We start from the raw sequence: 119,219 nt of genomic DNA, 5'->3' as shown, positions 1-119,219 counted from the left end.
GGCCCATAGAGGCAACTGGTTGATGGCCCCAGGGCCTGAAGTTTAGAATGTCAGTCAGTCAATCATATTTATTGAGCGCTTACTGTGTGCAGAGCACCGTACTAAGTCAATCAATCAATCAATCAATCATATTTATTGAGCACTTACTATGTGCAGAGCACTGTACTAAGCGCTTGGGAAGTACAAATTGGCAACACATAGAGACAGTCCCTGTAAACTGGGGATTCAGTACCTGTTGTCCTTCCCTCTTAGACTGTGAGCTCCATTTGGGACAGGGACTGGGTCTGACTTGATTTGTCAGTCATAGCAAGCGCTTAACGAATGCCATAGTTATCATTATATTGACTACAGCATGAAAGTGACATGAATAGAACTGCTCAAGAGGTTGAATGTGATGTCTGCGGTTTCACAGCTATGTACAGGCAACCCTCCACTGAAGGCGTTTCAAGTTAAGACTGGTGGTATGTAGGTTTCTAAATTTACACCCTGTTTACACCCTGTTTACAACACATCCTCTCTGACTTTATAACACTCCCCTCCTTTATGGCACTAATTCCAGAAGTGCAGGCAGTGCGGGGAGAGGGGTTCAGGAGCCACGGGGAAATGGGGAAATGATAATAATGATATTTGTTAAGCACTTATTATGTACCAAGCACTGAACAAAATGTTGAAGTAGATACAAAATAATCAGATTGGACATGGCCCCTGTACCACCTGAGGCTCACAGTCCTCCTTTTTTTTCTTTTTAATGGTATTTGTTAAGTGTTTACTAAGTGTCAGGCACTGTTCTAAGCAATGGAGTGGCACTGGCTAATTAGATTGGACACGGTCCATGTCCCATGTGCGGCTTGCAGTTTTAATCCCCATTTTACTTAGAATTATTCCCAATTTGGGGGGAAAACAGGTATTGAATCTCCATTTTGCAGATGAGGAAACTGAGGCACTGAGAAGTAAAGTGACTCGACCAAGGCCACCCAACAGACATGCGACGGAGCCGGGATTAGAAGCCGGGTCCTCTGACTACAGGTCCGAGCTTCTTCCACTAGGCCATGCAGCTTTTCAATTTTAAAACATTTTTTAAAAGTCGAAAGAGTGGGAGGAAAAGAGGGGCAAAGTTTTAAGAGGGTGGGGCTGAGAACCGGGATAGACTGCAGGGGGAGGTCAGTGAGAATGAGTGCAGACTTTTACTTTGGCATTAAAACATACATGGCAACCCTTGCGGGTGTTTCTTCCTGGTGATCAAGTAACGCTCTCCCCCTCTCTGTCCACGGAAGTCAAAGTCAGCTATCTTATTGTGATAATGGTGTCTCCTGCCAGGAATGACAGATGAGCCTCGATCCCTGGACTTCACGACCTAGAGCTGAGGAGTTTTATACACATTTAATCACTGATAGCCTAAATGAAGCAGCCCACTGGTGACATTGTGCGATATATAGTGCCATGACTCTTCAGGTGGTTGCCTTGGTAGCCACTGCAGTCTTCCATGCTCACATTGTCCAGCTATTTCTGTTGGGCCTGATCGCCTCACAGAACATCCCAAGTGACTCTTCAATCAGAAACCTGCTCCAGTAGGCAGAACCAGGAATAGAACCCGGGTCTTCTGGTACCCAGAGCAGTGCTCTTTCAATTGAACCAACAGCAGAATCTATGCCCGAATCTGCCTGAATACGGGGAGAGTGTTACCTGATCACCAGAGAACCTCTCTGACATGGTGTAAATGCACTGATGGAGTTATATTACTCATCTACAATTGAATGAGTTCACAATTCTGAGTAATTTTTATTAAAGCAGGGTATCTGACACTGGTTCGGGAACCAATCTCCCATTGTATAGCATTATTCTAAGGAGAAAATTGGTTATTTATAATGTTTTCATCTAAGACCCGGTTTTCAGGAACCACTTGTGTCATAAATCGGAGGATGGCCCATAGAAGGTTAGCCATTACAAGTGTTCTTTGGTCTTCAGTAGGGTCTGGAGGAGCATGATGCCTCATTGGTGGCCCACTCTGTGTGTCCGGTTTTCAGAGAACAGGCTGGCCTTTTTTATTGAATTTTCCACTTCTTTGTCAATTAGATCACCTTTGGTTGCGTAGGTAGCAGAATTTAGTGACAGCCCTCTGCTCTATGTGACCAGTGAAAATCTGGAGTGAATGAATGTCAGTCAGTCAGTTGTATTTATTGAGCGCTCACTGTGTGCAGAGCACTGTAATAATAATAATAATGATGGCATTTATTACGCACTTACTATGTGCAAAGCACTGCTCTAAGTGCTGGGGAGGTTACGAGGTGATCAGGTTGTCCCATGGGGGGCTCACAGTCTTAATCCCCATTTTACAGATGAGGTAACTGAGGCCCAGAGAAGTTAAGTGACTTGCCCAAAGTCACACAGCTGACAAGTGGCGGAGCTGGGATTTGAACCCACGACCTCTGACTCCAAAGCCCGGGCTCTTTCCACTGAGCCACGCTGCTCTCGGGAGAGTACAATATAACACTGCAACAGACACATTCCCTTCCCCCAATGAGCTTACAGTTTAGAGGGAGAGACAGATATTAATATAAATAAATAAATTAGAGATATGTATATAAGTGCTGTGGGGCTGGAACTGGGGGATGAAAAAAGGGAGCTAGTCAGGGAGACGCAGAAGGGAGTGAGAGAGGTTTTCTTGGTTCAGGTTGGTATGTATACCTGGTCTTCTTCGGGTTATTCCTTGATTCATAGTCCTGTGCTGACCGTGTAAAGTGGTTCCTAGGCATCTGCATGTCTTAAGTATGTGTCTCTAGGGTACAGTTATCCATAGCAACTGGAGAATTTTTGATGATGTTCATAGCCTGTTGAGCTGGAAGCATTTCCCAGAGGATCAGAAGCATATTTAAAAACCAGCTTCCTGGTCCCTCTTTTCTTCATCTAGCCTGACTAGTCTTATTAAAAACACATCTCTTCCTCCCAGAGGCCTTCCTCTAAGTCCTCATTTTCCACTTCTCCCACTCCCTTCTGCGTCGCCCTTGCACTAGGATTTTGCACCCTTTATTCATCCCTTCCTCAGTTCCGTAGCACTTAGGTACATAACCATAATTTAATTCATTTCTATTGACGTATGTATCTCCCTCTAGACTTTACTATATGCCAAGCACTGTTCTAAGCTCTGGGGTAGATGCAAGGTTATCAGGTTGTCCCACGTGGGGCTCACAGTCTTAATCCCCATTCTACAGATGAGGTAACTGAGGCACAGAGAAGTTAAGGGACTTGCCCAAAGTCACACAACTGACAGGTGGAGGAGCCAGGATTAGAACCCACAACCTGTGACTCCCAAGCCCATGCTCTTTCCACTAAGCTATGTTGCTTTAAGCTCATTGTGGACAGGAATGTGTCTACCAACTCTGTTGTATTTTCCTAAGCACTTAGTACGGTGCTCTGCACAGAGTAAGTGCTCAATAAATACGATTGATTGACTGAATAGATTATATTGTGTCTACCCCAATACTTAGCACAGTGCTTTGGCACATATGAGTACTTAATGAATACCATAATTATTCTAGAATAAGTTGAATAAGACTGGATTTATGATCAAATCATGCTTTATTAGGCTGGTGGAAGGGAAATGGTCAGAGAAGGAAACTTCGATTCTATCCATATCATCGTAAAGCAACCTCAGGATCTTAGTTGCTGGGACCCAGCTCTACTGATAATAATAATAATAATGATAATAATAGTGGTGCTTGTTAAATGCTTACTATGTGCCAAGTCTTCTACTAAGCACTAGAGTAGATACAGGATTATCAGGTCCCACACTGGTCTCACAGTCTAAATAGGAGGGAGAACAAGTACTTAAATCTCCATCATACAGATGAGGAAACTGAGGCACAAAGAAGTTAAGTGACTTGTCCAAAGTCACACTTCAGGTATGCGGCAGAGCCGGGATTAGAACACAGATCCTCGGACTCCCAGGCCTGGACTCTTTCCTCTAGACCACATTTCTTCCCAAAGCTATATTTTCATTTCTAAAACCCTTGGTTATCAATATGCTTCAGCGTGGAGTCCATATGATCTCTGGCTAGGGTCTTCCCAACAATGGAGAGCAGTTTTTGCAGTCAACTCTCTTATTTTTATTCTTGAAGAAGTGGCAACTTTTGACAATTAAGAATTTCCTTATCATTCATTCATTCATTCAATCATACTTATTGAGCGCTTACTGTGTGCAGAGCACCGTACTAAGCACTTGGGAAGTACAAGTCGGCAACACATAGAGATGGTCCCTACCCAACAACGGGCTCACAGTCTAGGAGGTGGAGACAGACAACAAAACAAAACAAAACATATTAATGAAATAAAATAGAATAGTAAATGTGTACAAGTAGAGTAATAAATCTGTATCACACAATCAATCAATAGTATTTATTGAGTGCTTACCATGTGCAGAGCACTATACTAAGTGCTTGGGAGAATGCAATACAAAAGAGTTAATAATAATAATCACATTTATTATTGCTATGTGCAAAGCACTGTTCTAAGTGCTGGGGAGGTTACAAGGTGATCAGGTTGTCCCACGGGGGGCTCACAGTTTTAATCCCCATTTTACAGATGAGGTAACTGAGGCACAGAGAAGTTAAGTGACTTGCCCAAAGTACACAGCTGACAATTGGTGGAGCCGAAATTTGAACCCATGACCTCTGACTCCAAAGCCCGGGCTCTTTCCACTGAGCCACGCTGCTTTTCTAATAATAATACTAATGGTATTTGTTAAGTGCTTACTATGTGCCAAGCACTTTTCTAAGCGCTGGGGTAGATACAAGATCGTCAGGTTGTCCCACATGGGGCTCAGAGTCTCAATCCCCATTTTGCAGATGAGGTAACTGAGGCACAGAGAAGCTAAGTAACTTGCTCAAAATCACACAGCTGACAAATGGTGGAGCTGGAATTAGAACCCACAACCTCTGACTCCCAAGCCCGGGCTCTTTCCACTAAGCCATGCTGCTTCTCTGTTGGTAGACATCCTTCCTTCCCACAGGGAGGTTACAGTCAAGAGGGTGAGGCAGACATTAGAATAGATTATGGATATGTGCTCAAGTGTTAGGAGGCATAAGCAACGCTGAAGGGAGACAGAATGGGGGAAATTAGGGCTTAAATCGGGGAAGGCCTCTTGGAGGAGGTGTGATTTAATAAGGCTTTGAAGGTGGGGAGAGTAGTGGTCTGTCGGATATGAAAGTGGAGGGAGTTCCAGGCCAGAGCGAGGACGTGGGCAAGGGGTCATTGGTCAGATAGACGAGATCAAAGGTCAATGAGTAAATTGGCGTTAGAGGAGTGAAGTGCGTGGGCTGGCTTGTAGTAGGAAATCAGTGAGGTTAGATAGGAAGGGGCAAGGTGAATGAGTTATTTCATTTAATCGTATTTATTGAGCGCTTACTGCGTGCTTGGGAAGCGCTTGGGAAGTACAAGTCGGCAACATATAGAGACGGTCCCTACCCAACGACGGGCTCACAGTCTAGAAACATGGAAGGGAGTTTCTGTTTGATGTCGAGGTGGATGGGCAACCGCTGGAGTTTCCTGAGAAGTGGGGAGACCTGGGCTGAACGTTTCTTTAGCAAAAATGATCCGGGCAGTGGAGGCCTCGGGTTGGGAGAGACAGGAGGCAGGGAGGTCAGCGAGGAGTCAAGGCAGGATATGATAAGTGCTTGGATCAGTATTTCTGTGATAGTAACAAATCCAAGTCAGACTGTTTATTAATGTAGAATTTCTAAAAAATGTGAAAATCTAAAGGAATTAATAAAAAGCTTAGAACGGAATCCAATTGGTTTTGCTGCCACCTAGTGGTTGAACTGAGTAATGCATCACCTAGTTATCCTGGAATTGCGTACCTCAATCAATCAATCAATCAATCAATCGTATTTATTGAGCGCTTACTATATGCAGAGTACTGTACTAAGCGCTTGGGAAGTACAAATTGGCAACACATAGAGACAGGCCCTACCCAACAGTGGGCTCACAGTCTAAAAGGGGGAGACAGAGAACAGAACCAAACATACCAACAAAATAAAATAAATAGGATAGAAATGTACAAGTAAAATAAATAAATAAATAAATAGAGTAATAAATATGTACAACCAGATATACATATATACAGGTGCTGTGGGGAAGGGAAGGAGGTAAGATGGGGGGATGGAGAGGGGGATGAGGGGGAGAGGAAGGAAGGGGCTCAGTCTGGGAAGGCCTCCAACCATTCATTCATTCATTCATTCATTCATTCATTCGTATTTATTGAGCGCTTACTGTGTGTAGAGCACTGTACTAAGCGCTTGGGAAGTGCAAGTTGGCAATATATAGAGACGGTCCCTACCCAACAACGGGCTCACAGTCTAGAAGGGGGAGACAGACAACAAAACAAAACACGTGGACAGGTGTCATCAGAATAAATGCATGCAAGTCTTGTGCATGCACAAGACATGTCAGGTGCAGGAAAATGATACATTCTCTGCCTGCAAGGATATTACACTTTAATGTGGGGGAGAGACATAAAAATATTTGCGGAGTAATTACAATAAAGAATTGAATGTACTATGGAATAAACAGGTGATCAGGTTGTCCCACGGGGGGCTCACAGTTTTCACCCCCATTTTACAGATGAGGGAACTGAGGCACAGAGAAGTTAAGTGACTTACCCAAAGTCACCCAGCTGACAATTGGCGGAGCTGGGATTTGAACCCATGACCTCTGACTCCAAAGCCTGTGCTCTATAAATGCCATCATCATTATTCTTATTATTATTATTATCCAAGAGCCCAGGGGATGTAAGAATTTCAGTTAAATCCAGAACTGGCCTTTGGTTCCCCGATTCTCTTGGTCAGTGGATGGAAAATCAGTAGGGTTCTGGGATGGGTGGGAAAGACTAGGGTACACTTTGGGGAGATGAGAAATTCCATGTGCAGAAATTACACAATTTAATATTCAGAAATTCTTATAAGCTATATCTGAAACACTCTATTGTTTGTATTCCTTTGTACCGTAAAAACTGAACAGCTGCAGGGGGAGACATTACGCAATTTAATATTCAGAAATTCTTATTGTTTTGTTGTATCGTATTTCTGTCTCCCTCTTCTAGACTGTGAGCCTGCTGTTGGGTAGGGACCATCTCTATATGTTTCCAACTTGTACTTCCCAAGCGCTTAGTACAGTGCTCTGCACACAGTAAGTGCTTAATAAATACGATTGAATGAATGAATGAATATACGCAAAAGTGCTGAGTATAAATTAGTACGTAAGTGCTAGAGAGAATAATAATGATAATAATGGTAGTTGTTAAGAACTTACTACATGCCAGGCACTGTACTATGCACTGGGGCGGATACAAACAAATTGGGTTGGACACAATTCCTATCCCATGTGGAGCTCGCAGTCTCAATCCCCATTTCATAAATGATCTACTTGAGGCACAGAGAAGTGAAGTGACTTGCCCAAGATCACAGAGCAGACAAGTGGCAGGCTCGGGATTAGAACCCATGACCTTCTCCGGCCTGTGCTCTATCCATTACGCCACGCTGCTTCCCTAGAGATGGCTGAGGTGCCTTTCTTTGTCTACTACGACGTCCTCTTTAATCCTTTTTTCCCTGGGATAATCTTTTGATATTCTCCCCACCATCAGCCCGACAGCACTTATGTACATACCTGTAATTTATTTATTTCTATTAATGTCTGCCTCCCCCTCAAGGCTGTAAGCTTGCTGTGGGCAGGGAACGAGCCTACCAGCTCTGTCGTGTTCTACTCTCCTAAGCCCTTAGCTCAGTGCTCTGCACACAGTACACGCTCAATAACTACCACTGATTGACCCATTGATTGATTTGGCAGCAGGGTCCCATCTCAGTCTTGACTGGCCACTCGACAATAAGCCATCGGCCCTGATTTTGTTACCCAACTCTGCAGGTATGCTGTCATATCCAACAACTTTACCATTTTCCTGTCATAATATTCAGATATCTAGATTGGCTTTGATTCTGTGAAATCCTGAAGTTGAATTTTTGCTCCAGTGAAGTGTAAAATCATCATTGAGAGGCAGCATGGCCTAGTCAGTCAGTCAATCGTATTTATTGAGCGCTTACTGTGTGCAGAGCACTGTACTGTGCTCTTGGGAGAGTACAGTATAATAACGTAACAGACACCTTCTCAGCCCACAGTGAGCTTACAGTCTCGAGGGGGAGATAGGCAATAGTATAAATAAATAAATGACAGATATGTACATAAGTGCTGTGGCCTAGTGGAAAGAGAATTGGCTGGGGAGTCAGAGAACCTGGGAGGCCTCTTGTCTGCTGCGTGACCTTGGGCAAGTCTGTGTACCTCAGTTACCTCATCTGTAAAATGGGGATTAAGCTTGTGAGCCCCATGCGGTACAGGGACTGTGTCCGACCTGATGATCTCGTATCTACCCCAGCGTTTTCTACGGTGCCTGGCACATAGTAAGCGCTTAACAGATACCATTAAAAACAAAATTGACTGAGTGCCTACCAAGTGCAGGGAACTGTGTTGCGCTCCTGTTGTGGAGTGTGTTCAAAGATGCTGCTGCTTCCACAGCAATTAAGAGGCTAGTTTGGCACTGCCTACTCACCCAGTTCTTTAATTTAAGGCTGAGAAAGGAGAGGAGGAAAGAGTATCCTACCATCAGCAAGACATGTAGAGTCATTCCTGCTACAACTTGATAGCTGAAAACCCCCGATCTAACCAAAAAATTGCACTGTGTCAACAATTGCCTCAGTAGTAAGCAAGGGCCTGGGGGGGGGAGATGGTCCAAAAACAATTAAATCGGTGCACGGAGAGGTTTAGTGACGACCAGGTTTTCACCTCTAAAGTCTGTTTAAGCAGTCTGCATCGGGTTTCTACATCAAACGCGTTGACTAAGTTCATTAGTATTGTAACTTTTTTCCCCTACCCCAAAAGGAAGCTTCTCCAGTCCCCCGCAGTCTTGGTTGACAGACTCCAGCTGTATCATGCCCTTCCGAAAATGTGGTGATGGGCAGTCGGTCATATTTATTGAGCGCTTACTGTGTGCAGAGCGCTGTACTAAGTGCTTGGGAGAGGACAATATAATACTAATAATGGTATTTGTATTTTAGACTGTGAGCCCACTCTTTTAGACTGTGAGCCCACTGTTGGGTAGGGACTGTCTCTATATCTTGCCAATTTGTACTTCCCAAGCGCTTAGTACAGTGCTCTGCACACAGTAAGCGCTCAATAAATACGATTGATTGATTTGTTAAGCACTTACTATGTGCAAAGCACTGTTCTAAGCACTGGGGAGGTTACAAGGTGATCAGGTTGTCCCACGGGGGGCTCACAGTTTTAATCCCCGTTTTACAGATGAGGTAACTGAAGCCCAGACAAGTTGAGTGATTTGCCCAAAGTCACACAGCTGACAGTTGGCGGAGCGGGGATTTGAATGTGCCCTTTCCACTGAGCCACGCTGCTTCTCAATATAACAATAATATAACAATAAGCCGACACGTTCCCTGCCCACAAAGAGTCTAGTATGGTGTTCCGCGCACAGTGGGTGCTCAGTAAATGCAGTTTACCACCAAGTCCGGCAAAAGTAAAGAGATTTAGGGTGTCAGGGCCTATCTGGATCGAGTTTATTAAGTGTGGAAATGACACGAGGGGCTCTCTGGGCAATAAGTGCCACCATTTCATTGATCGGTATTGTGAACACCAGCTATTTGCTGGTATTAGTACAGTGCTTTGCACACAGTAAGCGCTTAATAAATACGATTGATTGATTGATTGATTGATTTGCTGGGTGCGGCCCCTGAACTATCCCACGGACTGGGAATTACGAGCCTTTTTTTTTTCCCAGAAGTTTGGACTTCAACCACTAAGGGCCACTCTTATAGGAGAAGCAGTCGGTTCCCTGAGCGAAAGACAGCGAACAAATTAGGACAGTAATCCAAGTGATCGATTGATTTAATTTCCAATCCTTTCTTCAACCTAACTGATCCGCCCCTGATCACGCTAAGGCTTGGCTTCATTGGTCGCCTGACGAAAGAGACGGCGATTTATGCCTATTAGAATTTGAGGGAATCAATCAATCAATCAATCGTATTTATTGAGCGCCTACTGTGTGCAGAGCACTGTACTAAGCGCTTGGGAAATACAAGTCGGCAACACATAGAGACAGTCCCTACTCAACAGCGGGCTCACAGTCTAGAAGGGGGAGCCAGAGAACAAAACCAAACATACTAACAAAATAAAATAAATAGAATAGATGTGCACAAGATAAATAGAGTAATAAATATGTACAAACATATATACAGGTGCTGTGGGGAAGGGAGGGAGGTAAGATGGGGGGGATGGAGAGGGGGACGAGGGGGAGAGGAAGGAAGGGGCTCAGTCTGCAAAGGCCTCAGGCGGGGCCGAGTGGCCAAAAGTGCTCTCTACTAATCCGAGTTGACTTATTTATTTATCTTACTTGTACATATCTACTGTATTTATTTTCTTTTGTTAGTATGTTTGGTTTTGTTCTCTGTCTCCCCCTTCTAGACTGTGAGCCCGCTGTTGAGTAGGGACCGTCTCTATGCGTTGCCGACTTGTACTTCCCAAGCGCTTAGTCCAGTGCTCTGCACACAGTAAGCGCTCAATAAATACGATTGATTGATCGAATAACGAGAGCGTGCCTTCCGAGTTGGCCGCAAAGTTCTTAATAATGGAGAAGCTCAGCCGGCCCAACCGGGAGGGAGCTAATGTAATTTCCCGAAACGCCGTATCCTTTCTGCAAACTGTTTAGCAGACGATTGGTTGGGGGAATGAAATGACAGCTCCCCCGGCCAATCACCATCCGAGAAGAAGAAACGGGGGCGGGCGCTCTCTTGACGTCATTCAAACCCGTGCCTCTCCTCTATTGGCTCTTGGCCTCGACTGGCAGGTGCAGCGGCCAATCGGCGCGCGGAAGAGGGCCGCTGAGCAGGAGGAGGGCGGGCGTGGAAGTTAAGGGAGGGGGCAAGAGGAAGGAGGAGGGAGGTCGCCCGGCGCTGGAGGGACGGTTGAGGCGGCGACTCGGAGGCCAAGTTTGGAGTCGGGAGTTGCGCTGAGCCCCCGGAGGGGAGTCATTACTACCGCCCGAGGCAGGAGGGGCGGGGGGAGGTAGGGAGTTGCCGCCGCCGCCGCCGCCATGGGGAACCGGGGGATGGAGGAGTTGATCCCGCTGGTCAACAAGCTTCAAGACGCCTTCAGCTCCATCGGGCAGAACTGCCACCTCGATCTGCCGCAGATCGCCGTGGTGGGCGGCCAGAGCGCCGGCAAGAGCTCCGTGCTCGAAAACTTCGTCGGCCGGTAAGCGCGGGCCGGATGGCGCCGGAGGCCTGGCCGTTCGGGGGGCTGGGAATGGCCTAAAGTGGGCCGGGGGGGCGGGGGGGGGGGGGAGAGGCGGGCCCTGGCCTACTTCCCCGGGCCGCTCCCCTCCCCGTTTCGGCCCTCTCCTTTGCCGTCAATCATGTATTTAGCGCCTACCGTGTGCGGGGCACTGTACTGAGCGCGTGGGAGAGGACCGCCCCCCAACGAGCTGACAGTCTACTCGAGGGGGGGGGGTCCCCCGCGTCATAAAAATGTCATTTACTAAGCGCTAAGCGCTGGGGAGGCTACAGGGTGGTCAGTTTGTACCACGGGGGGCTCCCAGGCTTAATTCTCATTTTCCAGATGAGGTAACTGAGGCCCAGTGAAGTGACTTGCCCAAAGTCACACAGCAGACAAGTGGCGGAGCCGGGATTTGAACCCATGACCTCTGGCTCCAAAGCCCGGGCTCTTCCCACCGAGCCACGCTGCTTCTCTACTGCTTAAACTTCTGGCCCCTTCAGTCAGTCAATCAATTGTATTTATTGAGCGCTTACTGTGTGCAGAGCACTGTACTAAGCGCTTGGGAAGTACAAGTTGGCAACATCTAGAGACGGTCCCTACCCAACAGTGGGCTCACAGTCTAGAAGAATAATGATGGTATTTGCTAAGCGCTTACTATGTGCAAAGCACTGTTCTAAGCACTGGGGAAGCTACAAGGTGATCAGGTTGGCCCACGGAGGGCTCACAGGCTTAATCCCCATTTTACAGATGAGGGAACTGAGGCACCGAGAAGTGAAGTGACTTGCCCAAAGTCACACAGCGACAATTGGCGAAGCTGGGATTTGAACCCATGACCTCTGACTCCAAAGCCCGGGCTCTTTCCACTGGGCCATACTGCTTCTCATATGCTTCTCCTTCGTATGGGGCGGGGGCCAAGGGCACACCCCTTCTAGACTGTCAGCTCACTGTAGGCCGGGAACGTGACTCCCGCCTCAGTGTTGGACTCTCCCAGGCGCTCAGTACAGCGCTCTGCACACAGTAAGCGCTCCGTAAATATCATTAAGTGCCCCCCAAATCGCGCAGAGGTCCTAGTGATTGGACTTTGTTTTGGTCAAGAGGTTCGCCCGGGGCTAATTAGTAACGCGAGTCCAGCTGCCGTGGATGAGCTCTAGCCCAAACTGTCTTTTTTTTTTTTGAAAGTAACCTTTTGGGGAAGGAATGTTGTCCATCAATCGTGGGACAACCCGATCACCTTGTATCCCCCCAGCGCTTTGCATTCAATCGTATTTATTGAGCGCTTACTTTGTGCAGAACACTGTACTAAGCGCTTGGGAAGTACAGGTCGGCAACATATAGAGAAGGTCCCTACCCAACAACGGGCTCACAGTCTAGAAGGGGAAGACAGACAAAACAAAACATGTAACAGAGCTTAACAAATGCCATTATTATTATTATTATTAAGGAGGCTTACTAAGTGCTTGGGAGGGTGCAGTATAACAGAGTTGGTAGACGTGTTCCCGGCAGAAGAGGAAATGTTTCTGTTTTTGTTTGTCATATCAGTAGTTTTGGGCAAGTCTTTTAAACTTTTCAGTCTCCAAAAATAACCAGTGTTGTTGAGAGTTAGCACCTTTGAGGTCTCATGTTATCTTGTCTGTCTAGAGTACAATACAACTTTTGTAGCAATTCTAAGGACCTTGTGGCTTTATGGTCGTGTGTCTTGTAAGGTTTTTTTTTTTTTTGCTCTTTATCTCCTATTCAGGCCTTTGCAGTTTTAGAATGCTTCATTTTCAAACCAAAGGCAATACTGTAGTCATAGTAACAGGCGAAGGAGGTAAACCACAGACTCAGTGCTATGAGCAGGAAACCTTCAGATAGTAAGAGTATTAAGGGCCTGTTGTGTGCAAAGCGTTGGCAAGGGGCTTGCGATCTAAGAATAAAAAACGGGACTGGTGGCAGACAGAAAATGACATAAAAATGATGACAGAGATGAATACCAAAAAATGAAGTAAGGTGCCTTGGCCTCTGAAGTTTTAAAGACACCTAAGTTAACCGGTGGTATTTATTGAACTAGCACTGTACTAAGTGTTTGGGAGAGTACAGTAGAGCAGACCAGGAGCAATATTGATATGAAGCTATCCTAATACTGGTCTAGTAGAAGAGTCCAAAGCATATGTCTGTTTTTTACACTGACTACACCCAAACTTACGTTCATTCATTTGTATTTGAGCTCTTACTGTGTGCAGAGCCCTGTACTAAGCCCTTGGGAAAGTACAATCAAGTGGGGCTTAATCTGGGAAGGCCTCTTGGAGGAGATGCGCCTTCAGCAGGGCTTTGAAGAGGCGGATTTGAGAAGGGAGGGTGTTCTAGGCCAGAGGTAGGATGTGGGCCAGAGATCGGCGGCGAGACAGGCCAGGTGGAGGCACAGTGAGAAGGTCAGCACCAGAGGAGCAAAAAGTGTGGGCTGGGTTGTAGAAGGAGAGAAGGGAAGTGAGGTAGGAGGGGGTGAGGTGATGGAGAGCTTAGAAGCCAATACTGAGGAGTTTTTTGTTTGATATGGAGGTGGATAGGCAACCACTGGAGGTTTTTGAGGAGGGGGGTGACATGCCCTGAACGTTTCTGTAGAAAGATAATCCGGGCAGCACTCTCTGCTCTTCCCAAGATCCCCTCTCACTATACCTTTATTGCTGTATTGTACTTTCCCCAGTAGTCTGCACGCAGTAAGCGCTCAATAAATACCATTGAATGAATGGACCTTGCTCTCTACTCTCCAGTCTCCTGCTCATCACCCTATGCCTGGAACATCCTCCTCCCTTCAAATCAGAGGCCTTCCATGACTAACCCTCATTTTTCCCCCCAGTCCCTCTCTGCATCGCCAATGCACTTGGAACTGTCCCCACAGCTCTCATGTACATATCTGTAATTTATTTCAACATCAGTCTCCTCGCTCGCTAAAGTCGGTCTTCTCCTGTAGATGCTAAGCTCTCTGTGGGCTTATGTTGCCAATTTGTACTTCCCAAGCGCTTAGTATAGTGCTCTGCACATAGTAAGCGCTCAATAAATACGATTGATGATGATGTGGGTGGGGAAAGTGCCTACCACCTCTGTACTCTCCCAAGCGCCTAGTATAGTACTCGGTAAGCGCTCTGTTGTATTTTATTTTTTGTTTTTAAATCTGCCAGACCCCAGCTGTCCCCATCTTCAAAGCCCTTCTGAAATCCCATCTACTCCAGGAGCCATTCCCCAGTTAATTCCCACCTACTTTGGTCCTGTCAGTCATTTTTGAATGCTTACTATGTGCGGAGCACACTGAAACCAACAACAGAGCTGCAATAAGCATGATTGAATAAATAATAATTATAACAATTGGCCAATCTCTCTGTACAGATGTTATCTGTCATCATAGGCCCACGTGTTGGATGGTAACTTACGGGGACCTGCTTGATCATACAGGGAAGTTACCTGCCATGCCTAGAAACCGGAGCAGGTTTTTCAGACACCAACTGATGGTGTGTTTGGCTTTCACAGGATGCTATATTTTGCTGCCCCCATTGATTAACTTTCAGGTAGCTGGGGGGCAAAAGCAATGTCTGTTTGCTTTGCTCGCTTCATAGGTTGGCAAGACTTTTTTTTTCTGCTAAGAACATTTTGGATTCTGAAAAAATTGGGGGGGAGGCCCTCCACTTTTGACATCACTTAATTTTCCACAGTATTGGTTTCATAAAGTCCTTAAGTTATTTGTTCACAGATTACTAAGGAGGAGTTAGAATGTAATTTGAAAATAAGACTTTTGATGGGTTTCTAATAGGCTGCCAGCTTGCTAAGGAAAGTCCTTAACAAAACAGACCTGGCTATTTTTTTTTCCTCCTGGATGAGAATGTATCATCTGACTGTACTTCTGGGATAGGTATGAAAATGAAATACTTTTTAATGACTCAGGTATTGTACAAATTATTTAATGAAATGTACTACAGGGACTGCAGCTGAAATTTATCACATTAACAGTGCTGTTTCTCTCTCCTTCCCTCCCCATCCTTGAGTGCACAAGGTCTTTACTGAATTCCCATCAGCTGAAATGAAACCATCCGATTCTCAAATACTCTTCACTGGAAAAGCAAAATGACAGATTTTCATTTCTGTATTAAATCTTCATTCTATTTTGACCTATACTACAAATAGGCCAAAAGCACCAAGGTGATTTTTTTTTCCTAAACAAAAAACAACTTCTTTTTTTTAAATTTCACTTTAGACAATTCCTCGCATGAATATTTTCAGACTTGGCAGCATGTGCCAGACTGAAAATCATAGTGATTTTTTTTTCCTCATTTTTTGAGGAAGCTTTAAATGTCTAAAGGAAATATGGTGGACCTTGTTGGGGTCATATCTTTTTCAGTTTTTGTAATTCAAACTGAAACTTCTTTTAAAAAAAAAAACAAACCTGCCAATGTGATCTAGAACAGTGCTTTGCACGTAGTAAGCGCTTAATAAATGCCATTATTATTATTATTATTATCTGCATCTGGGGGATAATTGGGTAAATCAGATACCAGTCCTGGAATTCAATATTAGATGCACCAAATTTGCATAATTGAAAAGTCACCATCTTCTCCAAGTTCAGACTTTTCATTTTTGCAGGGTAATTTGCCTCTATCAGAATCTTTGAATGATCTTTAAAAAATTGCTGCCCTACTTCTTCTCCAACTAGTTTGGTGGAAAAGAAGTTTGTTCTGCTTTTGAAACATTTGAAGCCAACTAGAAACCTCAGCTTTATATGAGGTTGAGAGAAGAGGTCATAAAAAATCCAGTTTACCTAGGGTGGTTTTTTTTATTTAATGTCCCTATGGTGAAGATAAAAACTTCACTTTACAATTCAGCAATGCAGGGTGCTCCAGCATTAGAACTGGGATCTCCAGCTTGTTAACCTACAATTTCAAAATCTATTTGTTCAAGGACTGTATTCATGTTTATTCCTTAGGTGGAGACCTAAAGTCTTTTTTTTTTTTTAAAAAAAAAAAAAAGGTCTGAAAGTGTGCAGCAAGAATGCCAAATGGAATGAAAATAAGATGACTGTAAAAGGGCGGCAGCTAACCAGATTTGAATCACCCTTTTGTAAGACATAATTTGCATCCAGGCTGAGCCCATGTCTGCCAAGTTTTAACATGATCTGAAATAAAATGATAAAGCTATAAACACTTGAAATGCTTTAAAAGTCAAAGCGTTGACAAACCCTTAATTTATATTGCTAAAGAAAAAGCACACTATAATTAAGTCCTTTAGGTTTTAAAGCTGTGGGGTGGGGGGGGGGGGGAGGGGAGAAAGTGCGGGGCATTAGCAATAATCAGGATTTTTCTAAATGTCCATGTAGCAGTATTTGAGATTAAGTACTCCAGGTTTAGTAAACTGGAGTATCTACTTTATTAACCAAGTCCTTAAAGGCTACAGGACTTCTAGACTGCGAACCCGCTGTTGGGTAGGGACCGTTTGTATATGTTGCCAACTTGTACTTCCCAAGCGCTTAGTACAGTGCTCTGCACACAGTAAGCGCTCAGTAAATATGATTGAATGAATACAGGGAGCCTCCAGCGAAGACCGTAGAGAAGCAGCAGCGGGGACTATTAGAGCACAGACCTGGGAGTCCAAGGACTTGGATTCTAATCCTGGCTCTGCCACTTGTCTGTGCCTCACTTTATCTGGAAGATGGGGATTAAAGCTGTGAGTCTCTTGTAGGACAGGGACTGTGTCCAGCCCAATTACCTTCTATCGACCTCAGTGCTTAGTACAGTGCCTAAATACTGTATTTAAAAAGCAGGAAGGAGGATGGCAGAGCTGGGTTCCATGTGGCTGGTTGTCTCACTGACCTCATATCTAGGTAAACACCCCCCCACACACACACCCTTACTTTGCCATTTACCCAATTCCCCCTTCAGCTGCTTCACCTACTTCACCTCCATGGCATTTGGCAGGCCTTAGGTGGGTTTCCATCTACATTTTGTGGTACCGTTAATACCCCTAAACCAATTCCTGCTGAGAAGAGAGCAGTCTGCCCTCCCGCATGATCCCAAACAACTTGCATTTTAGTTAAGGTTGGCTTGTGTTGTACCTTCTCAAACAATTGATGTCATTTACTTTTGGTTTTGTTTTCTATGCCTGTGAAGGAAGCTAGAACTGGCAATAGAATAATTAAGTTCTCCAGAAAGGGCAGTCTACCAGATCAGCTCCCCCTTCAGCCCTGACCTGTGGATGTCTGCTGGCAGGAGCCTGTAGGACCTGATTTTTCCCATTCGGGTATGAGGTCTTCCACCCCAAAACCAGATTTCCACTTAGACTGCTTCCAGCAGACTCACTTCCTCTGAGGGAGGGGGGGAAAAATCATTAGGGATGCTAATTTATAACTCTGGAGTGGTTGTTTTGTGTAATTAGCAAGGCACAATAATGGCAGGAGGCTGAGAGATGTTGATTAAAACATCAAATGCAAACCAACTGATATGCTGAAGAGAGCACAGAGGCAAAAAGCTTTCTGGTGGCAATTCTTCTTTAGTAAATTAAGCCATCGTTTGTTAAGCCTTGATCATTAAAGATGTTGAATGCATTATTTGTGATTCTCTATATTACTATAGAGTTGGGGAAATTGCCCATCTGAACACTTGATTTTTAAAATGTAAATTTAAGGCATTAATCAGCTCTCTTCCCCACCCTCTAACTATCCTCTCTCCCTGCAACCAGCCTGCCAACTTCCTTTAACGCCACCATACTCTCTGTACCTTGATCTCATCTGTCTCACCACTGGCCCTTTGTCCACTTCCTCCCTCTGGCCTGGAACACCCTCCTCCTTTCATATGTGACAGTCCACCCATCTCTCCATCTTCAGAACCCTCTGAAAATCGCATCTCCTCCAGGAAGTCTTCCCTGACTAAACTGCTCATCTCCCCACCCCATTTTTCCCTCCCTTCTGTATCTGGAAGATCCATACCCCTTGTGTTCTCTCCCTTCCCCACAGCCCTCACAAGAAAATCCTTAAACTGTGTTGCCTCCCTTACCTGTAATGCATTTTAATGTGTGTTCTCTCTCTCTCCCCTCCCTCACCCCCAAAAAACTGTAAATTCCTTGAGGGCTGGGATTGTCTATTTTATGCTCCCAGGTGCTTAGTGCAGTGCTCTGCATGTAGTAAATGCTCAGTTTTCATCGAGTAGTGATCTCAGCTGTGTGTGGTGTGCATTGTTGTCATTGTTTTGGTAATAACTACATTGGGGTAGTCTGGTTACATGCCCGTTGAAGGATTTAGTTTAACCTCTGAAGGAATCCATATCTGCATTTATGGGGACGGAGGATGTAGGTGTGGCTTTTTGGTCTGTTTTTAGAGCCCTTGACATCATGGGTGGGAATCCTGCTCACCTTTGCATTCTTCTCTAATTTCCAAAAGTGATGGCTGAGGGCTGTGGGTAGAGTTGTAAGCTAAATACTCGGTAACCTTTGGGAATTTTCATAACTGTCAACTGTTGATGAAGAATTGAAATGTTGATTTGTATTTTTGCAGTAGTCCCCGGTAGGGCTGATTCTGAGGAGTCTTTCCCCCTCCTTGGGCTCAGTAGGTTAGGATTGGAAGTTTGGCTTGCTTAACTTTGTCCTGGCATTTGAATTAACACTGGTGCGGTCTTTTCGTTGCCACTTGTGTAGTCTCACACTTACTTCATACTTCTGTGTTTATGAAGAGAGGCTAGGCAGAGGGATATTTCTCGTTGCCAAGCAGCGTGGCTCAGTGGAAAGAGCCTGGGCTTGGGAGCTAGAGGTCATGGGTTCAAATCCCACCTCCGCCAATTGTCAGCTGTGTGACTTTGGGCAAGTCACTTCTCTGGGCTCAGTTCCCTCATCTGTAAAATGGGTATTAAGACTGTGAGCCCTGTGTGGGACAATCTGATAACCTTGTATCCTCCCCAGCGCTTAGAACAGTGCTTTGCACATAGTAAGCGCTTAACAAATGCCATTATTATTATTATTATTGCCATAGTTCCAGAAACAAGGATGCCCAAAAGCAATGGGCAATCAGCAGATCTGGGGAGGAAAGTAACTCGAAAGCTATTTGATCCAAATCCAGCTGAACTCTAAATCCAGGAAGTCAGGTTCTGATGGGTTCCTGAGTTCTGAAAGAGAGGGTCTAGATAATTATGGAGTCTTAATCCAGTGCCACGGTTCCCAACCGCCATTCCAGAATGAAGTGACTGAACTAGGCTTATTGTTGTTATGAACTCCACACCTTTGAAAACACAGCCTCAAACACAAACTCCTTACCATTGACTTCATGGCTCTCTCCAGTTTACATAACAGCTCTTCTTACCTGCTGCTCTTGTCTCCCCTGGCTTCCACTGCTACCTCCCCTCTTCCCCCAAATTCACCTTCAAAGCCCTCCTAAAATCCCACCTCAACATGCCTTCCCTGATTAATTCACAAAACCCATTTCTAGCACTTATGTATTTATTTGTACCCGTCTTTATCACTTGTGCGTGGTTGTGTATAAGTATATTTGGTTGAACATTCAATATGTTTGGCACTATTTTTGCCTCCCCTTTTAGTGTAAACCCCTTGTGGGCAGGGAATGTGTCTTATGCTTTTGTTGTTTTTTCTATATTCAGTAGGCCCTTAATAAATACCATTCATTCAATTGTATTTATTGAGTGCTTCCTGTGTGCAGAGCACTGTACTAAGTGCTTTGGAAGTACAAGTCAAGCACTGTTCTAACCACAATAATAATAATAATGGTGGCATTTATTAAGCACTTACTATGTGCAAAGCACTATTCCAAGCGCTGGAGAGGTTACAAGGTGATCAGGTTGTCCCCCATGGGGCTCACAGTCTTAATCCCCATTCTACAGATGAAGTAACTGAGGCACAGAGAACTCCAGTGCAATGTGAGGTCAGCAGAAACAATAAGAATGTGTTACAGGGCAAGATATTAAATTGCTAAACAGCTTTCTGGCTCAGCTGATTTAGCATAGCCACAGAGTTTCTGGGCAAGAAACTTTGGGAATCCCTGGATTTGTAATGACTTGAAATTATATCACCTTGGAATTGCTTGCTTTGAGTGCCTTCCGTTCTGGCTATTAGATGGCCGGAATCTGACAACTGCATACAATAACGAGGCAGCATTTAAAAGCCCACGGTGAATGAGAAACCCTTTTAGAATCTGTTTTTTCTCTGCCATATTTTCCCATAGCTCAGAGTTCTATTCATAATGTTTGAAAGTGAAGGTGGTAACACCCGTTGATTGTGCATCCACACAGTGCTATTCAGATGCACCATTTAGGAAGAATTTGATGTCTCTACACCACAAAGCTTGGTTTGTCGTCTGTCTCACTGTATGAGGCTTGTTTTCTGTCTTGGAAAAACAAGAGATTACTTGAGTAGAAAGCCTTTCTCTCTCTCTCTCTCTCTCTCTCTCTCTCTCTCTCTCTCTCTCTCTCTCTCCAGGGATTCCAACACTTCAGTGTTACTGTGTTTGGTTGTGCCTAGTACTATGGTCACTTGGTGAATGTTGAGTGATAATGACTCCACCCCACCTCACCCGTCCACCAACTTAGACACATGCTGGATTTTAGCACCATTTCTGACCTCACCAACTTTGAAATCTCACTCCCAACGCTGCCTTCTCTTCCCCTTCTCCCCCCAGACCTCCCGTTTCCCACAGAGACTTCCTATCTCTAGACCTACTCCACTTATTATAATAATAATAATAATAATGGTATTTAAGCACTTACTATGTGCAAAGCACTGTTCTAAGCACTGGGGGGATACAATCAATCAATCAATCAATCGTATTTATTGAGCGCAGAGCACTGTACTAAGCGCTTGGGAAGTACAAATTGGCAACACATAGAGACAGTCCCTACCCAACAGTGGGCTCACAGGATACAAGGTGATCAGGTTGTCCCACATGGGGCTCACAGTCTTAATCCCCATTTTACAGATGAGGTAACTGAGGCACAGAGAATAATAATAATAATAATGGTATTTGTTAAGCGCTTACTATGTGCAAAGCACTGTTCTAAGTGCTGAGGGGATACAAGGTGATCAGGTTGTCCCACATGGGGCTCACAATCTTAATCCTCATTTTACAGATGAGGTAACTGAGGCACAGAGAAGTGAAGTGACTTGCCCGAAGTCACACAGCTGACAGTTGGCAGAGTTAGGATTAGAACCCATGACCTCTGACTCCAAAGCCCGGGCTCTTTCCACTGAGCCGTGCTGCTTCTCCTCTCTCAGGCCATCATGCCCTATTTGGATACCCTACCCAGTCTCCCATCTCTTCATGTGCAAATCCACTCCCTCAGCGACAGTCTTCACCAGCCTGAGCTCCCTTGCCACCCTGCCCTTCTGGCAATCTTGTATCACTAATTTCTAGCCCTGGATCAGCTCCACAGGACGCTTCCTCCCTTCCTGAGCTCCAGGCACCAGGCTGACCATGGCCATTTTGAACTCATCCCTCCTTGCTATAACTCCGCCTTCTCTTCCACTTAGCAGTGCTGATTCTCTCCTTAACTCTAAGCAGGTGACACCCAAATCTACCTCCCCAGCATTGACTCTTCTCCTTACCTGCAGTCTCTCATTTCCTCCTGCTTCTTGGACATCTCTACCTGGCTGTTCCCCTGGCACATCAGGTTCAACATATCCAAAAACGAAATCCTCATTTTCCCTCCCAAATCATATCCTCCATCTAAGTTTCCCTCCAGTTGCCAGTACTGCCATCTTCTCTTGCCTTCCGAGCCCATAACCATGGCATAACCCTTGGCTCTGCATGGCCCTGATTTACTCCTTTTATTCATCCACCAGCGCCATAGCACTTATGTACATATCTGTGATAATTTATTTATATGAATGTCCGTCTCCCCCCTCTAGACTGTAAGCTTATTGTGGACAGGGAGTGTATCTGTTGTACTTTCCCAAACATCTAGTACAGCGCTCTGCACATGGTAAGCTCTCAAATAGGATTGACTGACTCCTTCCCCTCTTTCTTTCAATCCCCACAGTCTGTGAGAAGAGGTCGGAAGCCTGACTGTAGCAGAGTGTTGGGTGGAGCGGGAATGTGGGCAGCTGGTATACGACCCATTCTGGGAGTTTGGCTAGGAATGGTAGTAGGGAGATGGGGTGATAGATGGAAGGGATTGAGAAAATCAACGAAGTTTAGCAGTACTCTGTGCAGAGCGCTGAAGTAATCACTCAGGAAAGTACAATACAAGAGTAAGAAAGCTAGTTTAGGATGGGGTACGCTTGAGCATGTTTGAAGGTATATGGGAAGGAGCCAAGGAGAATGAGAGGTTGAAAATAGCAGGGAGGAGAGTGAGAGCAAGTGACTTAAAAAATATGTATGTTTTTATTTATTTTTTTTAGGAGGTGAGAGGTGATAGACTCAGAGGCCGCAGGAAGCATAGTTTTGAGAGCTTGCTCAGTGTTATGCTTATTGTCTTAGCACTTCACTGCCCTGTAAAGTAGGGATGTGAAGGGTGTGGTAGCATTTAGGCAGCTGGGCTCCAGGGGTCCGGACCTGCCGTCTTTCCCTTCAGTGCTTCCCGGAACAAACATAGTATTCCTGTTACAAGAGCACAAAAGGCCAGTGATGATTGGATCAGGAAGCTATTGTATTTAAATTTTTTACTGGCTTAGTAATAATTAGAAGGGTGGATCTGTATGTTCACTGGGTAATATTGGAGACCAAATCCTAGTGAAGCGTAATTCTATTCATTTAATTCATTGTCATACTTATTAAGCACTTACTGTTTGCGGAGCACTTTACTAAGCACTTGGGAGAGTATAATAAAAGAATAAACAGACCCATTCCCTGCCCACCACAAGCTAACAGTCTAGAGTGGGGGAGAAGGACATAATTCTAGTGATGAAGCTCGCCTGGAAGACGGAGGAATTCTCCTTAGAGGGGGCTGCTTCTCCAGATGGTTGAGAAATCTGCTTCCTCCTAATGACTGGGAGGGAGGCTATTCCTGACACACTTATCCTGCAGGGTTTTCCCTACAAGTCCCATCCCACAATGTCCTGCTTTTCTGTCCTTCAGCCAGAGGCACCTGGTGGTTTGTTTTGATGTGTTTGAGGTAGAGCCAGTAAGGGCCCTGAATGGAGTAAGGTGATGAATGAATGGTAGTAGTTTGCAGCCATATCCTGCTTTTGGAAGAAGGACAGTGAAGAAGACTAATTTCTATGGAACAGATCCCCAATTAATGGAACACCAGATCAGCTGGTGACCAACAGATTCATTTGTGGCAGATACCACTATCTATGCTAAGATCATTGGGCAAGGGTAGCAGAACAAATGCTCTAGTCTGCCAAGTCGTCACATGTCCAGTTTTTGTAAAACCGGATCACTGAAATGTATAAATCTTGTTTCCCACTCTAGACTGGGGAACTGTTTCTACCAACTCTGTAATATTCTACCCTCCCAATGGCCTAGTATGGTGCTCTGCATATAATAAGTGCTCAATAAATGCCATTGATTTTTACTGTGTGCAAAGCACTCACTAAGTGCTTGGGAGAGAAAAATAGTGAGTGATGGTATTTAAGTGCTATGTGCCCAGCACTGTTCTAAGCGCTGGGGTAGATAGAAGGCTATCAGATTGTCCCACATGGGGCTTACAGTCTTAATCCCCATTTTACAGATGAGGCAACTGAGGCACAAACTAAGTGATTTGCCCAAAGTCACACAGCTGATAAATGGCGGAGCTGGAATCAGAACCCACGACCTGACTCCCAAGCCCGTGCTCTTTCCACTAAGCCACGCTGCTTCTCTAATATTGGAGGGAGCTGACCATCTACTGAGGTGATGTTCACAATTTAGATGGGAGGAAGAAGAAATTGGAAAGGGTATATGGAAAACTAAGTGTGTGTGAAGTTTGCTAACCCAAATGCATAAAGCACTATAGGCTGAGTACATAAGTGCTGAGGTGGTAGTTAAGAGAATCAATGGTATTTATTGAGTGCTTACTGGATGCGGGATAGTTTACCAGGTGCTTGGGAAAGTACCAGACAATAGTGTTGGTAGGCATGATCCCTACCCTTAAGGAACTTACAGAATAGTGGATTTGAGCTGTGAGGAGAAAAATTAATCAGGGAAACACTCCTGGAGGAAATGGGATTTCAGAAAGACTCTGGTCAGGAGAGCTGTGGACTGATGGATTTGAAGAGGGAGAAAGGGTGTGCGGTAGGGGTCGGCGGCTGTACAGTCGAGGAAAAAGTCACAAAAGTTGAGCTTGGGGGAAATGAAGAGTGCCGGCTGAGATGGAGTGAGAGAAGAGTGGAGCAGAAGGAGAGAAGTGATAGGAGGGGCCTTAATCAGTGGTCAGAAGGAGTCTGTACTTGATGCAGAGAGAAATAGGTATGCACTGAAGGTTTTTAAGAAATGGTGAGGTTATGGGCAGAACAGTTTTGATAAAAATGATCCAAGCAGCTGAGTGAAGTATGGACTGGAAATGTTGAGAAACATCAGCTCCTCCAAAGGCAAGGGGATCATTCAGAATCTAGCCAGCACCCCCCCCCCCCCCCCCACCATGGAAGCTCTGGAGTTGGAGGGTGGGGGGAAGAGGTGGGAAGGATTCCCTCCCTAAGCTTCTAAAGCAAGCATGTCTCCCTGGCATCCCCCAAACTACCCAAGTCAGTACTGAAGGCAGACACAAGAGTTAAACCTATCAAACAGGTTAATAGAGGAATGTCAGGGATCAACAGCACATCACCTTGGTAAAAAGTAGAGCAAAACTCCAATCACAAGCTCCTTACCCTTTTCTGTCACTCCACCCCCACCCCCGACCCTTTCTGCTTTCCTTTAGGTACTCTAATGCATATGCTTTTCTTGTCCTTTCTCCTCTTAGGGTGTCCCTAATTGCAGTTTCAACCGCCCCCCCCCCCCCCCCCCCCGCGATCCTCCTCTGGATCTTTGGATAGTAATAATTGTGGTGTTTAAGTGCTTACTAAGAGGCAAATACTGGGGTAGAGTGAATAAAGTGAGATAAGACGGAGTTCCTGTGGGGCCCCCATGGGGCTCACAGAAGGAGGAGAGCAGGCATCTTATCCCCATTTTTCAGATGTGGAGACTGAGGCACAGAAAAGGCCAAGGCACCCGGCAGTTGTGGCAGAATAGGGATTAGAATGCATTTCTCCTGACTCTTGAGTCCGGTGCGTATCCTCGGATGCCCGGGTAGAACTGCTGCCGATCCTCGCGGTCCCTTACCCTCCTCCGGTGGTAGGATCCTTCCTTCGGGATCCCTCCCCTGGAGGAAAACCTTTATCCTGGCAACCTGTTGCTCCAAGATTACATCTCAGATCCTCTGTGTCTCCACTCTCTCCACATTTCCCCCCCACCCAGCTTCTCTTTGCTCCTCTTTTGCGAATCCTCCCCCTGGGATTGGCTGTGTTCCAGTTGGCAGCCCGCGATAGGTCTCTGTAACGCCTTGGGAGTGAGTTTCATCTTCTTTTAGCAACCTCCAGAGTGCCTCCTCTCCCCTTCCTCAGAGTATGGACTTACTCGAATGCCTGTAACAGCTTGTGGCAGGAAAATGAACTTCCACAAATGTATCCCCTGTCAAGCACGTCAGACCATTCCACCCTTCCTCTTCCTGCCCCAGTCCCCAAATCAGCGGCTTCTGCTGCCTAGACACAGGAAGATCTTGAATTGCCCTTTAGACCCAGTGCCAGAAGTTCAAAAATGCACCTTGAAGCAAAGCTTCTGGTTTTGATTTGGTGGTGAGTCCCTTTTTTTTTTTTTTAAGGTTGACTCATTTGAAAGAGTAGTGTTGAGCTACAGCCAAAGCTTTAGAATATATATTCATTCATTCAGTCGTATTTATTGAGTGCTTTCTGTGTGCAGAGTACTGTAGAGAAGCAGCGTGGCTCAGCAGAAGGAGCCTGGGCTTTGGAGTCGGGTCATGGGTTCAAATCCCGGCTCCGTCAATTGTCAGCTGTGTGACTTTGGGCAAGTCACTTAACTTCTCTGTGCCTCAGTTACCTCATCTGTAAAATGGGGATTAAGATTGTGAGCCCCACGTGGGACAACCTGATCACCTTGTATCCCCCCAGCACTTAGAACAGTGCTTTGCACATAGGTAAGTGCTTAGCAAATACCATCATCATCATCATTATTATTATTATTACTAAGCGCTTGGTAAGTACAAGTTGGCAACAGTTTCGAAATTGACCCAAGGAGGGAAGGGTGTCTGCATTGCCTTGTGTCCTTGGAAGAAAATGTCCATATTAAAAAAAATAAATAAATAAACAAACCCCAAATTGCCCCAGTGTTTAACTTCCTAATGAGAGCTTGTTCAGTGAACATGGCCTAGTCATTGGGTTTTGTTCCTTTTTTGTTTTCCCCATCACCGCTTATGCAAGGGGATTTCTAAGGGACCTATTTAAAGCCACATCCAATTCCTGAGGCAGTGGCCCTGCTAATGATGAAAAGTAGGGCTGGGACCATAAACTTGACTGTTGCTGACAAAAGCAGCCAAACTGTGTGATGCAAGGGTACAGTTCCGGGCAGCCCAGTTTTGAGTGAGTAGGTTTTCTGCATCCTGTGACTCTGTGCACTTGAGCATACACCCAGTGGGTTGACTCATTAGTTGGCATTTGCCTCAGTGGCTGGCGGGTTATCTATTTGCTCTCTCTCCCTGGAGAGTCACCAGCACTTTGTTTTTGTCACTCTATTGTTCAGCTAGACATCCCACCCTTTAGAGAGTTAGAAACCCAAAAGGCTTTTGGTTTGGCTTGTTAAACTACAGAAAATATATAGACATGCTTATTTGAGGGTTCTCCCTCTCCTTGAGGGCAGGGATCATGTCTACTAATTCTTCTGACCTCTCCCAAGCTCTTACTATAGTGCTCAATAAAAATACTATTGATTTGAGGCTGAATGGGAAGCAACAGTGTGGTCTAGTGGAAAGAGCCCCGACCTGAGAATCAGAGGACCTGGGTTCTTATCCAAGTTCTGCCACTAGTCTGCTGTAAGTCCTTGGGCAAATCACTTAACTTCTCTGTGCCTCGGTTGCCACATCTGTAAAGTGGGGATGAAGACCGTGAGCCCCATATGGGACATGGACTGTGTCCAACCTGATTAGCTTGCTTCTACCCCAGCACTGAGTACAGTGCCTGGCACATAGTAGGCACTTAACAAATACCGTTTAAGAAAAAAATGGGGCTCTGCAAAAAATGTATATGTTGCTCCTTCACCCCCCCCCCCCCCCCAAAATACAGATCCAGTTTAGACACTGACCTCTGACACATTTTACCTTCTGTGTTATAGTTGTCCAAATTCACTTCCTGTTTAGCTGGTATGTACTTGTAAATTTTGAGAATGAAAGCTGTTGGAGGGCAGCTGCTGAATTGTCCCAAACTCATTTTTTAGAGTACAGTTTGAATAGCTTACTTTTACCCTTCAGTGGTTAATCATAAAATAGCAATAATTGCATTTAAGCCCTGACTGTGTGCCAAGCACTGTACTAAGCTCTGGTGTAGGTACAAGTCAATCAGGTTGGACATAGTCCCTGGCCAACATGGGGCTCACAGTCTAAGTAGGAAGGAGAACAGGTATTGAATACCCGTTTTACAGATGAGGAAACTGAGGTCCAGAGAAATAAAGTCACTTGACTAAGGTCATACAGTAGGCAAGGTGGAATCTGTTCAGAATCTGTCCTTTTTCCTGTGAGGAGCAGAGGACAGAAGTGATGACCGGGGGTGCTTTTCTCTCTCTCTCTGTCTCTCCCTCCCTCTCTCCCCCATTCTCTCTCCCTTTTTAAGAGTGTCGAAGCAGAACACGTCCTTTTCCTTATACCCTCCACAGGCAATTCATTACCCTGGTTTCTTTGAATCTTCTCCTATCTCATTCCTGGCAGGGCTTCAGAGATCCACTTTGCCACAAGAAACTAAATGTGCTTATCAGTTCACATGGCAATGGGTTCTGAGCCTCCCACTGTTCAGCATCACGCCCAAGTCACTCACAGCTAGACTTTGTGCCTGCCCACACATACTGTAGAATCTCTTTCGGAGGGGTACCCTCAAAGGTCACAGCTCTGCTGATCCTGGTTGGGGTTTCCCAGGTGTCCTGCAAAGTTACTAGGCGTCCCCCAACCAGCCGCAAGCCTGAACACATGAATTCAGCAGGCGGCGCGGTCCTGCTCATTTGCTGGGAACTTTCACGGACGATAAAGGGTCAGCAGGTTGTCGTTGCCGTTCGTCACGCTTAGTATCGGGGGTCGGCTAGACGCATTCAGCTGTCCTGACCCGTGGGCAAAACCCGCCTTCTCTCCCATGTTCCACGTGACACCATTATTTTAGTGACATCCTACAGTGTTTTGAAGGCTAGGCTCAACCCAGCACCCCGAACTGCTTGCTACTGAGACCAACCCCCTCCACCCAAAGAATCGCTTCTGGTGCCACCGTCTCTGAAAGAAGGCTGATTTTGTTTCCTAGAGAAGCAGTGTGGTTTAGTGGAAAGCACAAGGTTAGGAGTCCGGAGACCTGAGTTCTAATCCCAGCTCTGTCATTTGCCTGCTGTGGGACCTTGGGCAAGTCTTGGTGCCTGTTTCCTTATTTGTAAAATATTGCATTGTACTCTCCCGAATGCTTAGTACAGTGTTGTGTACATGGTAAGCTCTCAAGAGAAGCAGTGTGGCCTAGTTGATAGAACACGGGCCTGGGAATCCAGAAGGACCTGGGTTCTAATCCAGGGTCTGCCACTTTGCTGTGCAACCTTGGCAAGTCATTTAACTTCTCTGGGCTTCAGTTACCTTATCTGTAAAGTGGGGATATAGATTGTGTTCAACCTGATGAGCTTGTATCTACCCCAGTACGTAGTACAGTGCTCTGCACACAGAGAAACAGCATGGCTCAGTGGAAAGAGCACGGGCTTGGGAGTCAGAGGTCATGGGTTCTAATCCCGGCTCCGCTGCTTGTGAGCTGTGACTTTGGGCAAGTCACTTAACTTCTCTGTGCCTCAGTTACCTCATCTGTAAAATGGGGATTAAGACTGTGAGCCCCACGTAGGACAACCTGATCACTTTGTATCCACCCCAGCGCTTAGAACAGTGCTTTGCACATAGTAAGCGCTTAAATAATGCCATCATTATTATTATTATTAAGCACTTAACAAATGCCATATATATATATATATATATATATATATATATATACACACACACACATATATATTGGTTCATTTGTACAGTATACCTGTTTTCCCTCCCCCCTTAGACTATGGGACAGGGACTATGTCTGATCCGTTGGCGTTCGTGGCTCAGAGGAAAGAGCATGGGCTTTGGAGTCAGAGGTCATGGGTTCAAATCTCGGCCCCGCCAATTGTCAGCTGTGTGACTTTGGGCAAGTCACTTAACTTCTCTGTTCCTCAGTCACCTCATCTGTAAAATGGGGATTAAGACTGTGAGTCCCCCATGGGACAACCTGATCACCTTGTAACCACTCCAGCGCTTAGAACAGTGCTTGGCACATAGTAAACACTTAATAAATGCCATCATTATTATTATTATTGTATTTACCCCAGTGCTTGACATGTAGTAAGTACTTACCAAATATCATGGTTGCTATTGCCACATTACTTAAGCTCAAATTCATTTATCTGTCCTATTTTGCTTCTCCCTATCAGCAAATTCAGTGGGTTTTTTTTTTTAATGTCTGCCTCCCCTGCTAGATTGTGAGCTCCTTAAAGGTGATCATGTCTACCAATTTTATTGTACTCACACAAGCATTTAGTCAGTCATATTGAGTGCTTACTGTGTGCAAATCACTGTACTAAGCACTTGAGAGAGTACAACATAACAATAAGCAGACATTCCCAGCCCACAATGAGCTTACAGTCTAGAGGGGGAGACAGACATTAATATAAACAAATTACAGGTATGTACATAAGTGCTGAGGGGCTGGGGGGTGTGTGAAAAAGGGAGCAAGTCAGGGCAATGCAGAAGGGAGTGGGAGAATAGGAAAGGAGGGCTTAGGGAAGACCTCTTGAAGGAGACCCTCCTTCAATAAGGCTTTGAAGACAGTAATTGTCTGTCGGACAGAAGGAGAGAGGATAGTCCAGGCCTGAGGCAGGACGAGAGGTTGGCTGCGAGATGGCATTAGAAGAGTGAAGTGTGCGTTCTGGGTTGTGGTAGGAAGAGTAGCAAGGAGAGGTAGGAGGGGTGAGGTGATTGAGTGCTTTAAAGCCAATGGTGAGAACTTTCTGTTTGATGTGTAACCTCCCCAGCGCTTAGAACAGTGCCTTGCACATAGTAAATGCTTAATAAATGCCATCATCATCATCATGTGGAGGAGGATGAGCAGCCACTGGAGGGTTTGAGGAGTGTTTTATTTACTTATATTAATGTCTGTCTCCCCCCTCTAGACTGTAAGCTTATTGTGGGCAGGGAATGTCTGTTTAAATTATTGTATTGTACAATCCCAAGCAGTCAGTACATTGCTTTGCACACAGGAAAGTAACTTTTTCTTCTACTCCCATTTGCGTTGCCATGACTTTCTCCCCTTATTCATCCCCACTTCCAGTCCCTTAGCTCTTACGTACATATCTGTAATTTTGCTTATATTAATGTTTGTCTTCCCCTCTAGACTGTCAGCTCATTGGGAGCAGGGAATGTGAGCTGTTGCATTGTATTCTCCCAAGCGTTTAGTACAGCGCTCTGTGCACAGAAAGTGCGCAATAAATATGATAGGTCTGAATTCAATCAAAGTGAGCCTTATTATTGCCACCTGAACATATCCATTCTCCTCTTGGAGACAAGGTTAGAAAGACAGTCTGTGAAGACAGGTGACAATCCCAGCCCTGTCATTTTTGCCAGGTGACCTTGGACAAGTCACCTCACTTCTGAGCCTCTGTTTCCTCATCTGTAAAATGGGGATTCATTCAATCGTATTTATTGAGCGCTTACTGTGTGCAGAGCACTGTATTAAGCGCTTGGGAAGTACAAGTTGGCAGCATATAGAGACGGTCCCTACCCAACAGCGGGCTCACAGTCTAGAAGGGAGGGATGAAATCACCTGTTCTCCTTTTCCCTTAGACCGAGAGTCCCATATGGGACAGGGTCTTTGTTCTGATGGCATTGTATCTACCCCTGTGCTTAGTAATAATAATAATAATAATAATGGTATTTGTTAAGCGCTTACTATGTGGAAAGCACTGTTCTAAGTGCTAGGGAGGTTACAAGGTGATCAGGCTGTCCCACAGGGGGCTCACAGTTTTAATCCCCATTTTACAGATGAGGTCCCTGAGGCCCAGAGAAGTTAAGTGACTTGCCCAAAGTCAAACAGCTGACAGTTGGCGGATCTGAGATTTGAACCCCTGACCCCTGACACCAAAGCCCGTGCTGTTTCCACTGAGCCATGCTGCTTCTCCAGTCTTTAGCAAATAGTATGTGCTTAACAAATACTGCTGTTATTACTGGTGAGAGGAATATTCATCAATCTAACTTGAGGCTATGAAGAGCAATTCTTATCTGCTTTGTTTTCCCTTTAAAAAAAAAACATGGAAAATACTAGGCTAATTTCAATTTACCCTGAGGATAGAAGGCTCCCTTACTGTTCACTGTCAACTCCCCAGCCCTTCTAATTAGGGAGAAGCTTCTTGAAAGATAACTCTGCTGGAACCTCTTCAATTTCAGACACTGTGTGCACAATTCAGAAGTGGCATGGCCTAGTGGCTAGAGCACAGGCCTGAGATTCAGAAGGACCTGGGTTCTAATCCCAGCTCCTCCCCTCGTCTGCTGTGTGACCGTGGGCAAGCTAGTTAACCTCTCTGTGCCTGTGACATCTGTAAAGTGGGGATTAAGACTGTGAGCCCCTTGTGAGACATGGACTGTGCCCAACCTTGAATCTACCTCCGCGTTTAGTACAGTGCCTATTAAAAGAAAAAAACTACCCCTACACTCTGTTGTAGTAAATGGATATATGGATTGACTTCTTGTTTTGCTTCTTCCAGGGATTTCCTTCCTCGTGGATCAGGGATCGTGACCAGACGTCCCCTCATCCTTCAACTCATCTTCTCCAAAACAGGTATACTGGGGCAGGACTAAAGAGGGGTGTGTGTGTGTATGGGTGGGGAGAGGGGTGAGAAGCAGCATAGCTCAGTGGAAAGAGCCTGGGCTTTGGAGTCAGAGGTCATGGGTTCAAATCCTGGCTCCGCCAATTGTCAGCTGTGTGACTTTGGGCAAGTCCCTTAACTTCTCTGTGCCTCAATTGCCTCATCTGTAAAATGGGGATGAAGACTGTGAGCCCCCCGTGGGACAACCTGATCACCTTGTAACCTCCCCAGCACTTAGAACAGTGCTTTGCACATAGTAAGAGCTTAATAAATGTCATTATTATCATTATTATTGTTATTATTATGCCCAGATAACCTTCAGGAGGAAGACCTCTGTTTAGCTACTATCGCATATTCCTAAGGCTCTCTTGACCCAGTAATTACTGATGCCTCCAAGAGTGGAAAGTATTATAAGATTTTTTTTTAAAATTTACTTTTTTTTGATGCTTGGCAGTCATTTAGATTTGCTTATTCTTTGCATATATTTCTACCTTTCAAATTAAAGCATTTTGACTGTGTACCCTCTTTACTGTTAGCAAGAAGTTAGTGGTCCAGTAATTACTGATGCCTCCAAGAGGGGAAAGTATTAAAAAAAATCTTATAATTTACTTTTTTTTAAGCCTTGGCAGTCATTTAGATTTGCTTATTCTTTGCCTATATTTCTACCTTTCAAACTAAAGCATTTTGACTGTCTACCCTCTTTACTGTTAGCAAAAAGTTAGTGGTCCAGTAATTACTGATGCCTAAAAGAGGGGAAAGTATTAAAAAAAAATCTTATAATTTACTTTTTTTTAAGCCTTGGCAGTCATTTAGATTTGCTTATTCTTTGCCTATATTTCTACCTTTCAAATGAAAGCATTTTGACTGTCTACCCTCTTTACTGTTAGCAAACAGTGGTGTTTTTGGTCACATCCAAGCAGCATGGTATAGTGGAAAAAGCAGGGGCCTGGGAGCCAGAGGACCTGGGTTCTAATTGCCGCTCTGCCACTTGTCCACTTGTTTGCTGTGGGACCTTGGGCAAGTCGCTTCCCTTCTCTGTGCCTCAGCTCCCTCATCTGCAAAATGGGGATTGAGACTGTGAGCCCCATGTGGGACATGAACTGTACTTCCCCAGGGCTTAGTACAGTGCCTGGCGCTTAGTAAGCGCTTAACAAATACCATAAAAAATAGGTGTGCCTGGCTTCTAGGTCCTGATTTTCTTCCTGTTGTGAAGATTCAAATGATTACCAGGAAAACTCCTCAGGTCTTCCACAGTGCCTGCTTTTAACTACGTTTCTGCTAAACCACTGCGAAGGGAATGGTCTTTGAATAGGGAATGTGGTGTTGGAAGAAACAGATGTGCACGTGCCTTTGGCGTCAGTTGTGTACTAGAACACAAGCTCTCCTTAATGTGGGAATCATCAGGAACGCTACCTCCATGCCGTAGGTCAGCTTGAGCGCCTTTCCATCAAAGCTTCTGACTTGGAGCTAATCTTACCTGGATCTGTACCGAGTATTGATTTCTTCTTGCACATCTGAATCTTCATTTATCTACTAGAAGAAACATCGGCTGTTGGTAGTGAGGAAAACTACACCATATAATGACCACGTGGATGTTGGGTAATAGCATTGTGTGAAGGCAGCATTGAATTTGAGTAACTCTGGAAGCTAATCAATTTTTTGAGTTGCCAACTTGTACTTCCCAAGCGCTTAGTACAGTGCTCTGCACACAGTAAGCGCTCAATAAATACGATGGATGATGATGATGATAACAGTACTTGGCTTGCCTATACGGGACAAAGTCCAAATGGTAGAAGTCAAAATGCCCTACCATAATTATCTTTGTTTATTTAGAGCATAATTAGTTTTAATAGGATTGTACTGGTCTCATTCAAACAAGTTTTAGTGACTTCTTATTCTCAACTAATATTATTTTGGTTTAAAAAATGTAAAATTATCCAGAATCCGATTCCTCAGGAAGCTGGTTAGCCTAACAGCTATAATTCTGTTATAGAATATATTATATATATATATATATATATATATATATATATATATATATAATAATGTTATAGAATATACATATAATTCTGTTAAATAATTCTATATAATATATAACTATAATTCTATCTCTTCTGATGATTTTGACACCCGTCTGCATGTTTTGTTGTCTGTCTCCCCTTTCTAGATTGTGAGCCCATTGTTAGGTAGGGACCGTCTCTATATGTTGCCAACTTGAACTTCCCAAGCGCTTAGTACAGTGCTCTGCACACAGTAAGTGCTCCATAAATACGATTGAATGAATGAATAACAGTAAGCTCTAGCTGTTTATAGCATTTCCAGATGTTTAAATAAGTGCTTGGTTCAGTGCTCTGCATACAGTTAGCCCTGAATATCATTAATTGATGTGGAATACTGCATTTCCAAGTATTTGGGCTCAATTTTTCACCAGTTTGTATAGTTAAAAGGAGCCCAAATTTGAGGGATTTTGAGAGAGTGGCTGGAATACTGGGATGGGAGTCAGAGACGGTTTTGACTCTGACTCATTTCCCTTCTTTTGGGCCTCAGTTTTCCTCTAAGTAAAACTGCTTCTGCCCAGAGGGTTATCAGGTCCAGTGAAAGAAGAAAGTGAAAGTGTGATAATACTATTCACTGGCAAGTTTGGCTTAATTCTCCTGCCTGCCACCAGCAATTTGTGAAGGATTCGGTATGGTAGGATATGAGGATCTCTTCCAGGATTGTGAAGTGGAGATCTGTAGTTGAAATTACAATACTTAAAGCCATTTTTATTTTTCCACTTTTTTTTTAAATGGCGTTTAAGTGCTTACTGTATGTCAAGCACTGTTCTAAGGCCTGGGGCAGATATTAGTTAATCAGGTGGGACACAGTCCCTGTCATGGAGCTTACCATCTAAGTAGGAGGGAGAGCAGGTATTGTCTCCCAATTTTGCAGTCGAGGAAACTTTAAAGTAGGAGTGTTAGATTTCTCTGAGCCGACAGCCTCTACCTCTTCTCTCTCTGAACTGACCCCCCCCCCCCCCCCCCAAAAAGAAATAGTGTTGGGGTGTCTGGCTACCTGGAAGCAGTCACCATGAGCAGAAGTGGTTGCATTCTCACTTCCCTCTCAACAGTCTGTGACCCTCAAGCTGTGAAGCAGCCTGGCGTAGTGGATAGAACCACGGGTCAAGGAATCGGAGGACCTGGGTTCTAATCCTGGCTTCGCCACTTGTCTGTTGTGTAGCCTTGAGCAAGACACTTCACTTATCTGAGCCTCAGTTCCCTCATCTGTAAATGGGGGTTAAGACTGTGAGCCCCACATGGGACCGGGACTATGACCTGATTATTTTTGTCTACCCCAGTGCTTAGTACCTGGCAAATAGGAAGCACTTAACAAATACCACTTAAAAATAAAAAATTGCCCACTCCTCGATCTAGGCAGAGCCCACTGTTGGGTAGGGACTGTCTCTATATGTTGCCAACTTGTACTTCCCAAGTGCTTAGTACAGTGCTCTGCACACAGTAAGCGCTCAATAAATACGATTGATTGATTTATGGTTACTTTTTGTCATGAATTGTTTTATATAGGTTAATGGATGTGTACATGTGGTATATTTGGAAAATCTGTAAGATTTGAATGTTCTTTCAGATATTGATTCCCACATTCATAAGATTTGGAATTGAAGGTTATTTTTATCTATTAGCATAAAGACCCTTAGAAATTTTCATTTGTTCACAAAACTAAAACTACACCCTGGCTCTTCTTGTCTACATCTAAACACTTGCAGCCAATATTTGAGCGCTTACTCTGTGCAAAGTACTGTACTACGTGCTTGGGAGTGCAGTGGAATTAGAATGCTTACAGTCTAGTTTGGGGAGACAGACACTGAAATAACTTAGAGGTAGGAGGAAGTGAATATAGGTATGAATTAGTGCTTTAGTAGGGTATATTTGTGATATACATGATTGTACATCTATGTATTCTATGGAGGTTGTGAGGTATACAAGCACATAGTGCTGAAGTAGTGGTTAGAGAAAATAATCTGGGAAGGCCTCCTGGAGGAGATGGAGGAGGACATTAAAGATGGGCAGACGGAGGATGTGGGGGGTGGCAGGGGGACATTCCAGGCTGAGGGAGGGAAGGCAGTGGGCAAGATGTGAGAGGTAGGAGAGATGAGAATGGGGCATAATGAGCAGGATAGCCTGAGGAGAAGGGAACGTACAGCTGGGAATACTACATGGGGGGGGGGGGGGATGAGTAGGAGGGGGGGGATGAGTAGGAGGAGGGGGAAAGAGTGGATGATAATAATAATAATGGTATTAAGCGCTTACTATGTGCCAAGCACTGTTCTAAGTGCAGGGGTAAATACAAGGTAATCAGGTTGTCCCACGTGGGGCTCCCAGTCTTAATCTCCATTTTACAAATGAGGTAACTGAGGCACAGAGAAGTTAAGCGACGTGCCCAAAGTCACACAGCCGCCAAGTGGTGGAGCCGGAATTAGAACCCATGACCTCTGACTCCCAAGCTCGTGCTCTTTCCACTAAGCCATGCTGCTTCCCAGGAAGAAGCATACATAGGGGGAGGTGGCTGATAGTGCCTTTTAGACTGTGAGCCCACTGTTGGGTAGGGACTGTCTCTATATGTTGCCAACTTGTACTTCCCAAGCGCTTAGTACAGTGCTCTGCACGCAGTAAGTGCTCAATAAATACAATTGATTGCCTTAAAGCCAATAGCTCTATGCAGAGAGGATTGGCTAACCATTGAAGGTTTCTGAGGAGAGAGGAGATGTGTGCAGATGACCTTTTTAGAAAAAATGATATGGACAGGAGGCAGGGAGATCAGCAAGGGGGCTGCTGCAGTAGTTAAACGAAAATGTGACAAGTGCCCGGATCAGCTTGATAGCCGTCTGGACAGGGAGGAAATGACAGATCCAGGAAATGTTGTGGCGGAAGAACCGGAAGGATTTGGCGACACACTGAATGTGGGGGTTGAAGGAGAAAGGAATCAAAGATACTGCCACAGTGAGGGGGCTTGATAGATGTTGTGGGTGGTAGTTTTGTCAGCTGGAGGGGAGGATTTGGGAGGGAAGGGGAGGAGTTCAGCTTTGGACATATTGAGTTTATGGTGCCAGTGGGGACATCTGTAAGGAGGTGTCCTAGAGGGAAGAGGAAGTGCGAGAGTGCAGAGGAAGTGAGCAATTGGGGCTAGCAAAGTCATCCGCAAAGAGGGGTAGTTGGAGCCATGGGAGCGGATGAGCTCCCCAAGGAAGTGACTCAGATTAGCAGTTCCTGGTTTCTCTGTGGTGGTTGGAAAAGATGGATGACTAGAAAATTTGACCTCCGACTTCCTTTCTCCGTACTTCAGCTAAAACGAATCACAAGTAGGGCCGTCTTCCTAAGCGTCCGAGGCAAGATGCTTCATTGCGACCTGCTGAACGTGATCCCTTGGAGGATTTCTCTTATTTCAGTGCTTTTAATAAACTATTCATGCCGTGGCTGAAAAGCTGCTCACGTGGCACCTGAAGGAGAACTCTTGCCGTAATGAGGCTGACTCATCTTTAGCCAGATGCTGCTAGCTGTCCAACTCCGAGCAGTAATTATTCACTGTCATTTTATGTTGGTGATGAGGGTCTAAAATTCTTATTTTAGCCCATTGGAGTTCAGCACTTTTCATTTAAAAATGAAACACAAAACCTCAACAGAATCCTAGCTCGTCTTCAACTACATGTCACAGTCATAAGTGTGAAGGGCTCAAGTAATTTTGGCTATTGGGACCTATTGGGGTGGGTGGGTGACGGACTTTTTTTGCCGGAAGAGGTTGCTTTATCCTGATGGATGTTTCTGTTGAAATGGTTGCAAAACTAGATGGTGTAAAACCACAATTGAAACTACTTTTGTCCTAGATGCGCCAGGAACGTTTTGGAAACTCAAGAAGCAGGGCGGCCCAGTGGAAAGAGCCTGGGCCTGGGAGTTAGAGAATCTGGGTTCTCATCCCAGCTTCCTGCTCTATGACCATGGACAAGTCACCTAACTTCTCTGAGCCTCAATTTCCTCAACTAAAATGAGGATTCAAAGCCTGTTCTCCCTGCTGCTTAGACTGTGGGACAGGGACTGTGTCCAATCTGATTGGCTTGTATTTACTCCAGCGCTTAGTACAGTGCCAGGCACATGCTAAGTGCTTACCAAATACCATTTTTTTTTTAAAATGTGGTCGCTAGTAATCTTAGAGAGGACCGTTTCTGTGGAATGATGGGAACTGGGAGAGGAGGTGGAGGTAGCGAGGGCAGACAAGTTGCTCAGGGAGTACGGAGAGGAATGGTAGACAGGAGATGGGGCGATAACTGGAAGGTGCTGGGCATCAAGGGAGGGTATTTTAAGAATCAATCGTTTTGAGTGCTTACTATGTGCAGAGCACTGTACTAAATGCTTGGGAGAGTACACTGTAACAGAGTTGGTAGACATGTGCCCTGGCCGCAACTAGCTTACAGTCTAGACAATTGTTTTGAGGAGGGATGGGGTCAGAAACACAGGTGGAGGGGATAGATTCTTGTTCTCAAATGGATCAGCGTTTAGAACAGTGCTTTGCACATAGTAAGCGCTTAACAAATGCCGTCATTATTATTATTATCATTATTATTATTATTATTATTTGGATCTGAATGTCATTGCCCCACTTGCTAGGATCACCAGGAGTGCATGAGACTTGGCTTATGCTGTACTCCATTCCCAAACTCACCGTGGCACAGTCATTTTCTGAGGAGTTAAGCTGCGTCTCTGGGATGGGTTCAGAGTCTGCAAACACACCCCGACACCTTTTAAATTCCGATCACCTCTCCCGTGGACCAGTTTTCTGTCTGGATTGAATTGAGGGCTGTGAACAGTAGCGAGCCTATGTAGGTGTCTATGTTTTAGAATTAAGCCTAATGAGGGATAGGTTTTGCTCTCATCTCAACGCTGGTGCAAGGTTGCTAGTGCAGTGTGCTGGCTAGAGAACTCTGCCGTCTGCTCTTCATTTGTAGAACTAATTTCTTCTCCTTTTCTTCCACCAAGATCCTAACTTCTTGGTCTCTTCCACTTCGTTGTAAGATTGCACGCTTAGAAGGAGGTATGAGTGTGTAGAATGTCTTTCTTTTTCCCCCTGGGACTCAGCTGCTAAATTAGAGAAGCAGCGTAGCCCAATGGATAAAACACATGCCTGGGAGTCAGAAGGACCTGGGTTCTAATTCTGACTCTGCCACTTGTCTGCTGTGTGACTCCGGGCAAGTCACTTCTCTGTGCCTCAGTTAATTCATCTGTAAAATGGGGATTACGACTGAGCACCCCATGTGGGACGTGGACTGTGTCCAAGCTGATTAGCTTGTATTTACCCCAACGCTTAGTATAGTGCCTGACACATAGTAACAAATACCATTTTTAAAAAAGGCTAGTGGTCCCTAGCATAAGTGCAGCACCAGTATTTCAACCAATCAAGGGCATTTGAGTGTTTGGGAGAGTTGAATATAACAGAGTTGGTAGAAACGGTCTCTGCCCACAGGGAGCTTACAGTCTAGAGGGGGAGACTGGCAATAATCTAAATAAATAAATTACAGAAATACACATACGTGATGTGGGGCTGAGGGTGGGCTGAATAAAGGGTGCAAATCCAAATGCAAGGCCGACACAGAAGGGAGAGGAGGAAATGAGGGCCTAGTCGGGGGACATTTTACCATTTGAGGAAGGAGAAATGTACTGGATAGAGAAATCTGTGCAAATTTATCTGGCCAAATACTGGAATAGAGACACATGGTCATAGTGTCAGGGACACTATGGATCTGAATGTCTGCTTATCAGGGATAAACAGAGTGGAACTTGCAGCTACCTTTGTCTATTTGTAACCTGTCACAGCTGAAGTCTGTTATGGTGAGGATTAGTGTATCCTGGTCATGAGCAATCCCTTTGCGTCAAGCTCAGTCGACTCTCGATCCAACACATTTCATTGTTAATGGCCAACAGTGAAAGGAGCTAGAGCAGTTTGATTGCCAGGCTAGCTCTCTTCCTCCCTTCAAAGCCCTACTAGAGCTCACCTCCTCCAAGAGGCCTTCCCAGACTGAGCCCCCTTTTTCCTCTCCTCCTCCCCATCCCCCCCGCCGTACCTCCTTCCCCTCCCCACAGCACCCGTATATATGTCTGTACGGATTTATCACTCTATTTTACTTGTACATATTTACTATTCTATTTTGCTAATGATGTGCTTTTAGCTTTAATTCTGTTTGTTCTGACGCCTTGACACCTGTCTACGTGTTTTGTCTGTCTCCCCCTTCTAGCCTGTGAGCCCGTTGTTGGGTAGGGACCGTCTCTATATGTTGCCAACTTGTACCTCCCAAGCGCTTAGTACAGTGCTCTGCACACAGTAAGCGCTCAGTAAATACCGTTGAATAAGTGAATGATTGGAAGTGCATCAGCGTTTGTTTGTAAATATGGTTGCAAAGTTTATTGTCCCTACGTAAGATGTTAATGCTGGAAGAAATAAATAAGAACCTTTGGCCAGTTATGGAAATAATAAAGAGAGCATTGAAGGTTTAATAAAGATACTTCATAGTGCAGAGTTTGGGAGACAAGGAAATGCCTGAGGCCCGTGGGGCTGCCCTGCTGGTTTTCACTAAACAAAGATTAAAATTAACAATACTAATCCTCCAATATTCAGTACATCCAGGAGGAGTAGGGAGGCTGGCCAGGATCTGATTACTAGCTCCACAGAAATCTGGTAACTCTGGCTGACCTAGGTTCAAAGACGGAATAATGGCTGATGCCATTGTTTCATCAGCATTACAGTCAGAAGGATTCAACTGAAAGCTACCCACAGATGAAAAGAGACTTTTGGACAGTGATTTGGTTAAGGCCTACAAAGGGGGGAAAGCTAGCATACCAAATGTCCCTGACCTATTTTACCACAAATATTGTTTCTCTCTGCCTAACCAATTTCACCATATGGAAATCTTCTGGTAGGAACAGATCAAGGAGGAGCAGGTAGTTCGCAAAGGGAGGGAGGAGGACTTTCCTCCTGGAAATACCTTATGGAAGCCAAGCACTGTTTAGGTCTGCCCAGAATGGGGTGTGGTTCTCCACCAGTGGCAGAGAAAGAAACTCCATTAGGGCATTCTGGGAGGCCTCTGGGAAATGAAGGCAAACCAGCCTCTTTGCTCTCTGAGTCATGTAGGGTGGGTTTATTTTTTTTTTCTTGTTGCTTTTTGTCCATTCCTTCCTTGCATTTTCCTCGCTAATGTTCACCAGACCTGTTTGAAAATGCATGGTGGTTCTACCCAGTGAATGGCTGTGACCCAAGCATCTAACAGGCCACCCTGTCTTAAAGGGCAGTTGCAGTGAAAACAAAAATGCTGGTTTAGTTTTTGAACCAAGATAGATTGAAAGGATTAGGAGCCTTCAGTTGGAAAACATGAAAGCTGAAGGAATGTAATTCATCTTCAAAATCATGATAGGTGTGGTCAAGATGAACCCGGGATTGTTGCTCACCATATGCCCCAAATCCAGAAGTAGGAGGGATCAATTAAAGCGGGAAGAAAGAAGATCTAAGACCAATAAGACAGTTCTTCACTAGGGAAGAGTAAGCATATGGAATTTGTTAACTTAGTCATACAAGGTGAAAAACATTAATAGGCTCACAGAAGGATTTAGAGAAAAGTTAAAGATGTTTGAAGGTTTGAAAGGAATTTAGATACATTCATTGACCGTGAGTTGGTCATGGATTGTTAGGAGGGAAAAAAACTTAAGGAGGCTACAAGGTTTATTTGTAACTAAGAAAGTCAAGAAAGACAACTATCACACTGTTCTTCCAGGCATCTGTTGGTGCCACGGTCAGAGATAGGTAACTGGGCTGAATAGACCGTGTGATATTTCTTATTAAAAATTTTTTAGGTTTACGCATCATATGGTAAGAGTTCTTGAAATTGGATTGGCATATTTTAGTGGTATGAGAATTGGATGCCTTTTTTTTTTTTTAATTTTAATTCCCCACCCCCTCTCCACCCCAGGTTGTGCTAAGATGAGAAATGAATCACTTATGCTCCATCTTTGGTAGAAGCAGGTTTGAACCTAACCCTTCTTTAATGGTGTGTTTTCTCTTTCAGAGTATGCGGAGTTCTTGCATTGTAAATCCAGAAAGTTTACAGATTTTGATGAGGTCCGGCAAGAGATCGAAGCAGAGACAGACAGGGTCACAGGAACCAATAAAGGCATTTCCTCCATTCCTATAAACCTGCGGGTCTATTCACCACATGGTAAGCAAGGCTAAACAAAAAATTAATTTGCCTTGTTTAGGGAAAATGGCTTGTCTTATCTTTCTGTGTTCTGATGATGGTGGGAGTCTCCTGTTGGGAATGATCGATGAGCCTTGGAGTTATTTTTTATAGACATTACTCTTATCCCTGTCAGTCATTTTTTCTGCTGGGGCATGGAGTACAATGAAAATGAGTAGGATTGCAGCAAAGTGCAAAAAGAAAAAACCCACACAAAGTTTTTGACATGCATTTTGGCCATTTATGACCATTGTGATTACAGCATATGCCAACTCTGTGCGGCAGCACTACCTCACCAGATGGTTGCGTGCCTTGGTAGCGGCCCATATTAGCCTGCTATTCTTTCAGGATTCTTGCTAGTCCTGATCATCTCGTGGAACATACTAAGTTGTGTTTTGGTCAGAAACCTTCACCACTGATGGCACGGTAGACCAGTTGGGGCTAGAATCCCAGAGTGGTGCTTTTTCTCCTAGACCGACAGCAGATTTGGATTATACAGGCACATGCAGTGTGGCTATTTTGGAAGATGACAGAAAACCCCAACAGCAAATGACTTTTGGATGATTCCCTCATTGCCCAACTCTTATTGGAAGTGTTCACCCCACGGGCCTCTAATAGAAAATCAGATTATTTGATGTCCCTTATTTGGCCCCTAAATTGATGATTTTATACTCTCTGGAATCTTGAGGCATTGGTCTTTCCTTCTAAATAGGCAGGTCTCAAATGAGGCACTGTAAATCTTGCTCTCTGTATCTCCTGCCCACATTTGAGAAATGTAGATTCAGGCCTGGATGATATTCGAGTTGAAAAGATGTTGCTGAGTTTTCTTTTATGATCCTCTATTTTTTATGCTTGTTACGGGCAGGGAACATGTATGCTAATTCTGTTGTACTCTTCCAAGCACTTAATACAGTGTTCTGCACATAGTAAGCACTCAATAAATACCATTGATTGGGCAGGGAATGTCTACCAACTCTGCTAACTTGTACTCTTCCAAGTTCTTGGTACAGTGCTCATACAGCACATGGTAAATGCTCAATAAATATGACTTATTTTTGCACCCCTTGAAGTTGACTTTCCTTCAACTTTTCCTTCCTCTAGTGCTGAATTTGACTTTGATTGACCTTCCGGGTATTACAAAGGTGCCAGTAGGCGATCAGCCTCAGGATATTGAGTACCAGATCAAGGAAATGATCCTTCAGTTTATTGGCAGAGAGAGCAGCTTGATTCTGGCAGTCACTCCAGCAAACATGGATCTGGCAAATTCCGATGCCCTCAAATTGGCCAAAGAAGTTGATCCTCAAGGTAAAATAAGTAGCCCCAGATTGGATTCTTGTTCTCTCACGGTCAGTTCTAATTGTTAGACTCTCCACCAAGTGAAGAAACATCACGTGGAGAACAGCTTTTGACTTCTCTCTTCTCCCTCCCCCCCAACCCCCCAAAAAAAGTTTGTTGCAAGAGGAAAAGTCCCAAGAGACGAGAGAAGCAGTGTAGCCTAGCGGAAAGAGGCCTGGAAGTTAGAGGGCCTGTCTTCTAATCCCTGCTCCGCCGCTTGTCTGCTGTGTGACCTTGGCGAGTCATTTCACTGCTCTATGCCTGTTTTCTCATCTGTAAAATGGAGATTAATTCTCAATCCCTCTTACTTGACTGGGAACCCCATGTGGGACAGGAAACTGTGTCCAACCTGATTATCTTCACGAGAAGCAGCGTGGCTCAGTGGAAAGAGCACGGGCTTTGGAGTCAGAGGTCATGGGTTCAAAACCCGGCTCCGCCAATTGTCAGCTGTTTGACTTGGGGCAAGTCACTTAACTTCTCTGTGCCTCAGTTCCCTCATCTGTAAAATGGGGATTAAGGCTCTGAGCCCCACGTGGGACAACCTGATCACCTTGTATCCCCCCAGCGCTTAGAACAGTGCTTTGCACATAGTAAGCGCTTAACAAATACCATCACCATCATTATTATTATTATCTGGTGTCTACCCTAGCGATTTGGTACAGAGCTTAGGACAGAATAACCTTGTGTTAACAAGTAGTATTTTAAAAAAAGAGAGAACCGAGCTGAAGGTCTGTCTTTTGAAGAAGTTGTTGACTGGATGGAATAGTTGGCTATATGATCCAAAATGTGTTCTGTTGATGATGATGGCATTTGCAAAGCACTGGTCTAAGCGCTGGATGTTTCCAACCCATCAACCCCCACTCCCAATTCAGAACTTTTAACCCAGTAATTCTTGCTGTTGCTCTTATTCCTCTGTTCGTGACTCTCCTTGCCCTCCCCCCAACCCAATTAGGTTAGAGGCTGAGTGGTGGCCATTCCACAGGTGATTGGCTGAAATGTGTAATTACCAAGTGCAGTGATGGTATTGAATAACATTAGCTGAGGGACTCCTGAAGGATTGTGCCAGTGTCCTAGGAAAGGAAAGGTCACCCTGAAAAAAGTTGATTGCACTTTTACATTTTAGGCCGAAAATTAGGGTGGCTAGCCACCATATAGTGTTTAAGCCCCTGCTCAGGGGGTCTGATCTGATGGAGTCAAATATTGCAACATCTGTTCTACAGTGAACTCTACCCACCTCAGTTCTTCTGTGAACCAAGTGTAGACACTCTGAGGGACCAGATAAAAAGGAATAAATCCCTAACTGTGACTTTTTCAGGCCTGCGGACGATTGGCGTTATCACCAAGCTTGATCTGATGGATGAAGGCACAGATGCCAGGGATGTGCTTGAAAACAAGTTGCTACCTTTAAGAAGAGGTAAGGATCTTCTGTCAGGAGTCTGAATGGGAGATAGGAGTGGGGGAATATTCAGAACTCTTTTGACTCAAACGCAACTAAGCAACCCTGGTTTTAACCCCAGAAGTCAACTGTTATTTCTTGAGCGGGGAATAAGATCTCTATCGGCACGAATTTTAACGCTAAAAAGTAGTTCTCGCCTAAGCATTGTTAGAAGACCGCTTGAGTGCTCTTGCGTTTTCACGTCCCGTGGCCGGCGCCTATTCGAGAATAAAACCCAGTGGTCTCCTTGCAGGCTATATTGGAGTGGTGAATCGGAGCCAGAAGGATATAGACGGCAAGAAAGACATCCGAGCGGCGCTTGCAGCCGAGAGGAAATTTTTCCTCTCTCACCCAGCATACCGGCACATGGCTGATCGTATGGGCACACCCCATTTACAGAAAACCCTTAACCAGGTATAGAATGGTCACTGGGCGGGCTTTTCTATTCCCTTTCAGCCTGGGTGGGAAATGGTTTACCCGGAGTCTGGTAGGTGGGGATGTTAGTGATATCCCTTGGCTCGGATAATTAGGCTCTGGTTAATGAGTGCTTTTAGGTTAAGCCACTCTAAAAATCAGTGAGGCAAGAAAGCCAAGTGTTTGGAGAGGAGGAAGACTGCTAATGCCTTCCTCGTAAACATGTAATGCCATATGTGGCCATTGAGAGTGGAATGTATAGCCCGGCAGGGCAGGTTGTTGGTGGTAGCAGGCACCTCAGACGACAGGAGGAAAGAGACTTTTTTCCATGGAAGTAACTTGTACAATGGAAAAACGCCACCTGGAGTGAGGGCAATCTTAAGGAGTAGTAGCAAGATTTTGCCAAAGCAGAGAAATTGGGTTGCCGAGGAGCTATCCAGTTGCCGCGAACCCTTAGATGGGCTATCAAGTCAAGGGCAAGTGCTCTGAGATCTGCACTTGGCCTGCTTTGGATTGGGATTTGGACACCTAGCACCGTGGGTTACTTCCCAAGCACGTAGATTGTTCCGGGGATAGGCTAGTCAGTCTAGCACATTCTCTTCCCAAGAGAAGAATGAGCAAGCCATATTCAGGTTTAGTAATATTTAGCAAGGACTCCCCACCCCAGGGATTGATACTAATCCTACTTCTGACTTCTTTTAATGTAGCAATTGACCAATCACATTCGAGAGTCTCTGCCCTCTCTGCGCAGTAAACTCCAGAGCCAGCTGTTGTCCCTGGAGAAGGAAGTTGAAGAATACAAGAATTTCCGCCCTGATGACCCTACCCGGAAAACCAAAGCACTTCTGCAGTATGTTTTTTTTTTTTGTTTTTTGTTGTTGTTGTTGTGTTTGTTTTTTTTTTCCTCCAACCTGTGGCCTCAACCTCTTTAGCATTGGACACCTCCTTTGTCTGGGGAACGGACTTGTGTGGTGTATTTGCTTTTTTTTTTTTTCTAAACAGAATCCAGGTGGTTCATTTAAAAGGCCCCGGGCATTATTTTCATTTCTTGCCTTGTGCACCGGGCCAGGAGCGTGGTGGCTCTGGGGGAGGAAATGGGGCATCCCTCTGCCACGCGTTCCAACTGAATAGTGAATGACCGGCCGTGCGGGAGGATGACCCGAATCTCCGGGCTTCAGGGGTGTACATGAAGATGACCTTCCACGAAGGGTTCTTAAACATCAAGCTACCTTGGAGTTCATTAGTGGTGGTGGTCTTCATGCGACACGGCCCTTTGAGGGCTGTGGATCACAGTGAGCTGCTCGTGTTGTCTTGTGCTCTGCATCGCCCCTCTCAATTGGGAGGGGTTGTTAATTGGACAGGTCGTAGCCGAAGTTATTCGGGCTGGCCTGAGGAGCTCCCTATCAATCACTGGCATCCACCGGTATTGAGGAGCTATTTCATTTGTCTACTTGGTCACGTAGATGCAGATGAGGGAATTTTGGATCCCTCTCTGTCTCTGAACAGGCAGGTACAGGGAATTTCCTGGCAATGAAACAGTGGCCAAAAGGAATGGATTGCCATGTAATGATTAACCCAAGAAAAAGTCACTCCCAAGGACATGCCTCTTATCTTGATGACTCCTTTCTAAAGAAGGAAAAGCAACTTGGGCTTGGCCATTGGCAGGAGGGGCGGGTTGCCTTCCTGCCTGAACAGGTCATCCCTAGTGAACCTGGTGGCCAGCGGGTTGGCCAAGTCAGGCCACTCACATCATCTTGACATTCCTTTTAGATTCTTAATAAAACTGTGAGCATTTGAGGCTCAGTACTGCCTTGTTGCTGTACGGTTTGCCTTTTTGTAGCTGTGGCCTCTTCAAAACCTTGCTAACTGCCCAGACTTATCATGCACCTTTTGGGGTGTTTTCTGCAAGAAAATACCCACCCCTGTTTTGTTTTCTAGGGTGATAGAACTTGGCCCATTTTCCTGCTGCCTAGAGAAGCAGCGTGGCCTAGTGGATAGAGCAGGGGCATGGAAGTCAGAAGGACATGGGTTCTAATTCTGGCTCCGCCACTTATCTGCTATGTGACTTTGGGCAAGTCCCTTCACTTCTCTGTGCCTCAGTCACTCCTTCTGTAAAATGGGGAGTAAAACTGTGAGCCTGATGTGGGACAGGGACTGTGTCCAACTTGATTAACTTGTATCTACCCCAGCGCTTAGTACAGTGCCTGGCACATAGTAAGCGCTTAACAAATACCATAAAAAAAAAGGTTGAAGCCTTTGATTTTTGTCTTGTGTTTTTTTTAGGATGGTCCAGCAATTTGCTGTGGACTTTGAAAAGCGAATTGAAGGCTCAGGAGATCAGGTTGACACGCTGGAACTTTCTGGTGGTGCAAGAATTAATCGCATCTTCCATGAGCGGTTTCCATTTGAGCTTGTGAAGGTGACGCCAGTTTACACCATGTATCTCTGTTTCCCTCAGCAGAGGAGCAATTACTTAGGGTTGATCGGGTCCCAAGGCTTTCCCAGACTAAAGAGGACTGGGTCATCTTGGGCGGTTGTCTCTTGGCCTTTGGAGGCCCCTGGAACCCGTTCACTTTTTACCAAAGTTGTCTGCTTATGAAAGAACCCGGGGAGCTAGCTACTTGTTCCTAGTGGCCCAGAGTTTTCAGCATTTGGAGTTGAGAAAGAGCTCTCTCCTGATGCACACTTTATCAGAGTTGTTGGGAGTTAGGGTGTGCCCAATATCCTGAAGTGAGGGTACTCAGATTCCAACTTTTGGAAGCTTCCCACAGTTCCTTCAGGCGTCCTCTGTTGGACGGTCAGAGACAGTATACCGGGCTGGATGAACAACTGGCACATTTCTTATGGTCTTCTTTCCTTAGCAACATCTTGCGACCCGAAGTGTCCAATTGCGGGGGCCCAGGGCCCTCCCTTGCTGCTTGTGGCAGGCTGCAGGACTACTGGGCTTCACGATTGCAGACCTCTTCATATGACCTACAAGAACGTGCATCTGCCCACCTGCCTTACCCAAGCACTGTTTTTTCTGTTGCTTTGCAAACTGGGAGTTGGAGTTGGGGAGGTGCCACCCTTATAGGGCTGAATATCCTCCAGGGATTACCTTTCCTCTCCTTCTGCCCCTCCCAAAGTTTTTTGTTTTGTATTTTGAGGCGGGGAGGGGAGGTTTGTCTTTATTTTCAATTTTCTTTTATTTTTTTAAAGGGGGAGTCAAGGTATATGTCTCTGCTCCAAGAATAAACTCCTCATGGGCAGGGACATATGATACTTGCTTGTATTGTACTTCTCGAGTGCCTAGGACAGTGTGTTTTACCCAGTAGTAAATGCTCCTCTACTAAAACCCCTTGGGGAGTGTGGGCCGGGTGGTTGCCCGTCTTTTTGTCCAGAGAAACCGAAAGGCTAGTAAATGCCCCAAAACCAACCCTGGGCCACCTTCTAACCAGAGGTATCCCTTTCGGTTGTATTTATGTTTCCCCTCCAAAGCAGAAATATAAAATTGTTTCCATCTGTGGGGCAGTTTTTCAGTTGCTGCTGAACGGTACTGTGGTTTAATTTGCATGCATATTTGCTGTGTTTGTGTTTTAGATGGAATTTGATGAGAAAGACTTAAGACGAGAAATTAGCTATGCAATTAAAAACATCCACGGAGTAAGGCAAGTACTGAAGTAGTAATTTTTCAGAAGCCCTGTCCCTTGAGTCCCCGAGTCTTAAGCTGCTGATTATTATTTTTTTTTTTCCTTTTTGGACCCTGTAAGCTTATTTTCAGGAACATACAGGCACTTAGCTATTGGATGCCTTGTCCCTCTAGCTGTCCTCTGAGCCGGACGAATGCTGCACTTAAGCAGTTTGACATCTGACATCTTAACTCCCTCTGAATTGTTTTGAGTTGGCTCTAATAGGAGGCAGTGTTTAAATCAACGAGGTCCAGTCTCTAGCTCCTCATGCCCTAGATCCAGTAGAAATCGATCTCCCCTTTTCCCCCTTTTGTCATTGAGGTTAGTCTCATTTTGCCTTGAAGAAATGTCTGCTTTTAACCACATAATCCTGGAAAGGAGACTTACGGGAGTTCCCATGTTAGGGGGTTTGGGGTGGGGGTCTAGGGGGTTGGCCAGCTTTCATTCCTTGGGAACCTAGCTTCTTCCCTCCCACCCCCATGCATTAACCCTGTAGGAAGCCTGGCTCCATCTGTCCCTGCTGGTAATTACTTGGGTCATTTCCAATTGTGATGTCTTCAGTTTCCAAATCGGAACCCTTATTGGCATTGGGAATTCCCCTAATGGCGGGAGTGGGAATCTGCCCCTCTGATGTATGATTTCTGTGATTTATTCAGTTTACCAAACAGTTGCCTTTAAAATTGTTTTCTTTTGATTATTTCCCCTTCCACCTTCCCCCCCCCCCCCCCCCCCCCCCAACCCGTGCTCTTATGTCTGGACGTGCTTAGGACGGGGCTCTTCACCCCAGACTTGGCATTCGAGGCCATTGTGAAAAAGCAAGTGGTGAAGCTGAAAGAGCCTTGTCTGAAATGTGTCGACCTGGTTATTCAGGAATTAATCAATACAGTTAGGCAGTGTACCAGTAAGGTATTGAATCCTCTGGAGCAAGTCCAGCCCACTATTAATGATGCTATGGAATTGCGGGGTACGGTACCAAGATCACAGTGTGATAACCTGCCTACTCTAACTGGTAAAGTTTCCCAGATCTCATCTTCTAAAGAGGAAGTGGAGTGTTACTTAAAAGAGACCCAAAAGCAAATGTCTAAGACTTTCTTTCTCTGAAGAGTCAAACAAGTGAGATTGATTGAAAACAAGGTAACTCAGGACAGCCCCACTACCCACCTTCATGCCTCCCAAAAGGGCAGGCAGTTGGGAGTGGGAAGCTGGACCTTTTCGTTGGAGTGTTGCACTCCTTCGTGGCCTTCAGGAGATGAGGTGGAATTGGGCTTTTTAAATAGGGAAGCAGACAGTAGGGGTGGTAAAGCAAGGGTGATATGCAGCCAGAGCTTTTGTCAAAGTGAAGGAGGTAGTCGGAAAGAAACACAGCCTTAAGGGGTGGTCTCGGGAGTTTACCAGAGTGGTGGGCAGGTTACCCTAGGGTTTTGGTACCTAGCAGAGAATGTGCCTTGATCGTGATTTAAACTGCTGCTTTGCTGCACCCTGGGAAGCAGAGGAGAATGAAACCCAAGGCTCCTAGAAAACTGTGGTCCTTTTAGTCTCCATTCATCACGGCTTTATTTGGAGACCTGTAGCACTGCATCCTGTATTAATAAGCCGCTGGAAGATCGACCGGTTTCTTTTAGCCGTGTTGTAAGGAACCGAGAAGCTCAGTACGGTGACAGCATAATGAATGCTTTTTTTTATCTTCCTTTCCAAACTGGCATTATCAGAGACTGATCTCTGGCAAACTAGTTATTAACTATCTCCTGCTATTAACTAGTGGCAACTGGTTTTTAAGACAAACTGTTGCTTAAATAAACAAAGAGAAATTGAAGTCAATTACAACTAACATTTGTACCTTGGTTGGCACGGTTATTACAATGGGCCTGAAATTCCAGGGTGAAACCCCTTGTCATCCCTGCTTCCCAGAGTGTCCTGCTTTAGCGGAGCAATTTAAATGCTTTCACAGTGGCGTGTGCATGTTAAGAGTCCTGGGTTGTCTTTCCTAAGTCAGGAAATCTTGCCTGTGGTGTTCTTGGTCTATGCAATTTGGAGAAGCCCTGCATTTGCTTCCCAAGCTCCTTCAATGAGAATCAGTCTGGCTGAAAAGAGTCTCTTACAGAGTCTGCTAAACTGACTCAATAAATTCCAGGTACCCAAGTGAACCCAACTTTTCTGTATGTTTCTGACCCTGGTTTGGAATCCTTCTGACTCGGGCAAATAGTCACAATGCATTGGGCATACAACAAAAAACTATTACCTACTTAAAAGGGAGAAAAGAAAAAAAAAAAGAAGGAAAAACCCCAAATCAACCTCAGATAAACCCCCTTTAGGTCTTGGCCCCGAAGCAGCTTTTTAGGGCAAATGCTGAGGCTTTTCACATGCATGTTACTAACCTTTTCTTTTCTCTTTATGTCTTTGTCACTGTGTGTTTGGTCTGCAATGCCTTTTGGTGTTTCATCTCTCTACCTCCCTTTCGTGCTCTGCATGACTCAGGACGGGTCTCTTCACCCCTGACATGGCCTTTGAAGCCATTGTGAAAAAGCAGATTGTAAAGCTCAGAGAGCCAAGTTTGAAGTGTGTTGATCTGGTGGTCTCAGAGCTGACCACAGTCTTTAAAAAGTGTGCTGAAAAGGTAATGGGTTACAAATATCTTTTTCATCTGTTTAATATATAGTGCTGAACATCTGGAAACTATCACCTCATGGGACCTGGCAGGTTAACTTGGATTTGGCGACTTTTAAGATTTTTTTTTTTGTTTTAACTTTCCAAAAATTGGGAACTGATGGGTCTGTCTTCCCAACAGTCTCAAATACAAAATGGGTAAACCTGCTGCCTTTTGGAGTCATATGGCACAGATGTAACCTTCTACCAATGCCCCCCTCAAAAAAAAAATGCTAATGGGCTCATGAAATAACTTCTGCCTAAGTCGTCAAAGGGCTTTGGGAGTGCTGTTCACACATATTGATTTGCCTTGCTGCTTAGCTCATGCTGTAGCACTTGGGACCTTTTCATTTCTGGCCGTGGGGAAGGGAAATGAACGCCAACTCTATGGCAAATGCACTTCTGCAAGACCAGCTTGGAATGCTCCCTTTCGTCTTTTGCCTTTCTAAAATAGCAAAAGAATCTCTTTAATTCTCTTGCTATCAACTGCCCCGTTTTTGTCTCTCCGCTGAATGCTGATGCTGACAAAACTGGGGCATTCTCCAGCCCTTTCTGCCTTCTTAAATCTCCCCCCCCCGTGCCTGTTTTGCTGTGTATAAAGTGGCGTGGTTAATGTGCCTCGTGGAGCCAGCTGATCCTGCCATTTTCCTCCCCTGGTCCACAGCTTGGCTCATATCCCAGGTTGCGAGAGGAAACGGAGCGAATTGTCACCACTTATATCAGGGAACGAGAAGGAAGAACAAAGGATCAGGTACGTTTGGGATGGCTCTTGGCCCCTCCCACAGTGGCTAAAGGCTTGCTCAGCCGCCCCGGATTTTTGTGCGACTCAAACCCAAACTGCCCAGAGTGATTGTGTTCTGGTCTCCGGGTGGGATCGACAGGAAGATCCGATTGAAGCAGATGATTGCCATTATTCTCTTGAGAGGCAGCTGAAATCATGACCTGCAGAGAGACCCCTCTGGGCCATTATTAATAATAATAATAATAATAATAATAATAATAATAATAATAATAATAATAATAATAATAATAATTATCATCTTTGTCCAGTCTGCCTTGGTGCAGTCTAGTACTCCATGTCCGGATGGGGGGAAAAAATGGTTCCGGAGCCCCCTCTTCTGGTAGGATTGCAGAGCACACCTTGTTCTTGCAAAAGCCCGTGTCATCCAAAGATGCGTGAACGCAGCCCACGCGTCTTTTTTCAATGAAATAATAGGAAATGTACAAACACCTTTTCAGATTCTCCTTCTGATTGACATCGAGCTGTCGTACATCAACACAAATCACGAGGACTTCATTGGATTTGCTAAGTATGTATCCCGCGTTTGCGTCTTGCAGGCCGGGGGGAGAGCAGCCGTTTGCTCGTTTCGGTCCAGTAGCTGGAAATGCCTAGAGGGGCCGTCCAGGTAGTGAACTGTATGAGCTGGGCTGGCTCCAAGAAGCGAGAGTTGCATTAAGGTTTCCCCGGGTGGGCGATGGTCCGCGTGCCCTGACTTCCATCGGGGCGGCTCCCAACTTGGATGGCAGTTGACCTTGCCAAGTTACAGATAGTGGCACCGGCGATCCCAGAGCACCCTTCCCCTTGGAAGTGGTTGCTCTGGAAGCAAACCCTAATTGATTTGAAGCCCAGAGGATTTCTGTGGCGGTGACGAGGGACAGTAATGGTAACATTGAGCTCGGTCGCTTATAACTTGTGAATTTTTATTGTAAAAAACTTGGTGTCTCCTTCTCTTTCTCCCTTCCTTTTCCTCCATTTATTCTAGTGGCATCGGTGCCCCCAGGTAGTAGGGAGAATGATCTGTTCCTAGACTACCCGTACTTGGCCGTATGTAGTCAGAGCTGCACATGTAGGAAATAATTAATGGCCCATAATGTACTGGAGACCCCTCCCCACCAAATATAAGGCTGGTTCTGGGCACTGCCTCTTATGGCCTCTGAGTTTTTTTCTTTATGTTTACATCGAGTTCTTATCACTTTCCCTCTCTTGTGTACAATTTGCCAGAGTTTGGTTTGGTTGGAGGGGTCCGGTGATCAGGCTGAACCACTTATTTGATTGAAACTGGTGCCACGGCATCACCAAAGAACTGAAACCCTTGAAGTGAGTCTTCATTCCCTCCTGTGGGAGGCTTATGGAAGGAGGAGGCAATAGATGGCTGTAGGTTTTTGCCAGGTCAGGAGTGAATGAGTGTGAGAGACAGCGAGAGAGACAGACTGCCTCTCTCCTGGAGGGAGCAAGACTCTAGAAAAGCACAGTATGCAGTCCCAGCTGCCCATCCCTGGGCCAGTGTCAGACAAACCCTGTCAACAGACTTTTGCTCTCTCCCTTTTCCTTGTTGACCGTGTGTCTGAATGAAAGCAAATGGTCGGACAGTTGTTACCATGGCTCTCCCTCCCTTCTTATTTGCTTCTGTTTACCTCACTTTTATGTTTCTGCTTTTCACACTTCATTCACAGTTCCTCCTTCTCACAATCTCTCCTGTTTTTCCTTTGACCACCTCACTCTTTCCTCTGGAATCCTTGAACCTCCTCCCAATAACCCCAGCTGTTACTATACTGAGCAGCTTGTGACAGGGTGGGTATCTGCCTGGAATGATGTTTCAGTGCTGTGAACAGAGATTGGTGTATGAATTGGGGGTCCTTGGTGTATGTCACCAATTTTTGAGGCGTGTCAAGACGCAGGCTCGGGCACCTTTTGTGAATCTGGGTTACTTGAAAGTCTGCAGCATGACTTACTCCTTTTAAGGCCTGCAGCATGACGCAGGGGAGAAGCAACATGGCCTAGTGGAATGAGCCCAGGGCTGGGAGTCTGCCACTTGTCTGCTGTGTGACCTTGGTCAAGTCACTTCACTTCTCTGGGCCTCAGTTACCTCATCTTTAAAATGGGGATTAAAGCTGTGACCCCCACCCCCACCCCCCATGTGGGATATGGACTGCATCCAACATCTATCTATCTATCCCAGCACTTAGTACAGTGCCTGGCAGAAATGCTTAACAAATACCATTAAAAAAACCCCACAAAAAAACCTTAATGCTGATATAAGCCCCAGGGTGAGAATGGTTGAGGGTTGGTGGGACCCAGACTTTCATTTTCAAAATGAGGATGGAATAAAATGCTATGGTTTTTAAGTTGTACTGCGGGCCTGGGACTCGGAAGGACCTTGGTTCTAATCCTGGCTCTGCTGCTTGTCTGCTGTGTGACTTTGGGCAAGTTACTTAACTCTGCTGTGCCTCAGCTACCTCATCTGTAAAATGGGGAGTAAGACTGTGAGCCCCACATGGGACATGGACTGTGTCCAACCTGATTAGCTTGAATCTACCCCAGCGCTTAGTACAGTGCCTGGCACACAGTAAGTGCTTAATAAATGCCACTATTATTGACCTCCTGATTGACCATTAATCAAAGACCCCTAATTAATGGTCACTTCTTTTACCCAGTGGAGTAATTTCTCAGGCTTACAGATTGGGGTATAGGAATTTCCCCTCTGCTCCAAAGGCAGCCAGTTACTTGCTCATTACCAATATCTGATCACCATCCCCATAATGAGAATTATCCAAAAGTAACCATGTGGCACAGCTCCTTGTGGGCAGGGATCACATCTACCAACTAATTATTATATTGTACTTTCCCAGCGCTTAGTACAGTGCCTTGCCTTGCACACAGTAAGCGCTCAATAAATACCATTGATTGAATGAGTCAAATTAGTCCCAGCCTTTGCAAACCGAAACAGAGAACCGTCACATAAGAACGAACAATGTATGGTGTTGAACTGGTCTGCCCTCCGGATTGGATTCAAACATGAAGTTGGAAGACTTCTCTGCCTTTTAACTTGACGCTTTAGTCCCCTGGCTGAGGTAAGTGGAGCTTACCCCCAGAGGTCAGTCGGGTCTGAGCATCTGCAGTTTAACTGTGGAGAAGTTTGATCTTCTTGGGCTCAGACACACCAGCGTAGGTGTCCAACGGGCTTTTGTCAGAAGTGATCTGAAAATTCAGGATGAAGAGATCCTTGCCTGTGCTTGATCTGAGAATGGTCGTGTGCCCCCATAACTCCTCAGACTGAAATTCGTATTAACAGGGCTTTTCCAAAATGTTCTCTGAGCTTCTCATGGGTTTGAAGTGGATGTGGAAGCTTCAGCTGCTTTAAGAAATGACTGGGAATTTGGCTTAGATGTGGGGGTGTAGTCTGAAGAATTTGATATTTGCAAAATGAAAAAAGAATCCTGGCTTCTAGTTGTCTGCCTTTTTCAAAATTGTGTGTTTTTTGCAGCTCACCTTTCGCTGAAAGGGGGAAACCCAGTTTGCACACTGGGAGCCCAGAATGGCCATTATGTTTCCTGATGCACCAACTGCCTAAATTTACCCTCCACTTTCTTTTTTTCCAGTGCACAGCAGAGAAACACCCAAATGAATAAGAAAAGAGCCATCCCAAATCAGGTACTGGAGACCAACCCCCTCCTCACCCAGCTTGTGTGTGTGTGTGTGTGTGTGTGTGTGTGTGTGTGTGTTTAGAATAGGGCACAACTTTTCCAAATGCCCAAGGTGAATAGATGCCTTGAAATGGAAAACACTATAACCAGGGTGTAGAACCTCAAAGCTACCTCACAGAAAGTGGATGTCTGAATATATGATTTCCTACGAGGTTGCCGGTGGGATTTCACATTGTTAAAAATGTTGAAGCGTATACAATGTCAGGAGCATCTGGAAAACTCTGAGAGCAGCTAGCTAAAATGCTAGTCTGAGGGAGCATGTTTATTCGTGAGAATGCCACTGCCTTTGTAAGGGTTGATCTGTCCGTTCAGTGGTTTGAAAATGGGTGTTACTATCCTGTACATGTCTTAGAGCCAGTTCTCTGGAAAATGGAAGTTAATACTGGGAACCAGTTGTAGCTGGAGTCTTGTAGGTTGGTTTTTTTTTTAAAAGAAAATAATGAATAAATAAGTGAATTCTGCAGTTGTCCCATCATTCTTATCTGGGGACTGCTTCTTAAATTTGCATGTTTAAGAATAAGTTTGGGAAATGTAACCATTGCATGAGTTTTATGCTTGCCATAGGTAATACATATGTTGTTGCTTTTTTGTTTGGAAAGATTGTAATGAATTAAACATTAACGCTGTGAATATAATTAATAGCATGTCATTTTTTTTTCTTTTGCTGTTTTTCTGGTCTTCCTCTTCCGTTTTCTGTGCTTCCTGCTTCTCCTTTGTTACCTTGTTTCTTTTCTTTGATTTTTCTCATCCTGCTTTTCCTACATTTACCCACCACCCTAACTTTGCGATCCTAAAGGGTGAGATACTGGTAAGTACCTACCTAGAGTGTTAGTAAATCTTAGACCTAGTGATGGAGACCCCCTGCCAAAAAAAAAATAGCCTAACAGAAACGTTGCCTCTTGTTTTGATGTGGATTGAGTACACTTATTGCATTAAAGCAACCTACGTTAGCACAGAAACTCTACAATTAATTAATCATATTTATTGAGCCCGTTGTTGGGTAGGGACCGTCTCTATATGTTGCCGATTTGTACTTCCCAAGAGCTTCGTACAGTGCTCTGCACACAGTAAGTGCTCAATAAATATGATTGAATGACTGAATTGAGTGCTTATTTTATGCAGAACAGTGTACTAAGCACATGGGAGTAAAAGAGACTAGGTAGACATGATCTGTGTCCCCCAAAAAGCTTATAGACTAGAAGGGGGGACAGACGTGAAAATAAATTGCAGCTGGATATGTATGGAAGTGCTGTGTCATAAAAAAAAATCAAACTGCTTAAGGGGTACAAACCCAAATGTATAGGTGATACAGAAAGGAGGGTAAATGGGGGAAGTGTGGATGGAGTCAGGGAAAGCTTATTGGAGGAGGTGAGATTTTTAGGAGGGCGTTGACAATGGGGAGAGTGGTGGCCTTTTGGATAGGAAGAGGGAGGGAAAGCGAAGGGTCTGCGGCAAGAAAGAGAAGATTGAGTAGACTGGTGTTAGAGAAGTGAAGTGGGTGAGTTGGATTGTAGTAGGAGATCAGTGAAGTAAGTTAGGAAGGGAAGGATCGACTGAGTCTTGTTAAGTGCCTGGTACAATAGTGAGGCCACTGGGAGTGCTTAGTAAATATTCATTCATCGAAAGCTCCCCAGGCTAGTGCTTTTTAAAGTCCACTGGAGTGTGAAGAGCTTGCCCTCCACCCATTCATCTTATCTTTCACACTTCAAAATTTGTACCCTAGGAAGGCAAATTTTCCTAGGTGTGCTCTTAACTAGAGGAGCCAGTGCCTGCATATCCTCTTACCCGGATTCAAATAAAAATGCTGAGAGCAAATTGTTAGCTCCATGTCACACTGTGGGGGTGAATTCTCATTCACATGCCAGCATGAACTATTTAGAGCATTAGAATTGGGCGAATGAAATTCAGAACCCAGCAAGAGTAATGAATTGGTATCCTCAAATGATTGAGCAGTTAGACCTGCTTTTCCTATAACAAATTAAAATATTCTGGTTTTTTTCCATTCTTCCTATAATATCTGGGCTCTTCACTCAGTTCCCATCTCCTCAGCTTTCCCTTCCCCTTAGACAGGGGAACAGTTTAGTTCTGATCTGGTCTGCTGTCTGCCAGGAGGAGCCCTAGAGATCTTCCTGCTAAGTGTACTCAGTTCTGAAAACCCGAGGTCTGCGTTTCTCATTCAATAATGGTGAGAGCTATAAACTCCCCCCCTCCAAAATGCCTTCCAGGGTGGAGAGCTGACTTCTGTGGAAACAGAGTTGAGAAATCCTCATTGAATGAGCAAGAAAATGGAAACTGCCCATTTTTAAGACTTGAAAAAAGTTGAGGGGCCGGGAACAAGACTCCCGGTAGGGCCACAGCAAAGAGCTGGAGGCCAGGTGATGGTGTTGATCTCAGGAAGGGAAAGAGTTCATTTCCGGGGTGGCCATGTTGCAAGAGGAAATTAGCACCAATTGGGAAAAGGAGGCTGGCTTGACAGCTAGTCCCATGGCATCTTGGAAGGCTTGTTAAGCGATTGAGCCATCGGGATCCACGGGAGGGATTCCCAGTCAAAGCTGAAAGGGATGTGGAGAGGATCTGGTGGGATAAACCAAGACCAGTTTAGCCTAGTTCGATCCCTCCACCTCTATTCTGTTCAGGGGGCGGGGGAAAAAAAATCACCCACTGTTGCAGCCCAAGACTCGTTTCTCTGTCAGTTTTTCCCGTCTCAGTCCACATCACCTTCCCTCCCAATTGGGGAGGAGACAGACAAGCTCCCCTTGGGATTATGTTGATGGGTTTCGCCCCTTCCCAGAGGCTACCCTGGATTTTTCTCACACCGGTTTTAGTGGCTTCCATTTTCCTGTCCACTCAAAACGGCTTTTCTCCCTTCTCAGCCTGTGCCAGAACCTTTTTAAGCACTATTTGTTGCCTTTGTGTCTCAGAGCCCTTAGGATCTCCTTGAGGCTGCAGTCTCCATCACTGGTTGGGAGGCTGAAGATGTGGATTGGGGTATGGTGATGGGAAGGTGGCGAGCCCTGACAATTGAGCAGAGGTTGGCAGGTGCTGGGCTGCTTCAGGCAAGTGTATGTGCGAAGAGCGGCAAACAAGGAAAAGTTCAGCGCCGCTGCACCGTAATCATCGTGCAGGGGAAGTGCTCGAGGTCCCCAGGATAACGTCTGTCCTTCCCAGTCCCAGGAATGGCTGGTGACTGGCCTTCTCTCCAACGTCCATTTACGCTCAGCCTGCTTTTTTCCCCCCTAGCTTAACTGAACGTTCCCTTACCGCTCCACCCTGCCATGCTCTAGCTGTTGTCATCTCACAGGCCCGGTGCGAGCCCAGGTGTAGCCCCTTAGCTGCTGTATCAGCCGAAGGATTTCCAAGTAAACGTTCCCTCCTGAGCTGCCTGGCCTCTACAGTGGATCTGAAGAGCCTGGAGCTAAGCCTCAGCCCCTGGCTGGGGGCGGGAGGGGCATTCCCAAAGTGGCAGTGGCAAAGACACGCTCTTGTCCTCCTCTGTGGCTAAGCATCAGTGGCTCTCGTACTCAACTGTGTTCTGATTTTGCTGTCATGCTTGCCCTTGCTTCCCGCCTCCTGCCTCTCTTCCTATCACAACTAAATTTTTTTTTTTATCGTGCTTCTGGTGCAAATTTGGACTAACCAGGGGTGCGCTCGGCCCTCCGATCCCATACGTCTACAACGACCTCCCCAACCCTTAATGTACGCGTTCCCGTCTGAATTTTCAGAGCTCCTTCTCTCCGCCAGGCAAGCTTGTCTGAGTTCAGTTCCTCTGGACGTAGCGGCCTGCAGGCAGCCAGTGCTTGCGCATTCGTGTCTAACCCACTTGTTGTTTCGCGTGGGCTTCTACAAGGGTATCGGGAACATTCGAGTAGTCTAGCCGCCCAGTTGGGGGGAAGAGGTTGGAGATAAAGCCGCAGAAGGACCCAGCGTCCCCTTGAGTACTAACGAGCCAAACTTGAAACTGAGCTGACTCGGGAGGCCCCTCTAAGAGGGATCCCCGTTGGCAGCCCTTCTCATTGGGCAAGTCCCTTCACTTCTCTGGGCCTGTTACCTCATCTGAGAAGCAGCATGGCTCAGTGGAAAGAGCCCGGGCTTTGGAGTCAGAGGTCATGGGTTCAAATCCCGGCTCCGCCAACTGTGAGCTGTGTGACTTTGGGCGAGTCACTTTACTTCTCTGGCCTCAGTGACCTCATCTGTAAAATGAGGATGAAGACTGTGAGCCCCATGTGGGACAACCTGGTCACCTTGTAACCTCCCCAGCGCTTAGAACAGTGCTTTGCACATAGTAAGAGCTTGATAAATGCCGTTATTATTATTTAAAATGGGATTGAGACTGTGAGCCCCACATGGGATAGGGGCTGTGTCCAACCTGAGTTGCTCAGCGCTTAGTACAGTGCCCGGCACATAGTAAGCGCTTAACAGATGCCATTATTATTATTATCATTATATCAGGAAATTGGAAAGAACTCAGCCTAGAAGCCTGGGGAGGATCCTACCGGGGCCAGAGCAAAAGTTCCCAGTTGTAGCCTTTGTCCTTGTGTGCTTGCATTTCCCAACAAAGCAGTCCAATAGCTGTAGATAACCGGGCTTCTACTGGCTCATATCAGCTGCTGAGGAATGTACTGTGTGCTTTCCTGTTGACACCTGTCTGCTACTTACCCAGTGGAGTGATACTAATAGGCACACTGCATTCATGAGCAGTAACCATGGGCGCTGGGTGATCTCCTGATTCCACTTTGAGGGGTTTCCAGCAGTTCAGGAGGCCAGTAGGGCTATAAAGGTTTTAAGGGATTGGGTTCTTTGCTTGGTGCGGGGCAGGGATAGCTCAAGTGGAGGTGAACTTTCCATTCACGCATGAGCAATTGGCTTTCCGCTCTTATGTACTGTATGCGCCTGATGGAAACACAGCAGCCCCGACTGTGTCTTATGGCTCCTGAACTATTTTTTACCACTGATAGTTTACGGGAGTGATTCCTCCTGGACATAGAAGGCATATTGGAAAAAACCTGAGAGTCCTCCTTTTAACGTGGTGGTGGATTTACTACCCTCGCAAGAGATGAGCCCTCTTGGCTCCAAGGGCCGGAGACGGGGCTGTAAGAACCACCTGTCTTGCTGGGTATTGGGGCTCTGGAGAGGAGGTTCAGCTCGTCTTTTCTCCGCCACGTAACTGTGGTGATGCGGCCAGGAAGCAACTGCCTCCTCCAGTTGGGGTGAGGGATTTGGGAGCCAGCAGGAGCGGCGACCGATCACAAATCCTAGGGAGAAAAAGCCCAGATGGGCTAGCTTCATGCCCTTGGTCACAGTTGGGGTCCACGTAAAAGCGTGAGATTGTTTGTTTGTCATATCCATGAAGCAGCATCTCCCTCTGGAAAGTAAAGTGCCTTCTGCTGGCTGAGTAATTTACCTGTGCTGCATTGGAGAACACTCAAATGAAGCCCATCGTTTAATGGCTACCGGAAATCCACTTGCAGTAGAGAGCAGAAAGGGCAGGAACTCTGTGTGTGGATGTGAAGCTCGGTTCCTTCAGCAGCCTGTTTTGTGTGGTCCCTGGGATTCTGGAACAAACTGAACAATTTTGCCCCACCCCCACCCCAGCCTATTTTGCATAACTTTGTGGAAAGCCCCTTGGATCCTGGGTTACTTTCACTTGGAGATGTGGAAAACCCCCAGTAAGGTGGAGCGGGCATTGTACTGACCCTTTCAGAAGTAAAGAGCTAGGACAGCACCCACTTGCTTCCGGCACACAAGTTCTAAAACCCTCCCTCTGCTGAGCGGTTACGTCTCAGCCCCTCAGCCAGGTGTGATGAAGAGGGAAGGAAATAGCTACCTGCTCCTCTGGGGGTGAATAATTTGGTAGGCTAGTCCCTGGGTAGCTCAGAGTGTCTGAAACTTACACATTGGATTGTTTTTTGTTTTTGTTTTTTTCCTTCCCCTAATTTCCTGCATTAGTGGGAAGTTGGCCCTCTGCTCAGCTCTTGAACTGACAGCTAAAAGGGGTTTGATTATTTTTTTTTTCCTTTGGGTGTTATCGGGGAAAAGAGCAAGGGACTGGGATAACCCCCACCCACGTCCGACCCTGAACTAGAAACACAAATCCAGGGTCTCTTTCTACGAGCGCAATGCTTACTGTGTCCTGCTAGGTGAAAGGTTGCTCTTAAGCCAGCTTGACAAGTCAGCTTCAGTCTGTGGCAGTCTCAAAAATCGAGGCGAATCCTGTTGTCTCCTTTGTGTTGCCCGTTTGCCCCGTGATCCCCGGCCTGGCTTCTTAGATGACTAGGTTCCGTGGGGCCTCTCGGTCGCTTTGCGTTTCCCGATGGACATTTTTCCCTCCTCCCTCTGGGTACCGCATGTCACACTGCCTAGTGCCTGGGTGTGGCCAAAGTTAACTGTGCTTCCAGCTGCCCAGGTAGGCTGCTGGAATGGCTGAAGCCAGTGGGACCCGGGTATTAGAAAACGCAGGGTTGAACCACGGCTGATAAAGTGGCTTCGGTTTCTGCGTTCTTTTCCGACGCCGCTGGGCACCCGGCTTGCTGACCCCAAGTCAGTGTCTCTAGCGAGGGAATGGCTGCTCTCTGATATTACCAGATACGGGCCGGGCAGGATAACCTAGTGACCAGCGGTATATATTGAATGAATCTGAAGCCAACCTTGGGGTCTGTTTTACTTCTGCAAGGTTATGGCAATCCTGGAATAGGTAGTTATTCTTGAGCAGAGGCTTCTGAGTGCTCTGTTTCACCCTAACATTCCCTTAATGCTACATAGCAGGTATTCCTGACCTCCAAGTATTTCATAGTGGGGCATACAGTGCCATAATCTGTTTCTCCAAATGGGCTTTTTTTTTTAATCATTGAAAGGAAGAGCGCCTTGGTTCTGGCTAACCTGGAAGTCTTTTGAGGTGCTTTTGATTACAGCAGCGGTGGAAGGCTGGGGGAATTTTGCTCACTGCCTTTTTGTCGTCCTTTTCTTCCGCTGGGATGGGAAATGCTATTTCCTCAAAAAGTTGGTGCTGGGGATTCAAGGAGTTTTTTGGGTTTTTTTTTTTTTCCTCTCTCATTTTGGTGGGGGTAAGGTTTTGACCGGTCCTTCTGCCATGCTGGGAAAGCAAGTCTGAAAGTTGTGTGTCGGGCATTAGTGTGGACTCTACAGTGTTTAATCTCCTCCAGGTGATCCGGAGAGGTTGGCTGACCATCAACAACATCAGCTTGATGAAAGGAGGCTCCAAAGAATATTGGTTTGTCCTGACAGCGGAGTCTTTGTCGTGGTACAAGGATGAAGAGGTATGTGGTCGATTAAAACAGCAAAAATCCTTTGTGTATACACTGGAAACTCAAGGGGAAATCTCTCCTCAGGCTAAAATGTTAGATCAGGCCTTACTTGGGTCAGGTCCAAATGGGATCTTTGATATGGTGCCCAGCTTGATGCCTGCTTTCTTTTGAATGGACATATATGTTACTCCATTATTCCCTTCCTATCCCTGGGTTCTCCCAAGGGCTACCAGTCCCACTCTGGAGGTGGCCTGGCAGGTTGGGAACAGGAAGAAACTCCAACCCCAAGTACTAAGCTGTCTTGATGACCGTGTTTCTTAAAGGCTGGAATCTCTTCATTATCTGGGGACTTCCATCCCTGCACAGCAAAACACCCAGGGAAAGTTGGGGAAACAGGAGTAGGTCATCCAGACCTGAGTCAGTCGTATTTATTTAAGCACTTACTCTGTGCTAAGAGCTGGGGTAGATGATCAGACCCAATCCCCATCTGACAAGAACTCACCACCTAAAGGATAGCGACAGCATACATTTTATCCCCACTTTACAGATGAGGAAACTGAGGCCCAGAGAGGTTGGGACTTGTCCGGAGTCACACACGGCAAGCTAGTGACAGAGCTGGAACTAGAACCCAGGTCGCCTGATAACTTAGAGTTAAGTCAAATCAGAAGGGCCAGAGTTCCTGAAGAGGTGGGACAGGCGGTGAAGAGCGATTGTGATCCCAGCTGCTGAAAATCTCCCTCCAGAGCTCTGACGTACTATTTCAAAATCTGCCAGAGTTGGGGTGTGGCTCTAGTGATTAGAGAGACGGTTCCCAAAGGGGAAGTTTAAGAGGAACAGGGAACCTGAGGCCAATCTGCCCTTTGCCCATGAACCTGGTTTAGTGATTTGACCCCTAACTTCACTCCAGGGTTGGGCAAGGTTGTCCCTTGCTGGCTGGAAGGAGATAAGCTTAGGCAGATGCCAACAGTAATTCCATGTATTCACCCCAACTAATTCTCTCCTTACCTTAGAACTGCAGGGGCCTCAGGGAGGCAGAATGAAGCTCAGAACTACTCTATAAAGTGGCCCTCAAAATAATGCTTTTGGATTTTTCACTTTTTGCTCCCCCAGATCGTAACCCAGTGTGGTTTCTGGTGCATCGGCAGCCCGAATTCTAATTGAAATTGTAACTTTCTAAGGATGGAATGGGAAATGTAGCAGTCTTTGACTTTACAAAGTATTGTTCATTTTAACTCAAAGCCTGCAGGAGGCTTGTTCTTTCGTCTCTTGTTCAAAAGCATGAAGACTTAAGCCTCTTCTCTAATCCAAGGGGGTGGGAGTGGAAAGAGGAGCAGATACTACCCATTGGGCTGCTCCTAAGTCAGCAAATTGAGCTTAGATTTTTCATTCCCAAGCAAGCCCCCTAAGTCTTGTGAGTCTCCAGCTGGCTGTTGTTGGGCGATGCGGAAGTGCTCAGAGAGAGCCCAGTCTGGCCCCTGTGATGTGGGTAAATGAGAACCAGCCGGGACTGTGTGAATGAAGCTCTGTTTTCTCCAGACATAAAGCCAGCAGGAATATTTTGGCTATGAGGGGAAAAAGAAAGACTATTTCTTACAAAGTAGCTTCTGATGCAATTCAGTTTGCTTTCTGCGTAAATATCCATTTTATGTATATACACACACACACACACACACACACACACACTTAGTAGTGCTTTTTCACCCAGATATTTGATGGAGAGCATGATGAAAGAACAATCGAGAAGGTTGTGGGGTTTTTTTAATAGCTTTTTTTTAATGGTATTTTAAAAAAAGGCACTGTACTAAGCACTGGGCTAATCAGGTTGGCCACAGTCCATGTCCCACATGGGGCTCACTGTCTCAATCCCTATTTTACAGCTGAGGTAACTGAGGCACTGAGAAGTGAAATGAGTTGCCCGCACTCACACAGCAGCCAAGTGGCGGAGCCAGGATTAGAACCCAGGTCCTTTGGCTCCGACCCATCCTCTATCCACTAGACCACACTACTGCTTCTGTGTGAGCTTTTTTTCCCCCTCTTCCCCCTCCTGCCCCTCCAAAAATGTGACCTTCCTTCCTGCCCCCTTTCAGTTGTGATTATAACAGAATTAGAAGAGGCCATAGACTCATTCTTCTTGAGCTGCTTAAAATTAAACTGGGTTGAATAGTCTCTGTCTCCACCCGCCCAAATAATTTTCCAACCCAAACGCTGCCCGAGTTGGTTTAGGGTAAATCTTTGGGGGAAGGGTTTTGGGAATTTGACAAAGAGGGAGAGGGGGAGAGAAGTTGATATAACTTTTTTTCGGTACTCACCTAGGGGCATCCTTGGTCTCCAGCTTACCTGTGTCTGTCTGGCAGTTCTTGTCTAGCTGTGATCCCAGGCCCAGCCTAACCAATGTGCATACTACTGTACCCCTTCAGATATTCTGAATACTGGGCCGACTAGGAAGGAGTTTAGCCGGGAAGCCTCTGGAAGCCACCCACTCTGCAACTTGCTTGTTGGGGGCAGCAAGGGATTGAGGAGGAGAGGGGTAGGGGTTTTTATGTTAAAGCTTATTTTACAAGAAGGGGAATTGCCATCCCACGAAAGAATCTGCTTTGTCTCTTCTGACGTGGCAAGGCTGCGGTGGCGTCCAGGTTGGAAAAAAAAGTTTGTTTTTCAGGAGGGGGAACGACGGGAGAGGGAGGGTTTCGGTTCGTGGCCTCGATACTGGGGAAAAAAAACCCCAAAAGCTACGTCACTTTTGGGACCCTGGGGAGGGTTTATATGTGCGTGCAGCAGCTGAAGACAAAGCCCTGCTTTAGTGTGGGGCTGAATGCTAAGTAATTCCAGATGTTGTATTTCATGGAGGCAGATCTGGCCTGTATTTCAGTTGGGTGGCCTCTCAGGAAGTAGTGGGTCTGATCATGTCAAAGCTGACCATTGGATTAAGTGGGAATCAATCAATCGTACCTATCGAGCGTTTATTCTGTGCAGAACTAATGGGAGTCCCTTGTGCCCCTCCCTGAAGTTACCTGGGCAGTTGGGCTGAAGTGGGCAGGGAGGAAGGGGAGACGGAGAGCACAAGCAAGTATTGAATCCCTATCTGACAAATGAGGAAACTGAGGCCCAGAGAAATGAAGCGACTTGCCCGAGCAGAGATTAGAACTCAGATCTCCTGACTCCCATTAGCTGTGCTCATCCGTCATTATTCAAGTAGTGGTTTGGACAGGTCTGGATAAGGAGCACAGCAGTTGGTTCCCAGCAGTTTTCAGCTATTGACATTGCAAATGGCATTAATTAAGGCCTCGGCCTACCATGGGAGCCACATCTGGAGGATCTTCGCCTTCCCCGGCCTCTGCCTTCACGAGATCTCCTTGAAGAGTTGAAGGTCAGCCTACTCGAGTCATTCCGGCTTTCCACCAGACTGCACTGTGACCCGTGGCAAGTGAAGCCAAAAGTCTTCCACGGAATTTAGGGACGAGGGGCCTCAGTCTGGCGAGGCGTAGCTTCTCAGTTCATTTTATTGCAGGAGTTGGCTTGGGTACCAGCTGGAAACCCTTGGCCCGCCAGCCAAGTGGTTGAATCGACATAGAGAAGCAGTGTGGCTTAGTGGAAGGAGCACAGGCTTGGGAGTCAGAGGTTGTGGGTTATAATTCCGGCTCTGACGCTTGTCAGCTGTGGGACTTTGGGCAAGTCACTTAACTTCTCTGTGCCTCAGTTACCTCATCTGGAAAATGGGGATTAAGACTGTGACCCCTACATGGGACAACCTGATCACCTTGTGTCTATCCCAGTGCTTAGAACAGTGCTTGGCAAGTAGTAAGCGCTTGAGAGTACCATCATTATTATCCCCGTACTTACCATGTGCCCTGGGGAAGCTGCCAGTACCTTATCTTTGTGAGTGTGGGGAGGTGGGGGGGAGGGATCCCCCAAGTTGGGACAGAGATGGAAAATGCAGGTAGTCGGAGAAGATCAAAGTGTTCCATTTCTTCAACACTAATAACTTGGTGATTTTTGAAATTGAGCCCTAATTCCCAGCCTGTTTCTTCTAGAGGAGAGGAGATTAGTAATCAGTTGAACTTAATTGCTGACTTTTCTTTCTCCTATCTCTCCCTCAGGAGAAAGAGAAGAAGTACATGCTGCCCTTGGACAATCTGAAAATCCGAGATGTGGAGAAAGGATTTATGTCCAACAAACACGTTTTTGCCATCTTCAATACAGAACAGAGGTAAGAGGCTTATCTTCCCCTAGGTGATTTGGCTAGGCTGACTCAGCACCAAAGTAGGTCATCTCCCCTCATTATTGACTTCAAGGCTCTCTTCACCTTATTTACCCACTCTCCTCATTTCCCCTTCCCCAGATGGGGCTTTTTTGCTCCTCCCAAGCTCACCTCCTAGCTGAACCCTCCCCTCGTCTTGCCCAACTCTGACCCCTTGTTTTCCTTGTCCTCTGATCCTGGAACTCCCTCCCATCTCTTCCCCCCCATGCCCCCCCATCTTCAAAGCTCTGCCCCAATCCCACCTCCTTCCAACAATCAATCAATCAATCAATCAATCGTATTTATTGAGCGCTTACTATGTGCAGAGCACTGTACTAAGCGCTTGGGAAGTACAAATTGGCATCACATAGAGACAGTCCCTACCCGATAGTGGGCTCACAGTCTAAAAGGGGGAGACAGAGAACAGAACCAAACATACCAACAAAATAAAATAAGTAGGATAGAAATGTACAAGTAAAATAAATAAATAAATAAATAAACAGAGTAATAAATATGTACAACCATATATACATATATACAGGTGCTGTGGGGAGGGGAAGGCGGTAAGGCGGGGGGATGGAGAGGGGGACGAGGGGGAGAGGAAAGAAGGGGCTCAATCTGGGAAGGCCTCCTGGAGGAGGTGAGCTCTCAGGAGGGCCTTGAAGGGAGGAAGAGAGCTAGCTTGGCGGATGGGCAGAGGGAGGGCATTCCAGGCCCGGGGGATGACGTGGGCCGGGGGTCGATGGCGGGACAGGCGAGAGCGAGGTACAGTGAGGAGATTAGTGGTGGAGGAGCGGAGGGTGCGGGCTGGGCAGTAGAAGGAGAGAAGGGAGGTGAGGTAGGAGGGGGCGAGGTGATGGAGAGCCTTGAAGCCCAGGGTGAGGAGTTTCTGCCTGATGCGCAGATTGATCGGTAGCCATTGGAGGTTTTTGAGGAGGGGAGTGATATGTCCAGAGCGTTTCTGGACAAAGATAATCCGGGCAGCAGCATGAAGTATGGATTGAAGTGGAGAGAGACACGAGGATGGGAGATCAGAGAGAAGGCTAGTGCAGTAGTCCAGACGGGATAGGATGAGAGCTTGAATTAGCAGGGTAGCGGTTTGGATGGAGAGGAAAGGGCGGATCTTGGCAATGTTGCGGAGCTGAGACCGGCAGGTTTTGGTGACGGCTTGGATGTGAGGGGTGAATGAGAGAGCGGAGTCGAGGATGACACCAAGGTTGCGGGCTTGTGAGACGGGAAGGATGGTAGTGCCGTCAACAGAGATGGGAAAGTCAGGGAGAGGACAAGGTTTGGGAGGGAAGACAAGGAGCTCAACAAGCCTTCCTGGACTATCTGTCAATGCCCTTATCAACCTTTCAGTCCCCTCTTTCAATTAGGTTCATTCTCAGAGCACATGCGTGTGTGTGTGTGTGTACACATGTGGATTTTCCAAATAGTATGTATTGGGAAGTAGCATGGCCTAGTGGCAAGAACACAGGCGTAGGAGTCAGAAGACTCCAGTGGTTGCCTATCCACCTCTGTATCAAACAAAATCTCCTTACCATTGGACCAAAGCAGTCCATCACCTCCCCCCCCACCTCACCTCTCTCCTACAACCTAGCCGTCAGACTTCACTCCTGTAATGCTAATCTTCTCACTCTGCCTCCATCCTGTCTCACCACCTGCCCCGAGTCCTGCCTCTGGCCTGGAATGCCCTCCCTCCTCAAATCCAACAATTACTCTCCCAATCCTTCAAAGCTTTATTGAAAGTAGATCTGCAAGAGGTCTTCCCAATTTAAGCCCCACATTTCCTCATCTCCCACTTCCTTCTGCCTCACCCTGACTCGCTCCCTTTGCTCTCCCAGCCAGCCCCACAGCTCTTAAGTATATACCTTTTAGACTGTGAGCCCACTGTTGAGTAGGGACTGTCTCTATATGTTGCCAACTTGTACTTCCCAAGCACTTAGTACAGTGCTCTGCACACAGTAAGCGCTCAATAAATGCGATTGATTGATTGATCTGTAATTTTAATTTTATTTATTTGTATTGATGTCTGTCTCCGCCCCCTAGACTGTGAGCTTGTTGTGGGCAGGGAATGTCACTGTTTATTGTTGTACTTTCCCAAGTGCTTAGTACAGTGCTGTGCACACAGTAAGCGCTTAATAAATACAATTGAATGAATGAATGAAAGGAGACCTGGGTTCTAATGTCGACTCCACCATTCATTCATTCATTCAATCGTTCATTCAATTCATTCACCACTTGCTTTGCACATAGTAAGCGCTTAATAAATGCCATTATTATTATTATTATTTTGGGCAAGTCGCTTCATTTCTCTGGGCCTCAGTTTCCTCATTTTGTCGAATGGGGATTCAGTACTTGCTCAAATGCTTTCTCTGTCTTTCTCTCCTTCTCCCCTCCGCCCCCCCCACCTTTAAATGGTGAATTTCGTGCAGGGATAGGGACAGTGTCTGATCTGATTGTTCTGTATCTGCCTCGGCTTGGCACATAATAAACACTTAAGTACCATTGTTGTTATTGCTATTAGAGTGCTTACTCTATACAAAGCACAGTACTAAGCATTTGAAAGAGTTAATCTACACCAAAGTACAGATGGGGGAGGGGTGGTAATAGAGTTTAAAGACATGTACATAAATGCCTTTGGGGGACTCAAGTGCATAGGTGACAGCTATCCTGTCTTGCCTGCCCTCAGGGATCTTATCCCGTAACTAGAAGTTCGCCTTGTGCTTCTGTTGTATTTCATCCATTCATTCTATCGTATTTATTGAGCGCTACACTGTACTAAGCGCTTGGGAAGTACAAATCGACAACATGTAGAGACGGTCCCTACCCAACAACTGGCTCAGTCTGGAAGAGGGAGACAGATGATAAAACAAGTAGACAGGTGTCAATACCATCAGAATAAATAGTTACAGCTATATACACATCACTAATAAAATATAGTAAATATGTACAAATAAAATAGAGTAATAAATATGTACAAATATATGCAAGTGCTTTGGGGGGGGGAAGGGGGTAGGGCAGAGGGAGGGAAGGGGGGCGATGGGGAGGAGGAGAAGAAAAGGGAGGCTCAGTCTGGGAAGGCCTCCTGGAGGAGGTGAGATCTCGGGCTTTGAAGGGAGGAAGAGAACTAGTTTGGTGGGTGTATGGAGGGAGGGCATTCCAGACCAGAGGAAGGACATGGGCCAGGGGTTGACAGTAGGACATTCTTTTAGTACAGTGCATTGCACTCAGCCCCTTGTGGGCCGGGAATGTTTCCACCAACTCGGTTGTATTGTTTCCTCCCAGGTGCTTTGCACCCAGAGCTCTCATGGCCTAGTGGAAATAATAATAATAATAATCATTGTATTTGTTAAGCACTTTGTGCTAAAAACCATTCTAAGTGCTGGGATAGATACAAGGCAATCAGGTTAGACACAGTCCCTGTCCTACATGGGGCTCAGAGTCTTATTCCCCATTTTTCAGGTGAGGTAACTGAGGCACAGAGAAGTGAAGTGACTGGCCCAAGGTCACGCAGCAGACAAGCGGCGGAGCCGGGATTAAAACCCATGACCCTAGACCACAGGCCTGGGAATCGGAGCATCTGGGTTCTAATCCGGAGAAGCAGCATGGCTCAGTGGAAAGAGCACAGGCTTTGGAGTCAGAGGTCATGGCTCCGCCAATTGTCAGCTGTGTGACTTTGGGCAAGTCATTTAACTTCTTTGGGCCTCAGTTACCTCATCTGTAAAATGGGGATTAAGACTGTGAGCCCGCCGTGGGACAACCTGATCACCTTGTAACCTCCCCAATGCGTGGAACAGTGCTTTGTGCATAGTAAGCGCTTAATAAGTGGCATCATTAATCCCAGCTCTGCCACTTGTCTGCTGTGTGACCTTGGGCAAGTCACTTCTTGGACCCTCAGTTTCCTCATCTCTAAAATGGGGATTAAAGCATACTCCCTCCTACTTTAGACTGTGAGCCCTGTGTGGGACGGGGACTTGGTACAGCGCTTGTCACATAGTAAGGTTTGACAAATACCATAACCCTTCATCATGATTATTACTAGAGCCCTGTCTGGGTCGCAAATCTTCGATCCAGCCTCTCTTGGCCCCATCCCACCCAACCATGAGGAGGTTCTAGTTTGAGGTGGGAGTGTTATGGGCACTTAGAGGGAGGTGCCCCCTTGCATGCATGGGGCAGACATAGGTGACCTCATGGACTCCGGAGCCATATTAACCCAGCAGCCCACAGGACCAAGCATCCTGGCGAGTGTGATATAACAGTGTAGCATCACATCGATTGGATTCATAAATAATTCAGGCTACCACAGGGTTCTGTTGCTAAGAGTTTAGTCTTTCATGTTTTTTTAAAAATAGATTCTTTCAGCCCCCTGCAGTTCCACGTTTATCAGGATGTAGGGAGTGGGGAGTAATGCAGGTAGGGATTCTGCGGTGTTATCCCGTCAGCATTCCCTCAACATAGGCCCAATGCTGTCGGTCATCTATTGTGGATTTTTGTTAAGTGCTTACTACATGCCAAACATTGTACAAAGTGCTGGGGTAGACGCAAGATCATCGGCTCCCAAATGGGGCTCACAATCTAAGAAGGAGGTGTCCAGGCCCCAGTTCTTTCCACAAGGCCAAGCTGCTTCTCTGATCTGTCAACCCTCTTATCACTGATTACACATTTATATTGTGTGCACGCCAATTTGCATATTGATTCAATCTTATTGAGCGCTCACTGTGTGCTTTGCGCTTGGAAAGTACAATATGGCAATAGAGACAATCCCTGCCTCCAGTGGGCTTACGGTGTTGAGGACATGCTCTTTATTTTTTCACTTGTTCTCAAGTGAATTTCCCAAATGTTTTAAAGGTGATAAAGAGCATGTCTCCTCTGGTGTTCATTCATTCAATCGTATTTATTCAGGGTTTCCTTACCTCCGCTCCCACTATTTGAAGACAGTCGGTATCTACCTGCCTCTCCCTCTGGAGATGGCAGGGACCTTATCTTTTGCTGTGATTGTAATAATAATAATAATGGTGGTATTTGTTAAGTGCTTACTATGTGCCAAGCACTGTTCTAAGCACTGGGGTAGATACAAGGTTATTAGGTTGTCCCACATGGGGCTCACAGTTTTCACCCTCCATTTTACAGATGAGTGAACTGAGGCACAGAGAAGTGAAGTGACTTGCCCAAAGGATTGTACCCTCCGAAACACTTAGTACAGTGGTTTGCATCCAGTAGGCACTCAGGAAAATACTCTTGGTTGATTGCAAAGTACTTCCCTGAGTGCTGTGTTACTTACACGAGAATCTGGCCCGCGAGAGGCTCAGGGTCTACGGGCCATAGAGGAAATTCAAGAAGAAATTCAGAAGCAGCGTGGACTAAGGGAAAGACCTTGTACTTCCCAAGCGCTTAGTACAGTGCTCTGCACACAGTAAGCGCTCAGTAAATACGATTGAATGAATGAATGAAAGAGCGCGGGCCTGGGAATCAGAGGACCTGGGTTCTAATCCCGGCTTCGCCACTTGACTCCTGTGATCTTGGGCAAGTCACTTCACTTCTCTGGTCCTCAATTCCCTTCATCTGTAAAACATCAGACTGTAAGCCCCACATGGGACATTCATTTGCTCATGCAGTCATATTTACTGAGCGCTTACTGTGGACAGAGCATTGTACTAAGTGCTTGGGAGAATATAATGGAACAATAAAGACACATGGATTGTGTCCAATCTGATTATCTTGTATCTCGTTGCCTGGCACATAGCAAGTGTTTAATACCATTTAAAAATAATAATTTCACCGTTTGGTCCTTCTGACTCCTCACCTCTCCGACCTGGCTGATACGGACAAACTGCCGTGTGAATTTCCCAAATGTTTTAAAGGTGATAAAGAGCATGTCTCCTCTGGTGTTCATTCATTCAATCGTATTTATTGAGCGCTTACTGTGTGCAGAGCACTGTACTAAGCGCTTGGGAAGTACAAGTTGGCAACATATAGAGAAGGTCCGTACCCAACAGCGGGCTGGTGTTGGACAGGAGGCTAGGGAGCTGACCCTGGAGTCCCTTGAAGATTAATCAGTCGGTGGTATTTATTGAGCGCTCACCGTGTGCAGAATACTGTACTAAGCCCAGTTGTCTGTTGTCTACAGTAGGGCTTGGAAGGAAGCAGCGTGGTTTAGTGGCAGGAGTGCAGGCCTGGGAATCAGAGGACCTGGGTTCTAATCCCAGCTCTGCCACTGGACTGCTGTGTGACCTTAGGCAAGTCACTTCACTTTTCTGTGCCTCAGTTCCCTCATCTGCAAAGTTGGGGATTCAATACCTGTTCTGTCGCCTACTCGGACTGTGAATCCCATGTGGGACCTGATGGTCTTGTATCTCCCCCTGTGCTTAGTACTGGTCCTTGACCCGTAGTAAGCGCTTAGCAAATATCACGACTGTTATTCTCCCTTTTGACTTCATTGGTTTTCCCCGTTACAGGAATGTGTACAAGGACCTGCGGCAGATTGAGCTGGCTTGCGATTCCCAGGAAGATGTGGACAGTTGGAAAGCCTCTTTCCTCCGGGCTGGGGTCTACCCTGAAAAAGATCAGGTGAGTTCCACCTACAAGCTCCTTCCTTCTTAGGCCTGACTTCTATGGAGACTGGTTGACCTGTTTATTCAAAACTGCCCCATGTAGCCCAACGCATATCTAAGGTGGATGTGGTCTCTTTAAAGACCTGTCTGGGGGTGGTAGGAGCTACCTGGCTGTATTTCCCCCACCCCCAAAATCCCCTGCCCATCCTCCTCAAAGGCAGGCCTTCCAAGGAGAAGTTAAGGTGACCATTCTGGAATATGTAATCCAAGTAACGTTTGCCTTGTGGAATTACAGGCCCGGAATGAGTTGCAGTTCTGCCAATCTGACACTTCTTGCATCACTTGAAAGAAAAGGAAGTGGGGAGTCGTGAATGCAAACCCTGACTTCATCTGGCCCATAGGCCGTTTGGGGGCTGACTTGAACCTACGCAAGGCTCTGCTCTCTGGAGCCAGCCTTCGATCTAGCCATGACTTCCCAAGTGGCTTTCACCTCCGTCTCCTGAGGGTCAGCTCTACTCCCACCAGGACACGGGGTTGGGGGAGAGAGGTTGCCTCGGCCGGCCCCGATTCTACCCGCGACTGCTGCTTGGGGTCTGGAGCCAAAAGTCGTCACGTTGCCACTGATGTCGAGAGCGGGGTGTGTGCGCCCTGAGTGAGGGAGAATGGTTGGGATAATGTCTCACTGGGGCGGAAGGACCCACCAGAAGCAGCCGGTCAGCGGGCCTTCGAGCCTAGCGGTTGTCATTTCTTCCACGGACCGTTCCGGTTGGCACGGTCACGCGTGTGCTCGGCAGGCGCGGTGTATGTCCTCTCTCACGTTTAGCGTGCTCCACTGTGTTCTCCCCCTTGCCTTGCCCAGGCCGAGAACGAGGACGGGGTCCAGGAGAACACCTTCTCAATGGACCCTCAGCTGGAGCGGCAGGTAGAGACCATTCGCAACCTCGTCGACTCCTACGTCGGGATTATCAATAAATCCATCCGTGACCTCATGCCAAAGACCATCATGCACCTCATGATCAACAATGTGAGTGGCTCGGTTTCCCCCCACCCGGGGCTCCCACGCCCCAAAACTGAGGTGGGCCGACAGGGCTTTGGGAGGCAGATAGTGGTGAAAAGTATGTAGTATTGAAGAGTATCAGTATTAGAGAAGCAGCGTGGCTCAGTGGAAAGAGCATGGGCTTTGGAGTCAGACGTCAGGGGTTCAAATCCCGGCTCCGCCAATTGTCAGCTGTGTGACTTCGGGCAAGCCACTTCACTTCTCTGTGCCTCAGTTCCCTCATCTGTAAAATGGGGCTTAAGCCTGTGAGCCCCACGTGGGCCAACCTGATCAGCTTGTCTCTCCCCAGCGCTTAGAACAGTGCTTTGCACATAGTAAGTGCTTAACAAATACTATCCTTATTATTATTATTATTATTATCAGGACCTCGGTTTGAGGAACACTGACTTCTGGCAGGCTTTGCTCCTTTTTCGATGCTGCCAAGCACCAGCAGAGCAGTCTGGCCCGATGGAAAGAGCACAGACCCGGGAGTCAGAGGACCTGGGTTCGAATTCTGGCTCCGCCATTTGGCTGCTGTGAGACCTTGGGCAAGTCACTTCACTTTGGTGCTTCGGTCTCCTTAACAGAGATTCAGACTGAACCCCAAGTGGCACATAGCTCTTAACAGGCCTGTTTTAGATCACCTAAGCAAAAGCAACAGTTTTTTGGTGACAGTTTTGGCAGGAGGGGCAGGACGGCATCATTGGAGTGTCAGTTGGGGGTGGCCAGGGAGATAAAAAAGATGGAGCTGCCTGTCATTATTATTGTCGTTGTTCTATTAATAATAATTGTGGTATTCGTTAAGTACTTACTATACTAAGCACTGGGGGACCAGGCATTGAATCCCCATTTTACAGCTGAGGAAACTGAGGCACAGAGCAGTGAAGTGACTTGCCCAAGGTCACACAGGAAGCGCTCGTTCAATAAATACGCCGGTTGGGTGGGAGCATTTGTATTCTGCAAGGGACGGTGGGGGTCAGGTGGGGGTCCTGCTGACCCCGCGGTGTCTGTGAGTCTGACGTCCTCTCCTTCCCACCACCGCCCTTGTAGACCAAGGCCTTCATTCACTCGGAGCTGCTGGCCTACCTGTACTCCTCCGCGGACCAAAACAGCCTGATGGAGGAGTCTGCCGACCAGGCGCAGAGAAGGGACGATATGCTGCGCATGTACCACGCCCTGAAGGAGGCCCTGAACATCATCGGCGACATCAGCACCAGCACCATTTCCACTCCCGTCCCTCCCCCGGTGGACGACACTTGGCTCCAGAGCTCGAGCAGCGGTCACAGGTAGAACCGGGCCGGCCGGCCGAGACTGCCTTCCCCCCGACCCACCGCCCCCCGTGTCGTGGTGGGAGGAGGGCCGACCCACAGGAGACAGGGATGCAGCTTTGGGGTAGAAAGCAGAGCCGCTTGCTTGCGAAATCCATCAATCCGCTGTATTTATTGAGCAGTGCCCGCGTGCAGAGGATTTTACTAAGTGCTTGGGAGAGTACAATATAACGGAGTCGGTAGGCATGTCCCCTGTCTAGGAGGCGCTTTACAGTTAGAAAGGGGGAGACGTACATTCAGCGCTTAGAATAGTGTTTTGCACATAGTAAGCGCTTAATAAATGCCGTCATTATTATTATTATTATATCTGTAACTTATTTGTATCAAGTGCCGTGGGGTTGAGGGAGGGGTGAATAAAGGGAGCAGATCCAAACGTGGACGATGACGGAAAGGCCTCAACCTTGCACGTACATGCCAACTCAGCGTTCAGAAGAAAGGGCATTGGAAAGAGCAAACCATTTTTTTTCTGGTATTCGTTACGCGCTTACTATGTATCAAACACTGTTCTAAGCACCGGGGTAGGTACAACTTAATTAGGTCAGACACAGTCCCTGTCCCACGCGGGGCTTGCAGTCTGAGTAGGAGGAAGAACGGGTATCCCCATTTTCCAGTTGAGGAAACTGAGGCACAGAGAAGTGAAGCGACTTGCCCGGGTCACACAGCAAGCAATGGGCAGAGCTGGGATTGGAACCCAGCTCCTTCTGACTCGTAGGCCTGAGCTCTCTCCACTAGGCCATGCTGCTTCCGCAGTGTTGAGTGATGTGGCCCATCACCACATCACTCCGAATCACTCATATCCATCCCCTGGGCCTGAACTGAATCCTCACTCTGATGACTTTGCTCTGAAGTTAAGCCGCTTCCCGGGTAGTTGAGATGAGACCCAACTGAGCCATCAGAGTCTGCTTTCCTTTCTTCCCTGGGCACTTGGCTGGAATAATCGAGGGAATAGCCTGAATTGAGCATGCGCTATTGGGAATGAATGGGCCGATGAGACGGATGCGGTTTCTGGTCCCCAGTGGACTTCCAGTTTCATCGTGGGAGGGACCCACTACTCTCCCAAGCACTTAATACAGCTCAATAAATACCACTGATTTTTTTTTTAAGCTCTTACTAGATGCCAGGCACTGTACTAAGCGGTGGGGTGGATACAAGCAAATTGGGTCGGACACAGTCCCAGTACTGCATGGGGCTCAGAGTCTTAATCCCCATTTTACAGGTGAGGTAACAGGCACAGAGAAGTGAAGTGACTTGCCCAAGGCCACACAGCGGACAGGTGGCAGAGCCGGCATTAGAACCCATGATCTTCTGATTCCCAGACCCGTGCTCTAGCCATTACACCAGCAGAGAAGCAGCGTGGCTCAGTGGAAAGAGCCCGGGCTTTGGAGTCAGTGGTCAGGGGTTCAAATCCCAGCTCCGCCAATTGTCAGCCGTATGACTTTGGGCAAGTCACTTCACTTCTCTGTGCCTCAGTTACCTCATCTGGAAAATGGGGATGAAGACTGTGAGCCCCATGTGGGACAACCTGATCACCTTGTATCCCCCCAGCGCTTAGAACAGTGCTTTGCACATAGTAAGCGCTAAACAAATACCATCATTATTATTATTATTACTATTTGAGCACTTACCGTGTGCAGAGCACTCTAAGCACTTGGTAGAGTACAATATAACAGACACATTCCCTGCTAACAGTGAGCTTGCAGTCTAGAAAGGGAGACAAACATTAATATTAATAAATTAATATAAATATGTCTTTTTGGCTGTGAGCTCATTGTTGGGCAGGGACTGTCTCTATATGTTGCCAACTTGTACTTCCCAAGCGCTTAGTATGGTGCTCTGCACACACTAAGTGCTCAATAAATACCATTGATTGAATGAATGAATAAATAAATAAAATGACAGGTATGTACATAAGTGCTGTGGGACTAGGAGCGAGGGAGAATAAAGGGAGCAAGCAGACGAACGGCAGAGGTGGGCTTTTCTTTGTCTAACTTTTAGACTGTGAGCCCACTGTTGGGTAGGGACTGTCTCTATATGTTGCCAACTTGTATTTCCCAAGCGCTTAGTACAGTGCTCTGCACACAGTAAGCACTCAATACGATTGATTGATTAATTGATTGATTGATTAGAATCCAGGTCCTTCTGACTCCCAGTCCAGGACTCTCTCCCCTAGGCCGTGGTTAGTGATAGAGGAAAGGTCAAGGGCAAATAGGAAAGACAAGGAGGATGGTCAACCCAAAAGGAGTGCGGGAAGTCAGGTTCCCTGTGGCTTCAGGGGGTCACAGATGTAGCACCGGTGACAGCCTTAACTTTCTGCAAATTGAGGAGACCTCTTGCTGCCCCGAGTCCTTCCCAGTTTGGAGCAGGGGTCGACGGGACTCCCGATGCGGGGTGGGGCAGCGGTTGGACCCTGGAGGGTTCTGTCCTTTGCTGGGTACTTGAGCCAACTCATGTGTTTTCCTTCCTCTTACAGTCCAACCCCTCAGCGTCGACCTGCTGTGACCGTGCCACCCCCGGGCCGACCTCCGGCCGTGAGGGGCCCCACTCCGGGGCCCCCTTTGATTCCCATGCCGGTGGGCAGCTCGTCGGCCTTCGTGGCTCCCCCGATCCCTTCTCGCCCTGGACCGCAGATGGTGTTCGCTAACAACGATCCCTTCTCGGCTCCTCCTCAGATCCCGTCTCGGCCGGCCCGCATTCCACCTGGTATCCCCCCGGGTGTGCCCAGGTAAGGGTCGCTCGGATTCTAGCCGCCTCCTCTCGCCCTCCTGAATCCAGCTCCAGGATCAGCGGTGCAACCCCAAAACTCCCTGGACTGTTGGCCTCGCAGCGACGGGCCCAGGGTTCGACGTTCCCGATAGCATTCCCGCTTCCCTCCCTCCTGGGGCGGTGTAAGGACTGGGGGAGCAGTGGGTGCGTCCAGCAGCTCCCAACAAGTGAGGGACAATCTGATCTGATGTCCCGCTTCTGTACTCCATGTATGGCTTGCTTGCCTACCTGCCTGCCTCAGCCCCCCGGGCACTTTTCTTCACTAAGATTTTCTGTTCTCCGGTATTCTTGAGGCTGGGAGCCAACGTCTCTTTCTTGGCTGATTGGCTTCCCTGTGCTTCTTGTGCTCCTTTGCTCCGGGCCCCTCGGGTGACCCCTTTCACCTCGGTGAAGGACGAGAAGTGTCTCTGAGGGCCCCAGCATCTCTTGTGGCCAGGCTGCATGCTCTTTGGCCTTGGGGATGAGCGTGGCTCAGAACACATCTCCCACGTGCCGCCCCCCCGTCCCGGCTAGGGTGGTCGCCCCGGCTAGGGTGGTGGGGACGCTACCGAAAGAGAGGCGTTAGGAGGCTCTTAAGCGAGAGAGTGGCCTGAAGCAGCCGGGGGAACCCCGGTAACCCTGTGGCAGTAGTAATTTCCAACTTTGCTTTCCTTCCCTAACCCGTACTCCTGTTTTTTTCTTCCCGTGTATCTTTGCAGCAGAAGACCCCCTGCCACTCCGAATCGGCCAACCATTATCCGCCCCGCTGAGCCATCGTTGCTTGATTAAAGTACTTGGGGTGTAGAAAAGCCTGCGTTCTCAGTTGGGGGTGAGGGGAGGTGGGGGGCGGGGGTGTTTCCAACAGACTGATGGGTTCTGCTACATCTCAGGACGTGCGCAGGGCAGGAGGGCTTTCTGCAAACTTGCAACTCTGAGTGACACCAAAAAAAAAAAAAGCGGTTTAAGGCCGAGGCCCCTACTTTCGCCCGATCCCACCCCCATCCACTCTTCGCCCCCCCCCTTCTCATCCTCCTTCTTCTCCCTGCCCCCAGCCAATTAGCCCGACAAATCGAGTGCACTCAGAACTTGTAATGAACAGCATTTTGGCAGCACTGCCTCTATCTCTAGAGATTGAACCCTGCCCTCCCCCACGCCCGCAAATAAACTGGAGAGCATTGGGCACATGGCTGGCTTGCACTTAGCACTGATCAGAAAGGGGCCTGTGTTTGGGGCCTGCCACACCCCAGGTGGGGGGCAGATGAGCAGGGGATCTGGGATGGGGTTAATGTTCTCAAGTATTGCACTTTGTTGGTGACCCTGGGGTCACTGTTTGAATGTGTGACAGTAAAGGAGCATAAAAGAATCTGATCTTAGACCCTGGGCTTGTGTGCAGTGTCGCCTTTAAAGCCAGCAGCCCCCTCCCTGCCTCACTCCTCCAACCCCCCCCCCCACCCCCCCGGCACCATTTTGTATTAATATATGCACATTTAGGGATTCTGTTTTCTAAACTTTGCTAATCTGATCAGTTTTATAGCTTTGAGGGGGGCCAGAAGGTGGGAGGGGAGAGCAAGATATAGATAGGTGAAATCTGTGGGCTCAAAAGCATATTGTTGCCCAGAGAATGACTTTGTGAAGATTAAACCTAATGCAAACTGGAGAGACGAAAATCACACCAGCCGAGTCCTTTGTGAACCAAGTCGGATGTTCCTTTTCATTGGTTCTTGGGTTTCTGCTGCTTCTAAGTTCCCTTTGAAGGAACTTCTGGGAAAGAACAAATCTCATCTGCAGAATTAGCACTTTGGGGGGGGGGGGGGAAATGGTCTGGATGTGGCCCCACCCTGAGCCTTTCTTCCTCTGAGTGACTTGTGGGAGGAGAAAATCCAATCAATTAGTGATATTTATTGAGCACTTACTGTGTGCAGAGCACTGTACTAAGGGCTTTGGAAAGGACGGTAAAATGGAGTCGGTAGACACATTCCCTGTCCACAAGGAGCTTACACACTTGAGCGGGAGGTGGCGTGAAAATAAATTACAGATGGATGTTGGATGTTTTACATAAGTGCTGTGGGGATGGGGTGGATGGTAATTGTGGTATTTAAGCGCTCACTATACCAGGCACTGTACTAAGCACCGGGGTAGATAAGGATAATCAGGTTGGACACAGTCCCTGTCTCAGTATGAATCCCCATTTTACAGATGAGGAAACTGAGGCACCGAGAAATTAAGTAACTTGCCCGAGGTCACACAGCAGACAAATGGCGGAGCCTAGATGAGAATCCGGGTCCTCTGACTCCTGGGTCTGCCCTTTCCACTAAGCCAAGCTGCTTCTCGAAGTGCTTAAAGGGGGTATAGACCCAAGTACATAGTCGCTGCAGAGTAGGAAAGTGAGGGCTGAGTCGGGGAAGGCCTCTTGGAGGTGAGATGATTTTAGTAGGGCAAAATTCACCTTCCTCACCAGGCTGAATGACCACTCACAATGCTTTAGAATAGATCTGCCTCCCTCTCTTCCCCTCCAACCTTCCCCACCCCAGAGTTCTCGGCTTCAGTCGGGGCTGTACTGGGAATCCTGGCATCCTGATTGGAATCCAGTCATGGGAAGAGGATGGAGCTCGAAAGTAAAACATCCTATGATGGGGAGAAGGAATCAGCAATTCAATTGTATTTATTGAGCGCCTACTGTGTGCAAAGCACTGTATTAAGAGCTAAGCATGGCTACCACCTGCCAGGGAATTAGCGGACCGACCCCCACCCCCAAACCTTGAGAGGCTTCTCTGTGTTAGGGAAGAGGAGAGCTGATTTGATTTTTATTCGGAGATCAGGCCTCTCTTTGGAGTGGGAGGAGAGGTGGGAACAAGGGAACTCAGTTTAGAAGAAGGTACCCTGGCAGGGTAGGATAGGCCAGAGCTGTCTCCACTGTCTGAGACCTTGGTGTGAGAGTGGTCTGGACTGGTGATGGGCAGGGTCCCAAGGAGGGTGTACTTTCATTCGCTCCCTTATCATTCACTTCTCCTATTGCATTGAGACATATATATACACACACACACACACACACGATTTTTAAATGGAATTGGTAGGAACACTCCAGACCTTGTGGTATTTGGACAGATGGAGTTGTATATATTTTTCCTTTGAAGATTGTATGAGTAACTGTAAAATGAGAGCATTTTCAAAAAAAACAAACCCCAAATTCACTTAAAGCTGATGCTGTATAGGAGTCTCTGGGGTCAGCTTCCTGAAAATGTATTTTCCTGGGGCCTCGGGAGGGTCTTACCCTTTCCCCTACGCCACCGCCCCCCCCTCGCCCCAACACCCTAACCCTGAGGCTGGCGTAGCAGCTGGGTTTTGGGGCTTACTTCAGGCTTCTGGCCCTTGATAGTTCAGGTGCAGTGCCTCTCCCAAGGTGTGGAGTAGCTAGCTGGGCTCACTGAGCCACTCTTTGCTGCCCACTGCATAGACCTGAATTGTCCCCCTCTGAGGCCGAAGCCCAAGTGATCTTGGAGCTTCCTCAGTGGATTGGGGTGCTGCTTGCTGAGGTGACTGATCTGAGCAGCTCCCAACGTACCTGCCTGTAAGACCTCTGCTCAGTGCCTAGGGAGGGCTCAACTGCTCGGTTTGTGGGCTCAGAGAAGCACTTGAGCAAATAGGCCAGGGCACGATGCAGCCACCCAGCTGCAGAGAGGCCAGGGTAGAGTCTTTTCTCCTGGTACTTGCTTGGTGGCAGGGCTTCTGGCTTTTGGGACACACTGAATCAAATGTGGGGTGGGGGGAGTTGGGGACATGGGGGTGGGGGGCGGGGAGACACGTTTCATCCTATGAGCTGATCCAGCGGCCCTGATTGGAACAGGAGCGGGGCCTCTGACTTTATTTCTCTACTGTTCGTTATTCAGTTTGAAAATTGTAAGTGCCTCCATTGTGTATCCTATTAATAAACTAAAATAAAGGGAAAAACTCTGCTGGTGGTAGCTGTCTGGCCCTTTTGTGTTGGTCTCTATATCCCTGGATGTTTTCTCTCCTGCTGTTTATCCCTGAGGTGATCAGGTGACCAGGGTAACACTGAAAGATAGTCTGTCTTCTGGCTGGCCTGCGTCCCAATTCTCCCCTTCCCACACTCCCCTTGTCACTCCTTGCCTTTTGGCCCGTGGGTCCCTCTCTGCCTAGGGTAAGGGGTTCTGTTCTGTCTAGACTCCGCTGCCTCTGCCACTCCTGCTGGGAATCTCAGGGCAAGATTCTGGCCCTTTGCCTAGTGGGAGAAGGAGAGCCAGCTCTTCAAGAGGTGGTACCCCACCACTGGGCCTACCCACCTCTGTCCCCGGTCTGGGATGGGAGCTAAAAGCCCCCTTGCTGGCTTGAGGGCTGGCACAAGAAGCTTTAAGCCTACAACTGCAGGGGAGAAGGAAGGGCTGTGAAGGTCCTGCTTCAGGTGGGAGGAAGTGAGGCTAAACTTTGAAGACTCGGTCTTTCTAATAGCATGGCTTTGATTTACAAGTAGCCTTTGACGATGGTGATTCTTGGGGCCTTATCCCCCTGCTCTTCACTTCTCTTCCCCAGTGTGCTTCCCGGCTCTGGAATTAAGAGCTGTCCCGGGAGTCCTGCTGAGATCCAGGCTTTCTGGCCCTTGATCTTTTAGCTCCAAAAGGGTAGGAGGTTTCCATTTTGGTGAGCTGGCATGGCAGAACAGTTCTCTTGGTCCAGCTGAGTCCTTTGCATCAACTGCTACTCCTGCTTTCGTTGGGCACTCACTTCTCAGAGGAAATTTCCTGTGTGGTACTGGGGGTCTTTCCTGACATCCAATATCTTGTTGCTTCAGTTCCTCCTTGCCTTGTGTGTACTTCCCTACACTCTGCCACTGCCACCGCACCCCCACCCCCAACACACCTCCACCTTGTAGTCTCCTGGTTTGCAAAGCTGAGGATCAGGGGCTGGAGTCATTGGCCCAGTGGAAAGAACCTGGGCCTAAGACAGAGGACCTGGGTTCTAAGCCTGGCTCCATCTGTTCTCCCCTTCCTCATCTGTAAAATGGAGGTGCAATGGTTGCTTTCCTTCCTACTTTAAACCGTAAGCCCCATGTGGGACCTGGTTATCTTAAGTCTTTCCCAGTGCTCATTACAGTGCTTGGCACAATGCAAGCACAGGTAACAACTTACAAGGCAAGCCTCCCCATAAATGCTGCCCCGCTTGTCAGGGTCCAAATCCCACCTTGCCTTGGAGGGCAGTGAGGGACCTGAAGCTGCTGTAGGCTAAGGTTACATCCAAGGATCAGGGTGAAAGGCTGTGGGGCTAGATGTGGGGGCTCAATGGAGTAGTGAAAAACAGGAGCGTGGCAAGCCTGGGTGTTTTGGGGAGCAGTGATTAGAGGGAGAGGGGAGCCGCTTTGCTCTTGAGCATAGGGGTGCTGCAAAAGGGTCCACCTGGGTGCCCAGGCTTGATCCGCTAATGGTAGTAACCACTCTGTTATGGGGCAATCCAAGGCCACAAGGGCGATAAGGCATGTTATGCAGTACCTGGACTTGGCAGAGGAACAAGTTCTGTGCCAGCACGGACATGACAATACCAGGGGAAACAGCATGACCTAAGGGAAAGAGCACAGGACTGGGCAGGAGAAGACCTGGGTTCTACTCCCAGAAATGCCCCATGCCTGCTGGCCTTAAACTTGGAGCCCCAGCTGGAACAAGGCTCATGTCTGCTCTGGACCCACCCCACTGCTTGGCACAGCACTTACTGAGCATTAACCAGTACCACGATAGAGGCTTGTCATTATGGTTCATGGCAGAGCCAAAGCGGGACATTTGGGGGCTTCACAAGTGATGAAACAGCTCATGGCTGCCCCTTAGGAGGACCCAAGGAACCCAAGTCCACCTTCAGAGCCATGACCTTTCCTTTCTCCCAGTTTTTCCTTCAAAGCAAAGTTTCAGGAACTTAGAAAAAATGGGAGTGGATGTTAACCAGGGATTGGGGGAATTTTTATTTCAAGGTCTGAAAAAGGTGAAGGGTGAGAAGTGATATTGTGGGCTGGCTCCGGGGGCGCTGGAGGAGGACGGAGGGGAGGGAGGAGAGACTGTTGATTGCACTGCGGCTGGGGATGGAGAAGGAACATCTGCCCAGCTGCTCTCCCCCTTCTCCACTCTCCTGCTGTTCTCCGGGCAGAATCATTTTCAACTCTTGTTTTTTCTCTCTTGTGCTCAGGCGACCGCCTCCTTCTGCTCCTTCCCGGCCCTTCTTCTGACCTGCCGTCCCTGGCCTGCATCAAGAAATGCCTCTGCCCCGCAGTCATTCTGAGGCCTTCCCCCGTCTGCACCAGTTCAGTCTTCAGCCAAGCTCAGCTCCGGGGCCTGCAATTGCCCCTGGTTGGGCGGCTGGGCCCGTCCCGCCTGAGGGGGAGTTGGCGCCTGAGGCCTGAACCCCGCTAGGTATCATTGTGGCGGCCCAATCCCTTCCCTCTTGGCCCACGGTTCCTCAACCCTCCTCTCCCCCTTCTCGGCCTTGTGGCCCCCGACCAGTACTAGAGAGAGGGTAACCTGGCTCAGTATGGCCTCCACCCAGCACCTAGCAGAGTGTTGACAGTGGAGAAATGTGCAACGGAGTCTCTAACCCAGAACCAGGAAACTGGGCAGGGAGGCTCCCAGCTAAAAAGAGGAAGAGAGCTCAGCTGGCTTGGGGCTGGGGGAGGGAAAGAGTTGGAAAGGTGACCGCTTGGTCCCCAGGGGAGGGGGCAGGAGCCTCTCTGCACATACTTTAGTCCATGAGGGAGCTTGATTACTAGACCCAAAACCCTTAACCCCTCCATCCTGCCCCTGACTAGCAGCCCCAGCTGTAGGGGCGGCGATCACGGCCCCTGGCCGGGGGCATCCTGGCCTGTTGCGGCCCCCACCCCTTCTGGAGGGAGCCTCACGGGCCAGCCCAGGCATTTGGGCCCTGGGGGGGCAATGACGGGGTGCTAGGCCTTGAGAGGGAGGGGGTGCCCTCTGGACCATCTTCCAATAAACTGTCCTGGGTAAATGGCACGTTGTTTGTTTCATTGAAGAGCCCCGCTGACTGGCAGGCAAGTCCTTCACAGGCCCCTGAGCTGGATCTTCTTGGTGCTGGGTTAGGGCAAGCCCTGCCTGCTCTTTCTCTCTTTGGGGCGGCCAGCCAGTGAGTCCAGGGGCTGAGCCAGAACGAGACCCCAGGGGCTCCAATCCGTACCTCCACGGCTCTGGCTTTCCACTTCCCTGGGTAGGGGAGTAGACATTCCAGAGTCTCGACCACAAGGGTAATTTAGTCTCCTGCTGTCACTTCCCAAGCATTGGCATTTGTTTAGGACGGAAATAGCTAAGCTCCCTAGAAGCCTCAGGGGAGGATAGGAACTACATTGGAGAGGTAAACTGAGCCCAGCCGCCCAAGCAGGGAGGGACTGAGAACCGAATGAGTACGGAGGGGAAATGGCTCTTGCAGCAAGCCGAGGGTGAGGGGAGGGGGATTTAGGTGGTGTTGGCTCCAGCTCCATAGTAGGGAGGGAGAAGAGGATGGAGTTGAGCAGGGGGAGGTCCAGGGGAGCAAGAAAATCTCCCCTCCTCCCACCCCTATGAGGGAAGAGAGTTGATATGCCCCTTCCTTCAGTGACTGACTGAACGAGTTACCCCAGGCGGGGCCCACATAAAAGAGATTTAATGGAGGAAGGAACAGAGGTAATGTGAGAGATACTTCAATAGGGAGGGTGACCGCTCCTGGCTCTCTTGCTCTCAGATCTTGCTGAGTCCTCTGGCCACACCTATGCCTGCAGCTCAGCGTCTATTTCAGTGAGGAGGGGAATCTCATGGTGGGAGCTGACCTTCAGGTGGGAAATTGAGGGAGGAAGAGGAGGTCGCTGAGTGCTTTCCCCTGACCAGACAGAGGGGAAGCCAGAAACCACCCCCTCGACACCCCTCAGATCACCTCTTGGGACTGGATCCCTTAGCAGCGGCCAATCCGATCAGGCCAGCTACCTTCAAGGAGGTCGAAGAGCCAGAGTGCGACAGAGTCAGGGTTAGCACGGAAAAGAGACAGGCGGGAAGGATGTCAAACTCAGTGTGTCCTGGACCTAGGACAGACTTCTTTAAAGGCACCTTACAGTAAAGAGTGAAAGTTCAAGGTTTGGGGGTAGGAGGGAGGGGGTGACAGGGCAGCGGATGAGGAAGAGCTATGGAACCCGCAGCCTAGATCCGAGCCCCAGTCTTCCTTCCCCATTTCACTCCCTTCATCACCAGGGAGGGGCTGGCCCAGCACCTGCTTCCCTGAATGGGGAGGGAGGAAGAAAAAAAAAAAAGCCATTTTCCCCTATGGGTGGGAGCAAGAGAGCACCCAGGGGTTCAAGGCCGGGAGAGGATGTTGGGGAGATCCTGACTGCAGGTTTTTAAGGCACGGAGGACGTCTGTCGTGTGGTGAAGGGAGCAAGTTATCACAGGGGCAGCAGAGCCGGCTCTGGCTGCCACTTTTCAGGGTCACATCTAGGACTGGAACAGGATTGAGGCCTGGCCTGGGGGCCAGGAAGTCCTGGAAGGGGAGCAGCCATCTGGGTTCTAGCCCCCATCTGCCCTCTAGATGCTTCTGGTGAATCCTGCCTCTCTCTAGGCCTCAGGTTCCCTGTCTGTTCTCCACCCTCCCCTTTCCCTCTGGGATCAGCCAGGCTGAGGTAGGACTAGAATTAAAAGGAAAATTCCACCAGCCTAGAACCTGCCCCACCTACCCTCACAGCCCCACCGCTGGTTGTAGGGCAGAGCCCGGAGGCCACCGTCTCCTCCATCTCCTCTTTCCAGAGCAACCAGGCCAGGATGGGACGCAAAAGAGATGGCAGGAGCTTTGTACGACCTTGCCAGGAAAAGGAGAAGCGGACAGCCCAGGAAAACGGCAGCTGGGACAGCCTGCCCAAAGCCCCCATGGTGTCCTACCTAGCCCTTGGTCAGCCCCTCCCGCTGGGGCTACGTGTGCAGACTCTTCTTCTCATCAAAGAGGCTCTTGAGCATGTAGACCTGCAGGAAGGCCACCAGCAGCAGGAGCCCCAGATTCACGGCCGACCAGAAATTGACACGGTCCAGGTTACCCTCCTGCAGGTTGCGGTCCCGGGCCTCAAAAGCGCGTAGCAGGGTCAGCACCTGGATGCTGCGTTCCAGCCTTGTCTTCATCATCTCAATTGACTCCTAGAGGGAAAGAACAAAAGCTAGGGGTGTGGCGGGGGTGCGAAAAACTACAGCCACATGACCAGGGGGAGGTTAACGTAAAGGAGTCACCGGGCGAGGAGGGGCGTGAGCTAGCCCAGAGGGACTGGGCAAGCAAGCCAGTTGCTCTGCTTCTCTGGTTGAGGCAGAAGCCTGGTGACGGGACGGCCAAATGGAAGGAGAAATGGAAAGGGGGAAAAGGAGGCAGCCGGACCAAACAGGAGCATAAGTCTCTTCATCTCTCTCCCAGGATCTTAACCCATCTTCCCCTCACTCACCTTGATATCCTCGATCTTGATGTCTAGCATCTCCTCTGGCTCCACCACTTCGGCCCAGTCGTCTCCCTCCTCGTCATCCTGCAGGCTGTCAAAGATGAGCTCGAAGAACACCAGCTTCTCCGAGATGGTGCTGAAGGAGTTGTCAAAGCACAACTTGTAGTCTCCTGCCTCAGTAGGCTCCACTCTGGGAAGCAGACAAGAGGAAAGTGATCCCCTCTATTCCCTAACCTGCTCAGCCTCCTGCTTCTCTCCTCACGACGGGGAAAATCTTCCCCCAAGCCTGAGTTTTTGCGCTGGCAGCCAGGAAGGGCTGGGGAGTCAGTTACTAGAGACCAGGTGAAGCAGGTTACATAGCTGAAAGAGAAGTGTAACCGAACCCTTCAGAAGTAGGGCACAGCAGAGCTGGGGGACCGATCAGGGGAGTCTCAGGAAGAGAGGCTGGGGTGGCTGGGCCAAGGTGGCACAGACGCCACGGCAGCCCAGGAGGGAAGGGGGAAACAGGTTCACTCACGTATGCACCCCGTCCGACTTGCGGTACTCGTTGATCAGCAGCACACCCAGAGGACTCTCCAGGGTGAAGTCCACGTCCAGCCCGGCTCCACCGATGACCTGGGAGACGGGCAGCCTACGCTCGGACGAGGTACCACAACAGCCCACGGGTGGCAACTCGGGTGGGAGGGGAGGCGTGGCACGGGGGGGCCACGAGAGCATCGGCACTGAAATACCAGGTGGGTGGTATTTGGGGGAAGAGGGGAATGTGAACAGTAATAATAATATTAATAAGGAGGAGCGGCATGGCCTAGTGAAAAGAGCACAGGCCTGGAGATAAGAGGACCTAGGTTCCAATCCCGGCTCTGCCGGTAGCCTGTTGTGTGGACTCGGGCAAGTCACTTCACTTCTGGACCCAAGTTCCCTAATCTATAAAATTGGGATTCAATACCCGTTCTCCCTCCTATTTAGATTGAGCTCTTTTGGGAGACTAGGACTGTGTCCAAGCTAACTTCTACCTAACCGGCACTTAGAACAGGGCTCGATACATAGTACGCACTTAAATACCACAATTATAGAAATCATGGTATTTGTTGTTAGCACTTACTCTGTGCCAAGTACGGTGCAATGTGATCAGATCAGACACCGACACCGCCCCAGAGGGGACTCGAAGTCTAAGTGGGTGGGAGAAGAGATATTTACTCCCCATTTTACAGATGAGGAAACTGAGGCACAAAGTCAAGTGACTTGCCCAAGGTTACACAGCAGAATTAGAACTCAGATCCTCCGACTCCCAGCTCTTTCCACTAGGCCACAGTGCTTCACACCAGAACGATGAACACCTGAACACAGTCCCCTTCTAGACTGTGAGCCCACTGTTGGGTAGGGACCGTCTCTATATGTTGCCAACTTGTACTTCCCAAGCGCTTAGTACAGTGCTCTGCACACAGTAAGCGCTCAATAAATACGACTGATTGATCGATCAGTTACTCCCCCCCAATGACCATTGCTGTACATATGTATATATGTTTGTACATATTTATTACTCTATTTATTTTACTTGTACATATCTATTCTGTTTATTTTATTTTGTTAGTATGTTTGGCTTTGTTCTCCGTCTCCCCCTTTTAGACTGTGAGCCCACTGTTGGGTAGGGACTGTCTCTATATGTCGCCAACTTGGACTTCCCAAGCGCTTAGTACAGTGCTTTGCACATAGTAAGCGCTCAATAAATACGAATGATTGATTGATTGATTCCTCCCTCAAGACCAGCGCCCCTAAGTGCAGCATGGTGTCATGGCTAGAGCGTGGGCCCGGGCAGCTCCGCCACTTTGTCTGCTGTGTGACCTTGGGCAAGTCACTTCACTTCTGCGCCTGTACCTGTTGCACATACTTCTGTATAGGTCGCCCACTTGGACTTCTCAAGCGCTTAGTCCACACAGTAAGCGCTCAATAAATATGACTGACCTTTTAGACTGTGAGCCCACCTTTTAGACTGTGAGCCCACTGTTGGGTAGGGACGATCTCTATATGTTGCCAACTTGGACTTCCCAAGCGCTTAGTACAGTGCTCTGCACACAGTAAGCGCTCAATAAATACGATTGATGATGATGACTCCCAGGCCCGTGCCCTAACCCCATGCAGCAGACAAATGGCAGCAAACCTTGTGACTCCCAGGCCCATGCCCCATCCCTATGCAGCAGACAAATGGCAGCAAACCTTGTGACTCCCAGGCCCATGCCTCATCCCTATGCAGCAGAAACCTTGTGACTACCTTTTAGACTGTGAGCCCACTGTTGGGTAGGGACTGTCTCTCCATGTTGCCAACTTGGACTTTCCAAGCGCTTAGTCCAGTGCTCTGCACACAGTAAGCGCTCAATAAAGACGATTGACTGATTGATTCTGTGCCTCAGTTACCTCAGCTGTAATCGGGGGCTGGGGCCAACGCGATTTGCTTGTATCCACGCCGGCGCTTAGTACAGTGCCTCACAAATAGTAAGCGCTTGACGCCTACCGTAATTATTCGACCCACCTCGCCCGTGGAAATCTTGGGCCAGGTGCCGCCCCGCCCCCCTCACCTGGCCACGCCCCTCGTTGAGGCCCCGCCCACCTCGCGCCCTCGCGCACTTCCGCCCCCGAGTCTCCACCTGGTACTCAGCCTCCAGGCTGGCGTTAACCGGCGCCGGCTGGTAGAAACATTGCCGCCGGCCGGCGGGTAATAAGAAGGTGAATTCGCCGTCTTGAGGCGGCGGCGACTTGGTGGTCGTCGCCGCCGCCGCCCCCCCAACCAGCGACAGCAGCCACAAGGCCCGGGCCGCCGTTGCCGCCATCATCCGGGTCACCCACCCTGGTGCAAAGGGGACACGGCTCCTTTAAAGGTTTGCCCGGCTCCTGCCGCTTCGGCCGCCCTGATTGGCTCTCTCAGCTGTCTGTCAAGCGGGCGGGCGGGCGGGGCGGCGAGCTAAAATGGCGGAGGGGCGGCTCCCTTTTCCCGCCTTGCCCTGAGGCGGAGCTTGTGCTGCCCGGCCTCGTGCCTCACGGGCCTTGCGATTCTAGTAATGCTCCGAATTCAGCAGCATTATCATGGTATTTGTTAATAATAATAATAATAATAATAATAATGATGCTGGCATTTGTTGAGCGCCTACTGTGGGCAAAACACACAAGGTGATCAGGTTGTCCCACGTGGGGCCCCCAGGCTTCATCCCCATTTTCCAGGTGAGGGAACTGAGGCCCAGAGCAGCGTGGCTCAGCGGAAAGAGCGCGGGGCTTGGGAGGCAGAGGTTATGGGTTCTAGGCCCAGCTCTGCCACTTATTACTCTATTTATTTTACTTGTACATATCTATTCTATTTATTTCATTTTGTTAGTATGTTTGGTTTTGTTCTCTGTCTCCCCCTTTTAGACTGTGAGCCCACTGTTGGGTAGGGACTGTCTATATGTTGCCAGTTTGTACTTCCCAAGCGCTTAGTACAGTGCTCTGCACATAGTAAGTGCTCAATAAATACGATTGATGATGATGATGATGATGCTGGCATCTGTTGAGCGCCTACTGTGGGCAGAGCACACAAGGTGATCAGGTTGTCCCACGTGGGGCCCCCAGGCTTCATCCCCGTTTTCCAGGTGAGGGAACTGAGGCCCAGAGCAGTGTGGCTCAGCGGAAAGAGCCCGGTGCTTGGGAGGCAGAGGTTATGGGTTCTAGGCCCAGCTCCGCCACTTATTACTCTATTTATTTTACTTGTACATATCTATTCTATTTATTTTATTTTGTTAGTATGTTTGGTTTTGTTCTCTGTCTCCCCCTTTTAGACTGTGAGCCCACTGTTGGGTAGGGACTGTCTCTATATGTTGTCAACTTGTACTTCCCAAGCGCTTAGTACAGTGCTCTGCACACATTGATTGTCAGTTGTGTGACATTGATCAAGTCCCTTCACTTCCCTGGGCCTCACTTACCTCATCTGGAAAATCAATCAATCAATCGTATTTACTGAGCGCTTACTGTGTGCAGAGCACTATACTAAGCGCTTGGGAAGTCCAAATTGGCAACGTATAGAGGCAGTCCCTACCCAACAGTGGGCTCACAGTCTAAAAGGGGGAGACAGAACAAAACCAAACATACTAACAAAATAAAATAAATAGAATAGATATGGACAAGTAAAATAAATAAATAAATAGGGTAATAAATATGTACAAACATATATACAGGTATATACATATATACAGGAAAAAAGGGATGAAGACTGTGAGCCCCACGGGGGACAGCCTGATCACCTTGTATCCTCCCCAGCGCTTCAAACAGTGCTTTGCACAAAGTAAGCACTTAATAAATACCATTATTATTATTAAGTGACTTGCCCAAAGTCACACAGCTGACAAGCGGCAGAGGTGGGATTAGAACCCATGACCTCTGACCCCCAAGCTCGCACTCTTTCCACTGAGCCATGCTGCTGTTAAGCACTTACTCTGTGCTGAGCACTGTTCTAAGCGCTGATAATGGTATTTGTTAAGGGCTAGCTATATGCTAAGCACTGGGCTAGATCCAAGGTAATCAGGTTGTCCCATGTGGGGCTCAGGGTCTCAATCCCCATTTTACAGATGAGGTAAGTGAGGCACAGAGAAGTTAAGTGACTGGCCCGAAGTCACACAGCTGACAAGTGGCGGAACTAGGATTAGAACCCACGACCTCTGACTCCCAAACCTGTGCTCTTTCCACTAATCTGGTTGGACCCAGTCCCTGTCCCCCATGAGGCGTGCAGTTTAAGAAGAACAGCTTTTTAAATAGCCATTTTGCAGTTGAAGTTCAGAGACTTGAAGTGACTTGCCCAAGGCCACACAGCAGACAAGTGGTAGAGAGGGATTAGAACCCAGGCCCGTGCTGTATCCACTAGACCACGCTGCTTCTTCTCTTCACATAATTTAGTTCTGACTGGCTATATTGGCCTGGCTGGGGTAGATACCAGGTAATCAGGTTGGACACAGTCCCTGTCCCACACGGGGCTCACAGTCATAATCCCCATTTTACAGATGCACAGAGGAGTTAAGTGATTTGTCTAAACTCACACAGCAGACAAGTGGCAGAGACGGGCCTAGAATCCAGGTCCTCCTAACTCCCAGGCCTGTGCTCTATGTACTAGGCCACACTGCTTCTTGTAATCCTGGCTCAGCCTCTTGCCTGCTGTGTGACCATGGACAAGTCACTTTTCTGTGCTTCAGTTTCCTCATCTATAAAATGAGGATTGAATACCTCCCCCTCCTTAGATTGAACTCCAGGTGGGACAGGGAGTATATTTATGACCTCGTCTCTACCCCAGTGCTTGGCACATAGGGCTTAACAAACACCACTATTACTGTTATTAACACACTCCTTTAATAATAATAATAATAATAATGATGGCATTTATTAAGTGCTTACTAAAGCACTGTTCTAAGCGCTGGGGTGGTTACAAGGTGATCAGGTTGTCCCATGGGGGGCACACAGTCTTAATCCCCATTTTACAAATGAGGGAACTGAGGCTGACACGGGTCACACTGCTGACACGTGGCGGAGGCAGGATTTGAATCCATGACCTTTGACTCCAAAGCCTGTGCTCTTTCCACTGAGCCACGCTGCTTCTCCCACCTCTGACCAAAGCAGTGGTAATATTTGTCAAACACCTACTAAGTGCATTGCACTGAACTAAGCATTGGGAAAGTACATCAGAAGCACAAGACACCTCCCCACAAGGTGTTAGGCACTTAGAAGAGTGCTCAACACATAATGCGTAACAAATATCACAATTAAGCAGGGGCTCTATATTTAGGATAAACAGCAGTGCCCATCAGGTGGATACAGCTGTGTGAAGCCAGAGACTCTGCCTGCCCAATGTACACCACTGAAACTTGATCCCAGAATTGAAAACCTAGTATCTCCTCTCCCAAGAGCTAGAGCTTTCCAAGCTGACAAAACCCTCCTCCAACCTATTGTGTGAAATCAGAATGTATATCGCTTTCTAGTCTCAGAGACCTGTTATGCTCCAAGAGAGGAAATCCACCACTTGGTGCTTTAGGGGGTGGAAATTGGCAACTGTAGCTTGGTTCGGAGAATATTAGTCCTTTGGGGGAGGAGGTTATGGTGTAGCGATTTAGGGATCCATCTTTAGAAATGCCTTGAAGGAATGCCCATTGGGTTTGCAGAGGACACTGAGTCAGTCGATCATTGGATTCATTCATTCATTCAATCGTATTTATTGAGCGGTTACTGTGTGCAGAGCACTGTACTAAGTGCTTGGAAAGTACATTTTACTGAGTGTCCACTACTCTACTAATTCCTTGGGCAAGCACAGTAGAGGACAGAGATATGGTTCCTTCCCTCATGGAGTTTCTACTTCGATGGAGAAGACATGCAGATTCAAGTCAATTCAGTCGTACTTATTGAGCGCTTACTGTGTACAAAGCACTGTGCTAAACACCTGGGAGGGTACAATGTAACAACAAACAGGCACATCCATGCCCGCAATGAGCTCACAGTCTAGAGGGAGAGACAGACATTAATATATAAATAAATAAATTACAGATATTTACACAGATATATACATCTTTGCGGATACAAATTATGTACAGTTTGTACAATAGAGAAGCAGCGTGGCTCAGTGGAAAGAGCCTGGGCTTTGGAGTCAGAGGTCACGGGTTAAAATCCCTGCTCTGCCAATTGTCAGCTGTGTGACTTTGGGCAAATCACTTAAGTTCTCTGTGCTTCAGTTACCTCATCTGTAAAATAGGGATTAAGACTGTGAGCCCCCCATGGGACAACCTGATCACCTTGTATCCTCCCCAGCGCTTAGAACATAGTAAGTGCTTAAAAAACATAGCGCTTTGCACATAGTAAGTGCTTAATAAATGCTATCATTATTATTATTACAATTAGGGGTAGGAAGAGGAAGGGTAATGGTATAACTAGATTAACAAAAGGAAGAATGATGGGTCAGGGAATAATGGTGGAGTCTTCCATCATAAGCAGTGACACGAGCCTCGATTCTGTCACGGGAACTTGAGGATTGAGAACCTGTGTGAAGGAATTGATTGTAGTGTTAGTGGTTTGCATAGTGTCACTCCCACTCTCTTGTCCCCGGGAGTCATATTCCCACGGGGACAGCAGGTACAACAGGCTAATAGGCGGGCAGGGAGGCCCGCGAAGTGTAGTTGAGAATTTTACGAGCAAATCCCGTCTCCAGCCAAAGTTACTGCCTCACAGCCATGTTATCCATCCATTTTCAGGATTCCTGCTGAGTGTGTTTAATGTGCAGGATGCCCTAGATGGTTCTTTGGTCAGAAACCTTGACCATCTATGGCGTCGCCCCATCAAGCGTCTCCCTACTTCTGGCTGTTTCACCCCTGCTATCTCAGTGAGGCATGAAATAATAGAGGCATAAGTGAACGAATAAGCAGAGCACAATTTGTTTTCATAGAATGTGGGGTTACATTCTCAAACAACCCCACATTAAGGAATTTCCACATTGTAGCACTCACCACACATCAGCACTGCACAAATGCATACAATAATTTCATTCATTCATTCAATCAATCGTATTTATTGCGCACTTACTGTGTGCAGAGCACTGTACTAAGTGCTCGGGAGAGTACAATATAACAATATAACAGACACATTCCCTGCCCACAACAAGCTTCCAGTCTAGACTCTAAAAAAGCAACAACAGCTTACTGTCTACTGTTGCTTTTAGCGTCCATCTCCTCGCTAGATTGAAAGATGCTTAAGGGCAGGATTCACGTCTTCTACCTTGGTGGTACTCCCCCAAATGCTTAATACAGTGTTTTATGTAGAGTGAGTGCTCAATAAATATTGATTGCTAGATAAGGACATTCCCCGAGTCTGCCTTTGCAGTCTAGATATTGCAAAACACGTAGTGAAAACATTTTTTAAAAATGTTTTTTGTTAAGTGCTTACTATGTGCCAGATGCTGTACTAAGCGCGGGGGGTAGTTACAACCTAATCAGGTTGGATGCAGTCCCTGTCCCACATGGGGCTCACAGTCTCAATCCCCATTTTCCAGACGAGGTAATGTAGGCCCAGAGAAGCAAAGCGACTTGCCCAAAGTCACACAGCAAACAAGTGGCAGAGTCGGGATTAGAACCCAGGTCCTTCTGGCTCCCAGGCCCGTGCTCCGTCCACTGGGCCATGCTGCCTTATTCGTTATGGCAGAACTGACTGCCACAGATCCATGTAGATAATAATAATAATAATAGCATTTATTAAGCGCTTACTATGTGCCAAGCACTGTTCTAAGCACTGGGGAGGTTACAAGGTGAACAGGTTGTCCCACAGGGGGCTCACAGTCTTCATCCCCATTTTACAGATGAGGTAACTGAGGCACAGAGAAGTTAAGTGACTTGCCCAAAGTCACACAGCTGACAATTGGCAGTCGGGAGATGAACCCATGACCTCTGACTCCAAAGCCTCTTTCCACTGAGCCACGCTGCTTCCCTAATATTTGAATTGATTTGACTTGCCCAAAGTCACACAGCTGACAACTGGCGGAGCCGGGATTTGGACCCATGAACTCCCTTCAAGGCCCTAGTGAGAGCTCACCTCCTCCACGAGGCCTTTCCAGACTGAGCCCCCTCCTTCCTCTCCCCTTCATCACCCTCTCCATCCTCCCCACCTTACTTCCATCCCCTCCTCGCAGCACGTGTATATATGTCTATATGTTTGTACGGATTTATTAATCAATTTTATTTGTACATATTTATTCTACTTATTTCATTTTGTTAATATGTTGTCTGTTGTCTTTGTTGTCTGTCTCCCCCTTCTAGACTGGGAGCCCACTGTTGGGTAGGGACCGTCTCTGTATGTTGCCAACTTGGACTTCCCATGTGCTTAGTACAGTGCTCTGCACACAGTAAGCACTCAATAAATATGATTGACAATGAATGAAAGGAGGGGGCTCATTGTGGGCAGGGAACGTTTCTACCACACATAGTCGCAGCGACTGAGCCCCTTCCTTCCTCTCCCCCTCGTCCTCCTCTCCATCCCCCCATCTTACCTCCTTCCCTTCCCCACAGCACCTGTATATATGTATATATGTTTGTACATATTTATTACTCTATTTTATTTGTACATATCTATTCTATTTATTTTATTTTGTTAGTCTGGTTTTGTTCTGTGTCTCCCCCTTTTAGACTGTGAGCCCACTGTTGGGTAGGGACTGTCTCTAGATGTTGCCAACTTGTACTTCCCAAGTGCTTAGTACAGTGCTCTGCACACAGTAAGCGCTCAATAAATACGATTGATTGATTGATTGATTAATATAGATCTAAGATCCATGTAGACAGATATATTCATAAGGGCTAGGAATGTATGAATGTAAATGCTAAGGGGGATGTTGGGGTGGCATGACCTGGGGTGGTGGTGATCAATCAGGGAAGGCTTCGTGGAGGAGGTGGAGTTTCGGGAAGGCTTTGAAGCTGGAGAGAATTGTGGACTGGTGGATTTGAAGGGGGAGGGAATTCTAGGCATGGGGCAGGGCGAGGCATAGTGAGTAGATGAGTTTGGAGGGAATGGAGCTTATGAGTAGGGGAGCAGTGGATGAAGAGAGCAGATACATTAAAAAAAGGAGAAAGCTAATGGACAGTTTTGAAGCCAAATAAGACAGCGTTGCTTAACTCCTCCGATGGTGGAAATCGAATGCCCACCGACCTTGATAAATTAGGAAAATGGTCCTAAAAAATCAGTAGGTCCAAAAAGCAACTAGCATAGATACCGGAGGAGACCAGGCACTGATTCATCAGAAAGATGGCCTGAGGGCCAATCGGAAGCTGAATATGAGTCCAACTTGTACTTCCCAAGCGCTTAGTACAGTGCTCTGCACACAGTAAATGCTCAATAAATACGATTGATTGATTGATTGCTTGAGTCGAAGCAGCCTGGCCTAGAAGAAAGAGCGTGGGTCTGGGAGTCAGAGGACCTGGATTCTAATCCCGGCTCTACCTGCTGTGTGGCCTTGGGGAAGTCCCTTAATTTCTCTGTGCCTGAGTTTCCTCATCTGTAAAATGGGGATTCAATTCCTATTCTCCCTCCCCTGTAGACCGTGAGCCCTGCGTGGGACAGGGACTGTGTCCGGCCGGACTATCCACCTCTGTATCGAACAAAAAGTCCTCACTATTGTCTTTAAAGCTCTCCATCACCTTGCCCCCTCCTACCTCACCTTGCTTCTCTCTTTCTTCAACCCAGCCCGGACACTTTGCTCCTCTGGTGCTAACCTTCTCACTGTGCCTCAATCTCACCTGTCTCGCCGCTGACCCCTGGCCCACATCTTACCTCTGGCCCGGAATGCCCTCCCTCCTCAAATCCACCTGAAAATTACTCTCTCCCCCGCTTTCAAAGCCTTAGTGAAATCACATCTCCTCCTAGAGGCCTTCCCAGACTAAGCCCCACTTTTCCTCATCTTCCACTCCCTTCCACATCACCCTGGCTTGCTCCCTTTGCTCTTCCCCCCTCTCCCCGCCCCACAGCACTTACGTATCTACCTGTAATTTTATTTATTTATATTGATGTCTGTTTACTTGCATTGATGTCTGTCTCCCCCCTAGTCTGTGAGCTCCCTGTGGGCAGGGATTGTCTCTCTTTATTGCTGTATTGTACTTTCCCAAGCGCTTAGTACAGTGCACTGCACACAGTAATGTGCTCAATAAATACGATTAAATGAATGAATGATCTTCTATCTACCCAAATTGGCACATAGTGAGCACTTAATAAATACCACAATTATTATTAATAATGAAGCCAATATAACACTGGGATGTATTAGTGGGGGTATGGCATTCAAGAAACAGGAAGTAATCCTTCCTTTGCTTTGCCCCCGTCAGATTTTTTTCTAGAGCATTGTTTACAATTTGATCACATTTCAAAAAGGATGTGGAGACACTGGAGTGGGTCCAGAAAAGATGAACAAAAATTACTAAAGGGATGGAAAGCGTTTCCTAAGAGGAAAGGTTAAGGAATTGGTATTATTTGCCCCAGAGAAGAGACATCAAAGTGAATACTTTAATAACTCTTCAGGTATTTGAAAGGTTTCATGAGGAAGATACTAGCCGATTTTTCTTCCTGTCCAAAGAGGACCGAAAATGAGGAAATCCTTTCAATTGCAGCAGGAGAGGGTTTGGTGGAACATAAGGAAGAAAATTTTTTAAGAGGAGGAATAAAATACTGGAACAGATTTCCGAGGGTGGTTGTGAAGTTTTCATCCCAGGAGATTTGGACGATTTAGTTATTCGCTTGCTTGGAGGCAAGGGGGGGGGGGGGGTCCGAAACAGATGGCTCTTCCCCATAGCCTTAAGGCCCTCTCCCCTTGGATGAAATGGACTGGAGGGGAGGGCTGGGCTTCCCTGGCCATCCCAGCCGCAGAAGTCTGCTTGATGCCCCCAACAGCCTCCCTTTCATGCCAACTGCAAGAGTGGAGGGTGGGCAGCAGATTGCACCACGCAATCCTTAGTCCCCAGACTGTCAGAACTAAGAGGTCCAGGGAGGGTCCCAGCTCCCCCGCCCCGAACTCTGCCAGACTGTGCCACCTGACACCGAGAAGCAGTGTGGCCTCGTGGAAAGAGCACAAGTCTGGGAGGCAGAGGACCCAGGTTCTAATGCCGGCTCGGCCTGCTGTGTGACCTTGGCCAAGTCACTTCACTTCTCGAGCTTCAGTTTCCTCATCTGTAAAATGGGGATCAAATACTTGTTCTCCCTTCCCCCTAGACTGTGAGCACCAGTGAGGGACTGCGTATTCCATCTGTTTATGTCGTATCCACCCTGGCACTTGGCACATAATAGTGCTAAACAAATACCACAGTTAATGAATTAATTTAGCACACTGGGGGAGCTGCTGTAATTTGTCACTAAGTAGTGTTATCTGTACCAATGAAGAGCCCTTCACTTTCCCAGGACTGTTTGTTTCCACGCTGTTATTTCGAATTATTGAATTGGTCGTTCTTATCCTTTCACATATCTGTCTTCTCCCACATAGATTGTGAGCCCCATGTAAAACAGGGACCTTTCCTAATCTGATGATCTTGCTTTTACCCCACTGGGATCCTCTTCATAAATACTCTAATTAACCCCTCAGACTGATGAGTTGACTGCAGACACTGACCTTTAGGACGCATGATCTTTGCCCTGGAGGAGTTGCCATTGTGCACAAATGCTTTCTAAAGCCACGGTCATCCCTTTTCCTGCAAGGTGTTTGAGAAATGATAGTAGCAAGTTAGTTAGGGAATATATTATGTGCTTACTTTGTGCCAGGCACTGTCCTAAATGTTGGGGCAGATACAAACCTAAGAGATCAGACACAGTTCCTGTTGGATTGCAAACAAGGACTGAGCCACAGAGAGAACAAAGGTGAGACAAGTGAAAGAATAGATCTTGGAGGTGGGAGTCCTCAGACTAGCCCCTCCCCCAGGTAAACTTTAGTTAGTCATTCATAGTCCTTAGTTACAGGGTTCTATTGTGTATATGGCCCAGTGGAAAGAATAATAATAATAATAATAATAATAATAATAATAATAATGATAATAAATAATGGTATTTGTTAAGTGCTTACTATATACCAAGCACTGTTCTAAACGCTGGGGTGGATACAAGGTAATCAGGTTGTCCCACATTGGCCTCACAGTCTTAATCCCCATTTTACAGATGAGGTAACTGAGGTAGAGAAGTTAAGTGACTTGCCCCAAGTCGCACAACTGGTAAGTGGCAGAGCCGTACCTCCTTCCCCTCCCCACAGCACTTGTATGTATTTATACAGATTTATTACTCTATTTTACTTGTACATATTTACTCTTCTATTTATTTTGTTAATGATGTGCATATAGCTTTAATTCTATTTGTTCTGACGATTTTGACACCTGTCTACATGTTTTGTTTTGTTGCCTGTCTCCCCCCTTCTAGACTGTGAGCCCGCTGTTGGGTAGGGACCGTCTTTATACGTTGCCGACTTGTACTTCCCAAGCACTTAGTACAGTGCTCTGCACACAGTAAGCGCTCAATAAATACGATTGAATGAATGGATGAATGAATTAGAACCCACGACCTCTGACTCCCAAGCCCATCTTTTTTCCACTAAGCCACAGGAGTGGGAGTCGGAAAACCTGGATTTGAGTTCCAGCACTTCCACAGGCCTACTGAGTGAACTTGGGAACTTAAACTTCACTGGGCCTCAATTTTCTCACCTGTACAATAGGAATAATATAGATCGGGAGCTCCATGTGGGCCAGGGTCTGTGTCTGATCTCATGACCTGGTATCTGTTCTGGCCCTTGCCACGTAGTAAGCACTTATTAAATGCCCTGATTATTCTTCCCAAGTGCTGAGGGTGGACAAAAGTGCTGAGGGGATGATGAAAAGTGGGTACTGAAATTTGTCAGAGAGGGAGAGGTGGGGGATTTAGGAATGCTGGCGAGGTGGGGAGGGTTCACCCGGTGGATATGTGTGAGGAAGCAGTGTGGCCTAGTGGAAAGAGCACGGGCCTGGAAATCAGAGAATCGGGGTTCTAATTCCGGCTCTGCCGGTTTCTTGCTGTGTGACCGTGAGCACGTCACTTCTCTTTTGTGTTTCTCAGTTTCCTCATCTGTAAAATGGGGGTTCAGTACCTGTTATCCTTCCTACTTACATGCAGGACATTGGAATGTGTCCGACCAGTTAACCTGTAGCTACCCCAGTGCTTAGAACAATGTCTGACACATAGTAAGCGTTTAACAAAAACCATAAAAAAAGAAGCGACAAGGCCTAATGGATAAAGCACAGGCCTGGGAATCCGAAGGACCTGGGTTCTAATCCCAGCTCCGCCACTCATCTGCTGTGTGACCTTGGGCAAGTCACTTAGCTTCTCTATGCCCCAGTTACCTCATCTATAAAATGGGCATTAAGACTGTGAGCCCCATGTGGGAAGTGGACTGTGTCCAATCTGATCACTTTCTATCTACTCCACATAGATACTGGCACATAGTATGCACTTAACAAATACCTTAAAAAAAAAAAAGGAAGGGAGTGCTAAGCCCTGGGGACATTGTGAGCAAGGGGATGGAGGGGGGCAGGATGAGAGCAGGGTACAGCCATGAATGAAGAGTGCATCAGCCTTCTCTCTGATCTCCCATCCTCCTGTCTCTCTCCACTTTCATCTATACTTCACGCTGCTGCCCGGATCATCTTTGTGCAGAAACGCTCTGGACAAGTCACTTCATTTCTCTGTGCCTCCGTTCCTTCATCGGCAAATTGGGGATTCAAAGCCTGTGTTCCCTCCTACTTGGACTGGGAGCACCATGTGGGACCTGATTATCTTGTATCTGCCCCAGCGCTTAATATTTGGCACAGAGTAATCACTTAACAAATACCACAATTATTATTATTATTGTTATTATTACTCACACATACACCTCTCTTGCCCTGACCTCCCTCCAACTATCTCCTCTTCCCTCTGGGATATCTCCACTTGGATGGCACCTCAAATTTAACATGTCCAAAACAGACCTTCTCATCTTTCCTCCTAAACTCTCTCCTCCTCCCCACAATTTTCCCATCTCTATTGACAACATCACCGTCCCCTCTGTGTCTGAAGCCCACAGTCAGCTTCCACTCCTCGCTGTCATTTGGCTCCCACAGCAGACAAGTGGCAGAGGCAGGATTAGAACCCAGGTCCTCTGACTGCCAGGCCCACGCTCTTTCTATTAGGCCACACTGCTTCTCTAGCTGAAGCCATGCAGGTGGATGAGTTCACCAGTGAAATGAATGTAGAGAGAGGAGAACAAGGGACCCAGCATAAAGCCAGTTAGAGGGCGAGAGGAGGAGGGGAAGCCAGCGAAGGAAGCAGGAGGAGCCATCCAAGAAGTAGGAGGAGAACCAGGAGAGTACTGATTGGCAAAGCAAAGATCAAAGGACAGTCTAAGGAGGAAGGGATGGCCAAGAGGTTCATTATCATCAAAAGAAATAGAGAAGCAGTGTGGCCTAGTGGATAGAACCCGGGGCCCGGGAGTCAGAAGGACCTGCGTTCTAATCGCAGCTCCACCACTCGTCTGCTGTGATCTTGGGCAAGTCACTTCACTTCTCTGGGCCTCACTTACCTCATCTGTAGAATGGGGATTAGCACTATGAGCCTCATGTAGGACACCATCAATCGGACTGTGTCCAACCTGATTAGCTGGTCTCGACCCCAGCTCTTAGTACAGTGCCTAGCACATAGTGAGCGCTTAAATCTGAAATCCTTAAGATAGGGCTAAGTCCTGTGGGTCAGCTTGAACGGGGAGGAACCTGGCTCCCACAAGGCCTTCAGGGGCCACACACTGAATGCCGATGGAGTCCCCTCGATTGATAGGATAATAATAATAATAATTGTGGTATTTGTTAAGCGCTAACTGTGTGCCAGGCATTGTACTAAGCGCTGGGGTGAGTACCCCAGCATGGCTCAGTGGAAGGAGCCCGGGCTTTGGAGTCAGAGGTCATGGGTTCAAATCCTGGCTCCGCCACTTGTCAGCTGTGTGACCTTGGGCAAGTCACTTAACTTCTCTGGGCCTCAGTTCCCTCAGCTGTAAAATGAGGATGAAGACTGTGAGCCCCATGTGGGACAACCTAATCACCTTGTAAACTCCCCAGTGCTTAGAACAGTGCTTTGCATATAGTAAACGTTTAATAAATGCCACCATTATTATTATTATTATTACAAGCAAATTGGGTTGGACACAGTCCCTGACCCACATGGGGCTCCCAGTCTCAAGCCCCATTTTACAGTTGAGGTAACTGAGGCACAGAGAAGTGAAGTGACATGCCCAAGGCCACACAGCAGATAAGTGGCGAAGTCAGGATTAGAACCCACAACCTCCTGACTCCCTGGCTTGTGGTCTATCCACTACGCCATGCTCCTTTGAAATCAGGGAAATGGATGGAGGAGGGCTGGCCAAAGAGCCGAAGACCCCAAATATGAGAAAGAAGGGCCTTTCAGGTAGAGGACAAGTGGCGATTCATTCAGTCTAAACCAGACCTTTTTTTAATGATGGTTAGTCTAACCTCTTTGCAAGCATTTCTGCCCAGAGACTTTTAAGGATCATTAACAATTTTCAACCGACCCAATCTGGTTGAGAAAATAAGTAACGCTCCTATACTATTTTTCTCCTCTCCTCCAGGACCGGCTTCAGACGGTAAACGAGAGAGGCGGCCATCTCAGGGCACGGGGCCCGCTTTTGAAGGGGGCAGCGGAAAGTGGGGCAGCTTTGCGACTCTGAAGATTTTCTATTCGGAACTTTTGAAGCATGGCAATTTTGAGGTCCTCTAATTGTAAGGTTAAAATCGATAGCCGATTGCATTTGTCTTTTATTTTTACTCTTGTATCCTTGACGGGGGGGTCCAGACAGACTCGGGTGGGACTTTCTCACAACATCCTGGATGTCATCATTACGTGACACTGCGTGCCTGGCATAGCGCGTTGGGGGTGGCAAATTTGTTCCCGCCTCCAGGAGGTCAAATGTCTGAAGCTGGCCTTGCTCTCCTAAGAGGGCTGTATCTCCTAGCCTTCTGACCATTTGTGCTACTCCACTCTACTGAACACCCTCTCCAACTTGCCCACAATCTCTCCCTTGGAGCCTGGGCTAGATACTCAAGGAGAGAGGAAAAAACAAAACCCCTTATGTGCTTGTCAGGGGACAAGTCCATTTTTAGACCTGATGAATAGATTGAGTGGTTTATAAACTTTATATGCATTTTCTTCTCTGACTAATGAAACTTGTTTCTGGTTTTCTGAGATTGTGTGTGTATGTGTGTGTGTGTGTGTGTGTGTGAGAGAGAGAGAGAGAGAGAGAGAGAGAGAGAGAGAGAGAGAGAGAGAAGTGTCTGTGTGTCATTCTTGAAAACACAGTTCTCTGGAAAAGGAAACTGCCCACGGTTTCACTTCAAATTTGACAAGGCTTTTAAGTTGTGGTTTGAGTTGTAGGGCGTAGGTTTCTGAGCTGCCCAGTGACATTTACCCTCCCCCCCACTGGGAATGATCCCTTTTTAAAAAAGAGCACAATACTTACACATACAGACCACCAACACTATCCATCCATTGTTTCTGAAATTTGGAGAACTGCAACTGAGAATGTGGCCTTGATTCCTGGCTTTGACATACTGTTTGTAAAAAGGGAGGAGAGAAACAGCAATAACATCTCAGCGCATGAGTGTGCAACTTCCTCTCCAAGTGAGGAAACTCCACTTTACCAAACTGTTCTTCTCTTCTTCCACCCTCGCTCCCCCCCTCCACTTCCTTCACACAGGGAATTGATGGTAAGTGTTTGTCTTTTTCTCTCGGTGCTCAGCAAGAATTGTGAGTGAATCCTGCGAAAAGATGCCCTGGAGAATCCTCGTCCTTGTAGCTGGTAAGTTTTTCACTGCCCCTCATGAAGAATCTAGAGGATTTCCCCTTGGATATCCTCTCTGAAGGGCCTTTCTCAGGCTGGCATCATGGGTGGCATAAGGCACTTCCTAGGCCAAGGAAACTAGGCGAATGTTTTACAGGAAATCACCTCAAAACTGAGAGCTTTTGAGGAGAAGCAACAAGATTTGTTTTATGGCATTTGTTAAGCCTTTACCGTGTGCCAGGCCCTGTCCTAAGCGCTGGGGTAGATACAACCTAATCAGGTTGGACACCATCCATGTCCCACATGGGGCTTCACGGTCTTAATCCCTGTTTTACAGATGAGGTAGCCGAGGCACAGAGAAGTTAAGAGCCTGGCCCAAGGTCACACAGCAGACAAGTCGTGGAGCCGGGATTAGAACCCAGGCCCCCCTGAATCCCAGGCTCGGGCTCTATCCAATACGCCACGCTGCCAGTTTCTGAAAACCTGCCAGGGCAGGGTCTTGTTCCTATCAGTTTTGGGTTGTCTCCTTGGCTAGAAGTTTGATGTAGGGTCTTTAACTCACCAGTGTGTGGAATGATGTGATCGAACTTACTCCTTTTGGCTTTGGGAAGGAATGCAGAGCACCCCAGTATCAAAGGCTTGGTTTGACTCTGAATTCAATCAATCAGTCAATCAGTGATATTTATTGAGCATTTACTGTGTGCAGAGCACTGTACTAAGCACTTGGGAGAGTAGAAGATAACTCTGTGGGTTCCCATGACTCTAAGGCGGCAGAATGGTTGGGGATGCAACCTCAGCATTGCCCCTTCCACTCCGGCCCTCCTTAGGTGTTGCCAATCAACCATCTTTACTGAGCCTTACCATGTGCAGAGCACTGTATTAAGCGCTTGGTAGAGTTCGATGTACCAGAGTTGGTCGACATGGTCCCTGCGCACAAGGAGCTTACAGTCTAGAGGGGGCATTAGTTGTCAGGGACTCATACGGCTAACTGAACCTGCCTTACACTTGCTGCATTTTGAGCTCTAGGCTTTTTGGCAATCCCGGCTCCATCCATTTCCCTGACCTCGCATGCTAACGACGACGGAGGGGACTCCATCAGCATTCAGTGCCTGGCCCCCGAGGGCCTCAAGGGAGCCACATTCATCCTGTTTAAGGGAGAGGAGGCAGTGCAGACGGTCCAGGCGCCGGAGACCCAGCACGGAATCAACATCTCACTGACCAACTCGAGCCGGGGGGCCCCCGGCCAATACCGGTGTCAGTATGTGGTGATAGGTGAGATCGGAAAGCAGTTCTCAAACTTGAGTGAGCCAGGGAACGTCACCTTTACAGGTAAGGGTGGGCCTTCTTGCTCAACCTCGGTAAAGATGAAGCTCTCATTCTTGGGGCGAGGGAAGAGAGTCTAAGGTGATTCAGCTAATTCCCCATCACTTCTCGGCTGGGGAGTTTTTATCCTCCTCCTACCGGCTCCCTCTTTGGAGTAGTCACTGCTATTTGAGCTCTTTGCCCTCTAGCCAACGCAGCCATCGGACTGGTTTCCTTGTGGCCGCCTAGGGAGTTGAAAATCACCGTATCCTTAGGCGAAAAGTTAATACGCAGACATATGCACACGCTGTAACAACAGCTGCAAAATCACTAAAAGAGGTCTGTACAAAGTATTTGGGCGAGGGGACACAGTCAGGGGCCTGGTGTGGGGGTGGGGGGGCAGAGAAATGTGGTGACCCTGGGGACGTAAGGGGGTTACACCCATCATCTGGGGTGAAGATTAGGGGTGCCCCCTTTCTAAAGAGCGGGCAACCTCTGACCTAGCCTGCTCTCTTCCAAGTAGAGGAAGTTGAAAGGATCCTTTTTTAGGACAGACTTTCTGGAAACCTGGACTCTCTCCCAGTCCCTTCCCCCGTTGGTCGCGTCGGCTGCTCTTACCGACCTGCAGCGTGGAAAAATCGCGGGGCCTCCGCGAATGGAAACTGGGACTCCCGATGTAGTGGAATTGTCCACGGGATAATCCACTGGAGACCCAAGCCCTCCTCCCGCTCTTCCTAAAGAGAGGCTCCAGTTGGCAGCGAAACCTGCCCAACCCTCTCCTGGGACCTTCCTCTTCAGTGGACCTGCCTTTCTGACCTGCCCGCTCTCACTCTTCCTTTTTTCCAGTGCCCCTCTGGGTCTTGCCAGTCTCCCTAAGCCTGGCTGGAGCGCTAATCCTCATTGTGATTCTGGTGGTGGTCATCGTGGTGATTAGACGAGGTACATGGATCGCAGGGGTCCCTTAGTAGCGTACCAACCAGCCCACCCAGTTCATAGGCGGAGATTTGGGCTGGATCTACTGGGCCTAGAGTGTGTATCTACTATCTGGTTGCCCCTCTCCTCCACTAGATGAGAAACTCTTTGAGAGCAAGGATCGTGTCTTCTGCTTTTACCGTTCTCTCCCAAGCACTTCGTGTTGTGCGTAGCCTGCCTGTTGCTGCTGCTGCTAATGCCATTAGACTTATCCTGGGCAGACCCAACTTCACGGTTATCTGGTGCTCGGAGCCCAAGGAGAGAGAGAAGAAGGGGGAAGAGTTTCCCGACTGATCCGTGCTGAAAGAGCTGCTATTTTGGGGAGTGACAGAATCTAGGGGAATCCTGAGTTCTCCAGGCAGAATTCCAGGAAACATTCCTTTTGCCTTCTCTTCTGGCCTCATGGGGTACCAGTTATTTCTGCAGTATTTCTTCAGGATGATACCGCAGAGTGACCTAATGCCTGTTTCTTTTTTAACAGTTAGAATCGCCAAACTGCAGAAGAAAAGGTGAGTCCAAGCCAGGAGAACCTTCAAGGGTTATTTGGGAAACATCGGCAGCCCCCCACCCCCATCAGGATTCGAAGTAAAAGGTCAAGATCAGCCTCATTCATTCATCCAGTTGTATTTATTGAGCGCTTACTGTGTGCAGAGCACTGTACTAAGCCTCGTGAAGGACCCCAGTGCAGCCCAGGGCCTGTGGGTGCAGAGAGGATGTCTCCCAACTCTGTTGTAATAATAATAATAATGGCATTTATTAAGCGCTTACTATGTGCAAAGCACTGTTCTAAGCGCTGGGGAGGTTACAAGGTGATCAGGTTGTCCCACGTGGGGCTCACAGTCTCAATCCCCATTTTACAGATGAGGTAACTGAGGCACAGAGAAGTTAAGTGACTTGCCCAAAGTCACACAGCTGACAATTGGCGGAGCCAGGGTTTGAACCCATGACCTCTGATTCCAAAGCCCGGGCTCTTCTCCACTGAGCCACGCTGCTTCTTGTTGTACTCTCCCAAGTGCTTAGTACAGTGCTCTGCACACAGTAAGTGCTCAATAAATACCATTGATTTATTGATTGAGGTTGGGAGTGGCTTTGTAGGGAGCTTAACTGGACACCACCCTCTGTTCCAATGCAAAGCCCCAGGAGCCAAATTTTTTTTTTAGTGGTATTTGTTAAGCGCCTGCTTTGTGCCAGGCACTCTACTAAGCGCTGGGGTAGATACAAGATAATCAGGTTGGACACAGTCCTTGCCCCATGTAGGGCTCGAAGTCTTAATCCCCATTTTACAGTTGAGGAAACTGAGGCACACCAAAGCCCAAGGTCACACAGCGGGATGTGTGGCAGAGCAGGAATTAGAACCCAGGCCCGTGCTAGTTCCACTAGGCCACACTGCTTCTCACCCGAATCCAGGTCCCATCGCTCAGAGTAGAAATGAAAAGTGGGTTCTGGGAAAAGAGTGCCGGAGTTCCTTGATTTATGCCCCAAGTAGCCCAGGATTCATTGAGTGATCCTGGCCTTCCCTCTGTGTCACCAATTTTCCCAAGGCCAGAGGGTTCTGTCAGGCGGGCTCAGAAGGAGGAATGGAGCCCCAAGTGCTTAGCATAAATAATTGTTGGCTGACTAACAGATGAATCGGCCTCGAGAAGTGCAGGGGGGGTTTTATTCTTTCTTTTATTCTGTCCTTTGTAGGCAGAGAGAATCATGCTGGACTGAAGCAAACTATTGCACTACAGGTCTGTATTCCTGACAGGGGGCTGAGATGGCCAAAAGCGCTCTCTGGGTAGCCTTCCCTCCTCCCTCTGAGCTGGGTGCCAAACCTCCGTAGGTCCGGGGAGACTGTGGACCATTAGCCCAGTTTGGGGAACTGCCCTAAAAGGAGCAGTTTGCAGCTGGCTCCCAACCCATTATGAATTTTCTAAGACACAGTCCTACTGAGCTGCGAGTTTGCCTCTCCTTTCTGCTCCATTTGTGGGTCACCCTGCTGACTGTGCAGTGCAGTGACCTTCTTTTAAAGGAGATGCTCGAGGAGAGGTAATCCCTCTATGGTTTTAAGACTTTCTTTCTCTGACCTTTAATTATTATTGTTTTCGATAATCATAATCATCATCATTATTATTATTATGTTTTTAAGCGCTAACTATGTGCCCAGCACTGTATTAAGTGCTGGGGAAGATGCAAGATGATCAGGTTGGTCCCAACTGGGGCACACAGTCTAAGTAAGTATTCAATTCCTGTTTGACAGAGGAGGAAACAGGCCCAGAGAAGTGAAGTGGCAGAGTTGGGATTAGAAGCCAGGTCCTCTGACGCCCAGGCTCTTTCCACTAGGCCACACTACTTCCTCCCTCAACTCTTGCATCCCACTCTCCTAAACTCCAGCAATCACTGCCCAAGCATTCCTTTAAGTGGACAGGCAGATGGGGCATTAAAGCCTGTGCTTCTGGATCCTGAGTTTCTATTAAGTGGCATGAAAGGGCAGATCTCTGGGAAAATGCCTCTTCTTGCCTGGTGCTGTGCTGGACAGATGAGAAGACTGGTGGGAGAAGTGAGGTTCCTTTCCCAACTCGGGGAAGGTAATCAATGGGACCATTAAACTCTAATCCCATCTCGGTTGCTGACTTACTGGTTGGTTTGGGGTCACTTTTTTCTCTCTTCTGCGCCTCAGTCTACCCCTCTATTCTGGGGGAAAATAGCTCTGACCTTCTCTGCAGTGACGAATGAAGAATCTTAGGCATGTGAGAAGGTTTACAAACATCCCAACCCTGTCTGTGCTCTTCTTCATTCCAGATATGTCATTCAATAACACCCTGTTCTCCATTTCAATGGTGAGTGAGCAACTCAGGACTCTCTTTGGTGACCGAACTTCAGGGCGGGGCGGGTGGAGGGGCAGATTCAGGGAATGAACATTTCCCAGGTGGTGTGGCTAGCTCTCGGGCCTGGAGATTTTCCAGTCGTGTGCAAGGATTTATTCCAAGTCCTCGACTTTTCAACCGAAAGCTTTGAAAAATATTCCCCACCCTAGGGATCAGGGCTTAGTACAGGAGATGGAGAGATGGGAGGGTGGGTAAGCACCAGGGGAAGAGGCTTAGGTATATTTTCTTGCCCTCCACCCCCCAGTTTCTGGAATACCTGGGTTCAGTCCTAACTCATTCTGATCCAGTGAGCCGAACTGAACTTGGAAGAAGTGGGTCTCATGCGAATCTGAGGGATCGATCGATCAATGGTATTTATTGAGCACCTGCCATGTGCAGAACCCTTGTACGAAGCGCTTGGGGGAATACGATGCAACATAGTTGGCACACCCACTCCCTTCCTGCAAGGAGCTTACAGTCTACGGGGAGAAAAGGAGGGTAAAATTTCCTTCATTTAGAATCCGCCTCACTGGTCGTTAAGCTAATTTAGCATCCACCGAAGGCAGAAAAACATTTCTGTTACATTTTTAAGAGAGGCAACTGTTAACTCAGCACTGGCAACAGTAAGGACTCCAGTTAAAGGTGGCTTCCACTTTGGGAACTTCTATCAGTCAGTGGGGTGTAACTAGTATTGATTTAGTGAGCCCAAGGTTCCAAGTGCTGTACTCAGTGTTGGGAGTAAACAGGACCTGGCCCCTGCCCTCAAGAAGCTTACAGTCAAACAGCTGATTCAAGATGGGGAAACAGATGATCAATACACCGATACACGTAAATGGAATAATTACAAAAAGGAGCTATAAAGGGAAGTGTGGGTTTTGGGGGGGGCGGGGGGCGGTGGTGCTGGTCAATTAGAGAATGAGTGGGCTAGTTTGGGGAAAACTTCCTGGGTCAGGTGGGTCCTGTCCTTCAGTTGAAAAGAGAGAAAGGCCATGGCATTACATTGGAAGAGGGAGGTTTGGTGTTATATGCAATAAGAGATGGTTTAGACAGAGAGCTGGCTAGCAAAACCAACAGTGAGAATCCAGCCACAAGGATCTTTTCCATACAAGCCACTCCTTGCAGGACTTCCCCAGGGAATATGGGGCTTGGACAATAATGATAGCATTTATTACGTGCTTACTATGTGCAAAGCACTGTTCCAAGCGCTGGGATCAGGTTGTCCCACGTGGGGCTCCCAGTCTCAATCCCCATTTTACAGATGAGGTAACTGAGGCACAGAGAAGTGAAGTGACTTGCCCAAAGTCACACAGCTGACAACTGGCAGAGCCAGGATTTGAATCCATGATCTCTGACTCCAAAGCCCGAGTTCTTTCCACTGAGCCACGCTGCTTCTCTGACTCAGTACAGTGACTTAGTACAATGAACCTCGTTCTGACAATGAACCTCGTGCGGGGGCTCTGGTGGTGGACGGGTAAAAGAGCAGAAAATCAATCAGTTGTATTTGTTGAGCGCATACTGTGTGCAGAACACTGTACTAAGCGCTTGGGAGAGGACAATGTAACAGAGTTAGTAGGCTCCCTGCCCACAGTGAGCTCACAGTGTAGAAATCACATCCATAAATCAGTGTGTCACTGTGCAGGGACAGCAAGGCTCACACAAGACATCATCATCATCAATCGTATTTATTGAGCGCTTACTATGTGCAGAGCACTGTACTAAGCGCTTGGGAAGTACAAATTGGCAACATACAGAGACAGTCCCTACCCAACAGTGGGCTCACAGTCTAAAAGGGGGAGACAGAGAACAAAACCAAACATACTAACAAAATAAAATAAATAGAATAGATATGTACAAGTAAAATAAATAACATGCTGCTGCCCCTCCACTCCTCCGAATGAGCAGGACTCTGGACGGTCCCAGACCCCGTGTGTTAAATAATTATGGCATTCGTTAAGCGCTTACTGTACTAAGCACTGGGGTCGATATAAGTAAATCAGGTTGGACCCAGTCCCTGTCCCAAGTGGGGCCCACAGTCTCAATCCCCATTTTACAGATGAGGGAACTGAGACCCAGAGAAGCAAAGGGACTTGTCACACAGCAGACAAGTGGCGGAGCTGGGATTAGAACCCATAACCTTCTGATTCCCGGGCCCATGCTCTATCCACTAGGCCATGCTGCTTCTCACCTGGGATAGTGATGAGGGAGGTAGTTCCCCAGGGCCTGCAGGAGCAAGAGGGTCCCACGGGCTAAGCCTAGGCCTTAGGCAGGCAATCACTCCCCCTCTATTGTCTGCCTGGTGGCAGCTCTCCAGACTCCTGTTCTCCAGAGACAGCCCTGTTTCCATGAGAAAAGCACCCAGAATAATGAATAAATAATTTGTTTTTGTTCCCTTTACGGTACTTGTTGGAAGCTCACTCTGGCAAACCCCATTCTAAGCCCCGGGGTAGGTTCAAGTCCACTGGGTCGGACACTGTCCATGTCCCCCGTGGGGCTCCCTGTCTTGAGTAGGAGAGAGAAAAAGTATTGAATTACCATTTTGCAGCTGAGGAAACTGAGGCACAGAACCCTTAAGTGATTTGCCCAAGGTCACACAGCTAGCAACTGGCAGAGTTAGGATTAGAACCAGGTCCTCTGATTCCCAGGCTCATGCTCGCCACGCTGCTTCCCTAATTCGTATTAATTAAGCATTTTCTATGTGTAAAGCACTGGGAGAAAGAAAAATTCATAGATGAGGCATAGACACAGTCCCTGGTCCCCAAGGAGCTCACATGGAAGGAAAGGTGTTCTGGGGTTGGGTCTTGACTTGTGAACTGGACCCTTTGGAGGCTTTCTTAGCAAACCAGGCCATCACAAGCAGCATATTCATAATCAGAAAAATGGTACTGGATCTCTATCTTAATTATAACCTCCCTTTCCTGGCCCCAGTGCCCACCAGATCAAGGCGATCCCTCCCACTTTTAAAGCTATTAAATGGTAGTTTGTGGAAAAGAAAGTATCTTTTTTTTCAGGCAGTCATTTGAGATATCAAATACAAGTAGTCAGGGCTTTGTTTCATCATCATCATCACTAATTGAGAGTCTATTGTGTGCAGTTTTGAGGCACATAGAAGGAGTAATTGTAGTATCTGTTAAGAGCCTACTAAGTGCTTGTTGCAGTCAACAGAAGTGAAAGACAAAATCCCTCCCCTTGAGGAGTTTACAGTCTAATGGGGGAGACAAGCAGACACAATTTGCTCAACTTTCAATAGGTAAAAGAGTCAGAGCTGAGACATAACAAGCAATAAAAGCCAAAGTGAGCAATTCAATAAATAGGTATACACATTAGCCGCTGAGGCAGCTGATCAGGTTATATCACTCAATCAATCAATCAGTGGTATTTGTTGAGCAGTTACTCTATACGGTGCACTGTACTATTCATTCAGTTGTACTTATTGATCACTTACTGTGTGCAGAGTACTGTACTAAGGACTTGGGAGAGAACAATACAACAATAAACGGACACATTCCCCACCCACAATGAGTTTACAGTCTAGAGGTGGGGAGACAGACATTAATATAAATTTTAAAATTACAGACATGTACATAAGTGTTGCGGGGCTGAGGGAGGGGTGAATAAAGGGTATTAATCCGAGTGCAAGGGTGATGCAGAAGGGAGTGGGAGAAAAGGAAAATAATAATGGCATTTGTTAAGCGCTTACTATATGCAAAGCCCAGGGGATGGCCTCTTGGAGGAGGCTTTTTTAATCTTTTGAAGGTGGGGAGAGTGATCCTCTGTCAGATATAAAGAGGGAGGGCGTTCCAGGCCAGAGGCAGGACATGGGTGAGGGGTTGGCGGCAAGATAGGTGAGATCGAGGTACAGTGTGTAGGTTGGCGTTAGAGTGAAATGTATGGGCGGGGTTTAGTAGGAGAGCAGTGAGGGAAGGTAGATGATCGAGTGCTTTAAAACTGATGGTAAGGAGTTTCTGTTTGATGCAGAAGCACTTAGTACAGTGATAAGCATTTAGTACAGAGCTCTGCACACAGTAAGCGCTCGATAAATACTATTGAATGAGTGCGGTAGTGGATGGGCAACCAGTGAAGGTTCTTGAGGAATGGGGAAACGTGTACCGGATGTTTTTGTAGGAAAATAATCCAGGCAACAGAATGAAGTATGGACTGGAGTGAGGAGAGACAGGAGGCAGGGAGGTCAGCAAGGAGGCTGATGCAGTAATCAAGGCAGGACAGGGTAAGTGCTTGGATTAATGTGCTAGCAGCTTGGGTGGAGAGGTAAGGGTGGATTTTAGCAATGTGGTGAAGGTTGAACTGACAGGATTTGATTGCAGATTGAATATTTTTGTTGAATGAGTCAGATGAGTCAAGGATAACACCAAGATTATGGGCTTGTGAGATAGGGAGGATGGTGGTGCCGTCCACAGTGATGGGCAAGTCAGGGTGTGGGTGGGAAGATAAGGAGTCCTGTTTTGGACAGGTTAAGTCTGAGGTGTAGGCAGGGCATCCAAGTAGAGATGTCCTGAAGGCAGGGGGAGACTGCAGAGGATGAAGATCAGGGCTGGAGATGTAGATTTGGAAATCGTCTGCCTAGAGATGGTAGTTGAAGCCCTGGGAGCAAATGAGTTCTCCAAGGGAATGGGGGTAGGTGGAAAACAGACAGGGACCCAGAACTGAGGCTTGACGGATTCCTACAGTTAGGGGGTGGGAAGCAGAAGAGGAGCCCATGAAAGAGACTGAAAGGAGGGGCCGGAGAGATAGGAGGAGAAGCAGGAGAGGGTGGTGTCAGTGAAGCCAAGGTTGGATGATGTTTCCAAGAGAAGGGGGTGATCAACAGTGTCGAAGGCAGCTGCGATCACCCGAGATCCTGGAGGATTAGGATGGAGAAGAAACTGTTGGATTTGGCAAGGAGCTCGTGGGTGACCTCTGAGAGGGCAGGGTCTGTGGAGTGAAGGGGACAGAAACCAGATTGGAGGGGATCAAGTAGAGAATCGGAGGAGAGGAGGTGGAGGCAGCAGGTGTAGACAACTTGCTCCAGAAGCTTGGAGAGGAATGGTGGGAGGGAGATGGGGCGATAACTGGACTCATAGAAGGAGAGTCACCCAAGTCAAAGTGGAGTGTCGCCTAGTCAAAGAAGAGACTCTGAATCGGACCAGAAACAGCTCAGGGTAGTCCTTTGTTTTTGAATCACCGGGTTGATATTCTTTCTCTCTTCCAACTCCCTAAGAAAATGGCCCCAGAAGACCTGGACACTACTCTTGACTCTTTCACCAGCTCATCTACGGGCCCCGAATCACTTGTGCCCAAGAAGAGACCCATGTCTACCTCCACCCCAGAGACCCCAGAATTCACCACTTTCAGGTCTTTTGAATGACTCTGGCTCTTCTGAGTCTTTCCCTGGCTTAACAGAGAAGGACCAGAAAGGAGACTCCCACAGGGAAGGCAAGCTCTGCACCAGTTGCCTGGCACACAACCCTAAACTTCCTCCTCTCAGGGAATTTTTTTCTTGCTCTCATCCAAGCTTGGATCATCAGAATCCAAACACATCCTTCTGGAAATCCCAGCCTCAGCAGTTCTCTCCAGACAGGGCCTTGTCTGTTGAACAGGATGGAGGGACCCACAACTTGCTGAAGTTGAGGGACAAGGCAGCCCTGGAGTTAAAGTAAATCCTGGACAGAGATATTTTAAAGCTCTCCAAACCCCAGTCACAAGGGGAAGAAGATACCTGTCTGCTGGGCTCTTACAGTTGCCACCATCATCAATGGAGTGAAGCGATATTCTGATAGGTTGCAAAATCAGAATTAGATTCAGAACAAAATCTTCTGCCCGGATTTCCAGACTCTCAGGGGACGCCAAATTACAGGGCAGAAGCAGTCTGCAAACTCAGTGCTTCCAATGACTTGATCCCTGTGAAGGGAAGGATTCTCCCTGGCAACCACCACATGTTGGACCAGGCCTCTGGGATGTCCACTCTCACCCCCCTCCCCCGACACCTCCATTTCCAGTTTATAGAGTTATGTGTGTTGTTCCATTTATTTCTCGTGTGACCACCAGACACTGGTGGGCAGAGCTTCCTAAGTTATTCAGTTAATTATAAACAGTGTTGAAGCATTTTCAAGAGAGAGTGTGGAGTTTTATTTTGCAAGTTGACTGGGTTCCCTCTTTCACTTAACCCACTGTGTTTTAGGAAGCCAGCCCCAAGTGAGGCATCAACTGAGTACCCAGCGTTCCTAGTACGCAGCAGAGCCCCAAGGGGGAAATTTCCATTTCCCATTGGAAAATATCATGACTGATGATCTCTCACTCAACTAGTCTTCCAAAGAACAGCATCTTTTTGAGGTCTCAAATAACCTGCTCAGTTGTTCTGAGCAGGAGCTGGATTCTGGAGGAGGAAGAGGAGGAGGAGACGGCCTGTTCCTCAGTAGCACCTTCAGGAGTCAGAAGAGCTGGATTGAGGGGTAATATGATGGGCCCTTCAAAGCTGGGTGCCATTTATTATTCCAGTACTATTATTAATCACATGGACTATATACCTCAATCAGGGGTGTTAACAAATGGGTGGGTGGTAAATAATCAAAATTGTAGTATTTTGTTAAGCACTTACTGTGTGCCAAGCACTGTACTAAGTGCTGGGGTAGATACAAGATAATCAGGTTGGACTTAGTTCCTGTCCCACAGCGGGGTCACAGGCTTTTATTTGGAAGGGGGTGGGGAGTGGGATTTAGGGCTTCGACCTGGCAAGTTGGGCGAGGGTTGGGTCAGATGAGACGGAAAGGTTTTGGCTGGAATGCTGGCAGCTGACCTTGAGCCAGTGGGAGGGCACAGCCAGGACTGGATTTTGGAGATCTAGAAGGAATTGAGAGAAGGTAGTGGTCAGCAGGAGATTTCGGGGGTACTTGGAAGGAGGCATAAAAAGGCATCGGCAGGCAAAGAGAGGATAACAGTTAATTGGAAAGGAGCCCTGGGAAGTTGGGAGGAGATGAAATGCCATTATGGATGAGAGCCTGAGGAGAGGAGCAAGCTGGAAGGTGGATAGGACAGGCTTCAGACATTCCCCTCCCTTACCCCCTGTTCAGCATAATGCCATTTTTTGGAATAATAATAGTAGGGATCTTTTTTAATGATATTTGTTAAATGCTTACTATGTGCCAGGCACTGAACCAAGCGCTGGGGTAGATACAAAGGCATTCCAGTCGGACACAGTCCCCGCCCCAACCAGGGTCCGCATTCCGAGTATGAGGGAAATATGTGGATTTTGCCGATTCTAGAACATTTCTCCGGGAGCATCCCTGAACAGCCTTACCTTTTTTTTTCTTTAAATGGTATTTGTTAAGCGTTTACTCCGTGCCAGGTACTATACTAAGTCGTGGGGTAAATACAAGCTAATCAGGTTGGATACAGTCCATGTCCGACATGGGGCTCTCAGTCTTTTGGAAAGAGCCCGGGCTTGGGAGTCAGAGGTCATGGGTTCTAATTCTGGCTCCACCACTTCTCAGCTGTGTGACTTTGGGCAAGTTACTTCTCTGTGCCTCTGTGACCTCATCTGTAAAA

General features: G+C 47.4%; 3 protein-coding genes across 10 annotated transcripts; 2 read left to right on the top strand and 1 right to left on the bottom strand.

The window, feature by feature from the left end:
- The first annotated feature begins 10,996 nt into the window (after positions 1–10,996).
- Positions 10,997–86,766, top strand: DNM2 (dynamin 2). 7 transcript variants are annotated; one of them, XM_038770552.1, is made up of 21 exons: positions 10,997–11,301; positions 32,258–32,331; positions 42,459–42,608; positions 43,728–43,931; positions 45,277–45,375; positions 45,650–45,810; positions 46,518–46,660; positions 48,094–48,229; positions 49,390–49,457; positions 50,246–50,384; positions 52,786–52,872; positions 53,361–53,431; positions 56,502–56,553; positions 57,403–57,414; positions 63,767–63,880; positions 67,966–68,075; positions 74,564–74,675; positions 75,519–75,683; positions 76,746–76,981; positions 79,494–79,745; positions 80,485–80,604. In XM_038770552.1, the coding sequence occupies exons 1-21, from the start codon at positions 11,141–11,143 to the stop codon at positions 80,552–80,554; spliced, it is 2,616 nt and encodes an 871-aa protein (XP_038626480.1). In that variant the 5' UTR covers positions 10,997–11,140; the 3' UTR covers positions 80,555–80,604. The 7 variants fall into 7 exon arrangements, with proteins under 7 accessions (XP_038626480.1, XP_038626487.1, XP_038626481.1 ...); XM_038770559.1 differs by lacking the exon at positions 80,485–80,604 and adding an exon at positions 85,949–86,766 and having other exon boundaries at positions 11,141–11,301; XM_038770553.1 differs by lacking the exon at positions 50,246–50,384 and adding an exon at positions 51,954–52,092 and having other exon boundaries at positions 11,141–11,301.
- Positions 86,767–87,377: 611 nt separating this feature from the next.
- Positions 87,378–92,035, bottom strand: TMED1 (transmembrane p24 trafficking protein 1). The gene is made up of 4 exons (XM_038770562.1): positions 91,850–92,035; positions 89,725–89,822; positions 89,214–89,397; positions 87,378–88,917 (listed from the first exon to the last, which is right to left on the bottom strand). The coding sequence occupies exons 1-4, from the start codon at positions 92,033–92,035 to the stop codon at positions 88,699–88,701; spliced, it is 687 nt and encodes a 228-aa protein (XP_038626490.1). The 3' UTR covers positions 87,378–88,698.
- Positions 91,900–117,786, top strand: CX2H19orf38 (chromosome X2 C19orf38 homolog). Of its 2 annotated transcripts, none has more exons than XM_038770561.1 (9): positions 91,900–92,080; positions 105,352–105,502; positions 106,519–106,578; positions 107,587–107,889; positions 108,709–108,801; positions 109,316–109,343; positions 110,521–110,564; positions 111,616–111,653; positions 116,896–117,786. In XM_038770561.1, the coding sequence occupies exons 2-9, from the start codon at positions 105,478–105,480 to the stop codon at positions 117,040–117,042; spliced, it is 738 nt and encodes a 245-aa protein (XP_038626489.1). In that variant the 5' UTR covers positions 91,900–92,080; positions 105,352–105,477; the 3' UTR covers positions 117,043–117,786. The 2 variants fall into 2 exon arrangements, with proteins under 2 accessions (XP_038626489.1, XP_038626488.1); XM_038770560.1 differs by having other exon boundaries at positions 107,581–107,889.
- Positions 117,787–119,219: the final 1,433 nt, after the last annotated feature.

This window comes from Tachyglossus aculeatus, chromosome X2, assembly GCF_015852505.1.
Source record: "Tachyglossus aculeatus isolate mTacAcu1 chromosome X2, mTacAcu1.pri, whole genome shotgun sequence".
Classification (NCBI taxonomy): domain Eukaryota; kingdom Metazoa; phylum Chordata; class Mammalia; order Monotremata; family Tachyglossidae; genus Tachyglossus; species Tachyglossus aculeatus.
The sequence above is the reverse complement of the archived record's forward strand: the minus strand, read 5'-3'. Positions and strand labels throughout refer to the sequence as shown.

Coding starts and splice junctions, on each gene's coding strand:
- TMED1 (XM_038770562.1), bottom strand. CDS start 92,035: ATGATGGCGGCAACGGCGGCCCGGGCCTTGTGGCTGCTGTCGCTGGTT. Junction 89,823..91,849: donor GCCTGGAGGCTGAGTACCAG/GTGGAGACTCGG, acceptor CCCGTCTCCCAG/GTCATCGGTGGAGCCGGGCT. Junction 88,918..89,213: donor TCAAGATCGAGGATATCAAG/GTGAGTGAGGGG, acceptor CTTTCCCTCTAG/GAGTCAATTGAGATGATGAA.
- CX2H19orf38 (XM_038770560.1), top strand. CDS start 105,478: ATGGCAATTTTGAGGTCCTCTAATT. Junction 105,503..106,518: donor AATTTTGAGGTCCTCTAATT/GTAAGGTTAAAA, acceptor CTCGGTGCTCAG/CAAGAATTGTGAGTGAATCC. Junction 107,890..108,708: donor AGGGAACGTCACCTTTACAG/GTAAGGGTGGGC, acceptor CCTTTTTTCCAG/TGCCCCTCTGGGTCTTGCCA.
- DNM2 (XM_038770552.1), top strand. CDS start 11,141: ATGGGGAACCGGGGGATGGAGGAGTTGATCCCGCTGGTCAACAAGCTT. Junction 68,076..74,563: donor ATCTTCAATACAGAACAGAG/GTAAGAGGCTTA, acceptor TCCCCGTTACAG/GAATGTGTACAAGGACCTGC. Junction 79,746..80,484: donor ATCCCCCCGGGTGTGCCCAG/GTAAGGGTCGCT, acceptor GTATCTTTGCAG/CAGAAGACCCCCTGCCACTC.